This window comes from Columba livia, chromosome 27, assembly GCF_036013475.1.
Source record: "Columba livia isolate bColLiv1 breed racing homer chromosome 27, bColLiv1.pat.W.v2, whole genome shotgun sequence".
NCBI lineage: Eukaryota > Metazoa > Chordata > Aves > Columbiformes > Columbidae > Columba > Columba livia.
In genome coordinates this window covers 492,416-627,086 of record NC_088628.1, presented here as the reverse complement: position 1 = coordinate 627,086, position 134,671 = coordinate 492,416, and the positions used below count along the sequence as shown (strand labels likewise).

The 134,671-nt window shown below is 52.8% G+C and overlaps 8 protein-coding genes across 32 annotated transcripts in view; 5 read left to right on the top strand and 3 right to left on the bottom strand.

Moving 5' to 3' along the window:
* The window catches only part of EPS15L1 (epidermal growth factor receptor pathway substrate 15 like 1), a 37,770-nt gene extending 5,825 nt beyond the window's left edge, over window positions 1-31,945 (top strand). For 2 of the 16 annotated variants that reach the window (XM_065042479.1, XM_065042480.1), the window contains exons 5-25: window positions 159-254; window positions 960-1,022; window positions 1,547-1,672; window positions 2,395-2,454; window positions 2,784-3,020; window positions 3,582-3,739; window positions 4,446-4,602; window positions 5,302-5,364; window positions 6,429-6,514; window positions 6,701-6,773; window positions 8,067-8,228; window positions 9,063-9,260; window positions 9,502-9,666; window positions 10,623-10,749; window positions 10,861-10,911; window positions 11,279-11,415; window positions 11,677-11,737; window positions 11,997-12,079; window positions 13,709-13,841; window positions 23,734-23,939; window positions 27,042-31,945. In XM_065042479.1, the coding sequence (XP_064898551.1) occupies window positions 159-254; window positions 960-1,022; window positions 1,547-1,672; window positions 2,395-2,454; window positions 2,784-3,020; window positions 3,582-3,739; window positions 4,446-4,602; window positions 5,302-5,364; window positions 6,429-6,514; window positions 6,701-6,773; window positions 8,067-8,228; window positions 9,063-9,260; window positions 9,502-9,666; window positions 10,623-10,749; window positions 10,861-10,911; window positions 11,279-11,415; window positions 11,677-11,737; window positions 11,997-12,079; window positions 13,709-13,841; window positions 23,734-23,939; window positions 27,042-27,188 (2,589 nt within the window). In that variant the 3' untranslated portion in view covers window positions 27,189-31,945. Of the gene's footprint in view, window positions 1-158; window positions 255-959; window positions 1,023-1,527; window positions 1,673-2,394; window positions 2,455-2,783; window positions 3,021-3,581; window positions 3,740-4,445; window positions 4,603-5,301; window positions 5,365-6,428; window positions 6,515-6,700; window positions 6,774-8,066; window positions 8,235-9,062; window positions 9,261-9,501; window positions 9,667-10,622; window positions 10,750-10,860; window positions 10,912-11,278; window positions 11,416-11,676; window positions 11,738-11,996; window positions 12,080-13,708; window positions 13,842-14,915; window positions 18,895-23,733; window positions 25,151-27,041 lie in introns of those variants that run through there. The other 14 variants (XM_065042477.1, XM_065042478.1, XM_065042482.1 and 11 more) reach the window with 10 other exon arrangements.
* A 6,246-nt stretch (window positions 31,946-38,191) lies between these two features.
* Window positions 38,192-40,637, bottom strand: KLF2 (KLF transcription factor 2). Its single transcript, XM_005505557.4, has 3 exons — window positions 40,478-40,637; window positions 39,455-40,346; window positions 38,192-39,066 (listed from the first exon to the last, which is right to left on the bottom strand). The coding sequence occupies exons 1-3, from the start codon at window positions 40,550-40,552 to the stop codon at window positions 38,891-38,893; spliced, it is 1,143 nt and encodes a 380-aa protein (XP_005505614.3). The 5' UTR covers window positions 40,553-40,637; the 3' UTR covers window positions 38,192-38,890.
* A 23,641-nt stretch (window positions 40,638-64,278) lies between these two features.
* Window positions 64,279-71,761, bottom strand: AP1M1 (adaptor related protein complex 1 subunit mu 1). Its single transcript, XM_005505491.3, has 12 exons — window positions 71,581-71,761; window positions 70,868-71,024; window positions 70,509-70,576; window positions 69,838-69,968; window positions 69,480-69,627; window positions 69,055-69,181; window positions 68,565-68,707; window positions 67,792-67,863; window positions 67,422-67,580; window positions 66,771-66,896; window positions 66,516-66,591; window positions 64,279-65,994 (listed from the first exon to the last, which is right to left on the bottom strand). Exons 1-12 carry the CDS (start codon window positions 71,620-71,622, stop codon window positions 65,972-65,974), a joined length of 1,272 nt encoding a protein of 423 aa, XP_005505548.1. The 5' UTR covers window positions 71,623-71,761; the 3' UTR covers window positions 64,279-65,971.
* A 672-nt stretch (window positions 71,762-72,433) lies between these two features.
* Window positions 72,434-73,333, bottom strand: FAM32A (family with sequence similarity 32 member A). The gene is made up of 4 exons (XM_065042073.1): window positions 73,162-73,333; window positions 72,908-73,046; window positions 72,763-72,816; window positions 72,434-72,615 (listed from the first exon to the last, which is right to left on the bottom strand). The coding sequence occupies exons 1-4, from the start codon at window positions 73,236-73,238 to the stop codon at window positions 72,547-72,549; spliced, it is 339 nt and encodes a 112-aa protein (XP_064898145.1). The 5' UTR covers window positions 73,239-73,333; the 3' UTR covers window positions 72,434-72,546.
* A 12-nt stretch (window positions 73,334-73,345) lies between these two features.
* CIB3 (calcium and integrin binding family member 3) lies at window positions 73,346-78,241 on the top strand. Of its 3 annotated transcripts, XM_065042072.1 has the most exons (7): window positions 73,346-73,781; window positions 73,871-74,060; window positions 74,356-74,390; window positions 75,627-75,738; window positions 76,078-76,225; window positions 77,164-77,359; window positions 77,850-78,241. In XM_065042072.1, exons 2-7 carry the CDS (start codon window positions 74,010-74,012, stop codon window positions 77,869-77,871), a joined length of 564 nt encoding a protein of 187 aa, XP_064898144.1. In that variant the 5' UTR covers window positions 73,346-73,781; window positions 73,871-74,009; the 3' UTR covers window positions 77,872-78,241. The 3 variants fall into 3 exon arrangements, with proteins under 3 accessions (XP_064898144.1, XP_021147361.1, XP_021147358.1); XM_021291686.2 differs by lacking the exons at window positions 73,871-74,060; window positions 77,850-78,241 and adding an exon at window positions 77,455-77,719 and having other exon boundaries at window positions 73,427-73,649; XM_021291683.2 differs by lacking the exons at window positions 73,346-73,781; window positions 77,850-78,241 and adding an exon at window positions 77,455-77,719 and having other exon boundaries at window positions 73,833-74,060.
* A 936-nt stretch (window positions 78,242-79,177) lies between these two features.
* On the top strand, window positions 79,178-105,495 carry AP3D1 (adaptor related protein complex 3 subunit delta 1). Of its 3 annotated transcripts, XM_065042048.1 has the most exons (33): window positions 79,178-79,514; window positions 84,943-85,038; window positions 85,722-85,802; window positions 86,270-86,350; window positions 86,930-87,037; window positions 87,384-87,513; window positions 88,358-88,497; window positions 88,770-88,843; window positions 89,535-89,584; window positions 89,950-89,999; window positions 90,091-90,139; window positions 90,366-90,511; window positions 90,895-91,043; window positions 91,136-91,366; window positions 91,486-91,717; window positions 92,116-92,261; window positions 92,385-92,526; window positions 93,164-93,235; window positions 93,643-93,718; window positions 94,088-94,287; window positions 94,937-95,010; window positions 96,363-96,386; window positions 97,375-97,579; window positions 97,897-97,959; window positions 98,544-98,639; window positions 99,051-99,200; window positions 99,310-99,357; window positions 99,734-99,923; window positions 100,941-101,029; window positions 102,010-102,095; window positions 102,483-102,604; window positions 103,331-103,410; window positions 103,735-105,495. In XM_065042048.1, the coding sequence occupies exons 1-33, from the start codon at window positions 79,419-79,421 to the stop codon at window positions 103,828-103,830; spliced, it is 3,672 nt and encodes a 1,223-aa protein (XP_064898120.1). In that variant the 5' UTR covers window positions 79,178-79,418; the 3' UTR covers window positions 103,831-105,495. The 3 variants fall into 3 exon arrangements, with proteins under 3 accessions (XP_064898120.1, XP_064898121.1, XP_064898122.1); XM_065042049.1 differs by lacking the exon at window positions 96,363-96,386; XM_065042050.1 differs by lacking the exons at window positions 79,178-79,514; window positions 84,943-85,038 and having other exon boundaries at window positions 87,000-87,037.
* Window positions 105,496-105,884: 389 nt separating this feature from the next.
* MOB3A (MOB kinase activator 3A) lies at window positions 105,885-115,516 on the top strand. 3 transcript variants are annotated; one of them, XM_065042068.1, is made up of 4 exons: window positions 105,885-106,023; window positions 111,783-112,305; window positions 113,865-114,067; window positions 114,249-115,516. In XM_065042068.1, the coding sequence occupies exons 2-4, from the start codon at window positions 111,888-111,890 to the stop codon at window positions 114,276-114,278; spliced, it is 651 nt and encodes a 216-aa protein (XP_064898140.1). In that variant the 5' UTR covers window positions 105,885-106,023; window positions 111,783-111,887; the 3' UTR covers window positions 114,279-115,516. The 3 variants fall into 3 exon arrangements, with proteins under 3 accessions (XP_064898140.1, XP_064898142.1, XP_064898141.1); XM_065042070.1 differs by lacking the exon at window positions 105,885-106,023 and adding an exon at window positions 106,493-106,632; XM_065042069.1 differs by lacking the exon at window positions 105,885-106,023 and adding an exon at window positions 109,530-111,322.
* A 4,796-nt stretch (window positions 115,517-120,312) lies between these two features.
* MKNK2 (MAPK interacting serine/threonine kinase 2) lies at window positions 120,313-131,648 on the top strand. Of its 4 annotated transcripts, XR_010468223.1 has the most exons (15): window positions 120,313-120,463; window positions 120,547-120,741; window positions 122,774-122,855; window positions 123,023-123,124; window positions 123,218-123,315; window positions 124,249-124,328; window positions 124,725-124,798; window positions 124,878-124,982; window positions 125,388-125,443; window positions 125,610-125,705; window positions 127,430-127,624; window positions 127,741-127,905; window positions 127,993-128,036; window positions 128,281-128,691; window positions 131,259-131,648. XR_010468223.1 is itself a non-coding variant. In XM_065042054.1 (14 exons), exons 2-14 carry the CDS (start codon window positions 120,694-120,696, stop codon window positions 128,546-128,548), a joined length of 1,413 nt encoding a protein of 470 aa, XP_064898126.1. In that variant the 5' UTR covers window positions 120,313-120,463; window positions 120,547-120,693; the 3' UTR covers window positions 128,549-131,648. The 4 variants fall into 4 exon arrangements, 3 of the variants coding, with proteins under 3 accessions (XP_064898126.1, XP_064898127.1, XP_064898128.1); XM_065042054.1 differs by having other exon boundaries at window positions 128,281-131,648; XM_065042055.1 differs by having other exon boundaries at window positions 120,377-120,741; window positions 128,281-131,648.
* The last annotated feature ends 3,023 nt before the right edge of the window (window positions 131,649-134,671 follow it).

Here is a 134,671-nt window from a genome sequence, read left to right as displayed (position 1 = left end):
GATATAAACTATGATTTGTAAGATTCGTTTAGGAGTGTTGCTTGCATGAAAAGGTGTAACTAACATGTCTAAAAATGGCTTAGAATGTGAAATACCAAGTTATGGGAGACTGGTTTAGACTGGTTGCTCTTTTTAATAGAAAACGGTATTATTTGTAGGGTTTCTATGTCGCGTTGCGCCTTGTGGCATGTGCACAGAACGGGCACGATGTCAACCTGAGCAGCCTGAACTTGACTGTGCCACCTCCTAAATTTGTAAGTAATACATACCTAAATAATATGTAAGTAATACATACCTAAATAATATGTAAGTAATACATACCTAAATCACAGAATCCCAGAATGTCCACTCCCTTCAGCATCTTGGTGGCTGCGCTGGACTCTCTCCAGCAGTTCCCTGTCCTGCTGGAACTGAGGGGCCACAGCTGGACACAATATTCCAGGTGTGGTCTCCCCAGGGCAGAGCAGAGGGGCAGGAGAACCTCTCTGACCTACTGACCACCCCCTTCTAACCCACCCCAGGTACCATTGGCTTCCTGGCCACAAGGGCCCAGTGCTGGCTCATGGTCACCCTGCTGTCCCCAGCACCCCCAGGTCCCTTTCCCCTACGCTGCTCTCTAACAGGTCGTTCCCCAACTTATACTGCAAAACGTTTATATGTATTATATGAGAATTAAGGCTTTAGCTGGAACACTGGAACAGTCTTTTCTTTCATTGATGTCGTGGTTCTGAGAGTTGCTGCTGCCAGACTGTTCTTCAGAACAGCTGCAGTTGTGGTTCTGCAGTCGGATAAATCAGTGTGACTTGGGCTTTTTTCTGGATACACGTGCATCCTTGTTTATTTTTTTGCAGCGTAGTTAAGCTTCATGTCTATAACTGTGTCTTAATTAGTAAGGATCAGAAATGAAGTGTGTATTGTTATATATATATACATATAAATAAAAACTTCTTTAATTTTAGCATGACACTAGCAGTCCTTTGCTGATGACCCCACCTTCCACAGAGACGCACTGGGCTGTTAGGGTAAGTGTAAAAGACAACACATTCCATCCATTCTTTAGAAGTAAATATTTTCCTTGGCTGTAATTTTCCCAGTGAGAGAGTTTTTGATCAAATATATTTCACAGAATCAAGTACAAGCATTTTCCAAAAGGTAGAAATTTAATAAAGCCTTCTAATGCTGACTTTTTTGTTTTTCTTCGGAGCGGGAAGCAAATTATGTGAGAGGAATAGTTTTTAGTTCTGCAGAGTTTGTCAAGGTTTGTTTGAAATGTGGTGGGCAGCCTTGTCCTTTTAGAACGCTACAGAAACATCTGGTGTGCTGCGTGCTGAAATCGCTCAGCTGTCATCACTTTAGCTTTGAAATTAAGCTCCTAACTCCTGCTTCGTGGGGTGTCCATGGCAGCGCAGCACGGTGGCGCTTGCAAGAGAGCTCGGAAATTAGAATGAATACGTTACTGACCAGTCTTAATTTCTTGCAAGATCTCATTTTCAACACTTACACTGCCACACTTTTTTACTTATTCAGGCTATTTCTTACCAACTAGGTGGAAGAAAAAGCAAAGTTTGATGGTATTTTTGAAAGCCTTTTGCCAGTAAATGGTTTACTTTCAGGAGACAAAGTAAAACCAGTACTGATGAATTCAAAGCTACCTCTCGATATCCTAGGAAGGGTGAGTATGCTGTTTAGATTTTAGCTGTTCTCTCTTGAGCTTCTTGTAGTTGCAGTGTTAAATATTTAAATGTAACTTCTCAACACGGGTCAGGTTTTGGCTGAGATTTTACACCGAGTGCCTGCTCTAAAGCAAAAACATTAAGTAGGCTCTGAAGTCTTCCACTTAAATGTAAGAATAATAGTAGTGATTTGGGCCCTGGAGTAGATTGGCTTCATTATCTCGGTAGTAGAGGGGCAGGAGAACCTCTCTGACCCACTGACCACCCCCTTCTAACCCACCCCAGGTCCCATTGGCTTCCTGGCCACAAGGGCCCAGTGCTGGCTCATGGTCACCCTGCTGTCCCCAGGACCCCCAGGTCCCTTTCCCCTACGCTGCTCTCTAATAGGTCATTCCCCAACTTACACTGGAACCTGGGGTTGTTCTGCCCAGATTCAAGTCTCTACACTTGCCCTTGTTCTATTTCATTAAATGTTTCCCCGCCCAGCTCTCCAGCCTGTCCAGGTCTCACTGGATTTTTAGAGCCGGTGTTGATTCAAGTGCCAGAAAACAAGTTCAGTCTATTTCATCAGCGAATGTTTAGCTGGGCCTAATCTAAGTAATACCTTCACAAAAATCTGTCAGGAGTCTGTAGAGGGCAGGCTTGATACATGTTGATTAACATCAACAGCACAGAATGGAACTTGTTCTCTAAATCGTTGCTTTTATCACGATTGCTGTAGGTGTGGGATCTCAGTGACATTGATAAGGATGGGCACCTGGACAAGGATGAATTTGCTGTGGTAGGTTACTTTACCTTCTCGGTTCACTGTGTCTGCCAGAGCAAATCACTGTGTTATTTCTCAGTTTTGCAGCTTTCTCTGCTTCAGTTGACAGTTCTGATCTAAATTGTTCACAAGGAGCTATTAAATGATCTTTCTCAAATCCATGTATTGACCCTTGCCTCTGTCAGCAAGATTAAACGTTTTGGCATTACGTTCAGAGTGATCTGCTCTGGTTTACATCTGTAATCTTACTGCCTGTTTTACTAATGTGTAAATGACTGACACTGGAAAATCATGTTGCTTTTTCTTATAATTGTTCACGTTATCTGACCTTTTTGCCTTTGCAGGCAATGCACTTGGTTTATAGAGCCCTTGAGAAAGAGCCAGTTCCTTCCCTGTTACCCCCTTCTCTCATACCACCTTCCAAAAGAAAGAAGACGCCGGTTTTCCCTGGCGCGGTTCCTGTTCTCCCCGCGAGTCCTCCGCCGAAAGACAGTCTGCGTTCCACCCCGTCGCACGGGAGCGTCAACAGCCTCAACAGCACGGGGAGCTTGTCTCCCAAGCACAGCATCAAACAAGCACAGGTACACGTGTCATAGATGCATATAGATCAGTAAACAGCAGGAAAAACCCCTTCTGTTTGATTCCTGCCTCTTGCGAGCACTTTTCTGAAAATGTGTTTGTTTGTTGGGTGGAGGGAGTGAAATGAGAATGGCAAGACTTGGAAAAACAGGTGAATTTTAGTCCGAGTGACCGGGAGGTAGCAAGTCTCATGGGGAATTTTCACTTTCTGTAGAAAGTGGAACCACAGAAAGATTTTATTCATGTATCTGCTTTAATACCAAAGAAATCGTTAATCTATCTTCTAAAGCTCCTGTGTTATTAGCATGAGGACTTAGTACTCCTAGTTGGGTCCGTGTTTCCAAAGGCTTTTCAACTGATGAGTAGCTGTCGATCAGTATTTAAAATTCAGATGAAAAGCATTAAGCTCAAACGTTGATTGGAAAAGGGGAAATGCCAATTTACCAATCGGATTTGACGGCGCAAAACGTTCAGCGCATCCGACTCTGGGTAACGCCGTGTATCCTCAGGGTGTCGATACAGACTGCTTGGCTTCTGTTGAAATGCAACATCTTGTTTTCCAGCCCGCTGTGAACTGGGTAGTACCAGTGTCCGAAAAAGTGCGATACGATGAAATTTTCTTAAAAACAGACACAGACATGGATGGTTTTGTGAGTGGCCAAGAAGTAAAGGACATTTTTATGCATTCAGGTCTGTCTCAGAATCTCCTGGCACATATATGGTAAGAATTCCCTAGTAGCTGTATTTTTGTAGCTTGCTGATCTGGGAAGTCAAATTGTTCGGCCAGAAGGCTGTTGTTAGAGGGTTTAGGGAGGTAACTGGGAAAGCTCAGGCCTCCTTAGAATTAAACCTGGCGAGAGGGGTCAAGGGCAACAGGAAGAGCTTTTTCCAATCCGTGGCAGATAAAACTAACAGCAGAGGCAATGTAGGCCACTGATGAACGAGGTGGGTGCCCTGCTGACAGAAGATACAGGGAAAGCAGAGTTACCAATTGGACTGGGTGAGCTTTCGAGGTCCCTTCCAGTCCCTGACATCCTGGGATTCTGTGAACCGTGAACCCAACATTAAGAGGGAAAAACCAAACCAAAGCAAACCCACCGCTTTACTTGTCCTGTTCCCATGCTGTGATATGTGGGCTATATGGAAAAACAAGGGAGAAATAAACACTTTGTTTTTCTAGAATGGGGGTGTAGGTCAGTCTGTGAATTGTGATCGTTTTTTGAAGTTCTAGCACTCTAAAGATTTTCTCAGAGTAACACCATCTTATTTAGTGAAATATGTCTAATAAAATACTGCTCTGTTTATGGAAATCTTTTGCTAGAATAGGCAAACTCTAAGGCTGAGTCAAAAGAAAATTACATGTGTATCTGTGTTTCAGGCTTCTTGGAGGAGAGAGACGCGTTCTTGAGTGTGGTCTCTTTTTGCAGGGCTTTGGCAGACACGAGGCAGGTGGGGAAGCTGAGCAAAGATCAGTTTGCGCTGGCGATGTATCTCATCCAGCAGAAGGTCAGTAAAGGGGTTGACCCTCCACAAGTGCTGTCCCCAGAGATGATCCCTCCCTCGGAGAGGAGCACTCCCATACAGGTGAGCCATCGATAACACTGAGCTTATGTGCTTTGAGACTAATGGGCTTTGAGTATTAATTTTTATATATATATCATGGTAAAGAATTACCTTTTTTTTTTCTTATCTCACCTTATAAAATCTGAAAATTTACATAAATTTTTAACAACACAAGACAGCAAATAAAGAAGAATGCGGTAGAATATTCCATAAATAAAGGAGTAATAGTGCGGGAAAAATGTGGCGTGAAAACTCCTTTGTCATAGAGAAGGTTTTTTGACTTCAGGGAGCTGCTGAAAGCTGGTTCAATGGGCCGTCTGTGACTGCGGCCGGTACCGAACTCCTCTCTTGAAACGTACATTTTTTTAAATGAACGAGTGAAGACTGATGACGTCCGAGTTTCTGGGCACCGGTGGTTGGTTCGTCCCGTGTAGCGTGACAGCCCCTGTATCCCCCGCTGCTCATTCCATTTTCCTGGAGCATCTGTCTTTTGCTGAACTCTGTTTTGTTCCATTCCTTTCCTCAGTGCTGTGTTACTGCATTTCTGAAGCTTTAATGAATCAATACTTATGTCAATACATCCATCTTTTCTATAACTTATATAGAATTTTCCTTTATGTTTTTACTTTGCCTAACCAAGAAGCTTTTGAGCCTCTAAATATAGTTCAGTTGCTGTTGCTCTGGTCCTTTTAAGGTTTTTCCTCTATCCTTTTCCCATAGACTCTGTCAGGTTACTTGACCCCTGTAGGAACCGAGATCTCAGCCCTGACAGAAATGCGTCGTGTGAGTAATTGTGATGCCCGAAAGAATGCAGATTTGTTCATCTACACCACTTGTAACTTGATTTTTTTTTCATTTCTATACCCTCTCCTGCCTCTGTGCTCTTGTGTTCTGTGGCGCTTGCTCCTGGCATGATGGGGATGTCACAGATCGTGAGGTTTTTCTCATCTGCTGTGGTTTAATAAACTGTACGCTACGGTGAACGTAGACTATTTTGCTGTTCGTGTGGAACGATGAACTGTGTTATCCTTCTAGCAGCCTTGCCCATGGGATTTCCCCCAGCGATTGCCTGAACAGGCCAAAGTCTGTCCTGCTGAAGTCCAGGGCTGCAATTCTGCTTGCTATCCTGCTCCTGCCACAGGAGATCCTGAACTCCCCCATCTCATGGTCGCTGCAGCCCAGGCAGCCCTCAACCTTTACCGCCTCAACCAGCCCCTCGTTGTCAGTGAGGATGAGGTCCAGCAGGGCCCCTCTCCTAGTCGGCTCCTCCACCCTTGGCATCACAGAGTTATCCTCGAGGCGCTGGAGGAACCTCCTGGGCTGGCGCTGGCCGCCCGAGTCGTCCTTCCAGCAAACACCAGGGGAGGCTCGGGATGCCCTCTGCGCCTCCCCTGATCTACACCTGAATGGCGGTAGAAATGACCCGCACTGCAGCAAATTGGGTGTAATTGGCATTAATTAGTGGCAGGCCTCAAGAAGACCAATATTACCATCTGATTTATGAAGTTCCCTGGAAGCTTTGCAATTGACTGTAGCAGAGCTGGAGTTTTAGTTTAGTCATTTTAATTCTACCGTTGCCTGCAGTTTATGGGTTGAGCTCGTGCATGTCCTTCAAGTGCTGTGTGTTTTGTCTCTCCCGTCTGTTAACTGTGGGCACAGAGAAGACTCTTGGTGGAGTCGTGTGGCACGCTCAGTGCTTGCTGCATCAGAATCTGAAACTCGATGCATCCCGCAGAATTTGGCAAACGCGTAGGATAGGATTGTGTCCCACCTCTGTCCTCAGCCTTCGCACAGGAAGATCTTCTGTTACAACTCGGCATTTTAATAGACTGTTTTGTTCTTAACAGGATAGTTCGAGTTCCGTTGGATCAGGAGAATTTACAGGGGTGAAGGAACTGGATGATATTAGTCAAGAAATTGCACAGCTGCAGAGGTAATGCTTGTGGACTGTTACATCATTCATATGCATCCGCATTTACTCCTTTAAAGAATACGCCAGACTATGGGCTGGCATCTTGGGTTGTCGTGTTTCCAGAATAATGTTAAATTGATTTTTGTGTGCGCCCATATGTGTGTTGTATCATTTAACTAATCATGAGCACGTTTGTTTGCCTTACAGAGAAAAATACTCGCTAGAGCAGGACATTAGGGAAAAGGAAGAATCAATCAGACAGAAAACCAATGAAGTTCAGGTAAAAACTCTTGATTATCATTACTAGTTTTCATTTTAACCTAAAATAATACACAGGCAGTTAAGCATTCTTTCTTCTGTCTTTCCTTGTGTCGCTTTTGGGCATCACGTGGGATTTTCCTCTTTTATTTTCCCGTTCTCCATGGGAAATGTTTCCTTCTCATGCTGGTTAATATCAATAGGAGATAAGTGAACAGTTTGAAATGTCTTTTTTGTGAGTGCTTGACGAACGCTGTAAGGTTTACCAAGGCCAAGTGCTGGTCCTGCGCTTGGGTCACAACCACCCCAGGCAGCGCTGAGGGAGCGGGGAGGAGCGGCTGGGAAGTGCCTGGCAGAGAGGGACCTGGCTGAGCGTGAGCCAGCGTGCGCCCGGGTGGCCAGAAAGGCCGATATCCTGGCTTGTATCAGGAGCAGTGTGGCCAGCAGGACTAGGGAAGTGATTGTGCTGCTGTGCTCAGCATTGGTGAGGCCCCACCTTGAATCCTGTGTTCAGGTTTGTTCCCCTCATCATAAGAAGGACATTGAGAGTGCAGAGGAGGTGACAAAGTTGGTGAGGGGCTGGAGCACAAATCTGATGAGGAGCAGCTGAGGGAACTGGGGCTGTTCAGATAAGGAAGCTTAAGATAAAAGATAAGGAGGCTGAGGGGAGACCTTATTGCTGTCTACAGTTACCTGAAAGGAGGTTGGAGCATGGAGGGTGTTGGTCTCTTCTCCCAAGTAGCAAGTGATAGGACAAGAGGAAATGGCTTCAAGTTGTGCCAGGGCAGGTTTAGATTGGATAGTAGGAAAAAATTCTTCCTGGAAAGGGTTGTGGGGCATTGGAACAGGCTGCCCGGGGCAGTGGGGGAGTCACCACCCCGCAGGGGTTTAAAAGGCGTTTAGATGAGGTTCTTAGGGACATGGTTTAGTGCTAGAGTTCAGTTCTTAGGGGCATGGTTTAGTGCTAGAGTTCAGTTATGGCTGGACTTAATGATCCTGAGGGTCTCTTCCAACTAAAATGATTCTATTCTGTGATTCCATTTAGGAAACTGTTGTTCAGAGAGTATTGATTTTGATAATTAGGATAGCTCAATTACGGATGTTCTGTGTCACAGTCTCTTTCAGTCTTGTGGGCACTGATTTATTTCCTGATGGCTCATACAAGTTCATGCAGAAACAGAACATGCACGTGCAGGGAATAAGAACCTGCATGGCATAGAGAATCTTGTGGATTTTCTGGCCTGTTTGCCTGCGGTTGGTTGTTCCTGTAAGACAACAGCTCAATGTAAGGTCCAAACTCTGGAATTTTCCTCAGGAACTGCAAAACGATTTAGACAGGGAGACAAGTAACCTGCAAGAGTTAGAGGCTCAGAAACAAGATGCCCAGGACCGCCTGGATGAGATGGACCAGCAGAAGGCCAAGCTGAAGGACATGCTGAGCGACGTCCGGCAGAAGTGCCAGGAAGAAACGCAGGTGGTGAGTGTACGTTAACCTGGACGTGCTCCAGAGCGCTGTGGCTTTTGGTGAAGGGAATTCTATTTATTTAACGGATAAGCTTGCTTTGTTGATTGATTTTTCACATAAATAGCAATTTCTACACAACTACAGAGGTCCGAGAAAGGATTTTGCCAACATAAATACCTTTCCAAAAGGTCATAAATGGAGGTTGAGCCAGATGTTCTCCAGTGGGCCCTTTCTACATAAATCGTGATTGTTCTGTGAATATGTGAAACACTTATTCCCCCAGTGGGGCGGTTGTGAAGCGTTATTCCTGGCCCTTGAGACAGTCCGGGCAGTCGTGCACGTTTCCATCACTGTGAACCTCAGCAGTATTCTGAGGTAAAAGTGGGGTTTTGCCAATATGGCAGGTGTGTCTTCATGTGGACACTTAGGGGATGAGGTCGCGGAATGAAGTGGACAAGGAGAGTCGTACGCTACCGTCTGATTTTAACACTTAAGTTAAAATTCAGCTTTATAATACTTGACAAACGTTTGAATTGAAAAGGAGCCAAGTTCTGAACACTACAAGGTAACCACCTGCAAAACACCTTTTAATGACCTTTGTAATTAGTCTGGTATTTCTGTCATTTAAAATATTAATATTTCTTGGTTTTATTGAATGTCCTATGTGCTTTTGTCAAGGGTTTTGTGTAACATACTAAGCAGCATGCAGTTCTTCACATTAGGTTGTTGTTATCTTCCTTGGCAGTTTATAGGTTACTTTACAGCTTGATTTGTTATAAATTCATGATTTATTCATTTACATTTACTTCAAATTTCACTCTGATTTTTGGTGACATTTTGTTTCAGATTTCATCACTAAAAATGCAGATTCAGTCTCAGGAGTCAGATCTGAAATCGCAGGAGGATGACCTGAACAGAGCCAAAGCAGAGCTGAACCGCCTCCAGCAGGAGGAGACGCAGCTGGAGCAGAGTATCCAGGCTGGAAAAGTGCAGCTCGAAACAATCATCAAATCTTTAAAATCAACACAGGAAGAAATAAACCAGGTATTCACTGTAGCTTATACGACTTCTGGTTTGCTTCTTGAACATGAACTCGAAAGGTTATTTTCCAGAAGAGAAAAAAGGTGCTGGTTTGTGAAATCAGCCTTTTTGAGTGGTGCTGAGCAGGTGAATTCCCAGTTTGAGTCAGGAGAAGCTCAGCTCCCGTGGGGAAACGCGACCGCGGTTAAGGAGAGCGACAGCGTTATTGAACACCTAACACACTAAAGCGTTTCTCATTGCGTAGGCAAGAAGTAAACTCTCTCAACTTCAGGAGAGTCACCAAGAAGTCAATAAGAGTATAGAAGAATATAACGAAGCTCTCAACGGGATTCACGGTGGTAGCTTGACGAATTTAGCGGACATAAGCGAAGGCCTTGGGCAGACGGAAAGAAACAGCTATGGAGCTATGGTAAAAAAAACAGTTTGATGTATGTACAATCATTAGGTTTGTGGTTTGCACAGTAGTTAAGATGTAGTTGAGAGATCAGGAGCAGGATAGCAAGCAGACGTGATCTACCTTGACTTGAGTCCCTCCCAGCCCCTGACATTCCGTGGTTCTGTTTTAGTGGCTCTTGGTGTGGTCACACGTACAGTGATCCCTGCAAGGCCGCCGTCTACGTAAAAACAAAATGCCCCAAAGAAGAAAAGTGTACATTAACAGCAACAATACATTGAGAGACATGATCTTAAAACGCCTTAGTGGTTCGTTTCTCTGCTTAGATGTCTTACATAAACATGATGTTACATTTCCAGAGGAAACTTCCAGATGTTTCTCTTATTTGCAAAACCCAAGAATCGCTGACTGGAAGATAACTCCAGTACACAGTCATAGTGAATTTTCTAAACCAGTGTGTCCCTTTCCTGTTTCTTAATTCTTCCTTCCTCTTCTTCCTCTCCCCTCCTCCCCCCATGCTGTTCTGAGAAGTATTAATTAAGACTTCTTCATGTGCATCTTGTGAAGGGATGAAAGCAATCCCCTGCCTAGTGCTGGAGGCTGTGTAAGTGTGTAGTTAGTTCCCAGCTATTTTGGGTGGAGCTCTGTCGTGCAGGTGCTCTGTGCACGTGGCCGCTGTGGCAGGACTGCTCTCATCGACGTGTTTGAGAACTGAATATGTTAATGTGAGAAACAGTTTAACCTTTTGTTCTTCTCTGTATATACTTCTGATCTTCTCCATAGTCTCAGGCTACATATTTCTTTATATGGCGTAATTACTTTTGTTTAAAAGCCACTTACTCTGAAAGTTCTTTAGGAGGTAATTTTTAAGCTCATGAAACAGGAATGAAGATACTGTAGAACTTCTGCTAAATGGGTAACTGAGCCTTTGAATCGTGAGTTGCTGTAATGTTTCTCCTCTCAATTTTTAGGATGATCCATTTAAGAATAAAGCTTTGATGTTTACCAATAACAGCCAGGAGCTGCACACAGACCCCTTCCAGTCAGAAGATCCTTTCAAATCGGATCCGTTTAAGGGAGCCGACCCGTTCAAAGGCAGTAAGTGACCTCACACCTTGGCCACCACTTGTCCAGAAAATGATGTTTTCTCAAACTTTCATCATCTTGCTAAATAGTGGATAAACCAAATGATTTTTCTATTCTGCATAGGTGACCCCTTCCAGCATGACCCTTTTGCAGAACAGCCACCTGCTCCAGCAGGTAATAGCCCTCTCCATGACAGGACAGATGGGATATGAACTGTTTGTAGCCAAACGCAGATTGCCAGGCTTTCCATGGCTTCAGGTTTTTGTTTTGCATGTGGGAACGTGACAGGTTGTGCATTCAGGAGCAATACGTTAATAACATGCATGTGACTCTTTATTAAGTCCATAACCTTAATATCAACGCGTACTTGTCCAAACGTAGTGCCCTGTTTAGAGGCGTATCTGGAAGTGTATCGGATTTACCAAATCATTGTGTGTTTTTATAAGAAAAATGACATCCCTGGCTATGAGGTCAAATATCGAATGGTTCATTGTGGACGCACAAGAGGCTACATTCGTTTACCTTTGAATACTCTTTTTAGATCCATTTGGAGGAGATCCGTTTAAGGAAAGTGACCCATTTCGTAGTTCTGCCCCTGAGGATTTCTTCAAGAAACAGGTGAAGAGTGACCCGTTCACCTCAGATCCGTTCACAAAGCCCCCTGCTTTACCCTCCAAGGTCAGTCATTTCTAAATGGATTTCTGTACTATTGCCAAGCTTATCAGCTGAAAGCTAAAAGGAAATACCACTAAATACTTTTCTCCTACCTGATGAAATATCATTAATTTTATTCTTAAAATTTCGATATGGGTTGTTAAGGCAATCAACAGCCTGTTCTTTCCAGTTCTGTGATAATGATGTCAAAGCGAGAGATTTTAACGTGAATTAAGAAACAAGTGCACAGCAGGACAATAATTCTGTCTATCTGTTCTTATCTAGCCCGACCCTTTTGAAAGCAGCGATCCCTTTACATCTTCCAGCGCCTCTTCTAAAGGTCCAGGTGAGAAGAAAACATTTTCTCATATCCCAGAATCCCAGAGTGTCGGGGGCTGAGGGGCCCTGGAAACTCATCCAGTGCAATCCCCCCGGAGCAGGAACACCCAGATGAGGTTATGGAATTCGTTTTTAACATCTCATGCCGGGTCGAAAACAAGTGTTTTTTAACCGCCCGCCTAGTTTTGTGTTTCATTGGCACCAAGTATTCCTCATGATTCTTCAGTAGCATTTTAAAGAGCTTTTTTCCCCTGTATCTGTTCCAGATCCGTTTGGAACTCTGGACCCGTTTGGAAGCGGCGCTTTCAGCAGCGGTGAAGGATTCGCAGACTTCAGTCAGATGTCAAAGGTAAAGGTCCCAAGGGAAGCGACTGCCCTTCTAAAGAGCCCTCTGTACAGATACGTTGTGTGATATGATCACAGCTTTTCATCTGACTACCCACTTCTCTTAGTTCTTTTCCAATCAAGTTACTTAGCAAAGCATTTTCCATTCCTGATGCGGCAGAGTCTTACCAATATTTTAGTAGATTCAGCAGGGATAAATCAGCTTTTCACAAGCATTTTCAAATACCAGAGGCACAAGAGAAATGACTTCTAGTTTTTCCTTATAAGAAAAGGTGGTTGTTCCAGATATTAACATATTCTAATGTTCAACGTTCCTGTAAGTCCTGAAGTCTGATACTTCATCTCAGTGTCCTGACTCTTCTTGAACATCCTGAGGTGGAGTTCGGGATTTACAGTTGGCATCAACTGCTCGAATTTTACACGTAGTTTGGTGGTAACACTTGAGAATCGTAGAGTAAATGTTAACTAGAGAATAGATTATCGTATCACTGTGACTAGTTAACCTTTGATTTTTTTTCTAGTTTTTCTTACTGCTTTCATTGGGTTTAGCTCTCCCCTAGGTGGCGACAGTCTTTACAGTATCGGTGGGTTTGGCTTGTTTAGAAGCTTTAGCGAGGGGCTGAGCAAAACTCCTCTTTCTTCATTACAGCTTGATAAATTTCCCTGCAAGGCGGAATTTTTTGTGCCTTATTTTACAGAATCCCAGAATGTGAGGGGTCAAAGGGCCCTGGAAAGCTCATCCAGTGCAATCCCCCCATGGAGCAGGAACACCCAGGTGAGGTTACACAGGAAGGTGTCCAGGCGGGTTGGAATGTCTGCACAGAAGGAGACTCCACAACCCCCTGGGCAGCCTGGGCCAGGCTCTGCCACCCTCACCGGGAACAAGTTTCTTCTCAAATTTAAGTGGAACCTCTTGTGTTCCAGTTTGCACCCATTACCCAGTAGAGGGGCAGGAGAACCTCTCTGACCTACTGACCACCCCCTTCTAACCCACCCCAGGTCCCATTGGCTTCCTGGCCACAAGGGCCCAGTGCTGGCTCATGGTCACCCTGCTGTCCCCAGCACCCCCAGGTCCCTTTCCCCTACGCTGCTCTCTAATAGGTCATTCCCCAACACTGGCCCAGGCTGCGCAGGGGGGTTGTGGAGTCTCCTTCTGTGCAGACATTCCAACCCGCCTGGACACCTTCCTGTGTCACCTCATCTGGGTGTTCCTGCTCCATGGGGGATTGCACTGGATGAGCTTTCCAGGGCCCTTCAGCCCCTGACACTCTGGGATTCTGTGCTTCTGTTCATTAGAGCGAAGCCCAGACTGTACTCTGACCGTTCATTGCTAAACAGTAAAAAACCAGAAAAACGGAGTTTTACTTCCTTTTCTTTACTCATCAACTTTTTGCCAGGACTTAAAGTTCTCAAAGTGTTTAAGTGATTCAGAGCATACGTACTTCTGAACGTTCATGAAACGCTGGCACCGCTGTCAGTGGGTGTTAGTGGCTTACACACCGACATAGTTCTGTAAACCTCTCCTCGTTTTTTGAAGTCAGCTCTTTTACTTGTGGGAACTTGTAGCCTTCATGAGACAAGAGACATTCCACAATGTGCTGACGTTCTTATTCTTTTCTCTTTTCTCGTGCAGTCAGTTGCTCCAGACCCCTTCGCCTCCTCCTTTGGAGGGATGGGCTTCTCTGATGACCCTTTCAAAAGCAAATCCGACACACCAGCGTTACCGCCGAAGAAAAATGTCCCTCCACGCCCCAAGCCACCCAGCGGTAAGGAGGTTTTCTTTGCTGTAATAGCCAGTTCCCCCGATTTTCTGTATGTTATTTGACATAAGGACAAGTTGACAGTCTTCTATCCCACTATCTTGTATTCCAACCATGGGGGGAGACATGAGATTATCAGCAGATGGCAGAACTTGTCAATAAACCAGACTGGACTGCTCAGACTGGAAATGGGATGACTGGGGGTGCCACAGCAGATCTGTGAAAGTGTTTGTGGCAGGGAAATAGGGAAAAAACATTCTTTCTTTTCCAAGTAGGCAACAAAAGTGATTAGTAAGTGGCACCTTCAAAATAACCACAGGGTTTGGTTTTTACAATATTCTGAATTTAGGATTCTTGGGGTTTTTTAACCAGAGAATACGGTGAATGCAAAAAAGGCTTTTCCTGCTTCAGGTCCATTACTTGTGGAAATACTTAGAGATGTACAAATGTCCCAAATTGAAAATAAGATATCTCTTAATAGACTCAACTTGTTCGCCCTCCCTCGAGTAGATTTTCAGACTGTTCAGATACCAGTGAAACTGTTTTAAGAACTGAAGCCACACAGGGCTTTTGTTTCAAGTCCTGTGGTATAGTTCAGTTAAAACGAGCAGCGAACATCTAGTTGGCTCAAAAAATAATCCAAAAAGCTGGATTGTGCTTATGAACAGGCACATCTGTGCACAAAGCATGTGAGTCAGCATCTAGTATTCTGGTGTATGCACTGACAGTGCTAGGAAGCACAATACGAGGAAAGCAGATCCACTCTCAGTATCTCCATGTCTAAATATGTGGCTTGTCTGTGTTTGCGCTGCTGTGTTTGGAGCGGAGCGTGCGCCCTGCGCCCATCCTGTTTACAGCAGCTGCTGTTGATCTGGCTGCTTTTGCACACCAGTTCTGCTAGAACTTGCTCCTTGGGTAACCTGAGACGTTCGTTCTGTTACCGGGGTGTCCTGGAAATGTCCTTAACCATCCCACAGACTGATCCAGGGTTTGGAAAACACCAGTTAATACAGTAGACTGATGGGCAGGGCATCACAGCAGCATTAGCTTGTTCTTATTGCTATGATTTTCTTGTTTAAGAGGTCACGATGCACAGTGAAGCCCTGGAGTGGGGTGATGAGGTGTTGTCTGGGTGAGTATTGATGAACGTTTGTCAGAAGTGCCCCAGGACTGGGGAAAGGTTCTTGGAGCAAATCTGTTCTGCTGTGGAGGTGCCGAGAGCCTTCAGCAATCCAGACACCCCGTCATGTGCAGTGCGGGCAAATAGCAGCTAATAGGACATGAATAGGAGCACAAATAGGAAAGCTGAAGGTACTTATTTGAAATGGTGAATGATGTTCTTCGTCTTTGGTTTTCATGGAAAGTGGTCACCCTTTTCTTTATAAGAAATGTCTGCATAAAATAATTTCGTGTTTAAGGGGCCTATATAAAGTTGAATGAGTCAAACAAATACTAAATGCACCTGCATTATCTCTTTCATGTGGTTTCTTTCTGTTTCTTGTTTGAAACATGATTATTCCTGGCAAATCAAGTGCATCAGTAGCACAGGTGGGAAATACATGCCGTGGGATTGACTCACCTACATGGTTTGTATGCTTTTTATTCGTGTATCTTCCCTCTTTTGCACACAGGGAGGAACTTTGGAGAACATTTTGCTTTAATACTTTGTTTTGAAGTTAGACGTGTGCACTCAGCCTTTAATCAGGCTTTTCAAAACCCGTTTCAGCGTGCACCTTCCCCTCTTCTTGGGAGACGCAGTGTTTGTGAGGTTCCGCTGCTCTACCCAAAGCAAATGTTGTTATGATAAAATAGACTGAGGAGGAAACAAAGCAGGGTTTTTTAAAGCAAATGGGCCTCATGTGCTTGTGCAGTTGTACCCCTCCCTTCCTTCCACAACTGAGACGATCTTCGGTGGTTACTTAAAGCATGAGAAATTATATAGTAGTAGCCTGTGATTCTAGCAAGAGATACAGGCGAGCAAGTGTGTGTCAGAAATGGGAACGTTGCTCAGAAAACAAACAACAGACAAGAAACTTCCGCTGTTTCTTACCTTTCTATTGGTCTGTTTAATTAAAAAACAAGTAGGTGATAAAGATCTTGCTGAAAGATGGATAAATCTCGTTCTTGCCAGCTCAACCTGTAGTTTACCTCTCTGTTCCCGGTTCGTACTCGTTTTAGTAAAACTGTTCTTTCTGTTGAGGGGGGATTTTCAGTATTGGGAAGCACTTGTGTGGTTTGCTTGCATTTTGTTAGCAGGTGCAATGAAGATCTGATGTAGAACTTTCCAAGTAGTTGTTGATGGGGAAACTAGCAAAATCCAGCAGGAATTGGTCCTGTTTCAGTACTTTTCTGCATGTTCAGTTTTTTAGGAGTTAGGTGACATGCAAACACTGTCTCATCAATCCAGTGGGGTGTTGTGGGGTGTCCTGGACCCACGTGTGTGGTTGTTGCTGACTGTAAAGACAGGCGAACACCGTGTGACGTGGATTAGACACCCTGAGATCTGCATCCTCCCCTTCACAAAGCCTACGGTTAAGAGAGGGAATGACAGTCATGACACTGTTTCCTTACAGCTGAATCTCAGGCTTACATTGTTCTGTTCTTCAGAAGTCATTTTCCTTCTTTCTCGCTCCCTTTTGAACCAGAGTCTTCCAAGATGAGCTGTGAGCAGGTGCAGGATCTGCTCTACATGGCTGCAAAGCCTAAGGAGGAGGTTGAGGCGCTGAGGACCATCAGGGAGTGTGACAAGGAGATGGACTGGTGGAGTGACTCCCTGGCGTGCCACTCAGAGAGGCTCCAGGGGACACCCCCCAAAAGGTGACGAACCCCTTGCCCTGTGGGGCAGAGGGAGGTGACCTGAGACAGCCCCTGCCTGTCGCTGTCGGGCAGAGGTACGGGACAGAAAAGATGACGAGGGTTGGAAGCGAGTTCCAGTTCGGGGCCGTGGGCAACCCCCTCCCTGCCTGCTTTGCTTCCCCAGGTGCCACCTGTAATAGGTTTGAGGCCCTGGGGCTTGAAGAGGAGGTGGGTGAGGAGGTGGCGCAAGGCCCACCTACGAGGTCACACAGAAAGAGGTGGTTGACCCCCGGCCTCAAGAGAGCTCAGATAAGAAAGGAAGAAGGGTGATTGTGGTAGGCAATTCCCTTGTGAGCGGGACGGAGGGCCCGGTCTGCAGAGCTGACCCTCATTGTGGGGCAGTGCGTAGTCTACCTGGAGCTGGAGCTGAAACAGCTGAGTTTTTCAGATGGATAAGTACATTTTCTTTCCTGTCAGAGGGCATTACCTGTCGTGTTTAGCACTGCTGAGCTTCTGCTTGCTTTATAGCTTTTGGGATTTTAAGGACTGTGGTGTAATTCAGAATAAAGAGTCTGAAAGAGCCGATACACTGAAACCTGTCAGTTAAATGGGTTTTGTAGGTTCTCACAGCTGAACAATTCTGTTTTCTACTATGAGCTGCAGATTGAAATCAGCCCGAGTTCACCGCTAACTAGTTTCTAGGTAAAAGTTGTTGATTACAAAAAGAGAGAAACAGATTTTTTTATCTTTCTTTTTATTTTTTTTAAAGAGCAGGAAGTCACTGTGTGGGTGTCAGTGATTGGGTTATAAGTAAATTCAATGCTCTGGTGCTTTGATCGTGGGACCTGCTGCTCTGCCCCACCCTCACCACTTCCTTTGAGCGCAGCCCCAGCCACTCCACATTGCGGTTACAGCAGCGCCGTTAACCAGAGATATTAGTGGAGGAACCTTCACCACTAACCAGCCTGTAACCTTCAACCTCTGCGAAATTTTTATTGCTCGCTTATAGTGGTTTTGACCTTTTTAACCTTGGAAGAATATAAAAGTCCTAAAAACGCAGGGAGAAAAAAAACACTTTCCAATTTCAGTGTGCCTGCTTCTTGCAATGGTTATTTAATACGACCAATGGTTTTTTTTTTTACTCTAGCTGTGTAAGTGCTGTAATTTATATTAAATGTATTGTATATTAGTGACTAGTAGAGGTGGTGGGTATTGTATTAACAGTGAACTTCAGTGCTAATGTACTTGGAAAAGTTCAGAATAGACCGGTCAGCCTCACCTCCATCCCTGGGAAACCGATGGAACGACTTCTCCTTGGTGCCATCTCCAGGCATACCAGGGGTAAGAGGGTCACTGGGGCAGTCAGCATGGCTTCACCAAGGGGACGTCGTGCCTGACCAGCCTCATTGACTGTTGTGAGGACATAACAAGATGGATGGATGATGGCAGAGCGGGGGACGTGATCTGCCTTGGCTTGAGTGAGGCATTTGACACAGTCTCCACAGCATCCTCACAGCTGGACTGAGGCAGTGTCAGGAGGATGGAGCCAGGCTCTTCTGGTGACAACCAGTGACAGGACAAGGGGCAATGGGTGCAAACTAGAACACAGGAGGTTCCACTTAAATTTGAGAAGAAACTTGTTGGGGTGAGGGTGGCAGAGCCTGGCCCAGGCTGCCCAGGGGGTTGTGGAGTCTCCTTCTGTGCAGACATTCCAACCCCCTGGACACCTTCCTGTGTAACCTCATCTGGGTGTTCCTGCTCCATGGGGGATTGCACTGGATGAGCTTTCCAGGGCCCTTCAACCCCCGACACTCTGGGATTCTTTTGGATACGAATACATAAATAGCAGAAAAATATCATGGAACTTGGAATTCAAAGGACTGATTTGTTTAGCTGCTATTTGAAATACAGGTATTAAAATAAGTGATAGTGGGAAGTTATTATTCCAGACTGTGCTCAGTGAGTTTGTCAAAGAACTTTGGCTCTGTTTTTTGATACAATTCTTCTTTGTAGCTCTGGTGGATGATGGCAACTCAATTTATACATGGACATTTCAGAGGTTAGTGGTTAACGCCTCTGCCTTTGGGTTATGGATATCGATTCCGTTCTCACGTTGTGTTTTTATATGTCAGAATACTGGAAAAAGTCTTGAGAAGACAAACCAGGGGACCAGCAGGCAGCACTTGAATTGAGGTGTCATTCCCATCCCTCCGAGGTGCCCAGAGACCTCAGGACAAGCACAAAGCTTTGCACAGCATTTAATGTGGGTGACTAGGAATTAGTGCTAAGCAGCAGTAATGATGCTAGTGATGATAAATGTAACCAGCCATGCTCTTAGGGTTCGGTGTTCTTACCAAACCACAAACTGCAAGCTGCTCGATGTGTTCGCTGTCCCACCAGAGCAGTCAGAAGAGCCTCTGCTGACTGGGGCAAAATCGCACTGATCGAGTCCTATTTTTTTTCATCTTGCCAGTTGGCAGATGAAGAGAAACGATAGGTAAACCCGGTGATGGCTCAAAAATGAAAAGGGGTCAGGGCTTTCAGATATCTTAAAGATGAATCAAGATCGTCAGGATGTTAATATTTTGTAGAATTAATCTGCAGACTCCTTTTAGCTGTGGTGCACGTTGCAACCCGTCATCTGCACAATCAGAATTCCACAGCTTGGGGTGAGGATCCTTTGCTTTTTCCTCACCGGTGTGGTTGTGGATTGTCAGCCCCAGAGGAGCTAAAATGCAAGAAAAGTTAACAGCCAGCTCCCAGAGCAGCGTTTTGTTCTGTTCCTGTGCTGCGTGGACCTCAAAGGTAAATGTAAGGCAGGTTTGCTCCCTTCGGTGCGTACTGGAAATGCTCTGCAGGCGGTTTGCCTTGAGAGCTCTTGTGAGCGGATCCCCGGGTGGGCAGTGCACACACATTCCAGGCTTACCCGGACCAGGATTGTCTAACAGAAGCTCTGGAGCCACAATAACTCTTGGGGGTGTCTTTTACACCCCCTGAGCCATTTCAGATGCATTTTAGCTGGTCCTGTGCAGAACCGGCTGCTCAGCACCAGAAGGGCCGTGCTTGCACAGCCCTGTTCTGCTGCTGCCTTCCTTTGTACTTGGTGCTTCCTCCTCCGTCATGTCACCGATAAATATAGGTTTTGCATATGTGCCACTTCTCTAAATGTAAGGCATTTGCTGGTTTGGCTCTCTTACTATTTTAGACTTATTTTTCATCAGTGCAAGAACACTGGTTTACGCTGCCCTTGGATTGACAGTTGTCAGTGAGGAAGAAAGAGCAAAGCTCTCTGCTGCTTTTTGAATTACACACATAAATGGTTTTAGTTGTGTTTGTGTCTTCAGTGTCTCCATTAGACTAAAATTAGGATTTCGCAGTGTTTTCAGCGTCGTGCTTAGAAAACACGCAAACCAGAGCCTCAGGGCTTAGTTGCTGCATTGACTGACGTCACTTCTTGAGTGAAAATGATGTCTTATGAATATTTTGTGTTTAAACACACCATGGTTTTGCGGCCATTCTTTTTGACCTGCACCATGTGCAATGGCCCCAGTGCACGAATCTGCACGGAAACTTGCTTTGTGTATTTAGGAAGAAGAAAGAAGCCACATTAGGTGTAATAGATGTGATCAGGAACAGAAGAAAGAATTGTATTAACCAATCAGTAAAAAAAAATCTCTTGTGTTTATTTATATGGGCATATTGGAGTTGTGGGGAGGAGAGGGAGAGGGAGAGGGAGAGGGAGAGGGAGAGGAGGAGGGCGTTGCGTTGGTTGCTCATCGCAGGAGTGCACGAGCGTGGTGTTTGTTTGATGGTACCACACACCTGTTTCCTTCGCACTTTTCGAGCACTGAGGTCGTTCCCCAGCACCGCGCTGCCTGTTTGCCTTTAGGTTTCTCCCTCATCTGCAGCAGAGAGTGAATAATTCAACCTCAAAATGTGTGACTTGACAGGAAAATTCTTTTGGTTTCCTTTTTCATGCTTCTATAAGAGCCGCCGGCTGCATTGGACACACCGTCCCGTGTTGAGTAGGATAGTGACGCTGGACACACCGTCCCGTGTTGAGTAGGATAGTGACGCTGGACACACCGTCCCGTGTTGAGTAGGATAGTGACGTTGGACACGGCGTCCCGTGTTGAGTAGGATAGTGACGCTGGACACGGCGTCCCGTGTTGAGTAGGATAGTGACATTGGACACACCGTCCCGTGTTGAGTAGGATAGTGACATTGGACACACCGTCCCGTGTTGAGTAGGATAGTGACATTGGGCACACCGTCCCGTGTTGAGTAGGATAGTGACGCTGGACACACCGTCCCGTGTTGAGTAGGATAGTGACATTGGGCACACCGTCCCGTGTTGAGTAGGATAGTGACGCTGGACACACCGTCCCGTGTTGAGTAGGATAGTGACATTGGGCACACCGTCCCGTGTTGAGTAGGATAGTGACATTGGGCACACCGTCCCGTGTTGAGTAGGATAGTGACATTGGGCACACCGTCCCGTGTTGAGTAGGATAGTGACATTGGACACACCGTCCCGTGTTGAGTAGGATAGTGACGCTGGACACACCGTCCCGTGTTGAGTAGGATAGTGACGCTGGACACACCGTCCCGTGTTGAGTAGGATAGTGACATTGGACACACCGTCCCGTGTTGAGTAGGATAGTGACATTGGACACGGCGTCCCGTGTTGAGTAGTTGAGTAGGATAGTGACTCACAGGTGGAGCACCTGCCCAACCACAAACTAAACATTCCATTCGCGCTTTGATTGTGTTGTTGGTGTTGATCTCTCGCAGTGAAGAGATTTCAGTACTGATTGCTGAAAAGAGGCTGTTCAGAACCTGTTTTGGAACGGGTCGTTAGGCTGAGCACCTAACGATTTCTCACCTCTCACCAGTTTGTGTTTTCAGATGTTTCCCTTCAGCTGAGGTTTGCGGAGTTACGGGCTAACTCAAGGTGCAGATTTTGCACATATTAAGCAAAAACAGTTTCAAGGGGGTTTTGCATAGGAAAATTCTCCCTCTGTTACTAAAAATATCTATTTTTATTTCATGCAAAGAGTATTATCACCCAACAGTTGAGTTTGATGTGCAGTGCAGAAACAGCCCCATTGGAGACCTCTAAATATTCTGTAGAAAATGGGTTTTAATGTAACCTTGAAGCACATTTTGAAAACTGGTAATAATGTCTTTTTAAGTTCCGAAGTTCAGAGTTTATGAAAGTTTCATTCTGCGTCAGTGGAAGCGCTGGATAATTGAACAGCGTGGTGAAAAACATGCTGAGTAAATCAGGAATGACACACAAACTGAGTGAAGTGCCAAGAGAAATGTGCCGGAGGATCTTGTGTTGTGCACTGTGCCCAGAGGTTTCTAGAGCAGAACTTCCTCCGCCATAGAAAGGACGTTAGAGGTGGGGACCCGGGTGTTATATGTTGATTATAATCACAGGTATGGACTCACACTATCATACTCATCCTATATAGCATGACTGACTTCTTAAAGCATATTTTTCACTTTAGAAAGTTTTCCTGGACAGGAGCACTTGTGTAGGGAAAGTTGGGTGGCAGAGCCTGGCCCAGGCTGCCCAGGGGGTTGTGGAGTCTCCTTCTGTGCAGACATTCCAACCCGCCTGGACACCTTCCTGTGTAACCTCATCTGGGTGTTCCTGCTCCATGGGGGATTGCACTGGATGAGCTTCCCAGGGCCCTTCAACCCCTGACACTGTGATTCTGTGATATTCTTCTAAACACAAAGTTAGGACGGTCGTTGAAACAGAGAATGGAGAGAGAACTGTCAATGTTTCGCTTCATTGTTTCATTGTCAATATCTTGTAATTCGGTGAGAGAGATTCTGTAATCGCATCCTACCGGTGAGGCTGTTTGCCTCAACTAGAGATGTGGCCCTTGCAGTTTGCTGTGGGTATGAAACGAGATAAACCCTTTGCATGGGTGGAGTTCACGCCGAGTTAACAGCATTTGCTGTGGTAAACCAGTTTGCTTGTCGTCCCTTTTAGCTGAAGTGAGTCCTGGTGTGGTTTGGGTGCACCGCTTGGGTAACTGCTGAAACTGCTGCGGTTTCAGAACAGGACCTGTTGTGCTTTTTTCTGAACTTTTTTTCCCCTGAAACTTATTAGCAGAACTATCAAACCAGTGAGGGTTCCAAGTGTTTGCTGCCCTGGCACTGCCCTGCCTCAGCCCCGCGGCAGCATCACCTGCTGATGGAACATTTTCCACCGAATATACGATCTCAGTTGCTACTAGCGCAGATATTTTGCAGTATTACCGTGTTCGCGATGTCCTGCAGTTCAATTGGTGACTTTTTCACGCGGTTTGGGTATTTTTGCTTTACGTTATAGAAACACTGTACCCACATCCTAACATACTAAACATGGGAATACAAGAATCTGTGTACCTAAGCACGTGCTTAACTGCGCTGGGAGAGCCCCGCTTGGTGTGAGCCACGAGGATGTCAGAGATCGTTCTGGTGGTGTTATGAGTAATTTGTGGCTAATAAATGAGTACATTTGAACATCTAACTGAACCAAACAAACTTCTGCTTGGCCTCAAAACCGCGGCAGGATAGAACAACCCAGCAGCAACGCACCAAGGGCAGGGAAGGGGGTCGGGAGACTCTGAGCACGTTCAGCGTGGGCACGGCCCTTAAAATCACTCTGCAGAATATCAGCCTGATCTTAGAAGGGTTTCCCTCTTTCAGCTTTTCTTCAAAATAACCGATTTAGACCCTGTTTTGTTCTTTAACCTACAAAACCCTGAAGAACATGGCGAACTTAACTTGAAATGTCTCCGACCCTGGAAAACGAACTATAGTCATACTTGTCAAACTCTTCTGACCAGGTTGTCTTTATACTGGGTTTTATCATTTGAAATCTTGATGCTATTAGTACTGCAGTATGTGTAACTGAGATAATCAGTCCGTTTACCTAAAACCGCTGGCGATGCTGATGAGAAGTGAGAACCATTGTAGTTGAATTTTCAGCCAGCCCAGGAGGAGCGGGTGGTGCTCAAGAGTGCCAGCGGTTTCCTATCGAGGGCTTTGCGTTGTCCGTGGTAAGTCAGTCACCTTCTCTCTTTCCCTGCCCTTCCAGGTAAAAGCACTCCCGTCAGCCACCTGGGCCCTGCAGATTTCCCCAAGCCCCACGACCCGTTCCAGCCGTTCGGGGCTGACGGCAGCGACCCGTTCCAGAGTAAAAAGGGCTTTGGGGACCCGTTTAGTGGAAAAGATCCGTTTGCTCCCTCCTCTTCGAGTAAAACTGCTAAAGACTCTTCCGTGGGGTTTGCAGACTTCAGCTCTGTAAGTTAAGTTCATTGTCTCTGAGCAAACCACTTTCTGCTCTGCTTGCAGCACCCTTGGGTTTTCCTTTTCACCGCAAACCTGCTGTTCGCTGCCTTCTGTCTCTCAGTAACTCCACGCTGTCCTCGTTGGTTTTGTATTAATATTGCTGTAATAAAAAGGCGTTATTTCAATAAAAACCAAGGAGTTTCATGCTGAATTTTCAAGGGTTTACTTGCATTTTAAGTTATTTTAGTGCAGTGTGCCTTGACTCCCAAGTTCTTTGTAGCGGAATCTGTGTATTGTTTTTGTTGCATGGAGGCCATTTTGTAAACCGATTTTTGGGAGCCGATGATGTAAAGATTCATAAAAAATTGTTAAAAACATTCCTCTAGCGATTTCACCACATCCTGAGAAGCAAATCCTTGAAGGGAAGGATTCCATGGGGTATTTGTAACTGTTTGTGACACAGTTCTGGCGATCCCGTTGCCATGTTTGCTGTGTGCGGTGGGACGTGCTCAGACAGATACGTCCAGGAGACAGGGATGGAAATGTAGCTGTTCAATTTTGTTCCAAGTTCTGATGTTGTAGAAGAGCCTTGTTAGACCAAGAAAACAAATCTGTCTTGTAGAACCAATGTAGAATTGTCCGTATTGCCCTCCAAGGGGGAGCATCAGGCAGCTTGAAAGCGAAGCCAAGTGCCCGTTCCTTAAACACTGTCCAGGTTTCTGAAGGCCTGGCTTTGCTTCTAGTCCTGGCAGGTACATCATTGGCCTGGCAGTGACTGGAAATACAGCACCAGTGTGGTTCCTGTTGCCTCTAGGAGCAGGCAGGAATCTGTTCATCCCCACCTCCTCCCTCCTTGCACGTGGCTTTGTTGCCACGTGGCCACGCAGGAAAGTTGCCCATTTAACCTCCGATTTCACGCTGATGGACACAGGCCCGTGTTCAGCAAGCGGAGATCTTGAAGCCGAATCCTTCAGGTTGCTTATTTGGAATGGTTTTCTCCCTTAGATATTAGTAAACAGCGAGTGTGTGTCACTTCCCTGCGTGGTGTCGGTGGCCGAGGCCACCCGGGGGTGCCTTTAGCTGCCCCAGTGCGTTGATTTGCCCAGCTGAACTCAGACATTCTGTATGCTTGGCCACAGCCAGCGCTGGCCTGTTGGATCTGCAGTTGTGTTCTGTGATTGTACACACAATGGTGACTTTCCTAATAAAAACAAGACGCAAAACTTGCTTTATCTGAAATTTCTTGACCAACCTCCAACTTCTCCCTTGACTGAAGGATGAATAATGCACGGAATGAGTATTACCAGCTCTTGTCTTTCTTGTAGCCTGGATTGCTCCAGCTTTTAATCGATTTTGTGAATTACTTTCCACGACTGTAAGGAAAAAAAATAAGTGTTAACTAAATTTGAGTGAAAAGAGCGTGGTCCCTGTTGTTGTCAGCGGTTTGGGTGTTTCGCTTCCCTGTGCCACAGCTCTGGTGCTGCACTTGGTAGTTCCTCCCCCTGCCTGCGGGGCTCGAGTTACCCGTCACCCCGCGATCCGCAGGAGTACTGCGCTTGTGCTGGCCCAGTGTTTCTCTTCAGAATGGAAATTAACGGCAGTTTTACTGACAGAACACCTTTTGACGCACAGTTTGAGTCCAAGGAACCTGAGAATAGAATCGTGTAGGTTTGAATAATTGAATAACCTGATTTTAACTGGAATTATTATTTACTGTTGCAAAGAAGTGACATGAGGATCTTCCCTAGATTGTAGTGGGAAATTTGGCTGGTTTTTGAGGCCCTGGCAAGTTCCTGCACACAACTTTATTCTCCTTGAATTCTGAACTTTTCTGCTGGCATTAAACCTGACTCTTTGGGTATTTCACTGATGGGCAGTTCTGCTCCTGACAGTTTGATTTATGGAACCATTTGTAATAAGGCACATCCTCATTTCTTTCCAATCAATCATTTGCCTATTTTTCCCTTTTTTTCCCCCCACTCACTACTTTGAACCACAAAAATATAACTTGTGTACCATTAATCAGTCAACTGGAACACTTATGATAAGTCTATTGACATGTTATGGTAAGATGTCCAGTATAAATTGGGGAATGACCTATTAGAGAGAAGCGCAGGGGAAAGGGAGCTGGGGGTGCTGGGGACAGCAGGGTGACCATGAGCCAGCACTGGGCCCTTGTGGCCAGGAAGCCAATGGGACCTGGGGTGGGTTAGAAGGGGGTGGTCAGTAGGTCAGAGAGGTTCTCCTGCCCCTCTGCTCTGCCCTGGGGAGACCACACCTGGAATATTGTGTCCAGCTGTGGCCCCTCAGTTCCAGCAGGACAGGGAACTGCTGCAGAGAGTCCAGCGCAGCCACCAAGATGCTGGAGGGAGTGGAGCATCTCCCATGTGAGGAAAGGCTGAGGGAGCTGGGGCTCTGGAGCTGGACAAGAGGAGACTGAGGGGGGACTCATTCCTGGGGATCAATATGGAAAGGGGGAGTGTCAGGAGGATGGAGCCAGGCTCTTCTGGTGACAACCAGTGACAGGACAAGGGGCAATGGGTTCAAACTGGAACACAGGAGGTTCCACTTAGATTTGAGAAGCAACTTGTTGGGGTGAGGGTGGCAGAGCCTGGCCCAGGCTGCCCAGGGGGTTGTGGAGTCTCCTTCTGTGCAGACATTCCAACCCGCCTGGACACCTTCCTGTGTAACCTCATCTGGGTGTTCCTGCTCCATGGGGGGATTGCACTGGATGAGCTTTCCAGGGCCCTTCAACCCCTGACACTCTGGGATTCTGTGATCTTATATTTGAGTTTGAAATTGTTATGATTTCAATCAAATATTTTAATATTTTGGGCAACAGGTTCATTTGTGGAGCTCTCGTTTGGCTCCGTTATCACACAGCGGAGATGGGGCCGTGCAGCCCCCACAGGACAGTTCGTGGAAGAGATTAAGGACATAAGTTAAAGGATGAAGTGAGGAGATCAGTGAGTGAATTTTTACCTGCATCCAGAGCTACCCTGGGACAGCGTGGTGTACTTGATCCATGTGTTTAATTAGCTTGTCTCGCTGTATTTTTCACGTAAGCTCTAGCTCTTTGTCAGTGTGTTGATGGGTTTTCGTTTCCGTTTGCAGTTTGGCAATGAGGAGCAGCAGCTGGCGTGGGCCAAGCGCGAGAGCGAGCGAGCGGAGCAGGAGCGGCTGGCGCGGCTGCGGAGGCAGGAGCAGGAGGACCTGGAGCTGGCCATCGCGCTCAGTAAGGCCGACATGCCCAGCTCCTAAAGAGCTGCCGCGGCTCCGCCCGCCCGGGAACCCTGGGCACGGCTCCTACAAAATACTGAAATCAAGGGTTATGTCGTGAAAATCGTTTGAGTCACCGTCAACTCTAAGCAAGACTGGTTACGTCCAACCGGGCTCCGTGTGGCTTCTCAGCGCGCAGGAAACACTGTCTAAGCTGTACTGTCACGTCCTAGAGAAAAATTACTGCTTGTAACAAATTGAACATATGGCGCGAAGATACTGAAGGCAAAGTTTCTTCATCTGGAAGACAGCGTTGCACGTGGTCGACTGCGACTTGGGAAGCTGGCATTTTATTACCTGAGTTCCAGTGGGTTTTTGAGGCTGCAGTATGAATTTCAAAGAAAATTTCGTAAAAGGAAAATATTTCTAGAATTAGCTTTCACTTGTTACGTTTATTCAATAATTCATGGTAGGCTAATCAGTATGGCAGCTGCATCATCTGTGTCAAAGTCTCCAGCATAAATTCAGTATTAGATGGTCCCTTTTATGCAGGAGATGTGGCTTTTACAAGAGAATCTGGCGATTTATGTGTCATGAATACAACCATAGTCATGTGTATAAAACATTACAGATTTGAAACCTCTATGAATGACCAGTTGAACTGCATGCGGCGGCGTAAAAGAGGGAGTTAATTCAGTTGTAGTGAATGGGTAAATAATTTGGCAATGAAATCAGTAGGTAAAATCGTGCTTGATCTTCTAAGCAAATACAACTGCAGGACTGCGGTACGAGCTCGAGTGCTGCTTTTGTGTCAGATCAAGCGATGGAAACCGTAACAAGATTGAGCCACACTCACCCCTACAACTCATTGTCCCTCTTTGGCTCCAGCTCCAGACACCGAGCGTGTTACTGGCGTTACCTGCCCAGCGTGTCTGCGTTACCGCTGTTTCTTGAATTCCACCCATCTTCTAGCACAGGGTTACCAATCAGATATAATGAGCTGAAATAAGGCCAAGCTGCAACAGATCTTATTTGCCAAATGCACGTTCATGCGTTAGGTTCTCGTAGTACTGGTAGACTGGAGTGACTTTAAAATACAACCTGCAGGAACAGTCAGGAACAGATTTTATATCCACCTGTAGAACTCCGTACTTCCACCTGCTAAGGGTAACGCAGAATGTGTTTTACATGTCATACATAAGTCCTTATGATAAGTCTGTGAATTATTTACTTACTAAAAATGCCTTTTTCTGATTACAGGAATTCTAAAACTTCAGTTGTCTTTGCCTTGAACTTTAATGTCTAAATAGAAAAGGCATCTAGCACAAAGTTTTTAAAACGTCCTTAATGTAAATCTGCTTTCCTGACCTTGGTTCTGTAGGGATACAGAGCTTAACAGTCTGGTTTCACTGGTGCACCCTTTAACATTTGCTCGATTTGTTTTGAAAATGTGGCATTCCTTCATCATCTCTAGTGCATTTCTACTCTGCATGTCCTGGCTTCCCTGCTTTTGTTTTTCATAGTACAAAGTTAGTGCCTGTTCATGGAATGACAACAACCTGTCCCCGTTCTGGGGTAATCGCAGCATCCCAGAGTGTCAGGGGTTGAAGGGTCCTGGAAAGCTCATCCAGTGCAATCCCCCATGGAGCAGGAACACCCAGATGAGGTGACACAGGAAGGTGTCCAGGCGGGTTGGAATGTCTGCACAGAAGGAGACTCCACAACCCCCTGGGCAGCCTGGGCCAGGCTCTGCCACCCTCACCAGGAAGAAGTTTCTTCTCAGATTTAAGTGGAACCTCTTGTGTTCCAGTTTGCACCCATTACAGAACCTGATTGGAAATCCTTTCTTCTTTTTCTCTTAAATACGTTAGATTAAATGATCAAACACTAAAACATCAACAAATTCTCGTTTCTGTTGGTGCACAGGACGTGAAGGCTCCGGGGTCAAGCTGGAGTCTGCCTGCAGGCATCGCGAGGCGAAACTTTGCTATGAAAGCGCAATGTCCAAAACTTGCTGCAGGCTTCTCAGCGAAGTTAAACCAGTGGTACCATGTGTGAGATTCTCCTTCTCCTTTGGGCTGAGTCTCCGTGGTGTCTCTTCTGCTCCGCAAACACCCCGTTCGTGTGCGGTGCCACTTTAGGGAGGAAACGCCTTTTTGGGCTGCTGCTCAGGTGCCGTCTCCGGTGGGTGGATGAGCTGAACGGCTTCATTTGCTGAGTTACGCACCAGGACAGAACTTCCTGCTGCTCTGTGGGTGCTCTGGAACACGGTGCTCTGTCACGCTTCTAGGGCAGTGAGTCGGTGGTTTTAACATGTTCAGCAGAAATGTGAATTAATCCAGCATTCCATATAGTGTAAGAACTAATTGCTCATTTTCCTGTCTCCTTATTGAGTCGTTCTTCAGATTTGCTTGGACAGTAACAAAAGGTGGAGCAGATGGAGGCGGACAGAACGTGTCCTCTCTGCACAGTGCGTTAGATTTGGTAACCTTAGTTTTACTGGAACAGCCTGGATTCACAGTTTTAGACGCTGCAGAAGAAAAAGTCGCTGGGATTTCTCCCCGTCGTGTTTCAGACCGTTTTCCATGTCAAAAGGAAGTGACGGATGTCCTTCCCTTTGCCTGTAACTCAGTGGTTTGTATGATACCTGCACTTGTTCTTCTAACACAAAACTTTGTCGCGAGACGCTGATCGGCTTCTTCCTCCAGAATGATGACATTTAAAGCACAGAGAAAATATGTACAGTGCGCGATATGTAAAATGTGAGTATACACAATGCATATACAGTGTACATTGAGATCCATGTTATCTGTGTCTATGTGTATGTATATATATATAGTGTATTGTATAATGTAATAATTGTGTATATACTACATACGTCCACATACTATGTCTAGTATATAATTACTTGTGCTGTACATAAAATGTGTATATACAGTGAATATGTAGAATATGCACATATATTCTGTATGTTAAAGCTCATGTGTATGTATGTGCTCTCTAAGCGGAGGTGGACGGAGGAATGTGCAGGTCGGGTCTTGGCTCGTGGGATTTCAGAGTCCCGGTGAAGGGTGGAGAGCAGGGCGGTGACAGTGGCTTCCAGCGGGTCGGTGTGGGACCGGCGCCGCCGGGCAGAGCTGCGCCGTGAGCGAGCGCCCGCGTGGCCTCGCCTTCTGTCGTGGCTTAAAGTGGCTTTGGAGCGGAGGCTCCATTTCTGATCTCCTTGCGCGTGCCACTCGTGTCATCGTCACCTTCTTTCCTCTAGGCTGAGGCGGTGATTTTTCTCCTGCATTTGCTTGTAGGTTAGCGTCTCTTTAAAACTGATTTTCAAGAAGCGGTTCCCATTCGCACACACCCCGAACAGCCACACGCTAAGGCGGAAAACATGGTTTTCTTGCTTCATTCCAGTTCTATAGGTTGTGCAGAATCATCTGGATTGCAGCTCTGGTTTTCCTCCCTTTCCACCTCAGCTTGGCTTTGGCAGGAATGAGCGTCCATTGCATTCTTGGCTCCGGGGAAGGAGCGGAGGTGATTCTGCTCTGACTGGGATCAGTTATGAGGCTCTGGCGCCTTGAGCAATCGCCGGGGAGGTTTTTGCAGCAGCACACGTGTGTGTTGTGCCGCGTGTTGTCAGCGCCGGGTGACTCACGGGCAGCCCCGAATTGCACACAGCACTTAAACCAGGAGGGACGGGCAATTACTCACATGGAACCTACGCAGGCAAGCTCTGTGTGTAGGACACAGGTATTGAATTACCCGCATTATCCTTTATAGACCCGTACGTCCCGGTTTGCCTCCAGTGCTTTCCCCGAGTTATACTGTAAACCGCCCCCGTCGTTCTGCAATAAAGCAGATCTCATAAAGCGCTGCGGCCGCGCTAACGCCGTACGGATGGGTTATAGTGCACATTGTCCTTGGGGCGTCCCTGCCCCACCGCGTCTCATTCCGCTCCCCGTGCGGCAGATTCCAAACTGCGTTGGCCTGTGCAGCGTTCTCTTCTCTTTAAATTCGAGCCTGTGAAACCTGTCGTCAGAAATTGTGTAGAACTTGCTCTGCCATCCTACGCTCAGAGATCATGCACTTTTTTCGGGATTCTCCTTCTAATCCTTTTGGGGTTGCGATTTCTTCCTCGGTGTTTCTCCGTTGGGAAGGGGCTCTGTCCCAGCAGAACTGTCGCGTCCCCCGGGTCCCGTTCCTCCTCTCTTGGGTGTTTCATTCCTCCCTCTCAGGAATTTCGTTTCTGTTTGATGCTCATTTAGAGTCGCGACCCTGTTCAGGCAAATTGATCTTGTGCTCATAACGATCCAGTTCAAACATCTGGCAGCGCTGGAACAGCGTGATCTCTGGTGCGTGCCAACTGCTGCATCTCCCCATAGGCTTAGAGTCAATACCTTAATTTTATTAATTGGCACACCCGTTTTATCAGTTGGTATAGTGCTCTTTTTACTTGAAAGTTTTATAAATAAAGGCTAATTTGTTATGAAATGAAAATTTCATTTTTCCTTCCCGTTTAAGTTTATCTGTGCCAGGAGCCGTGCGACGTGCTTCGTCGCTGGCAGCCGCGCGCCCTCCTGCCCTCGTGCTGCAGCCCGGCCGGGACGGCGCAGCGTGGAAACGGACGTTGACCCAAATCTGACCAGTGTCTCCAAACATGTACATTACTGTAGCTATATTTATCTTTCAAACATCATAACACATTGAAAGGTATTTTAATTTTAACCCATCTCATGTGTTTATTGTTTAATATTATAAGAGAAATGTTATTGTTTAATATAATAAATGAGAAGTTACTTTTTGGAGCTCTGAGACTTCGGCGCTCTTCCTTTCTTTGTCCTGGTCCGTGGTTTCACGAGTTTTGTGTCAGATTTGGGGATCTCCCTCGCCCACCCGCTCGGTCTCTGCGCCGAGACCTTTTCCTTCAGCCTTTTCCTTTTCTCGTCCCCGTCTTCCCGTCCCGGCCCGTCAGAAAACCCACCGCCCCCGTTCCAGAGCAGCTCGTGAGCTGCGGTTGTGTTGGGAGGAGCTGGAGGGACCACCAGGACGAACCTCCCCGTCCTGCCGCTCACCGTTGTTCACCCTGCCTCGTTACTCTCCCGTCTGTCAGTTCTGTTTGCCCTGCACACGCGGGCACGGTTGAGCACAGATTGCCCGGCGGGTTTCTCCTGAAATTGCTCTCCAGCGGTATTTTTAGTACCTTGACGTTTCGGGTCTGGGTTTGGCTGCGGTGTTGGGACGGGCCCGACTTCCCACCGAGTCCCCTCCGCATGATGCTCCTTCTCTTGCAAAAACTCGAGCCACAGCTTCATGTTTTGCTCCTGTTCCAGCATTTGGAGTCTGACAAAGTGTTAATCCAGACACTTTCCCAAATAGCTGCGCGATCCCTGTGGGTGATGTCTGATCCCAAAGGCTGCTCCGCACCAGGCAGCGCGTGGAGGCCGAGAGAGTCCTTCTTGGGAAGGGAAGAACCGTGTGGGTGTCCTGGGCAAGAACCACAGAATCCCAGAGTGTCAGCGGTTGAAGGGCCCTGGAAAGCCCATCCAGTGCAATCCCCCATGGAGCAGGAACACCCAGATGAGGTTACACAGGAAGGTGTCCAGGCGGGTTGGAATGTCTGCACAGAAGGAGACTCCACAACCCCCTGGGCAGCCTGGGCCAGGCTCTGCCACCCTCACCCCAAACAAGTTGCTTCTCAAATTTAAGTGGAACCTCTTGTGTTCCAGTTTGCACCCATTGCCCCTTGTCCTGTCACTGGTTGTCACCAGAAGAGCCTGGCTCCATCCTCCTGACACTCCCCCTTTCCATCTTGATCCCCAGGAATGAGTCCCCCCTCAGTCTCCTCTTGTCCAGCTCCAGAGCCCCAGCTCCCTCAGCCTTTCCTCACACGGGAGATGCTCCACTCCCTGCAGCATCTTGGTGGCTGCACTGGACTCTCTGCAGCAGTTCCCTGTCCTGCTGGAGCTGAGGGGCCACATCTGGACACAATATTCCAGGTGTGGTCTCCCCAGGGCAGAGCAGAGGGGCAGGAGAACCTCTCTGACCTACTGACCACCCCCTTCTAACCCCCCCCAGGTACCATTGGCTTCCTGGCCACAAGGGAGGCATTGCCAGGAGAAAATTGCTGAATGTCTTGTGTGTACGTGAGTATCGATTCAGCCACCCCGAGTATCTCTGACCTCCTGTCTGATTAGCATTTTCTTTAACGTCATGACCACAATTAAACCTTTTATTGGTGCTGATGCAGCACCCTGACAGCCGCTCCAGCCTTCCCTGCTGGCGAACGCTCGTAACGCTCTTTGCCAGCTGCAAACATCATATAATTCTGCTGTTCAGCCTCCCATAAACCTCGGCCCCAATCGCAGCTTTTCTGTGCAAAGAACAAAGCGCTGTGCTCTCTGCCCGCCCCGTGCCCCCAACATCCTCCATCCCGCGTTTGGCAGGTGCCTCTGATACAAAATCACCGATACATCAAAACCCACTGACACCGTCATCGTGCACAGGCCATTAAAAAGGGGTTGTTGGGATTTGAGGATTTCGTGTGCACGTTTCGGGTTGTGTTTGAGCCTCAGGCTCAGCAGCGTCTCACCTAATCTATAAATGTCACAGGGAATGTCCAGTGTGATATTCCAGATGTTTCCTGATGCCACAGCGATGGGTCAGAACTCCGGGAATGCTCTGAGCTGTAAGAAGTGCAAGAAAGCCAAGGAAAAGTGATTTGAAGGGACATGGTATCTGCCCCTAAACCTGTACGTTCATCTGCAATTTCTGTGGTGCTGAATTTGCGCTTACGGCAAAGGACGCAACACTTGTGGTTTGCTAAAGGAGTTCGAGTTGAAGCAGGTGAATAATCCGGTAACTGATGCTCGCTATGGTCACAGTAAATGAAAACTTGGTTGCTCCTGCTCTCCTTGTGCTTGGAAAGGTGCTTCTGTCGATCTTCCTCACGAAAAGCAGCGCCCGTGACTCATTTTTTGTGTCTACAGCAAATATTATAAGATCAAATAACTGTGGCTGAAAAGTCAGACCTCAAAAGATGAAATCAAACAGCTTTCTCTGCCTGCCGAGCTCAGGATAATCCCTGCGCCCGCTGCTCGCTGTGAGCTCAGAGCGCGGCTTTGCGGTGCAGGCCGTTCCTAAGCTCAGCCTAAGGGGTGGGGAACTGCTTCTTCGGGATCAAGTAGGCTGGAGCATTAAGGGGTCTCTGGGAATTGATAAGTCGAGGCCGTTAATGCCGGCCTGTGGATCTGTGGCTGCGTGCTTCAGGTTCCTGGTGTTTGGCTTTTACATCTGTCCCCTCTCCCCTATCTCCGGGACGCCCCTTGTGAACCGAGGGGCTCAGCAGCTGCTCTCGCACGGGATGAGCGCCGCGCGGGGCTCTGCCGGGCCCGGCTGGGGCAGGAGCTTTCAGGCTCGTCGGTCCCACCCAGCACAGTTCAGATGTTCGCGATGGGGAGAGGTTTCTCCCTATTAAATTACATGGGGTTTGGCTTGAATTTTGCTCTTTATGTTTCCCCCCAACACTGCTGGTTACCATAGCGATGGCTACATGACTTTCTTAGAGTTGTTTTATTTAAATATAGCAGAAGAAATTGCTAGAGCTTGGGATTCTGGCTTCAGCAGATGCACAAAACGGCTTCAGAAACCGCAGAGCTCCCAGCACCGAAAGCCACCGAACCGCGCGGTCCTGCCGTTGGAAGAAGGGACAGACTTCTTTTGGCACTTCTCGCAGACGGGAGCCGTTCGGAGCCAGTCGGTGTCCTCAGGCAGTTTGTGAACCAGGGACTGAGCCCCCATCCCTGCGCAAGGGGAGCAAAGGCCACAATCAAAGCTCAAACTGCCCCCGCCGTCCCCATCTGCAAAACTGCGCGTCTCGAGTGCCCTTCCAGAAGAGACGCGGCGTTCCCGGGCCGGCTTTCGGCTTCGCGGTTGGAAACGCGGGTGATCCGGGAGCACCTGTGCTGGTGTTTGCTGGGATGGGATCCCGCAGGTCAGACCCAACCGGCCGCTCCGCAGCCAGCGGGTGAGACACGACGGTTCCCAGCGGAGCCCGGAGCCCGGAGCCCGGAGCCCGGAGCCCGGCACGGAACCAACCGGCTCCCAACAGAAACGGCTCTGGCCAGGGCTCAAGCTCAGCAACACTGCTACAACTTTCACTAGGAGCAGCGAGCAGGATCTGCTGCTCTCTGTGCTCACGCGCTCTATCTAATCTGGCGATCTATCTTGCAAGCACACGGAGCCCATCGCTGCGGTGTCTTACAAGAATACGTGTGAAAATCTTGTTTACAGCAGACTCCACGTTTCCTCCTGTCGGCTTCAACTACCACTTCTTTATGGGTTTTTTTCCGTTTCTTTCCCTAGCGTGTCCGATGAAGTTCGGGATCGCTGCGGATCGACACTGCATGCACCTGATCCCGGGTCTTGTGTGTTAATTGGAACCAAATGAGCCAAAGGCGCTGAGCTGGTGTGTTGTGAGGAGCGCCGGGGGGTCTCGCTGCCCGGGGAGGTTGGGTGGATCACCGGGATCTATCTTGGGATGTGCTGATTTAAGACGATTTAAAAAAAGAAAGGAAAAGAGAATCGAAAATCACTCAGAGTGTGAGAAGAATGAGATCAGCATCTCTTTCTTTCTGCTACAAGATTATCTGGAGATTCAAGAACCTGCAGTTTCCTGTAAGACCACACAGAAGTTACCATGTGTGCCCTCCCTTTAGGAATTAAAATATAGCTGGTGACGAGCTGTTATTGGTGTTTCGTGTGCTCCGCATCCCCCCACACTTTCAGAGGCCTGTGTTTATACCTATTATTTTCTTTTAAAATATTTATAGGTAAGAGGATCGCTCTGCCCTGTTTTCAGTTGGTCGCAACAAATGTAGATGCTCAGAGGGCACAACCTGCTGGTTTTCATGGTGAGAAGCTCCCAGCCGGGCACGTCTGGGAGACGGAATCTCGCAGATCAGACGTGTCTGATCTAGAACCTTGTGGGGAACAGGAGCACAGGCTGTGACGTCCAGCTGGGCTGGACAGGGAAATTGAACCTTCCCCTGCGGGGGTGCCGGAGGAGGGACGAGGGGCACCCATCACGGCGGAGGAGCCGCAAAGGGGCTGTTTAAAGGGCTGGTGGTTGCCATGATGCCATGACACGTTCATGCTCCGCGCCGGTTCTCTGTCGGGTGTCGTCCCTCACCTGTGTGGTTTGGGAGGATGCAGAAATGGCCGGAGCAAAGGGACACTGCCCGGTACCGCTGCCAGTGGAGGTCACCGGAGGCGGCCGGGGACAAGCAGTGCCGGGTAAACACGGCGTGATGCTCCCGAGCTGCCTGGGGGTGTTCCAGATGGGCAGGGGGATGTGGGGGGGTGTCCAGATGTGGGGATGACACTCCAGACGTCCAGACGTGGGGATGACACTCCAGATGTGGGGGGTCTTCCAAAGTATGGGGATGTTCCAGCTGTGGAGGGTGTTACAAAGTGTTGTGTTGGGATGTTCCAGGTGTGGGGGATATTCCAGATGTGGGGATGTTCCAGGTGTGGGGGGACTGGGGGGGGGGGGGGGGGGGGGGGGGGGGTGTTGTTGTTGGGGGAGGGGGGTCCAGATGTGGGCAGAGGTGCCCACTGCAGCCGGGTTTCAAACCTCTGTGTCTTTTTAAGGAGCGAGGGAGCGGTTTGACCCCGCACGCTGAGAGCGGGAGCGGCTGAAAGCCGCCGGTGACACCACAAGCCGCGTTGGAAACACCAAAGGACGCGCTGAAATATGAAAATCTTGGCCCATGAGGACAGAGAAGGAAACACCTAGAACTGTTGCAACAACGGGTGTGCTAATTTTAGACCGTCGTTAAGTCATCCTCACTTTCTGGAACGAGATTGTGCAATTTTTTTCTAGCAAATAAATGAGCTTTGTTTTTAATGAAGAAATGTTTAATCTCGCTTGTATTTCACTTTGAAAGAGCTATAAAAGTGAAATGTGGAACTCATTCTTCCATGTCAATGATTAGAAGCCCAAAATACATCTGTTCCACATGACCAACTGCAGATTTGCTTTCACAGAAAAACAGCTATATTTGTAGTGACTCTAAACGCGTTCCTGTTGATTTCGTTCTCGTGTATTCGAACTTGTGAAGTCAGAGAAAATGTCACAACCTCGAGTAAAACCCAGTTCCAAGCATCCAGATGTTGAGGAAGACGCTCCGCTATGGAGCTGACTCTGCAGACTTCATTAACAGTGATTGAGCTTGACGTCCCGAGGCTCGCCACCAAGCCGTGGCTGCAACAACAGAGGATCCTCATTAAGAGCTGCGGAGTAATTGCCTAGATGCACTGTTAGACTCGTGATCTCATTTACAGCTGTGCAGGGGACGGGGGGGCCCGTTTGACTTACTGCAGCGCCGTATTCACCGCTGCAGCTGTTGCTGCGCCCAACGCATTTCAAATCACTTTTCAGAACGGGGCTTCTTAACTTGTTTTCCTTCAGAACAGTAAATATCTTCCTTAGCTCCCAAATCCGGGTGGGATTCCACATTATGAAGTGAACGTAAGTTTGGGGAGTGAGTTATGAAGGTATTTAACCTGTGTTGTGAATGTGTTTGAATTCCACTACTGTTCCATTGGAATTCTGCGCCGAGCTCCTGAGAGCGGGTAATTTATGGACAAGAATGCCCTAAAATAAGCCTCCGTAATTACAAAAATGCAGTGTTTAAATTTATAGTAAAAACCCACACGCTGCTGGCAAAACTGTAACTGCATCTGGAAAACATTAAGGATGCTATTAAAATAGTCCAGCACAAACTAGAAATGAGACTGAAATTACAGTGCTGCTTTCTTACCCATTTTTAGGAAGTGTATTTTGGATGTGATTTACTTTGCTGTTTGTTGTTTTCTGTATGAACCCCGTGTTGTACCTTGTTTAGCACTGGGACGGGTTACCTGCTCTCTCATCTGTTTTACAGAAGCGCAGGCTCGGAGTCTTTGAGCACCTTGGCACGGTTGGTGGCTGCAACGCGCGCGGGGGCGCCGGCCGCGCGGGGGAGGGCACAGCGGCATCTCCGAGAGCGAAATCACAGCAATTCCGAACTTATTTTATTAAAAAGGTGAAATGCTTTCAAACATTGAAAAATTACGTTTTTATAAAACCAGAAATAGGCAAAATACCCATTTGTCTTCTATTTACATATACAATATTTCTCATTGTATAAAATTATTTACAATATATAAAAAAATTACAGTAAAATAGGTTATTTTCTTACAAGACGTCAAGCCCTGTACTTCTAGTGTAGATCATGGCAGACACGAGTATTATTGCACCTGTGGGACGCCCAGTCTGACCATAGGAGTGTTCTCCTGACCGAGACCTAAAATAACATCGGGAGCTACAGTAACATTCACTTCTCTCTTCTAGGGTCAACTTCAGGCAGTTTCCATACGAACATTGTCTGGTAAAGCTTGGGACGGGGCAGTTAGAAAAACACAAACGTAATTACAGCTTCTTCTATACAACCTGTATGGAGTCTTACAGAGTTCGCCCTTCCGGAAGCTGCATAAATAACCCCTGTTCTCCTGGCTGGGCAGGTTCACGGACACGAGTCACCAAAGTTCTCTGCAGGAGGAGCCCGGCTGAGCCTCCTTGTGTCAAATCCTCCTCCGCGTCCATCGCTGGAGCGTCGGTGCCTCCCTACGTAGTACCAGCTACAGCTTTCCACCCTCTGCACCTGAGCAGTTCGGTAACCGGCCCCTGGCCGGCGGGCGCGGGTCCGGGGCTACATGTGCCGCTTCATGTGCAGCGCCAGGTGGTCGGAGCGGGAGAACGCCCGGTCGCACAGGTGGCACTGGAAGGGCCGGTGGCCCGTGTGCTTGCGGAAGTGGCGGGTGAGCTCGTCGGAGCGGGCGAACTTCCATCCGCAGCCGTCCCAGTTGCAGTGGTAGGGCTTCTCACCTGCGGAGAGACGGCACAGAGCGTGACTCAGCGGCGCTCCCTGCGCAGTAACTTCACCCCATCGCTCCTCTCGTTTCCCACCCAGCCCTCCTACCATCACAGCCAAGTGCTTTCGAGCCGAACGAGGCTGCTCAGTAATTCCCTTACTCATCCATGCCTGCAGTGAAAACCTTTTGAGAAAGGGTGTCAGAAGCCCTTAGAAAAGCTCTGACCTATATATGCATAGGAGAACACTCAGACATTATAGATCTGATCACCTGTCATAGCTCAACCGTGGATATCCCGGAATTTAAGAGGCTACAGGGTTAAAGCTCAGGCTACAAACTCTTTTACACAGCGGCTGCCACAAGCAGCGAGCAGCGCATCTCCGGCGCCCGGCGGCATTTACCTGTGTGCGTCCTGAGGTGGGCCTTCAGGTGTGAGCTCTTGGTGTACGTCTTCCCGCAGCCCGCGTAGGTGCAGGTGTGAGTCGCCGTCCTCTTGCGTGGCCAGGACCGACGTCCCCGCTTTGGTTTGGAGTCCAGCAGCTCCAGGGGGGAGGAGGGAGGGGTCAGCATGCCCCTGGGAGCCGAGGGCTGGAGGGGCAGGTTGTCCTCGAAAAGCCCAAACTGGGAGGTGTTCTGGTACTGGAGGTGGGTCTGCGGGTGGTGGAAGCCGGAGGCCGGGTGGTAAGTTTGCTGGAAGGACACGGACGAGGGGCACATCATCTGCGCGTGGCAGTCGTTCACCATGAGATCGTCGGGGCTCAGAGGGGGGGTCTCTGCCCCGGGGATCTGGGGGGAGCTGGCCACCCGGGGCTGCTCGTAGGCCATCATGCAGGTTGCGTTGCCCTCCTGCTTGATCTTCGGGCAAGCCTGGGGCACCAGCCCCAAGACCGGTCCATAATTGTCCATGTCGGGTTCGGGCTTAATGTTCTCAACGAACTGCGGGCTCCCGAAGCTGGGGGCCACAAAGAACCGCCCCTGGACGCTGCTGGGAGGGCAGTAGTTGGAGTCCATCTCGGAGCGGATCATCTCGGACACGATGCCGGCGTTGTAGGGCGGGGGGCTGCGCTGCTCCAGGGCACTGTAGCATCCCGGGGACGGGTTTGTCTGGTAAAAGGCAGCGCTGTCCCCTTGGGCGGGGGGATAGTCCCCCCCGGCTGCGCCGTGGCCGTAGCTGTCACTGCCCATGGAAAGGATAAAATCCAGCACGTTGTTGAGATCTTCATCCTCCTTGCGCGGGGAGAGGCCGCCCCAGGTGCCAGCGGGGGTCTTGGCCTCCTGGTCACACTTCCACCTCTGCGGAGAGAGCAAAGGGACAGGGTTAGAGGTGCCGTTTGAGGAGGGGGCAGATGCGGGGACACGCGGGGCCGCGGCGCCGCCGCCCACTCGTGCGAGGAGCCGCGCCGGGGAGGGGGAGAGAAACTCACTTCGTGGAGGGCTTTCTCGCGGCAGGGGCTGGCGAAGGTGGCGAAGGAGGGCAGGATGGTGTCGCTGAGCGCCATGGTGCGGCCGGGCGGGACGGCGGACGGCGCGGCGAGCCGCCCTCCCCACCTTATAACGCGGGCGCGGGCGCCCTCAAGCCAATTGCAGGGAGCGGAGGAAACGCGTCCCGGACGGGGCGGGCGGGAGGCAGCGGCTCGGGCGCAGCCTAAATTTAGCCCCGGTATAAAAGGACGCGGCGCGGCGGTCCCAGCCCGAGCGGGGCGGAGCGGAGCGGAGCGGGGCCGGGACCGGGACCGGCCGGGGGGTCCCCTCGCAGCTTTCCCCGCAGCGCTGGGTTCGGGGCCGGACCCCTTTGCTGCCTCTTCCTTACTGCGGGGTTTGGGGCCGGACCCCTCTCAGCCTTCCCCTTAGTGTGGGATTTGGGGCAGGACCCCCCTCATCCTTGCCCTTATTGCCAGGTTTGGGGGCAGCTGTAGAGTGCTGCTGTCCCCGGGTTTTGAGGGGAAACTGAGCTGAGGGGATACTGTGGGGTCTCTGCCTCCCCTAGGACACTGAAGGACCCTCTTTGTGATGAGGGGACCATGAGCTAAGAGATACCGTGATAGACCAGGTGTGGTGTGGGGCACATAGAGGGGTCCCTGCCCTGGAAACACCAGAAGACTGTCCATGACACGAGGGGACACTGACAGGTCCAAGTTCCAACAGGGACCTGCTGTGGCATGGGGGGCATGGATGGGTCCCTGTCCTGGGGACACTGGGGAAGACATCGTGAATAAGGGGTTTGATCCCCCCACCCCTTACAGCAGTTGCCCTGTGACCTGACCCCATCTTTGGGACACACGATGGGACCAGACCCAGCACATGGGGGTGGGAGCGGGAGGTGTAACGAGCACGGCAAGGGCAGCAGATCCACCGCTCTGCTCGGGCCTCGTGAGCTGGTGACGTCCAGCTCTGGTTGCCCCCAGGGCTCACAGACCCATCTCAGTCCTGGTGGAGGGACGATCAGTGCCAGTCCCGTACAGCCTCCCTGCGAGGAAAACGCTGGAGACTTGCATGGAATGGGAGTCCAGGTCTCTAGCAGAGTTTCCATTTGCTGCACAAAGTTTGCCAAGATCAACGTTTCCCTATGACATGAAGAGAAATAATGCAAGTAGCTTCTGTGATCTTCGGTGGCTGTGGCCAATTTATGGTCCTGGGCCGAGTCTTTCAGAAGGAAAGCTGTTCTCCCTCACCTTGGCCTCTGGCTCTGGTGCCCTGTCTGAAGGAGCCATTCTCCAACAATTCGTGATAACGTGCTCCGGAGTCCTGGTTTCTGAGGATCGTGGCTGCTTGGCAGCCACCCAAGAGCAAAAGAGCAAAAGTGGCAATTCTTAGAGGAGGAAAAATGATGATCTATTACAGGACGGGCTGATTCTTAGAGAGCCTGTTCGGAGAAGGAGCTCTGCTTTCCCCTCGCCTCCTCCACGTTTCCTCTGCAATCACTCTAAGAGGATTGCTCAGTGAGCTGGGGATCAGAAGGGCGCAGAGCAGCTCTCGCTCCGGTGCCCGTGTGCCCAGGAGGGGAAGGGGCGACGGCCCCGATGGGCTCCGCTGCTCGGGAGCGTGAGCGTGCCCGCGGGAGCCCGAGCGGCTCGAGGCTGCGCGCAGCCCATCGGGAAAGCGCGGTTGCTGGGCGAGTGAATGATCTCTCTCAATAGCTACACATGTTTCAAAATAACGAATATCTCTTGTTTAACTTTCTATACTTCTTATTCTAAAAGTTCACAGGATGGCCAGGAGGAGCAGCCAAACTCCTGTGACTGGAGCAGAATCAATACACTGAATGCATGGTAACGAGGTACACAAAGATGTATGACTCACAGCTATGCAATGTCACACTTGTGTAATCTGTCAATGTAAACTCTTTTCCTCTAATAAAATGTTAGTAAGTGTACAATACGTATATATGGCGCTGTGAGTCAGCCAAGAAAATACACTCTGATGAATTCAGAATGAATGTGAACGTTCCCCTGATAACACGCCCCATGTCTGTGTCAGTTTATGTGCTCGCGATTGCAGCAACAGCTATAACAAAATATTTTGTTTCTAGGCTATAGACCGCGCTGTACGTTCCCGGCTCAGCTCCAGTCGATGCTCTTCCAGTAGGCGCTGGAAGGACGTTTTTCACAGCACTCCGCTGCTCCTGTCACCCAACTGTGTTTTCTCTGCGCAGAGGAAACGCTCGGTGGGCAGAGAGCAGGAAAGCCAAGCGCACAAACCAATCAACCCACTGCCCTTAGTTTCTTTTTGCTTTCAAGTGAAGCAGCGAAGCTAAAAAGCTATCGATATTCTAAACCTGGTGAAACGAATGTGAGAATTTATTTACATTGTGAGTCACCAGTTCTGTACAAACCGAGTCCAACTTTGCCGTGACCTTCCGCCCGGTCCCTGATCGTCGCGCTGACATTTCCCGGCTCCGTGCTGTACGCAGCGCTTGTTTTAAAGATCTACAGCCGGGACCCTGGCAGTGCTCTCGCTTAGGGCAGCGCGGGTCGGTGATGCCACTGGTGTGTAAACGTGAAGAATGTGAGATTAGACAGCATTTGTTAATGTGGGTAGCAGGGAGCTAAAAGATGTGGGATTGGTCCACCAGCCAAAGCAAACACAGCTTTCTACAGCAGAGCTGACTTTTCTGGGTGTTGCTGCCGATCGCTGGTGTTGCTCTTACACCAAGGGCAGCTTTGAAGGGATTGCACTCCGACTGCAGCCCGGGGACACAGGTGGGTGACACAGGTGACAATGCCCACGTCACCCATCACCCACCTGCTCTAGAGCACTGTGAGCCATTACAGAGCCCAAACAAACAAACAAAAGCTCCTTTCTCATGGGATTGTGCTCAGAAAGTCCTGCCTGCTCAGAGCAAACGATGTAACGAGGGGTGAACGAGCTGCGAATGGGACCTCTCAGCACCGCTGTTCAAAACCCCGAACCGCCGGGACCCACGCTTGGATTGGAATGGGACAGTCATCCCATCCATTTCCCTGCCCGCACCTCGAATGCCATGGGACAGTTACCACCATCCACTTCCCTGCCCGCACCTCCAATGCCATGGTTCTATCCTGCTCACCGCACAAGGGGTTTTTGCCACTCTAAACTGCAGGTTCTGAGTCAGTACTTTGTAGATTCTGCTCTCGAGGAAGTTGACAAAACGATGTAAACAACCACAGAAAATGAGATCTACCGTTATTTTTTTGGAGAGGCGTTTCTTCATTGGAGGAGAGCGATTTCATCCTGTAGGCCTTTTATTTCATTAACATCGGGAATTAATTTGATAAAGGAGCCTTTTTGACCAGACCTTTCATGGCCAGAGTTGGTTCCCATTGGGGGACTCCAAGACCAAGGTGAACCATCTTTTTGATGACCTGGAGTTGAAGGGGCTCGTTATGGCTTTAGCAAGACAAACTTTCTTTTCATATTTTTGTGACTGTCCTCTCAATTCTGCGCCTTTTTTGATTGTTCTTTTGAGGTTCGGGCACCGTAAATGAGGAGCACAGACGGACAGGAGCTGCTCCTCTGCAGCCGAGGACGCGCTGGCCTGCCCCGGAGCTCACCCTGCGCGGCTGCTTTGCGAACCCCTCGTCCCCCCGTTGTCCCATCGCGTTCCAGGGCACCGTGTCTGCGCGGGCTGCGCTCCGTCTGGATCCAGGCTTCTCAGACGCGCTGAATTGGTGGCGATGGTGACAGAACGCACGGGAGAGGCCGGAAGGTGGAACAGAGCCCTGGGAGCCCACGGTGGGGATAACGGGGAGGAATCGGGTTGGTTTGGGGCTGCGCAGGGAAGGTGGAGGCTGCGTGAGAAGGTACATGGATCGCCTTCTCCAGCAGAGCCGTTCTGCTGCCCCGGGCTGTTCCCCGTTGGCCTGGGTCGGAACCTGCTTTCTCTGTGCCAAAAAGCAGAGCTGTTTGCATTCTTCTCTCCTGGCAATACGGGCTCAGGCTGGGCCGTACGGCCGTGCCTGGTGTTCCCTGCCGGGGTAGCGAAGCGGTTACAATCATTCCTCAACAATGGCATGTTCTTCAAATTATGTTGTGCTTCCTTGATCTTTGTCATCTAGGACTTTATCAGCAACAATTTCTGTTTTCTTCCAGGTCATTGTTAGCAACGTTGAATGGTAACTGATGATAAAAAAGATTAAGAGCTAATAAACCCGCTTGATTAAAACTGAAATTAGATTTCAAGATGTCTCAGCTTGTGTTTGGAGCATTTGCGTGTGCACACCATATTGATTTGTCATGTTCTTGTTTCTTACTGTGAAAATCATCCTGTGCCGAGACAAATACAGAGATTTGCATGTTCCAGCAGCACCGCTGCCCTATTTAAAACACCATCGTCATTAACTAAACCGCCTTTATTTATAGCTCTTTTTGTGTAGCAGGTCCTTCCAGTCTTTTGCCCGGGTTTATATCGCACTGACAGGCTTGTCTGGGTCACTCTGTTTACCTTGTTGAAATAGTGACATAATATTCACATTCTTCAAGTCACCTGGGGCTCCCCCCACTCTGAAATCGATTGATAACAAACATGAACCATCTGGAAATGTCCTCAGCTGGGTCTTTCGAAACACTCGCTTGTAAGTTACCCAGACCTGGCAACTTAATATTGTTTGAGATGAGTAGCAGTTGTTTTAACATCCTCCTTAGTTACTGGAATGGAAAGTATTTCAACATCGTTATTGTCTGATCTGAATTCAGCATCTGGCTTTTGCCCAAAGGGAGAACAGAAAGATTTTTCAGCACTTCCACTTTCTCGGCGTGGTTATTGACAGCGCTGTCCTGTCCATTCGTTGTGATGGCAATCTTAATTAATTTCAGTGAAAGCCTCATTAACAGTTCACAAAGATAAGCAGAAGCCGGCGCTGACACTCTCCAATAGCGCGTGCTCTGGTAGGCAGGCGTCACCCGTGCAGAGCACAACGGTTAAACTCCATTTCAATAAATAAGTCAAATTATGTAAAGAAAGCTTTTCTCAGAAATACGCAAGAAAAGACTGTTCCCATCATTACAGTATGTTCAGTAAACCATGCAACAAATCAGCTGTTTAATTAATTTAGTCAAGGCAATTCTGTGCTGTTGCTTGAATGTGCTGTGTGAGGAGCGGTAGCTTTCAGCTGCGGGCGATTTTTGGGTCGTTTTGGATGGGTGTCTCCAACAGGCGGTTTCTGCCCGTGTTGCGGTGACGGCTCTGGCGGGTGCGCGGCCGTGCTGCGGGACACACGTGTCGTGGGGCAGATGAACCTCAGCCCTTCCAAACACAGCCCAGAGATCTCATTTTGTACAGAACTGCGAAATGACACCACGGGTTCAAAAACTCTGCAGCGCGTTTGATCACACCCGCGAAACCGCGTAGAACCCCAGTCACGGTTCTGACTGGCAGTTCTCGGTTGTTGCCAAACACCTTTTATCGCGGGATGAAACACCTGGTGAAGAAGCAGGCAATGAGGGTGTGGGCTGACGGGAGCGCAGCGCAGGAAGTACCGGTGTGGGTTCATTCAGAAAAATCGCTCTCGCTGTTCCCAAACATGCAACAGTCTCCAGGACTTTGGAAGCCCAATAAGACGAAATGGAGTTAATTCAGGAATCCAGCGGGTGTTACACCGTGAGATTTCACACGGGTCACGTCTCGCCTGGTTTGCACTTCAGGAGCAAACTTCCACAGGACACAGAGCTGGAGATGACAGGAGAAAAGGAAAACGCTGCCTTATCTCTTGCGTGCACTTGCTGCAAGACGCCGAGTTGAGAACTGTGTTTGGGGTTAATGAGTGCAGAAAGAACCCTGTCCGAGGGAAGCTCAGAGGACGGATGGGATGCACCTTCCTCTCTGATTCGGGGTCCCTTGGGGTCTGTCGGCACGGCCCGTGCGCACGCCCGCTCTGCAGGGCTGTTATCACTGGCAGGTTCGGGGGTTTTAATTGGGGAGGGAGGCAGAAGACCGGACGAAGCCGAACAGCAGCCACGAGCAGAGAACTGCTTCAAAATGAGGAAGATTTGGGGCTTTTTCCTTCATTGACACGTGGAATATCTTTACAGGTTATGGTTTTACCTGATAGGTGGAGGTTTATTCACTCAATATACAAAGTAGGAGTTCGCATAGAGTACAGGGTGGAAAACCCTGTTTAACACGATGAACATGTGGGTCTTACTTCTCGCTTATAAAACACCTTCTTTGTACTGCACCTGTACCATTTATTAGTCATATGTCCTGCCGTTGAGTAATGGGAAATACTGCAGCAAGCCTTTCGTTAACCGTGACACTGTTAATTGGCGTTGCCGGCTGCCTGGGGTTACTTTCCCTGTTTGAATACATGGAAGTGTGAATCAGAGCTGGGCAGCGCGGGCCCTGCCGGAGACCGACGGCCGCACGGAGCAGCTGAGCTCACTCGTCTTCCCGGGCTCCAAATCCTGCTCAGACTTAGATCACTGAACTATTCAGAATGGTATATATATATGTGTGTGTTTTTATTTTTCCATGATCATAATTAGTTACATCATTATGATTCAGCTTTGAACCTCCAGTGGGATATTTCGGGACAGGCATTTTTCCAGACGCTTATGCCCATTGTTGTGTCAATTTTTTATTATTTTCTTGAGCTATAAATTCCAACCTTTGAGGATATTTATATGTTTAAATTCCTGGACACATCTGAGCTTGGGAATGGCACTTTCAGTCGTGTACAAAATGTCTTTTATTCCAAAATGAAACTTCAGCTTTGTCTGCACGCACCTGAAAACTCCAGATTGCTGGGCTGCTGTGCCTTCCAGGAACATCACACCTGGTGCCAACAGCGAGCTCTGGGTGGATAAACACCGGTCAGCAGGGCTGATCTGCAGCGCCGATGGTGAGCTCTGGGTGGATAAACACCGGTCAGCAGGGTTGACTTAATCAAAACTATTCATATTTGGTGCTATAGCACATACGGTATACACAGCAATTAGAGTTTAAGAGGATAACGCTGTTGAAATCCCCTGAACGGTTACAGCTATTCTTGAGCAATAAGATGCTTTTCAAGGGACAGCCTCATACGATGCAACTTTGTAGAACGCATTGTGAAATTTTCTTTTCATTCGCCACACAAAGTGCCAAATGAATGTCTGCAGTAAAAACACAAGCCTGCGAAGAATGCGTTTTGCCAATTACAGCAAAATGTGGGCTGCAAAGAAGCGTTCAGAATGCAGCCGGGTATGGGTGTTAGCGTCAGGTTACCGCAGGGAAAAGGCGCCTTCGTTTGCCAAATAACCCGTGTGCTTTCTCACCCCACATTTGCAAGGAAAATCGCCGCCTTTGAAAGAAAAGAGCCGGTTTAATTGCGTGCACAATGAACCCAGCGAGGAGGAGCGGCGGCCTTGTGCTGGGCGAGAAACCGATGCGCGGGGACTGCGGAGCCCTGATTGCGGGTGGCCAGCCCCTCCAGCCGCTGGTTGCCACATTCACCTCCTCCAGTTGGCCAACCCCAGGCAAGGGGGGCGCGGGGTGGGATTGAATCTGCTGGAGCAGAAGTGGTTCAAGCCGCACGGGCCCAGCGGTGACAATCGAGGGGCCCTTTCTCTCGTTGCTCAAGAGCTTGCATGATTCACCATGTTCCCTTTTTTTTTTTCCCCTTCCTAAGTTTCACATCGCAGAAAACCGAGTTATTTTTCAACACAACTTTTACTTCGGCCTGAAGTTGGACACCGCAGCGCTGTGTCCGCAGCGACGGCTCAGCTCAGCCCCGCCACGCTCTCCACACGGAGCCCAGGCCCGCTGCAAACACGCAGAACAAGAGCCGTCGTGTTGCTCGGCTTCTCCACGGGCTGTTTTCCTTCTTCCTCGGCCTAGAAACCACCTGCTCCGCTGAGATGGCAGAGCGTCTCATTCACATGAAATCAGCACGACGCAGCCGGCCAAGAGGCAGCGGCGCGTATGAGTGAGAGGGGATCCTGCGCAGCCTTTATATACCGGGGTTATTTTTAACCACAGCCTCCATGCTTATTACCGAGTTTCCTCTCCCCGCCGCTCAGGAAGCCCGCTTGGCTCTGCTTCCTGCTCACACGCGGCCCTGGCTCGCCAGATCTCCAACAACAGGCCTGAGACTGCTCGGCTCCATTAAAGAAACCTGGCGGGCTTCCAGGCCCTGACAGAAAACCTTTGAAAGCGCTGGATCCCCTCCAGCCAGCGTACGGGGCTCCGACGTCGCTGACAAATTAGGCTGAAACAGCACAAAACGCTCCTATGTAAATAGCCCTTCTCTCTGCGTTCACCCTTTTAATAGTTCAAACATTATTTATAGTTATTTCTCCACATGGAAAAGAAATCTTTTTCTGTTTTTCCAATGATGGGTTCTGGTGAAATGTTTTCCTTGTTTGTTGTGTTTCTCCTTTGAGATTTTTGTGACCGTTTTCTGGGCTCGGGAGCTGGTTTCCCTCCCGGAGCCGCACAAGATGGCTGCTGGGAGCCCCTGGCTGAGCGGCTGCGCCCAGCGCCCAGCACCAGCCGCCAAGCGCCGCCGCTCCTCGGCCATTGAATAACAGCTATAACATTGATTTCCTGAGAGACAGCCCGAGAGGTCAGCTGCACTTAATCGGTGCCTTTTACACGTAGCATTAGTCCTTTGTACTTTATTTCTTCTGACTGACTTTCCACTGCAATTCCAGAGGGACCCCTGCTTCCCAAACCCGCTTCCCAGCGTCGGAATGAACGCGACCTTCAGGGCTGAGAATGCTGTTTTCTCCTGACCTGATGTTTCACAATAGGCTAAGAAACCTTCCCATGAAGCAGCTTCCCATGCCTGTCCATGACAATGACCTGGAATCACAGATGACAGCTCCAGAACATGAGACTTACTTGATTTTCTAGGGGTATTTCCAGTAGCGTCATCCTTGGCTGGGTCACTGTTGCTTTAAGGATTATTTATTGTATTGGCTATTGCATGTGACCATCTACAAGGGGAAAGGCCACCTATATCATGAGGAGGAGAGTGAAATTACTGTTGTTCACTGGTCCCAATAACAGAGCTCAGGCAGCTGAGACACCGATGACCAGAACTGAATGGGGAGCTGGGTCTGTCAGGCCCCATCTCAGATCAGTAACTACCGCCATCTCTCAGACCCTTATTCTGATTGAAATCACTCTGCTCCCAAAGTTATCTGCGTCTCACACAGACGTGGTTAACTTTTGCAGTTGAAAAATGATGCTTATGAGAAAAGAAACATGTAAATAGCTTCTAGATGTAAAAGAGGAGAAGCTCACGTCCTGTAGTTTTCAGCAGCTCTTTCTGCTGCTCATTCGTTGCTCGTTTAAGGCTTTTACCTTATACCTGAACTGAGCTTTGGCTGTGCGGGGACACCCCCTTCGGATGAACCCGGCCTAGCAAGGCGTTTACACTCAGGGTGTCATTTTGGAAAATAAACCTTACTTTGAAATGTCAGTTAAGTTTGGTAGTTGCAATCATAGCTCATAGCATTTGCCTGGGTGGTTTATGGAACAAGTGCTATGCAGTAGCAAATTCACCTTCATTTTCAAGGAAGAATCCAAGAGTGCAAAAACGCACCGTGAACCGAAGGGTCGGGGCGAAGGCTTTTTAAAAGACTCAGGGTGGCTGGGTTGCGTTTATCGCACACACACGAGTGGTCTAAAACTGACTTGTTTTGATGCTATTTGGAGCGCACTGTAATGAAAAACCGTCTTTGTGCAGATTGGCTTTCTGCGTCACAGCCCGTCTTGGGATGGTAATACCAGCGAGGACAATTAGTTTAACCGTCGTTCGCAATTGCTGTTTGTTTGGTTTATGGTAGAGACTGCAGAACATGCTCCCATTCCAGCGGCCTCGGTAATTGCCCACTAGTACCGAAGGACGGACGCACCGAGGGCTTTCAAAGCCCGCTTACCCTCCTTCAAACACAACTGAAATTTATAGCTAGCAGCGTCTAAAATAACTCGCATCACCACCACCTCCAAAAACAGCGCTGGGACCATGTGGCCTTGTGGTTATGGCTCTGGGGTTGTGGTGGTGAAGTCAGAGATTCAAATCCAGTTGTAGGGAGATAAAAAGCTTCGAAGAAAGTGAAACTGGTTTTGCCCTGATTATGTGGAAATAATAACGCCTCGCTTTACCTACACCTGAAAAACAAAACGCGGAGCTAAAAATAAGGCGTGGTGCAAGAACAGCGTGTCATGTCAGGCGGTGGGTAACGCACGCGGATGGTGTAACGAGAACCCATTCGAATTGCCGTGTCAGAGGGGTTTGCTCCTTTTGGTACCTACAACCAAGGCACAAGGTGATCACAATCAAGGTCTGGAGCTTCCACAGGCAACGCAGTCAGAGACTAACGAGGTCCACTGTGCTTTTCAGTGTCCTTTTTGGATGAGCAGCTGTGGGGTTGGGTTGAGATAAGAGAGGACGTTTTTGCCTTGTTTAGAGGAGCCCAGAGGTTGCTCTAAGCTCTTTGGGGCCATTGCAGTGCAGAGAGGGACCGGCATAAGAATCCCACGATGCTATGCTGGAAATTGTTATTATTGTACAAAAACTAGTACATGTAAATACAACAGTCGCTGTATAATGATACCTCATAGAGGCTGAGGGTGGACAGGGAGCTTTGTGCCATCAGAAAGCTGCTTTCCTGGAAGGCAGTGGTTGAGTCTTGGCTCATTTTTGGGGTCCTTCTGCTATGGGGTCCTGTGGGTTTTAATGAGACAAAGCAGAGCTGCGGCAGGTGGGACATCAGGGACCACCACCACGGGCTGGCCCGCGTCCCGGGGCTGAAACACTGTCCTGTAGGAGGTACGTACACATTGACACACTCACACCCCTGCACAGGGCGTGTGCGCAAGTGCCTCAGGCCAGGGAGGAAGATGAACCTGGGCTGAATGTAATTCAATTAGGCTGAGAGTGAAAGCCAGCTTAAAGTCTCGCTTTGTACGTAGGATGTAAATCTGGAGTAATATTTCAGGGCATAAATGTCTACAGGCTCTCTGCTACAGACCATAACAAGAGTGGTCGGTAGTGCTGTTAATCCTGAGAACAGCTGTTATCGGGTTCTGGTGGCATCTGGGAGCCCCACGTGGCCTTGTCGTATTTTCTGATGTATTCAGTAGTATTTCAACGGGCAAACAGAGATGCTAACAGGCATCTAGGGGATGCGTTGTCTCAGCAGCGCACAGGGAAATCCAAACGCCATTCACCAGTGACAAGCCTGGCAGGTCATTCCTTGAGCTGGACCGAGATTGAGTCCCCAGCAGAGACACTGAAGCGTGTGCAGAAAGAGAACCGATGTTTCCCTCCTCGGAATCCAGCGGATATCAAAGATGTCTTTGAATTTCCACAATTAGAAGGAGCCAAATAAAAACCAAATAACTTTCCAAGCAGATGGCCTCAGCCCTCAATACCAAAATGATCAAACTCCCTAAGTAGTGGTTTTAAGATAGATGTTAATGGATCTTTGAGCAAGAAGCATTAGTGATCTGGACTGCAGTGACATTTTAATTAAAAAGTTGTACAATAACAGACTCAAAATGTAAACTCCAAAACATTGAAAGCCTAAATTACCCTGGGTTAAGACCTGGCATGGAGTGTGTAATTTCTGACATTCCAGACTGCCTTCATTATAGTTCGAGAAGCCACAGAAATACACCGTTACGAGCCAGGAATAGTTCTTCCTTTTATTTGGAAAGAGAATTACAGAGGGAGCCATTGGGAACCGGAGTTTAGTCCTAAAGCGGGAGCGGGCTGCAATATTTTTATACACAGCTGCGACCACAGACTCGCGCTCGCTCGAACTCGGGACTAAACGGTGCCGGCTGTACAAATACCAGCACTAAGTCAAAACACAGGTTCCTTTTTACTTCAGCTTTGAAGGTTTATCACGCTATTTCTACTTTTGCAATATCATTTTAAGTCGAGATGCCTTATATATACATTAAAAAAAAAACCATGGAGTGCTAGTAACTTAAAGCTACAAATGAAGACCATGGATCTTCAGTAGGTTGACAAGCCGGTTCCGCTCCGGCCGTTGTCGATGGACACAATCCTCATTTCATTTGTGAACACAGGCTTAAAATCACAAAGTCAAGCTTACTGGGCTTGTTGTATTTTTTTCAGCTGCATCATAATGCTCATATGATACATTTTTTTCAGCCATTGGGCTCACATTGGCTTGTTGGTATGCAGGATATGTAAGGCCCCGGTCTGCTCTGAATTACACCCATGCAAAGCCTTGCAACTTAAAAGGGAATTTAAACCATGCATGCGTAAGGAACGCAAACGAGCCCTCCATTTGCAAAGGCTCTGAGATCTTTAGATCTTGCACACTTTGTTACCGGTGCCCTCGAGACAGGGAGGGGAGAGGATCCGACACTTAAACTGGGGTTGGGTTTTATCAGGCTTTTAAGAAACCCCAAGGGGCAGGAGCAGCTGCTGTCCCACACTAATTGTGAATTAACTACGACTGATTGAAAAGCTCTAATGGGAAAATATCCTCCATCTCAGGGCTTGTCCGAAATCAACTGTGGGTGAGTTTTGCCAAGCGAGGTAAATCACCCAACAGAGCAGACGTGAAAGGGCTTTCTAGAAGCGGGGGGCTGGCTGCGCTAACCCCACCCAGGGGCGGCAGACGGGCTGCGCTGGCCTTGCTGACCCTTTTCCCCGTGCTGCTATAAGAAAAGGGGGAATTGAATTGGCTTTGCAGCGCTCGTTGACTCGGACACGTGGAGCTGCGTTCCCGAAGCCTTAATTCTGCAGAGAGCGCTTCTTACGTACTTCACAAACCGTTGCGACTATTTTCAGATTGGCTATTGAACCGCAGTGGAAGCGTATGGATTCAAGATATTTCTGGTGATTGTGTAACTGGAAAAAACTGTCCTGATTTTAAAGTATTTTTGGCATACAAGCGAAAGTAAATAAGCAATTTTAGAGACTCACTGGAAAGTCATTGCTCCTGCAGGAGCCGCCCGTGCCAGCAGCTCTGGCAGATGCACTGAGCCCTCACTATGCAGCTTCAAATGGAAGCATTTTTTTAATGCAAAAGATCAAAACCGAGGACATATAATCTGAAATGCAAGGAATTCGGAGAGACCGGATGCCTGCGAAGGAAGACGTCAAAACATATGAACTGCATTAGGAGGGGATGCATGGAAGAAAAGCGTGGTAAGCTCCAGAGACACCTTGGCTTGCCATGGTGGGACGCGCGAGCCGTGCGGCGGTGACAACGGCAGTGACGTGTCTGTGACAGCGGCAGCGATTGGCTGATGGTGGTGACACGAGAGAGAGCAACAGCAAGAGCAGCACCTTGCTTTGGGTGACCATGAACCCCTGGGACTGGCAACCTTTAGATAGAACAGCCTGTCCCTGCACTTCCATCCCGTGATTCATCGGTGACTACGGAACAGTCATAAAGCACCGCTGGCAGCTAACGTGGCATTAGAGGGAGCGTCCTGCTTCTCTTTTCCTAAACAAGAAGTTAACTCGGTGTTCTTTTTCGTGCCGTAGGCTGGCATTGCACAGGCTGAAGCTGCTGCCCTTTGTTGTTGCTTCTCTTGCTCGTCCTGACGCCGCAGCCGAACCCACCTGGGTTGTTGCACAGCGCCCTCAGCTCGGCTTTGCCAATCCCCGCTCAGTCCCGGCGGCTGCTCAGCTGGGGAGGGACACGAGTGGCTCCAAAGCTGAAGCCACCTGCAGCGGAACCCCAAGAGGTGCAGTTGTTAAGATCAGCCAAGGTCCTGCGTCCTGACTGATAGATATTTATCACATAATTACCTTTTATTGCTACTTTATTTTTTAGAGCAAGCTTAGTTAAGCTTTTGCTTTCTGATTAAATTAGATATATTTATGTATATATAAACTACACAAAACAGGTTTACATAACCTGTATTTACATGCATGCATGGACACATAAACACACACACATAAACCTAAGGATTTCACCTGGGAGGTGCCCTGGAGGAGGGTACAGTGGACAAGGGCTCTTGACTCTATAGGCAGAGATGTCTGTACAAAACGATATTTAGCTGTAGCGCAGGTTTTTGGAATTCAATGTTTCAATATATTTTCTGGGGGGAAAATACCCCCAGAAAACCTCACTGTATGTATACACACATATCATGTATCTATAAATACAACAGAAATGAATGGCACAAAGCACTTATGTCCCTGGAAAGGCTCCAGCCTGACAAAGGCCAGAGACCGAAGCACAAGCAGCCGCTGCCCGAGCGCTGCCTCCTGTGTCAGCTCTTCATTTGTCTGCTTGGCCCGGGTTTCACCAAACGCACAGCCGAGTTTTCAACTCCTCCACAATTTCACATCAACCCAACAGGGCGTTAGAAACCACTGAAACTCAGCTCCATGAAACAGGCGGGCTCAGAAACCGCGCGGCACCCGGCGCAGGGCCGAGCCGGCAGCGCAAACCGGCGCGGCGACCAGCCGCGCTCCTCTTCATCGCCTTCGGAGCCAATGTGAAGGGTGCTGCTGTGGCCAGATGAGGCCCTGGTGCTGTTGCCTCCTCCTGTTTGTTCATTACGTACAAGCGCAAAGAGCCTTTCCTCAGAACAGCAGCTCTTCGCTTGTCGTCTTTGAAGCCGTGGTCTGAGCGCACACAAAGCTCGTTACACCTCACACCCCTGAGCTCTCGGCCTTTGCTATCACTGACCTTTCTGTGCAGGGTGGGTGTTGTACAGACGCTGGCCCTACAAATGAGATTAAAACCCGGTTACATTTAGAAGTGAAGCGATAAGTGAGCTCGTTAGGTTGACTTTTCAGCGCTTATTCACTTTGCGGCGCCGGGGAGGCTTCCCTGTCCTTGGGATCTCTCGATACCACACCAATAAAGCAATATGAATCAGCGCCGGTCAATAGCGGGCTGTTCGGGCAGCGGGTGATGCAATACCACCGTGCGCAACAGCGTACCGGAGACGGGCCGTGCTGGGCGGGCGGGACGGGCTCCCGGGGGGAGTCACGGCGATGCCCCCGGGCTTCCAAAACCCTCCGTCCTCCCCAGGTGACTCTCGGCTCCTCCTCCGGTGCGGCTGGTAGGGACGTGCTCCCCGGCAACCCCCATAGGCGCTTCTGTTTTGAAACGTGCTGCTCAGGGGTTAGTTGTTGTCATCCCTCCCCAAAAATAAAGTCCAGGAATAACGTCTCCCAGCCAAAGCGAAGCCTGCCAAGGAACAAATGCCCTTGGGGGGAAGACGACTGATATTGTATTTGTTATATTAGGCAAGAGAGGTTGGACCATTCTTTAAAATACATTACAGTAAACAAGCTGGGTAGATGAGCCCTTCGAATGCTTCATTACTGATGGGTTTTAACGTTAAGAGCTTTATCGCACAAATCTTGATCAAGGGCAAGATAAACGTGCTGTTTTTTAGCATTTCACTACAAACAGGGTGTTTGTGCCAACTGACACAATGATTAAATGCGATCCTCTCTTCTCAGAAATGAGAACTGTAACCGCACCGAGCTGATACGAGATAAAAGAGTCAAATCATGTGTGGTTTCCTTCAGACCAACTTGTGGCGCAGCGTTTGGTGAATGATGCTGTCCAACAAAGTCACCATAATCTCGTATTTGCCCAAAGGTATTTATACAGACTGTAAGAGTGTATTTTTCCTCCTACAGAATAACAGAAAGCATCCGCTCATCCTTCGCACCGTGCTCAGCGTCGGCTCTTCGCTGGGGCAGGTAGAGCTTCGGTGCCCCGGTGTGGGAGTGGGAGCTAGTTGCTCTAATGATGGCCAAAACGTCAATCCAGCTTTAAAGCAAGTTAGATTTTTTTTTTTTCAAATAAAAACTAATATTCAGACCATTTCCCCACTGGTACCCGGGACACGGGCTCTATCAGCACCAGCTGCCGCGGTGGCCCCGTGGCCGACCCGCAGCGCTGGTTAACACGGAACACGAGCAGCAGGTGCTCGTTTCTTTTCAAGAGTATCACAAAAACAAGACCTTGTCCTCCCCATGTGGGCCAAGGGCTCCTTCAGCCTTTTCACTTTCAGCCACACCAATAACAACAGTTTTCGGCCTTTCTCTAAAGAGCTTTTCCAATGTTTGTCACTGGTGTGCTGCAGGCCCGTGGGAACTGGCCACGGGCACCCTTCCCTGTCACAGACTGAGATAAAAACAGCCACCGAGCCACCCGCAAAAAGAAAGCAACAGCGCAGAACTGCAGCTTCACCAGCCCCAGGGTGCTACAAACCCCGTGCTTTGCAGCCTCCCAAAGCTCTGCAGAGCGCTTGGTTTGCTAACGCTAAGGAGGATGCCTCACCCTCCTCATGGGCAGAGCGAGCTGTACTCACATCTCCTCGCAGAGAGCATCGCAGAGGCACCGCCGCCTTTGCCAGGTGCCACCAACACAAGCCCTCACTCAGCACAGCACAGCCCAGCTCTGCCCCGTTCCCAGAGCCGCAGCAGCCTCACCCCAGGCCCCCGAGGCTCGCTTTTGTAGGACACAGCTCAGCTGTGCAATTAACCTCATCTGCAGCACCTGGGTGGGGGATTTGTTGTGATTAGCACCTGCTAATTCCACCTGTGCCCTGGTATCCTCAGTGTGCTCTGGAAACCTTTCCTCTGCTCAGAGCTCTCGAACGGCTCTGAAGTGCTCCCGGGGTCCAGCACGGGGCACGAGTAACTGTTGGACCTCAAATGGCACGTGAGAGCCTCCTCTGGAGACACACGACGGACGGACGCGCGGAAAGGCGGCTGTAATGGTCGTGTTCGCTCTCCGTGCGTGGGTATGGGGACAGGCGACACGAGGCCGCATCCCCCACGCAAGCACGAAGCCAACAGCTGCTACCCCATAAGGCAGAGGATGGGGTAACCAGTGTCCTGGAGGGGGAGAGGGGACCGTACCTGATTCTCAGTCCCAAAAGGAGGCAGCAATGGGCTGTGCCTGGGTAGGGAGGGCAGAAAATGGGACATTTTTGACACCAGCTGCCCAGTGAGGTGGGATGGGACACCCCAAGCCTGTCGTGCCGTCCCACGCCAACGGCTTCCCCTGTGCCCTCACGAGACCCGGGATCCCTGCAGGAAACGGGGTGAGAGGTTCTGAGAGGTTCCCCTGAGAGCAGCCGCCATCCTGCCCACGGGCGCCCTGACTCAGCGACAGCGCCCGTTCTCGGCTGGGGACGCCCCATGGTGCCCGTTCTCGGCCTGGGACGCCCCATGGTGCCCGTTCTCAGCTGGGGACGCCCCATGGCGCCCGTTCTCAGCCGGGGATGCCCCATGGCGCCCGTTCTCAGCCGGGGACGCCCCATGGTGCCCGCAGGAAATTCGCGCTGGATGTGGAGGAGTGTGAGGGCAGGAGTTTCAGTGAGCTCAGTGGGGAAAAACAAAACCTCGAGGAACGATTACTCTGAAGTTTTGGAGGAGAGAGACCACGATGGTCCTTTACAGCATTACCTTTCACGTAATGCACCGCACGTATAATCTCATGTGACGCACAGTCCACGTGATGAGCTGCAGCAGCAGCTCTGGGGCTGCAGCTGTTGGGGAAGGTGCATCTTTTGGAAGAGACACCCCCATCTTGATGCAAGGACGTCTCAGTTCTCCCCAGCATCAGTTTTTCCAGCAGCAGATCCATGTGCACACACTCTGCTGGACACAAACTCTTATTTTCTAACTTGACTTTGCTTGGCTTCGACTTCCAGCAACCGCAGCTGCTGTTTCTGTTCCCTGCTGAATTCACGTCCCACCCCAATAATAATTAATAAATAAATAACTAAGTGTTTGCTACCAAAAGGAATTCACTTTGTTACTCTGAACCCCTCTGGCTGTTCTGTCACCGAACGCTGCTGGAAGCGAGCGAGCTGCTTCAGCGCCGCTGCTCCGGAGAGCTCGGCCACCCGAGCGCTGCAACCAGGAGGAGCAAGTGCTCCCTCGTCCCTCCACCTCCCCCAAGGTGCTGCAGAGCCAGCGCGACGGATTCAAACAGTTCAAAACAAACCAACCTCTTCCAACGCCCCATCTGTGTCGGTCCCGCAGATCCATAACAAATTGATCCCTTTGCCGGATCTCCCAAATGATTTACTACAGAGAAATAACGGATTCCTGAAGTCAAAGGATCTTTAAGAAATATTGTAATAAGAGTGAAAGTTAGAAAGTGTGATAATGAAGAAAACAACAGAAGCAGCGTGGGTTGGTGCAGTGGAACTGCGCAGAGCGGCGTGTTCCGAAGGACTAAGCGAACCCCCGTTACTAGAGCTTCCATACGCACTTCTAGGGCAAAGCTGGGCCCTCATCCTGCCAGAGTTCGGTTGTTTCTCCTCAGTAGTTACAGTCACTCCGGATCAAAACAGTGACACAGCGATGGAAAAACCACTCCGGTTTATCGTGTGGCCCGAATGAGGTTTGCTAATCAGCGATGGTGTCACTCTGTGCAGAATATTAATTGCAATACTGGCCCCCGCCCAGCTCAGCTCTTTACAGCTCCGTCTAAATGCTGTTTGCTCTGATCTAATGCTGGTTGTGGACATTACTGGACTTTCTGCCATGAGCTGCGTGATGCAGAAGGGCTGTTCCCCTTAGCACACGATCACCCAGCGCATCAACGGTTCTTACTTCAGAGCCCAAATAACATTTTATCATGTAGCAAATCTGAGACTCGCTTGGATAGAGCCCAATCCTGCGCCGTATGAGTCTGAGAGCGTTTAATGAAAGCTAAACAAGGCCTGCATTGATATGATTTATGGACTCGCTGTTTATTTGCTAAAGGCTTCTTTACAAGGCTTATATCACCACGTTAATTACTTTAAATATGTCCATCTGCACTCAAATAATAAAAATATACATCTGAACTGTAATGAAATACCACCCTGGACCGCGCGGGGCAAGGAAAACCATTCGCGCCGCAACTATAGCAACTACTAAAATAGCAAAGCACACTGATTCCTGCCATGAACCTGCTCGAATGGCCAAGAGACACTGTGTGCTGCGAGCTTTATATACCAGCTCCCAAAATATCCGAGTCCCGATAGGATGAGAAAGCGCCGTCATGTTCCTGCCCCAGGCCAATGACCAAGCCGGGGTTCCTGTGCTGCAAAGATGTTTCCTGTTGATAACGCAGCAGGACAACGCAGCACCGAGCTGCTCGGGTTATCGGGGACCCTTGTGACCTCTCGGAAACTCGAACAATCGCACTTCACAACACGTAGAAGCGGCTCTGGCTTGTGCGTTTGTTTTAATAAACAAGCCAGAAGGCCAACAAACGCTCGAGCGCGCTGGCCATGGAGCCGCTGGGCGGGCGCACAGGGCGCACGGCGCGGCCCGGAGCCCTTTCCTACACAAACACAGGGACAAGGCAGAATTTACACACAATATTGGCTGCTGTCCGTTTCAAACATATTCCTTTTCAACTTCATAGGCTTTTTTTTTCTGTTGGAAGGCAGATTTCATGCGTTTACAAGGTGGGCATGTCCAAGCGTTCATGTTCCCCAAGCCTTTGCTCCAACTTCCACACCAAAGTCTCTTCAAACTCCCCCTGTCTCCACAGCTGTGTCTCACGTCCCTGGCCAGACCGCGGCAGTGCCCGGTGCACGGAGCTGCAGGGAACAACCTACCGAAAGTAGAAGCCCAGAGCTGGGTTCGGGTGTTAAATTACCTCTTGTCTATACCTAAAGTACAGTTGAGATCTCCCTGGCACCCAGCGGGTATTCGCCGGCCCGCTCGCACAGCCCCGATGGCTCAGTCTCCTCAATCTCGGTACCACAAGGAACCCGGTACCTCTACAAGGAACCCGGTACCTCCACAGGGAACCCGGTACCTCTACAGGGAACCCGGTACCTCCACAGGGAACCCGGTACCTCTACAAGGAACCCGGTACCTCCACAGGGAATCCGGTACCTCTACAAGGAACCCGGTACCTCTACAAGGAACCCGGTACCTCCACAGGGAACCTGGTACCTCTACAAGGAAGCCGGTACCTCTACAAGGAACCCGGTACCTCCACAGGGAACCCGGTACCTCCACAGGGAACCCGGTACCTCCACAGGGAATCCGGTACCTCCTGGGCTCCTGGGCTTGGTTGGTTTCTCAAATCCCTCACTCACCTCACCAGGACATGGGGAGGAACCTGCAGCTTCTACAAGCTCCTCATCCGAGGCTTAAAGATGACAAGATTCCTGAATAGCAACCGGATGGATCCAGCCTGGGCCTGCTTGGGTTCCCTAAACATTATTCTGTCCTTCAAAATCTGTGTCCTTCAAAACCATGTTGCTTCAGATGGTTCTAAGAAAGTCTCGAATGAGGTATCGGACACTCCTTATGACAGACAGAACCGTTCTTAACTCAGAGAAAAACATCTCGAAAGCCTTGTAATCGAACATTTGGGCTTTAGGTCCATGCTGAGGTTGAGCCCTTTCAACGCCGCAGGTGAGCACCCCGTCAGTTCACCTGTACGTGCCCAGCGGGCCGAGCGGAGATGAACCCGGCGGCGCCTCCCGCTCGGTCGCTGTTCCTGCTGGAGAGCGGCCGAGCTCCGTGACCGCTCCTTCGAGCGGCGCTTGTCCCCAGCAAGTCACAGCGGGACAGGGTGGGAGGCAGAGTTCATTCATTCTTGTAGCATAACATAGAGCAGATTGTGTTTGGATTTCACTCGATATTTGTTGTTTTACGTTTCTCTGCTTTATGTTGGAGAAGGGCCTGCAACAAAACTTTGATCCAAGGTACAAATCCACAGCCAAGGTTTGAACTAAGCCTACAAAACTTCCCCAGCGCGGGCCGGAGCCCAGCACGCCGGCTTTGGGAGCGTCTTGTTCTTCTCGTTGCCGATTGTTTGAGTCGGGCCTGTTTCTGCTTATTTATCTGACCAGCAGCCTGCAAACGGACCCGGCGGCTCCGGCTCTGGGCTGTGATCTGTTGAGAGTAACCCAGATCAATTCCACCTCCAGCACAACAGTCGCACCAGCGCGGCGCTGCAGCTGCCGGGGCGGCAGCGAGACCAGGACAGCACCGAGAGATCTGGGTACCTCAAACGGGGAGAAGAGGGAGGAGAGGGAGGTCATGAGGTTAAGCTGGGCACAATTTCTGATATTAAACTCCAAATTACCTAAATCCCCTGGTTCGACCAGCCTGCCAACAGCCACGGGCGGCAGGACAGCTGAAGCGGGCAAAACAGCTCCAATAGTCCCGCGCGACACCGTTGATTCTGCAAGGCCACCGATGATCTCCATTTCAGACGGTGGTTGCACCAAGTTCCTGGGAACTGAGCCCAGAGCGTGGCCTAATAAACCAGGAATCTCATTTTCAGGAGAACGAGCGCAGAGCCGAGCTCCACGGCTCCTCTGCGGACACGTGTCTGTGTTGGGGAGCGCGGGGCGTCGCGATGGTCACGCCGTGACGGGCCCACACCCGAACTGGCCACGGTCACACACACCCTGCGCCGCCCAAGCCAAAAATCAGGATTACAGCTCCAAAAAGCCCCAATCAACGCCACAGCCCCATTCACCAGCCCCGGGAAGGGCAGACACACAGGAGAACCCGACGTGCGCTAATGACACAGCGAACCGACGACAGCAATGACCCTCCTGCGCCCGAGCACGGCGAGCGGTGCGGCCGGTGCCACAGACACCGAGTCAAGACAGCGTGCGGTGACTACGGGAGAAACGAGTTCCACCTGCAGGCGGGGACAGCGGGCGGAACACCACCCCGGCTGCACAGAGCTCAGCGCGAGAGAAAGAAAAATAACATCTACAATTGCTCATGCTTTCAGCGCCACTGCAGCACAAACAACATCGTTGTATAATTAATTGCCACAGCAATAAAGATTATGCACGTCGTCCCTTAACTTTGCTGTCTCACGCTGTTTTCCGCAGGGCCGGCCGCCCTGGTCACCCCGGCGCCGCTGGAGCCGCAGACCGGTGGGTGCCAGCGGCGGGAAGCGCTGGGCGCACGCAGCTCGCGGCGTTGGCACCGGACGCAGAGCGGGGCGCCGGTTCAGCCCCTTCCTCGGCACAGAACGTACGTCAGAAACGAACAGGTGCGATCTAATCCAGGACACAAGGATAAAGCCCTGTTGTCTCTCTGGATGCATAAGAATGTTTTATAGAGCAAAGCTGCTCAGGCTGGAATCAGGACGCACGTCTAAGGAATGTGAATACATGGGTATAAAACGATGGCAATGGGGAGGAGGAGTGAAAACACGCGGATGAAAACAGTGAACATCTCCCTGGCTGGAATGAAGCTTTTCTAACGCCCCTGTTTCATTCGATCAGGAGGGAGGTTCTGGCTTCTTTCATTGAGACAAAACCAGGTAATCCGGGGGGTGAAGAAAAAATAAACCAAACCAAACCTCAAAGCAAACGAAACCTCTCACACGCTGTTCAAACAGGAGCTTGCAGACCACTCGCTGAGTGGTAGTTTTGTGCCCCAGTGATATCCAGTGATGTCCAGTCCCACCAGTGACGCTGTCCAGTCCAGCCCCACCAGTGATGTCCAGTCCCACCAGTGATGCTGTCCAGTCCAGCCCCACCAGTGATGTCCAGTCCCACCAGTGATGCTGTCCAGTCCAGCCCCACCAGTGATGATGTCCAGTCCAGCCCCACCAGTGATGCTGTCCAGCCCCACCAGTGATGTCCAGCCCCACCAGTGATGATGTCCAGTCCAGCCCCACCAGTGATGTCCAGTCCCACCAGTGATGCTGTCCAGTCCAGCCCCACCAGTGATGTCCAGCCCCACCAGTGATGCTGTCCAGTCCAGCCCCACCAGTGATGCTGTCCAGCCCCACCAGTGCACAGCTGGGCACAGCTGGGCACAGCTGCTCCTGCGGCTCATCCACCCCCTCTGCTCCATGTCGTGGTTATTGAACCAGCAGCCAGAAAGAAACACAGGCAAGAGAAGCCACCAAACTAAATGGAGGAGAAAGGTCCTGAACTCAAAAAAAGAACATAATACTGAAAACACCCTTTTATTTGTTAACCGAGCCCAGAGGCACTGAAATAGCTGCACGTTCCAATCAAAATGCACGTTCTGTGCTGTCCAAATGTGGGATTGTCTGTAAGGAACAGAGTGCTCGGGATGCCACCTGCCGGCAGACGTGGCCATGGGGCAGGGGAGAGCCCGCACCACAGAGGGGTTTGTTACCGTCTCAGTCAACCAACGTCTCAGGTACAAACACAGGGAGTAAAACCACCTCCTTTCTGACGCACCTGGAGGAACAGCTGCCTGATCAGGGAGCAATTAAACAGCGCGTCGATGAGGCGGGAGTTCTGCACGGTGAAACCGGTGACCGGCAGTTGGGGTTACGGTCGGAGCAGAGGAAACACGCTGGAGCTCGCTGAGGAAAGAGTGGCTCTGCTTATTGCAAACACAAGGCTGCAGAGAACACGGACGTGCTGCTGGCCTGGGGATGGGGACAGCGGAGATTCCAGGTAACGCAGCTGTGCAGCCACATGGAGCTGAAAACACAGGAGACGCTTTACTGCTTATTGAATGATGCAAATGGTCTTTGTAAAGTACTTTATATCGGGCACTGACTGTACCCTGCTGGCAGAACATCACATTTGCATCTTTGCACATGAGGCAGAGAACAGAAGCCACCAAGACGAGAAAGATTCGGCAGCTGCTCTAAGAACAAAACCTATCAGGGATAAGGGGTCGTTAGGGGCAGTCGCCAAGGGGAAGGCGTGCTTGAGCACCCTCATCGGCCTTTATCAGGACCTAACAAGACGGATGGATGACGCAGAGCGGGGGACGTGATCTACCTCGGCTTGACACTCCCAGCCTGGTACTGCAGCACCTGCGGGTCCTGTACCAGCAGAGGCTGCAACAACGAGCGAGCAACACGCAACGGATTCCAAGAGGAGTTTCTGCCCTTTATTAGTTCCTGGACAAGCGCGGCTGATGCCCCATCATTAAACAGTCAAACTGTGACAAAATATGAGAAAAAACACTGTTGTGGTCCACGAGATACAACCTTCAAAAGGAAAACAAGCATTGAGTCACATTTTACAGGCAAATAATTAAAGCAGTTTGAAGAACAGAGTCATCAGAAAGCGTCAACCAGTTACAGTTTCCATATAAAAATGTTCAGTCCAGTCATGAGCTTAATTGTTCAAATGAGAACGAGCAGTGGAACCAAATCTGGAACAAGGTGGTTTAATTTGTTTCAACGTGGAGATGCGGGTGACAAAGACAGTCATCTCACTGCAGAACACACGTCCACACCCGCTCGGCCGCGGCACAGCCGCTGCACCCGGGACAGGAGCGTCCTGGCTGATCAGACCCACGCGCGCACACACACCTCTCTCCATAGAGTCTGCAAGGACTGAAGCATCTCGGCAAGCTGGTGGGAGAGCGCAAGACTCCTAATGGCGTGGAGAACCCTGCACACGCTGTGTTTATCAAATCACGTTTCTGGACATATATATTTAGATTTTTGATGGTTTAAACGCAGCACGTCAGGAGTACTGAACTCAAGCCAAAACATCCTAAAAATTGCTTAAAGAAAATACTGATAAGTGTCAAAATTCTCCCAAAAAAAATCAGAATATGTACAGCCATGCCAATCGAGCTTCTCAGAAAAATAAATGAAACTGCATGTAAAAAAATAACACCTTTAAGTACAGCATCCCGAACCCTCCTCCGTTCTGGCAGGAAACGGTAACGACCGCTGCGTAAAAGGGAGGATGAGAACGCAAGTGCCGCCCGCAGGGCAAACACAGTTCAACAGTTCCAGCCAACTAGAGCAAAAAGGGCACGACTGGCCCTAAAGAACAAAGGCGAGCTGCGAGAAACATGGCAACCGTGTTTGGACCTGCAACGAGCAGTCTGCAGGAAGATCGGGGTGTGTCACTGCTACCTGGAAAATAATTATTAAAAGAGCCAATCTTCCTACCAATCATCCCCTCCAGAATGGTTTTGGCCTCTTACAGGTCTTTAACGCACCCCTATTTTGCCTCCAAAGCCTCCGCTTGAACTTGTTCTGTCACATTAACTGGTTTGGAACCACGCAAACCCAGCAAACAGTATTTTTGGACTTCAGGTAGTTTTAAGCTCATATTCCGTGAGTTTTTATAAGTAAAGAGAGCTCCGAATGAGTTAAGGCACCAACATGCCCCGAGAAACAAATAAATACCTTGGGCTAAATACAACCAAGTGTTCAGCAGTCAGTTAATTGCACAATTGTCTCCCAATTTGTAGCAAACGCTGCCGATGTCTTTCGAGACCCTAAACCACCAGAAACTTTGCGAATGTACCGACAAGGCGTTGACGAGACATTCTCAAGGTTCACTCTGTATTCCTGGCTACTCCTACCATAATCAGCATTCAGCAGCAAGATCAGCACGTCCTAACAATGAAATAAATATTCACACAATCAATACTAATGGTTCGAATGCTCAACACATCATTGAAAAGAGTGATTTTCCCATCTTCCTCCTGCCAATCCCAGGACTGCAGAAACGAGACCCTTGGCAACAACGTTCACAGAAGCGTCTGCAACGAATTCCAGGCCCGGAGCTCTGTCTGCGGCGCCCGCGAGACGTTTTACTGTGTCCGGAGCTGGTAGTCTGCGAGGGAACAAAAACCACCGGACCCAAGGGTTAGCGAGTTGTCCCACTGAAGGTACTAACGCAGATCAGCAAATAGGGATCAGCACTATAAAATAAAACCAGATCTTTGTGTGGAACGGCCACGAACACGAGCCCTAAAGTGATTACTGCACGCAGCTTTTGCTCGCAAATGATCTAGTATGTTTTAGCAAACGGTGTCTTCTACAACTTAAAGCTGGCATAGCCATATGCGTGAACAACTTCTTTTACCATTTATATTCCCCAAATCTCACCAAGTCCCAGCCTAACTACAAAATACTTGACCAGCATCACTGAGCTGTTCCAAAGTGTGTTTCGTCAAGACACCGAAAAAGGCGACTGGAGAAAGCAGCAGAGCTTCATCTACCTCGTATCTAAAGCACACAGTTTAATGCTGAAGAACAAACTGCCTTTGTGCGTGCTCCCATTTAGGGGTTCGCTGGAGAAACAAAACAGACAAGTTGGAGATGTCTGAAGTTTATTTACTGCTTTCCATTTACCTCCATTCTGGGTGATGTAACGAACCCACGGGAGGGCCTGGTAGCCACTCTTCTCAATGATCTTTAAGTAGCGAACCTGCAAAGAAAGACGTGAAGGAATAACGTCTGCGTCCCAGCCGAGCTGCGTTTAGGGCGTTAAAAAACAAACATCTGAGGGGGCAAAAAGACAATTTATGGATAATATCGAACAGGAATAGTCATGAGGACGAGACAAATGTGTGTGTTAAGCCAGTGTTTCTATTTTCAGCTACTAACCTGGATTCCTGAAGTGGTGAAGTACGGAATCTCGAACTTTACACTGATGGGAGGTTTTCCTTCCTTGTCCTCAGCTTCGACACTGGGCAGCCCAAAGTGAGCTCTCATCAGGTATTCTTTTCCACCCTGCGCAAACAGAGACAGGCTTTCCACACAGTCCCAGGGCTGGGAGGGACCTGGAAAGCTCATCCAGCGCAGTTAGGACAAGCCTGACACGTAACTCATTTTCTCCCAGCCTCACAGCAAGGGGGAAAAAAGAGCATTATTCTTTTTGGTGCTGCTGACCATTCTGTTGAAACGGTGACCACCCCATCCGCATGTGGAAGAGCTCAGGCTCCTGGAACCACCCAAGAAGCACAATCTGAAAAACTAAACCAGCTGCTGCTAAGTCTAGGCCAAGGGATTACACCACCCAAGCCAGCGCTCCAAAATCCGCTCTCTCCCCTGTTCTGCAAAGGATCGCGGTTAAACTAAACACTAACAGTATCTGAAACGTCTATTAGGAAGTTACGAGCCTCCATTTAAGGGAAAAGAGGAAGAGGCCGGTACTACCTGACACCACCAGAACTCGATTTAGGCAGAGTCCAAACGCTCATAAAATATTAACTTTTAGTAATTATTATGGTATTAAGCAGTAAAAACACCACTTACTGGAAAAGATTTAATGGACCAGACAATCTCACTGTTCTCGGGAACCCATTTGACACTTCCAACAGTGGTTTTAAACTTTGGCGAGTCCGCGTCGTTTGGAACCGGAATGTGAATCTCCACGTTGTTGGCAGTTGATCTCCGCTTAAATTGACTTTTTGCCTAAGGAGAAATCAGAAAGGTCTCTCAACGTTTCCATTACGTGAGCTCAGAGAGCTGCGAGACACACAGCTCCCCTCCACCCGGTCTACCGAGATCCAAAGTAAAGTCCCACAGAAATACTAAATACTTGTACAAAAACGCACATACTGCTGGTCGAGCTCTGGAAACAAATGAAGGAGAAGACTAAAATGAACCATTATAATGTCCTGACCTTGATCATGTACTCGATGCGGCTGTGGGAATGTTTTTCAATCACAGATTCAATCCAGATCAGTGGTTTTACCTGGTGGGGGAAAACACGTTCACAGCTGGAGGTTTTGCTTCGACAGTCACGAAGATCTTTCTACACTCAAAACGTGAACCCCACAGAAAAACCAGCAAGTCCGTGCTGTTCAAAACCATAACCGAGTTGTGTTTTTATTTAAGAGCTCAAATAATTATACAAATGAGTGAACACTGATATACCAACCTCCAAGCGTTACAGAACTCAAGGCCTCAAAAGGCATCTCCGCCTGATCCCCAACAACAAACACTCGCATTCCAGGATATTTGATAATTTATCACAGAATGTGAGGGGTTGGAAGGGCCCTGGGAAGCTCATCCAGGGCAATCGGTCTCCCCAGGGCAGAGCAGAGGGGCAGGAGAACCTCTCTGACCTACTGACCACCCCCTTCTAACCCCCCCAGGTCCCATTGGCTTCCTGGCCACAAGGGCCCAGTGCTGGCTCATGGTCACCCTGCTGTCCCCAGGACGAAGATGATTAATGAGTTTCAATAGTAGTTGGCAAGACAGAGACTTATTGCCAAGTTATTTCAAAACTCATTCTTACTTCCTCCAAGAAGAGCAACCACAAAGCTTTGCTATTAACGCTTGACTTGAAAACTACGACGCTGCCCATACTTCAAGAAATAAAAAATGAAGGGAAAACCATTAGTGATTTTGCCTACAATTTAAAACATTATATATAATAAAACGCAGACTTACGTGGGTATTAAGACGATACGACATGAGCTCAAACTCCCCGTCAGGCGGAATGAAAGAAATTGTCCTGTCGTTTTCAAAGCGAGAGAGACGAACACACTGGTGAAACTTTACATCTTCCAGTTCTACTGATTTACTTTTGCCACCTAGCAGAAAATACACATTTCAAGGGGCTACACAAGCGAAGACCAGAGTTCCAGCAGCGCAAAGCAGCTGTAAGCTGACACCCCCCCTTTTAGCCAGCACTTCCTCAGCTTGCGGGGGCTTCTCAGGACGCCAGAAGCCCCCATGAAAAAGAGATGAAGCTGAGACGGTTACCGTGCGTTATCACAATATCCCACCTTTGTGTGGTTATCGTAACGCAAAACCTAAAGTGCTTTTCTATGCCAATAACGGGAGTATTTAATACCTGCAGCTGAAGCTCAAGCACCCCACAACCTAAGCCCTGAGGTAACACCTCTCAGGATTCCCAGGGTGTCGCCGCAATACTCACGGCCTGTGTTGTCAAAGAGAACTTTGTCGTTCAGACCGAGGCGCAGCTCCGGCATTCCCGACAGAAAGACTCGCATTTTAATGGACCCCACGATCTCGCTCCGTAACACGTTTCCATTGGCACTGACCTGAAAAAACACCACAAGGAGGCAAGATGGCTCTGATGTGACACGTCACGACACCAAACGACACCCCCGCCCCATCCCCCAGTTTTCCTGGATCTCCTTGTCCTGAGCAATTCATTCAGGAGAGCAGAGGTCGGTCAGGAGGAAGATGGAGGAGGAAAGGACACGTCAGGAATTATTTGTCTACTGGATGCCCCCGGGGGCACTCGGTCTGACAGTCACACTGACTGTTTATCGGGCCCTGGCAGGTTTTCAGACAATACGCCCTTTTCAACACTGATTACGATTCTCAGGTGCTCACCAGCAGGTTAACAGACTCTATAACGTCCAGGAAAACTTCGTTTTTCCTGTATTTTATCCCTTCTGATCTCCACGAAACGGCATTCGTAACGGTGGCGGGCGGACGGGGAGCTCCAGTTTCAAGTTTGTGACCTTCCTGAGTGATGTACCTTTACAGCACAAAGAAATGAAACTTATACCTTGTGATTCTTTGCCTTTCGTACCTTTCATATCAGCAATAACAGAAGTTTGCCACTACAGAGCTATGCTTTATCAAGCCTCTGGTTTTTATAACTACACCGAGCCGAAACCATTGCGTGTAGAACACTCAAAACTCTCCAGGGAGTTTGTCACTGTAAGCGATGGGATTTGATACTTACTCCTGTAAAATTTTACTGTCAGTGGTTTGCGGATAACCAAAATCCATAAGCTCATCTAACAACTCATAAATAATAACAAAATTATCCCTAATGCTCTCTTCTTCCAACTCCTTGAAATATTCAGAAAAAACCTGAAACGAAATGACAGGAGGGAGGGGAAGAAGGAGGACGTGAGCGAGGAACAACGGCACATTCCGAATGCATTCTCGCATCTAAAACGTTTCAGAAAAGCCCCCAAACCCGTAATTCACACACAGCATTCTGTTCACCAGATTCGCCTCGAGACACTCATCGCAGTTACCAGAGAGCTACAGAACCCCAGAAACAGCTCCGAGCGCTGTGAAAAGTATCCGTGCCGGGGGGGATGAAGCAAACGCACAATCTGTGACGCGCCACTGCCCACGCGCCGGGTCCACAACCCCCTCCGTGTCCTCAGGTCTCGTGCAACTACTTACAGGATCGTGTCACATCCTTTCCCTACTCAGCTAAAAACTATCAACCCCATTATTAGCGGTTAGCAAGAGAGCTCTAGAAAATATTCAGATGTAAAGTAAAAACGCTATCACCATGGAGCTCTTTAGAAACGCGAGAGCTCTGCGCAGGTCTATTTAGATCAGAGTTAGATAGAACCGAAAGGAAGATGGAGGTTACACTTGAAATTTCTTACTCACCTGAACTACTTTATATAAAAATGAAAACACCAGTGACACACAAGCGTTTTTCTTAGAAGTTGCAACAACTGACAACGGATGTTCAGGAATATACGTTCCACGTGGGCATCGAAAAAAGTTTAGAAAGTGCAGTTTTAAAAGCCTTTGGGCAACGAGCGGTGGTCAAACAATTAAGAGTTAATCAATTCACTTACTGTATTTCTGGCCTAAAGAGAAACATCCAGGAAATAAGTTATTAGTTATTAGTTATTATTAATGTAAACACTTCACCCATCCTCTAGTTTTGCATTTAGACACAAATGTTGGAGATAAAACTGCAGCGCTTGCCATACACAAGCTGTCTACAGCATAAAGGATACGATATAAGTTGTTATGTTTAATCCACATAAAACGAACTCCCCCGTGCGCTAGAATAGGAGAGAGCGTCCCCTCTTCTTCCTTTTCCATAAGGATCGGCATAAAATGCTCCACCTCTGACATGTCCACATCCCCACGGTAGTTCCGGCAGATGAGAACCTGGAGAAAGCAACAGACCGGTTATCTTGTTCTCTCTCCTGAAAAGCCCTTGAGTGACTACGGAAGTCACCAGGCGTCACCCCAGCCCCTGTGAACACAACACAAATCCCGGTGCAAAACCACCTGTTGAGTGGAACACGGAGCCTCGGGTTTCATCGCACAGTCACGCGTTTATATTTTCAAGAGTTACCGCCCACCTCTGGCTGCACGTTTTAATAACGTTTTTAACACTGGAAAACATGCAGCTCCTCTGAAACAACCTCCCCCCAATCACGGCAGCAGTCATTACCCCAAGGGGGTGCCCACGGGCCCTGCTGCCACCTCCCCGACCAGCAGCCGCCCCCCTCAGCGGCTGCAACGGCGATCGGGCGACACAGGCCACCCTGCCACCGCGGGGCGGGAGCGGGAAAGCGGCTCCGCAGCCGCAACGGGGAACCCGCCGGCCCGGGGCCCCTCGGGGAGCGGGGCGCGCCCGACCCCCTTCAGCACCCGGCCCGGGGGAGAACCGTCCGGCCCGGGGGAGAACCGTCCGGCCGCAGCGCCCCCCGGGCCTCACCTTCCCCTTGAGGTCCAGCACGTAGACCGCGCTGGCCGACATCGCGCCTCCCGCCCGGCCGCCGCGTCCCCGGCCGCAGACACCCGCACTTCCGCTTCCTCCGCTTCACTTCCGGCAGGAAGCGGCGAAACGAGACCCGGCTGCCGGGGCGGGATACGCGCAGGACTCCGCCGCGGGAGCGGAGCAACATGACAACTCACTCACGTTAAATAGTCCCGGGGTCTATTTTTCCCCGCTGGGAAACGGTCCCGCAGCAGCGCTGGGTAACAACGGCGGGGAAGTGGGAGCCCCGGGCACGCCCTGAGCCCAACCAGGGGCGGGAGAGGGAGAATATTTGCATTTAGAAACAATATTTGGGTCCAAGAGGCCCATCAGGATTGTAAACACCAAGATACGCGTCACCTCTCAAAGGAGGGAGAGGTGCGAAGGCGGGAAAGGCACCTGAAAAGCCCCGCACACGAGCAGTTTCGCCCGTGCCGTGCCCGATTTACCGGCGGGGCGGCACCCGAAGGATGAGCGCAGCGTTTTAGTAAATTGCACCAAAGCTACAAATGACAGCAGAGCCCCCCAAAGAACTCCAGAGAGAACGAAATCACACAAACCCTCTTACAACAGAAGCTTATATGAGACTGTCAGACTTTTCACTTCCAAAAATAACAGTTAATATATATTTTAAAAAATGAACGTTTTCCAGCTGGCTCACAGCAATGGATTTTGGCCTTGATCTCATTTTAAGCACTAAAAACGCAGCCCTCTGCACCCATACAAATCAGAGCTCGTCAGCCAAGAAGAGACTTTGCGGAATATTCAGTTTTAAAAGAACAAAACAATGAAACGAGACAGTACACAGCCATAAACATTCAGAAGATATATTAAATACTGCGTGCGGGGAATACACAGATTTACAGGCCAGCCCTGTTCAGGACAAACAAACGCAGCGAGGTGCAGGGTCCGGAAAGCGGCCGTTCACTTGGTCCAGCTGACTTTGGGAATGTCGTAGTGCTCAGTCAGAGTGTCCAAGTGCCTGTTGAAGTCCTGGGGGTGAGAGACACAGAAAACAGGTAACGCTTGGCGCAGCCGCCGCCACCACTGAACCGCCAGCCCTGCCCCCCACGGCTCCTCCAGCCCAACAACCCTGACAAACGCACGCTGCCGCACGGACATGGGGGTGATCTGCCTCACCTCCACTCGCTGCTTATGGGTTTTTGATGCTTTCTTCAGGATCCGCTCCATTTGCTGGCGGAAAAACACAAGAGCCGGTTACTCCCACGGGAGGCTCCGGAGGTTTTGAGCCCCTGAGCGCTCAGCCCACGCAGGGCAGCCCTACCCGCTTCTCCTGCATCTTCTCGTAGGCCACCTGCGCCGGGGTCCGCTTGTCCAGCCCGCGCTTCTTCTCCTCCTCCTGCTTCTTGCTGCTCACGATCTGCTCCAGCATCTGCGCCTTCTCCTTTGCCTTCTTCTTCTTCCTGCGAGCAAAGCAGCGTCAGCCCCCAGCCCCGGCCGCCCCCCTGGCCCCGGGGCCGTCCCGCTGTGTGTGTATGTGTGTGTATGTGTGTATGTGTTGTACACGTGTCCTCTCACCGCTTGCCGGCCCCCAGGGCGCCCCCGCTGCCCTTCAGCCGCAGCGGCCCCCGCTGCACCGCCTCGTAGTCCGCCATGACACCTCCGCCATGACACTTCCGCCCCGCCGCGGGTCCCCCCTGGCGGCGGCGACCGGCGACATCCGGCGGCGTTGCCGTGGCAACCGCTCGTGCCCCTCCCTCCCGCCCTCCGTGAGGGGGAAAAAGCGCTTCCCGCCCAAACTTCTCTGACAGGGAAAGCTGAAAAATCCGGAAAAAAAACAGCTCCAGCCCTCCCCACGCATGTTTTTCCACGCCGAGGAGAACAATCCTGGGTGATTTGTGCTTATTTGAAGGCGCGCCGAGGGGGCGAGGCCAGTGTTGCTTCGCTGAGGGAAATAGTTTGCACCACGGCCAGCGGGTGGGTGGAAAGACCCAAGAAACGAAGGGTTTGCAGCCTGCCCGTGATCAAGAAAGAGGACACCCTGCCACACTACTAACACGTTTGAAGTAATTTACCGTATCTGAAGTAATGAAAAGGTCCGATCTGCAAGGGCTGCCTGTTCTCAAAGGCACCAACAAGCAGCCATGAGTTGCTTGGTAAAGCCTGTAAGCTGAGTCAGTTGAGCGCACAGGAGCCAGGTGAGTGGCGCTGGGTAAGAGCCTCCAGCAGCCACACTAAAGATTCGATGAAATGCGCCTGTTATGATACTTTGCATCCCGTGGCACAGGGCAGCCGGTCACTTGATCCCCTGCTACACCTGAACCTCATTGTCGCAGCTTTTAATAACTGAATGAATATCCAGGCCGCCTATAAAGGTGCCTTTGGGGAAAGGATGTTGGGACAAGAGTCAGCAGCCAGAGGCAGAAATGGGCAACAAACAGACCATTTTCACCCAGGCACAACTAGATGCTTATCAGGTACAAAAATGCCTAAATTGCTGTGTGGGTAGAACATTGAAAAATTGAGAAGTTTTTTTCTTAAAGAAATCTCTTAATAATATTAAGTAGGAGTGTTAAATTACAGCAAAGGTTTTAGTAACATGGTTTGATACTTACATCAAGAAGTAGGGTTATAAAATACTCCGAATTATATGCTAGAAAGAGCGAGCTTTAATGATTGACCACGTACAATATAACTTCATTTAGGTCACTGTATGGAAAAATGCACCCTAAAAAACTGTCATTACATGTTATGTCTTTTCTTATTTCATAGGACTGCACGTTCTTTACAAGGAAAGAAATTCTGAGGTGAGTCTTGTATATGCGTTTTGTGGACAGAGATCGCTGTAAAGGCGGGTTACACGTAGGGTGAGGTGTTTAAAAATAACTTTAAAATGGAATTACACAAATTTTAAGTGATCCCTTTGGACAACCTGAGCATTTTCATTGCTTTTTTAATGTACAAACCCTATGTTATCTATGCTAAACTGGGCCAGAATTCCACATTTTCTATTATTTCCTGTGTCACCTCATCTGGGTGTTCCTGCTCCATGGGGGATTGCACTGGATGAGCTTTCCAGGGCCCTTCAACCCCCGACATTCTGGGATCATTTCTTCAGAACCTTGATCTCTGTGTGTGAATTCTACAGACAGGATAAAATATGAATGGCTCTGTAATAATTATCTAAAGCTGTCTGCCTTGTCACATAGTAAATAGAGGCCAGAACCATACCTATGTCATGAATAAAACATCTATTATTGATAAGGATCCCTTTTAAAATTCTGCCCTATTGTTTTGTACATATCAACTGTGAATGGGATCCTTCTCTAGCACAAGAAATAAAGCAAATAGGATGCTGAAAAAGTGGTGAATATGTCAAAATTTTTTACACATTTTCTGTCTCTTGGACCTGAGTTCTGTGGAAAAATAGGAAGATACCTGCGGTGGATAAAAACCCAGTAGATCCGATCCTAGATCTCTCTTTTCCTGCCCATGACTTTAAACATTCAGGGTTTTATTCTGACATTTAAACTGAATCTTGTCATGCTCCAGTTGACATCCACTCTCTTTGGTCCTGTTCATCGTGGGGGTGGAAAACAGGTGTCTGTGTGTTTGGAAACTGCTTGGGTGGAGCTGCAGGGTGAAGGGCTTGTGCCTTGTTGTTACAAATACGTAAATCACAACTACACTAGGTGTGTGAAGACACTTGCTGACAATGCAGAAGTAAATCTGAGACTTTGTGAAAATCCGTTTGCAGATACGCAGTATCTAGTAGTTTGGCTGCCTGACCCCAGTGAGCATTTTCACCTCTTTGTTCTGTAAGCATGAAAGCTTTTTCTTTTCCACCGGTTTCACCCTGGCGTTCTTTTAAATACTGCCTCTTCCACCACCGACTGCAGACCATACTACATGTTGTTTAGTGACTGATATCATTCATCTGGTAAATGATGCAAAATATGAAGAATGATCTGGAAAAGGCAAACGCGTTGTTCTCAGTGGTCTAAATAACTTGTTCCCCAGACAAGCTTTTCTTTCTATTTCAGACTCTTTGACAGATACCGAGACCTGGCCCCACAGCTGGTGCCGCTCGACTACACTGGTAAACCAGCCGTGACACTTCCCTACGAGCTCATTGGCAGCATGCCCGAGCTGAAGGTACAGAGCAAGGAGCACAACTAGAATCAAGTGACACGGGTCGCTTTAATCTCCTCTTTTTAAATAATTTATCCCGTACTAATTGCTGGGAGGCTGAAATACAAATAACATTTGGCTATTGAAGTATTTTCTGGAAGCTTCTGGTGATTCTGCAAAAACAGCCTGAAGTTGCTGCTGTGCCTCCCTCTGATGCGTTAGACAAGAACATAGTAGTGGAAAGGGGAGTATTTGCCAAAAAGGGGATACAACAAAAATAATCTCGCTCCAATTGTGCCTTATCTGCACTGAAATAAAGGCAGTAAAGACGAGTTTCCCTTGCCCCTGTGTTCTGTGTCCCAGGACAACCCATTCCGCCAGCGCATTGCAGAGGTTTTCTCCGAGAACGGGGACGGCAACATGACTTTAGATGATTTCTTGGACATGTTTTCAGTGCTGAGTGAAATGGCTCCCAGAGACTTGAAAGCTTATTACGCTTTTAAAATTTACGGTGAGTGAGACATGCATAAAAAATGAACTTTGGGGAACACCCCCAGGTTCCAGTGTAAGTTGGGGAATGACCTATTAGAGAGCAGCGTAGGGGAAAGGGACCTGGGGGTCCTGGGGACAGCAGGGTGACCATGAGCCAGCACTGGGCCCTTGTGGCCAGGAAGCCAATGGTACCTGGGGTGGGTTAGAAGGGGGTGGTCAGTAGGTCAGAGAGGTTCTCCTGCCCCTCTGCTCTGCCCTGGGGAGACCACACCTGGAATATTGTGTCCAGTTGTGGCCCCTCAGTTCCAGCAGGACAGGGAACTGCTGCAGAGAGTCCAGCGCAGCCACCAAGATGCTGGAGGGAGTGGAGCATCTCCCGTGTGAGGAAAGGCTGAGGGAGCTGGGGCTCTGGAGCTGGACAAGAGGAGCCTGAGGGGGGACTCATTCCTGGGGATCAATGTGGAAAGGGGGAGTGTCAGGAGGATGGAGCCAGGCTCTTCTGGTGACAACCAGTGACAGGACAAGGGGCAATGGGTTCAAACTGGAACACAGGAGGTTCCACTTAAATTTGAGAAGAAACTTGTTGGGGTGAGGGTGGCAGAGCCTGGCCCAGGCTGCCCAGGGGGTTGTGGAGTCTCCTTCTGTGCAGACATTCCAACCCGCCTGGACACCTTCCTGTGTAACCTCATCTGGGTGTTCCTGCTCCATGGGGGATTGCACTGGATGAGCTTTCCAGGGCCCTTCAACCCCTGACACTCTGGGATTCTGTGATTTTTGTTACCGAATTTTTGTACAAGCAAACGTGGATGACTGCAGCACTTCATTTCTGATTTGAAAATTCTATTTACATAAATGTATCATGGCCTGGGAACCAAAGCTTTCCTATGAGGTCTTGTCACTCAACCACATAAAATGCTGACTTTTGTCACTTTGAATTAATTTTGTTTCCTTTGACAGATTTTAACAATGATGATTACATATGCAAATCAGATCTAGAGAAAACTGTTAACAAATTGACCCGAAATGAACTGACCGCGGAAGAAGTTAACCTTGTGTGTGACAAGGTGATTTACGAAGCTGATGTGGACAACGACGGCAAGCTGTCTTTGGAAGACTTTCAGCATATGATAATACGAGCTCCAGATTTCCTCAGGTAACATTTTCTTTTCTAACACATCGTTGCTCTTGGGTTTGTTTTGGTTTGTTTTTGTCAGCAGTCTCTGCAACGTGTGTTTTGTGTCTCCTCAGCCCCTGTAGATCGTCACCCTTCTCTGACACAGTTTCTAGCCGAGGTGCTCACCTCCAAGACTGGGCAAACAGAAGCTCAAAAAAGTGTGGAGCCTTCTTAATGTGCTTTTTGAACCTCTGATCTGCTTTGTACGTGACAAAAAGTCCTTGTAACTTAAAAGGTTAATATTAGCACTCCGGCTCCGTTGATAAGTATATGAGAGTAGTTCACTCCATGTCGTCTCTGCTGCACGTCTGACACAAAGCAGCACTCAAATCTTGTTGATTTAACATATCCTTTGCAAGTTCTTTGCAAAATAAAGGTTTCTAATTGATTGTACAGCCCCATTAACTGTAGTGAATCCCCTCGAACAGAGTGACACGTAAGTGATCATTACTTTCTTTTTCTTTAATAGCACATTTCACATTCGAATCTAATGAAACACGTAGACAGAACTGCCGCTTGGACCTCCAGCAACTCTTCACTTACTGTCCACGAGAGAGCAAAAGGAGAGGAGCTAAGAAGACAATTTCTGGTCAGAGAACTCTGTCTCTTGTTTACCTCCTTAAAAGGAACCATTCATTAAGCTCTTCATCAAGATTTCCCTGTAATCTAACAAAATGCCAATTTCCCCTGCTGCAAGAGCAAATCTCACCCAGACGGCAGGGTCGCCTCGTCGGGATGGAGGAGGCGCAGCTGCGAGCGGGGACGTTCCTCCGCTGAGAAAAGCGCTTGTAGAGTCACGGCAGCAAGAACAGGAGGAGGCCTTATTTATTAAAAAAAAGCTGCAAAAGCCCGAACAGACAAGGTGCTGGGAATCTGAGTGCTTTAGGTGTTACCTACGGCAACAATTAGGGTTAGAGCCATGCTCTTAATTGTGGGTGATCCTCAGAGAATTTCAAACCCCGCAGGGTTTGGAGGAAGAAGAGTGAAAAAGCTCTTGCTGCCTCCGGTGTTTGATGCAGAACCATGTCAGGCCCCCCCAGGAGGAGAATCCGTGGGAACTCAGTCTGGGGGGATGGATTCCTGGGTCCGAATCCACCCACAGGAGACGCTCCTGCTCCGTCTGTCCTGCCCGGCTCCACCGCAGCGCGGGTTCGTTAGTGCTGCGGGTTCGTTAGTGCTGCGGGTTCGTTAGGATGCTGCATCCCCCCGCCTGGGCTCCCCGTCCTGGCCCTGTCCCGCGGGTGTGACGGCGTGACAGTGCGTGCGCCTGGGCTCCAGCCGAGCCACTGACACGGCCTGGGTGCAAAACCAGGGCTTTGCGGGTGGTTCCCTTGGGTGACACACGCCGCGGGAGCAGGGGACGAATGCAGGGACAGTGGCAGCACGAGCTCCCGCCACAATCAGGCCCACGGAGGAACCCCGGCCCCACTCGTGTCCCGCCCCACTCGTGTCCCCGCCGGGCCCGCTACCCCCGCTACCCCCGCTACCCCCCCCCCCCCCCCCCCCCCCCCCCCCGCCACGTGGGACGGGCGGGGTCACAGCGGTGGGGCGGGGCCAGAAAGGGGGCGGGCGCAGAGGTGGACAGGGCAAGTGACGTCGCTGTCACTGGCGGTGCGAGACAGGCGGGATGGGCGTGGTCTATGGCAGAGTGGGCGGGGCTGCAGAGCGGATAGGCGGGCAGGCGCTGCTGGGGCGGGTACGGGGGCGTGGCTAGGCAGGCCGGGCGTGGTCAGGCAGGTGTGGGCGTAGCCGTGTGCTGAGGGCGGGGCCAGGCGGGCGGGGGCGGGGCCGAGCCCTCAGCTGACCGGCCGCCATTTTGTCGGCGCTGGGAGCCGAGCGGAGCTGTGGCCGCCGGGGCCGCCCCTGCCCGCCCTGCGCCGCGCCGGGGGACAGCGGCCGCGCCCCCGCCTCGCTGCTCGGGATGTGAGCGGCCCGGGCCCGCTGGTTTCACCCGCCTCTAGCGGTAGCAGCAGCAGCGGCCGCTCCCCGGCCGGGCTGAGCCCCGAGCGCAGGCCCCGCGGCCCGGCCCGGCCCCGCCATGGCGCTGAAGATGGTGAAGGGCAGCATCGACCGCATGTTTGACAAGAACCTGCAGGACCTGGTGCGCGGGATCCGCAACCACAAGGAGGACGAGGTGAGCGGTCCCCGGGCTGTCCCCGCTCCGGGCCGGGGAGCCTGCGCGGGCCCGGGTCCTGGCCCCGGGAAGGGGATGTCGTTGTTTTGGGGAAGGTGCGAGCAGGAATCCAAAGGAGGAAGATGGCACTGGGGCGTTGGGCTGGGGGGGAGCAGGGAGGAGTTAAGGGAGGGTCACGCGTGGCACTCGCTTTCCCTTTGGGTGCGTTGTGGTGGTGTTGAGGTCCCTGGCAGAGAGAGCAGCGGAATTCCTGCCTCTTGCGCTGGGTTCTGTTGCTGTACTAAATGAAACGTTTTTCATCATGAAGCTGGTGTATAGGAGAGCCGAGTTCAGTCATAATTCGGCTTTCAGATTATTCACGTTTATACCTTCTGACTTAAATGTGTTCTTGTTCCGAAGTTTCTGCGGGCGGAAGGCAGCTGGATGTCTTGGCTTGTTATTCCCTCCTGTGTGAGGGGCTCGGGATCAGGACTTTGGTACAGGTGAAATAACACGTTCTTGATGAGGAGTTCTGTGAGACTTTCCCGCGGGAGTGTCAGCTGTTAGTTGGGAGGTAGTGGACGCTAAGGGTGTCGCGTATGTTCATCTCCCCGTAAGCAGTCATGGCCTTAGAAGCTTTCTGATGAGCGGCCTAAAGTCGCGCTTTGCTGGAGTATCTGTGGGTTGCTGCGGAGCTGGGGACAGGCTGGAAGTGTTTGTCAGCTACAGTGACCCTTCATAAGAGTACAATATCCAAGTGGTGTCAGCTGGGAGGGTTGTAATCGTGTAACCAAGTGAAATAGTTTGGAAAACTATCATCTTCATCACTGGTGCTGTTGGACAGAAATACAAAATACAGCTTCCAAAACCACCCGAGTGTTCAAATGGCTTTTAAGCCTGTTGTGCGCAGGACGAGGTGCTGTTTGTTAGTGGTGATACCTGGGAAACTTATACGTCTGTTTTAGCATACGTTAAATGTATGGGTGTTTTGGTGAGGTGGTGCTGGTGTGAAGGGTGCGACGCCCAGCAAAACGTGGAAAACGCGGAGAAGTGGGAAGAGCATCTTCCTATGGACACGTAAGGCGTTGCACTCGAAGCTGGGGCCGGTGGGCGGTGTTTCTGCGGAGCGCGTCCCACAGCGCGCTCAGACCCGCCCTGGGTGCGCCAAGCGCTTGTCGCCTCGGTTCCGACTCATCCCGAACCGCGGGGACCCCCGAGCACACGCCCCAGGGCTTGTTGGGACGTAAATGAAGTGCCACGAGCCCTTCCGCAGCAGATTTTAAGTGTCCTCGGCTCCGTGGCGGGACTGAGGGGCACTGGGGTGCCTGGCGCTGTGGCTCCCGTCCTCGCTGCAGGGCGCTGAGTTACCTGCCAGAGCCCCGTCGCGTTTGGGCGTGTGGTCTGTGTCCGAAGCTGCCCCATTTCTTTTGAGTTTAAACCACCGAGAGTGGAGTGAGGGTCTCGTGTGAGGATGAGAGCCCAGGCGGGAGCTGACACAGTCGCTGTTCCGTGCAGACACTCTGCCCGTTTTCCAGCCTCCTGCGAGGCAGCGTAAGGCGTTGGATCTTTTCCTGGTTTGACATGTCGTGTTTGCTTTCCAACGGCCGGACGAACGCTTTAATCCCTGCGGCGTTTCCCGGCGCCGGATCGGGGTTGGAGGGAGAGCCACACCTGCACAGAAGGCTTGATCTGTTTCCTTCTCCCCTGACCTTCACTTCCAGTGTCTCCTCTTTCATGTTGAAAATGAATCCTTTGGTAGTGAAAGCAGCGAGTCTCTCATCTGCTATTGGGTGATTTTGTACCCTAAGGAGTAACTTCTTGCACTTTGTGTCTGCTTTTTATGGATGTGCTACACAGCAGGTCCAAGGGTTGGGGGTTTGTACCACGGACTGTGAAAAGTATACCAGGTTTTCCCTAGGTATTCCAAACTAATACATTATTTCTGTTTAGGAGTGTTCTCCTGAATGTGAAATGAAAGGAGGGATGACCCTTTGATGCTGTTTGACTCTTGTACAGTGTTTTGCAGTTAAGGAGTTTGGTCCCAACAAGGAGGCTACTGTCAGATGCCATGGGGAGAGGCTCTTTTATAAAACTGAAATGATGAACTAACAGGAACAGAGATATTAAATGAGTGGTGCTTTGTTCTGCTCAGACCATAGCCCTCTGTGTCTCAATGCCTTTGATTTACTGGAGGATGCTTAAGGAGGAAGAAGGAGTTTGAGTCCTGCCCAAAATGTCTCCCTTGTCTTTCAGAGAATCGGCTGCTCGTGCGCCAGGATTAGCACTTCGCTTCTTTGGGAATCGATGCTTTCAGCAAAAAGCATATTAACATGTTCTTGTGTGTAGTGGTTGGTGATAAGTATGTCCTTGCTGCTTTACGTTTAAGAAGTTGTTTTATACAGGAGCAAATCGAGCCATTGGTGTTACTGATGGCGAAAAATAAGCGTGAATTTCAGCTGATAATGAAAGGCTGAGCAGAGGCATGTTGGGTGTGCGTGCTGTGAAATACGTGTTTCCCTGCTCAAAGACGGGGCTCACCGAACCGTTCTCGCCTCTTAGTGACCGTGACCTAAGGACGGTGGACTTGTATTGTTAAAAAAACCCTTTTTCCCTAAATACAGCGCTGCTGTGCGTGGCTGCACACTGCTGCTTTGCTGACACGTGTGCAGATGAAATCGTGGCGCAAGGAGTTTTGAGGAGTCTTTTAACATCACAAAGTCCTTTGGGCGCAAGCTGTCGTCAGCGGGGCCGAAGCCCATCTGATGGCTCGGCCTCTGGCCACTGTTGCACTGCCACCATCGAATGGTGAAGATTACGGCATGGAACGTAACAGGAGTTTTGAGGAGTGCTCCAAAGCTGGTTGGTGCCCAGGACCGGTCATCCCAGCCCGACCGACGGCGTGCAGGTCGTCGGTGACAGGTCGCCGGTGCTCCAGCAGTTACTCTTGTCATCTGTGTGTTCATATCTTCGAAGGAAGCTCATTATTCCACCCACTTTCAAGTGGATCTGGAGTTGCTGTTGTTAATTCTCTGAGCGTGTGAATCGCTGGAAAAGACAAAGTTGGAAATTGAAACAATACACAAGGGAGGGTTGGGTGAGGACCTCAGCTGGTAAAAAACAGAGTAGTGGTGGCCGGCACGGTGGCCAGGCCTGTGTGACAATGGCCCTTATCTGCTGTGTCACGGAAAATAAAGGGCCTGGAGCCGCGGAACATGAGCCAAGATGTGGGTTTTCTGGGTGGTTACAAGCAGAGAGCAGCGGAGGCTTCGCAGTAGTGCTGCCTTTCATTAGCTTTTTGCTTTCTCCTCTGGTAAATATTCCTTAATTGACTGTGGCGTAAGTGGGGCTAAAAGCTGTGTTCCCAGTGCAGATCCTTCCGTAGCTGTAGCTGTAGCTGTAGCTGTAGCTGTAGCTGTAGCTGTAGCTGTAGCTGTAGCTGTAGCTGTAGCTGTAGCTGTAGCTGTCGCCGTCCCTTCCCAGCGTTTGGAACGCTCCAGGTGGCTTTTCCCACATCTTTAAGTAGAAGTTCTGCCCAGATAGGCCCAGGGCGCAGAAAGAGCTGCGGGAGCCTCATCCTCAGAAACGGAGCGCCCAGCGCTGCACTTCTGGCGAGGTCGGTGGAAGAACAGACAGAATTCAAAGTGAAATGAAGATATTATCTAATTTTCTGCCCTGTGGACATCTTCAGAGAGTTGTTTATTGGATGCTTTTTGATGCAGCTCTTTGTCCCGGTGCTGAGTGCGGAAAATGTGGCCTTTTGTGATTTCCTCTCATGTCAATGTCCACAAGAGTGATTGAAAAACCTCTTCCTCTGCGGTGTGGGTTAGTGAACGTATTGAGTGTACAAAGAGTACCCTTAGGTTCTTCACTTCGAACGGCAGCACGTCCTGTTTCTGCTGCGATATGAGGAGCAGCAAGGGAACCTTTAAACAGTGTTCATCAGAAAGACCGAGTCATGGGACCACTCACAAAGAAGCATTTGTGTTCCTGGGGTTATTAAAAAACCTGATGCTTCATGCTGGAAAATAGAAATGCTTCATAACCCAAAGGGCAGTCTGCTGAAATCCAGGTGGTAGGAAGTGTGAAGATATTTGAGTGAGGTACACGGTGCAGAAAATAACATGGCTAGTGGAAGCTTTAGCATCTCTCTGGTCTTAAAGGCTGTCTGCTCAGGTATGATTTACACAGCACGGGCCCCCGAGGATCGTTTAATTGTCGTGCAATTAAATTAACAAATCCTGTGATCAGACTGAAGGCACGTTGGGTTTCACATTGAAGTGGGAGACTAAATGGATCAGTTTTCTTCATGTTGCTCATTGCTGGCAGCGCTACTCTGCAGATTAACAAAAAGTTAATGCCTGCTGATCCTTTAAAGCTTTCTATAAATAGGGCCTTTCGTTCCTTGGAGTCTGTTAGGATTTGAAGTCCAGCCGTGTTGGAGGCGCTTCCTTCTGCTCTTCCGGTTCCCGTAGTTCGGTTTCGGATCTGAGCTCTGCAATGTGCTTTTCCTCTCTCTGCAGGGGCAGTTGCTGGTTTAGTTGGGTCCCTGGTAGGCAGGGGCTGGGCACTCGGGACCCCGTGTCTGCCTGTGCTGGGCTTCTCCTTCCCCTCCTGATCGCGCTGTAGTTTGTGTTCAGCTCCCGAGAGGTTTGCAGGAAGCTTAAGCCGGTGTTTCAGCAGTTTGGGGACAGGTGCTGTGGGAAATGCCAGCCGTGCCTTGTGGCGATGGGCGTAAAGACTGAGAAGCTGCGTGTTGGAATTCCGCACGGGAGCCGGTGCTGAGCAAGACGTGGCAGCGAGACAGACGCGGGCAGGGCTCTGTGACGCTGCCCCAGCGTGTTCTTGTGTGCGCATCAAATATTCAAGGCTGGGTACAATGCGCTGGGAGATCGGTTGTGTGTTGTGTCAGTCGTTCTTTCAGCAGCTCTGATCAAGTGTGTGTTTGCTACTATCAGAAGTTGTTGGGTTTGGGGATTTTTTTGTTTTTCTTTTTTTACTTTAAACTCAAGAGCTTAAACTTCCCCTGGGAGTTACCTGGACATGAATCTCTCTCAGGCCACGGGTTTAGAATCCAGATCTCCTGCTTCCCTCCCACAAGCACAGATGGGATTGATTGGAAAGGGAGGGAGGTCCTGAGCTGTAAACACTGTGACATTCCGCTTGCTGAGTTACCCAGAAATGAGTACGAGTGACTGTGGTGTGTGGTGAAGCAGGGGTGGATGGCGAGGAGTGGAAACCACTGCAGAAACATCTCCGTGCACTTTTGGCCTTCTAAGAGAGCTGTGAAGTTTCTTGTTCAGTAAAACGTTTGTCAGAATTACCTGCTCACCTAAATTGTGTGTGTGAAACCTGGTGCTTGCACATGATGAGTTCTGCTGTTTCTCCTCACTAACATGCTCGAAATCCACAAAACTCATAATGAGTACAAATTATTGTTTATTTTCCTCAGGCAAAATACATCTCACAGTGCATCGATGAGATCAAGCAGGAGCTGAAGCAGGACAACATTGCCGTGAAGGCCAACGCAGTCTGCAAACTCACCTATGTAAGTGCTCTGCTGGGCAGCGACCTGGTCCCAGCTCTACTTCTCCTTAACTTCCTGCTGACTGGGAGCTGCTCCTGGGTCCGCCTGCTGTCCTCAGAGTGCAGGTGAAAGCGCTCCCACGTGTCTGACATCAAGGGCTCCCTGTTCCCGCTCCGCCCATCGTGCTGGCGTCAGTATTGGTACAAATTTCTTTTATTGAGATAGGGCAGGAAGCTAATCTGATGTCAGACTAATCCAATTTAAAAAGTTGTTTTCAGCCGGGTTGTTTCCCATCACACCGTGGCATGAGCGCTCGGAGCTGGTGTTTGTTTCTCTTTGCGCAGCCCTTTGTCAAGAGGGAGAGGAGGGAAATACCTCTGAAGAATATTTTTTGTGGTTCTGTTCTGGTTTTGATTTAAAAGCAAAATCCGGGCTGGGGGGGAAACCTTCACAACGGTGCTGATATAACTGCAGCTGTGTTACCTGGAATTAACGCAGACTGCTCAAAACTTGCTTCTGGTGGAACCTGGAGACTTCATTCACATACTGCGAGTGCCGTAGAATGGAGCATTACTCATAAACTCAAGATGTCTTACAGTGTTATTTTTGACTCTGGTTCCATCCTCAGTGTTCTGAGGTATCTTGACCCGTTTTCTTGAGCCTCTTGTTTGCGAAGTTTCTTACTGTGGCTGCTCTGCTCGCAGTTACAGATGCTGGGCTACGACATCAGCTGGGCTGCTTTCAACATCATCGAGGTCATGAGCGCGTCCAAGTTTACATTCAAAGTGAGTGTTCGGTGTAACTCCAGCTGTACTCGCCAAGCTGCTTCATTACTCTAATTAATGAATACGATGGTCCATAGTTTCCAAATTGGGCTTTAATACCTGAAAGGTGGGAGTTGTGGAGCATTATTCTTGCTTTGTACTGACAAAATAAATGTAATATTCTCCATTTCTCCTACTGACAGTCCTGGTTTATTTGTACATCTTCATGGTAATTGGACCTGTGTGTACTAAAAGGTAGAGGAGGTGAAGCTAGTTTTAATATCCTGAAGACAGATGTATTGTCACTGGAGATATTGCTTGTCTGAGATTAGGAAAGGGGATTTATACCAGGAAAGGACAGAGAACCTTGTCAGGTTATACAGACCTCCTGCCTCATCTCTTTAGTGTTGCTCATGAAGCTGCTGGTGGCTGCTCATCTCAATGTTGTCTGAACTTAATTTTCCTCTTCTCCTCCCTGCCCTTTCTAGAGAATCGGTTACCTAGCTGCCTCCCAGTGCTTTCATGAAGGGACTGATGTAATTATGTTGACTACTAATCAGATCCGAAAGGTAAAACTTTTGACTTCAGTTCTCAATTTTTGCTTGCTCTGTCTCCCTACTTGTATTTTCCAATCCGTATGGATTATTCCCCAGTGTAACGGTAAGAAAAATGTCCCCATTCCTGAAGTAAAAGGAGCCGTCACCTGGCTCCACAGAGTTTCCATTTGTGAGGGCTGTTTTCGTCTGGCGGTAGCAGATGAGGCTCGTGATTGCTTGTAGAACGGTGCTGACTGCATGTGGGCTTGTGTTCTGTGTCCGTGTGCCCAAGTGTCTGTGTTCATTTTCACGGAGTTTAGCGCTTGAATGGTTGGAGTTATTGGGGTACAGCATTATTTTCCTGATCTTCAGATTACAGATATATTTGTAAAGCTCTTAAGTGTTTAAAGATTCCTCATGGCCATCGTTAAACCCCAGGCCAGCTGTACTTTAGCAGGTGTTAGAGAGCATTCCTGTTCATAGCTGATATGAATATTGCCATGCAGTAAAGTTCCGCTTCATAACTGTTGAGCGAATGAAACTGGGCTGAGAAAATTGTTTCTTGACGTTGTGCGTGATCTGAAATGTTTGAGTGTGTTTTTCCTTTTCTAGGACCTGAGTAGCCCTAACCAGTATGATACTGGAGTTGCACTGACTGGCTTGTCCTGTTTTGTTACTCCAGATCTTGCCAGGGACTTGGCAAATGACATCATGACACTGGTGAGTGGAGAGGGTTGGGACAAAACACAGCACGTTTTTCCTGTAATTACAGAATGTTAAATGGTTCAAAGCTGGTAAATAAATTTGGAAGTATTGCACGTGAAAACCGATGGGTTGTTCTTGTGGGGTTTTTGGGGAGCCTTTGCAGATCTTAGCTCCAGATGATGACATGGAGTATTGCTCTTAGTTTTAGTGATAAATGACAGTATGTAGCTCTCCCCTCAAAGCCGCTTGTTCCAAAAGTAGGTGAAGCCATTTTGGGATGGTGGGGGGACATATGGACCTAGAGAAGAGCTCTGGGATCACGAACTTCCTAAGAGCCCGGTTGCGATGGTTTCGTTCGCAGATGTCTCACACAAAGCCTTACATCAGGAAGAAGGCCGTGTTAATCATGTACAAAGTTTTTCTGAAATACCCGGAGTCCCTCCGTCCCGCATTTCCTCGCCTTAAAGAGAAACTTGAAGATCCAGATCCCGGTGAGTGGATTTCAGTAGATTACTTCTGGATTATTTTCTCTGTATCAAATTCCAGCTCTGAGTCCGGGCTCCTCAGTGCCACCTCGGTGCAGTTCGGCTGCAGCACGGGGAATTCGCAGTCGCTCTGGATCATGGTCACGCTTCTGCTTGATCTTCCCTGGCACCAAAACACTGTGAACTTGTTGGAACAATTTGGTGTGCGATGCAGTTCTCCGACCTGCAGTCGGTTTAGAGACTTTTTGTTGCACGGGCAGGACTAATCTGGTGTGGACGTGGAAGATGTGTCTTCCAGGGACAATGTTCTAAAGAAGGCAAAGACACACACAACTGCACCTGCAAACGGAGGGAAGAAAATACCTGTTATGAGGGAAGGACTGCTCTCCACTAGAAACCCAGACCATCCGGAGTCAAATATTCCAAACTGAGAATAATCAGCTTAGATGATGAGCAATTAGAAGGGAGTTAACTTGTCTAGTTACACTGAAGGACTCAGTATTTTTGTGTTGTATTTAGATGTGTCTAATTAACACACCATAAAGAAGCGGGAATGTTTGGAAGTGTTCTGGTGGGTGGGATTATTGGTTACTATCCTGTCGTGTCCCACAGCCAAGCTGCCCGCAGTAAAGCGGGAAGGACGCCGGCGCTGTCCTGGTGTTTCTAATACTGGACCCAAAGCAGATCCCCAGCTTGCTGATGTATCAAAAACCAGCCAGAATCCTGGGTTTAGTTCCCTGCCTGGCGGTTGCTGATGGGGCTGAACCACACAAGGCTGAATCTTTAGCTGCTGTTGTCAGTTACAATTAAGCGTTGATGAGGTTTCTGCTTTCCCGCTCGTTTTGCCCAGGTGTGCAGTCTGCTGCAGTGAACGTGATCTGTGAGCTGGCCCGACGCAATCCCAAGAACTACCTTTCCCTGGCTCCGCTCTTCTTCAAGTTGATGACGTCGTCAACCAATAATTGGGTTCTCATTAAAATTATAAAACTGGCAAGTATTCCGGATCTGTGTTCGCAGCATTTGGGTTCCTGTTAATTACCTCAGGCGCAAAAATAGATCTTTTGCGTGGAGGTGTAACTACCATTAAATCCAAATAAAAAGAAACGGGGAATATCTTCTAATGTTTGTGAACATAAGCAAAGAGACAGAAATATTTTAACATAGCTTGGTTTAAATACAGTGAACTGAAATCTAAATCATGTTTTTATACTGTTTAAAAGCAGCTGTTAAATCCCTTTCTTGTCTGCACTTCTTTTTAATAGTTTGGTGCTCTTACTCCATTAGAACCAAGGCTGGGGAAGAAACTGATTGAGCCTCTGACCAACCTCATCCATAGGTTCGTACGACAAGCGTTCTTGGTTGGGCAGGGCTGGGGACGTGCCTGTGGTGGGTCAGCTGTCGGGCCTGTGGGTGCGTTTCTGGATGTGTTCTTGAGCCTCGATATCTTGGCTGCAGGTATCACGAGATAATCGCATCAGGACTGTTCCTGAAAAACCCGAGTGAGACAAAATACCTTAAAGGAAAATCTTTGGGTGCCTGTCAGCATGAATTTCTCCAGAGCGGGCAGGAAAATTGGAGCAATTTGCTTTCCTTTCACTTTATTTTAAGCCAGAGATGACTATGGAGAATATATAAAACCTCTGGCTTAAGAAAGGCTCAGCTGTATGTTTGCGTGTTCTGCTCACCTACAGCCACCAGAGCACGACAGGGAGTGCAGTGAGTTCCCTCTCGTGCCTGTGTCAGCCCAGACACGGGGGTTGAGTCACCGCTTCCGTCCCCATCCCCTGTGTTACAGTGCTGGTACTTGCTGCTCCTCCCCGATTCTTGGTTTTAAATATTCAGTAGTCCTTCCTCCCCCCGACAGTTTTTAGGCGAGAACCATTTGATCTGGTTTGAAGCTATACGGAACAGAATACTGGCAATTTCTTGTGTAATTAAAGGTGTTAACTAGCGCCAAGATATTGCTGACAAATCTTCAAAATGTGCTGGTTTTATTCCTTATTTGTAATATTTGATTTCTGTTTCAGCACCTCAGCCATGTCTCTCTTATACGAATGTGTGAACACGGTAATAGCAGGTGAGAACTGGAATTTGAGACCTAGGAAAAAAAAATGAACTTTGTCATCAATTAACACCATCTGTAAACCTTTTTTAACCTCATGTATTCTATAACTGAAATGAGTCGCCTGACAGACTTTGTGTTCCCGTGTAACTGAAATCCTGTGCTGTCCGTCGGTGACGCGGAGTCACTGCGGCCCTGCTGTCGTTCCTCTTAAGGCAGATGAAACTGCAGTTTGTGTAACAACTGTCTCTCCTGCCCCGAGACCCCCAAACAAGAATAACGCGGGGTCTGTGAGCCGAGCTGGCCTTGCCCTTGAGCTGTTGTTATCGCATTCCTGGGAACGCAGAAATACTCACAGGAATCTCTGCTTCTGGTTTCAGTGTTGATCTCCCTGTCGTCTGGGATGCCGAACCACAGCGCGAGCATCCAGGTACTGCGCTGGGCTTGGCGGGGGTTGGTTGCATAGTCAACTTTAAGGCTTTTAGGGCTCGCAGTAAGCACGCCATGGTCTTTTCTTCCAGCTTTGTGTTCAGAAGTTAAGGATATTGATAGAAGATTCCGACCAGAACTGTAAGTATGTTGCTTGTCTTCATGGAAGCCTTGAGCAACCAACCGCTGGGAGAAACCGCAGCAGCCTCAGAGCAATGAGCTGTTTCCCCAGACACTTTGCTCAGTGTTGTAGTGTCTGGTGCGTTGTAAACAGTTGCTGAGGTTTTTAATGTGGAATTAAGATTTCACGCTCAACAAAAACCAGCGTTTCTATATTTGGAAAGAAGTTTTATTTTGTCTTTCGCAGTGAAATACCTGGGACTGTTGGCTATGTCCAAAATCCTGAAAACGCATCCCAAATCAGTCCAGTCTCACAAGGATCTCATTCTCCAGTGTCTGGATGACAAAGATGAGTCAATCCGACTCAGAGCTTTGGATCTCCTGTACGGCATGGTGCGTTTCCACGCGGATTTCCTTTACTCTCCAGCCCCCGTGACCCCTTAGGAGGAGATCTCACAAATACATGCAGCTTTCTCTTCCCTCTCTCCCCAGTAGCCTTGTGATAATAAGGGTTTCTGTGTTGCTGTTAGTTCTGACTCTCAGCTCTCCTGCAGCATTGGTCTTGTGAACTTGTGCTGCCTCTGCTTTAATAATGATGTTGAAAAGAAATAAATGGGTTCCTTTTACGATGTGACCCAGGTTGGGGCCTGCAGAGATGGTTCTGATTTCTTAACACACGACACAGGTCCATCAAAGAGCTGCTTGAGTGGACTTAGGGGGACTTGACAGTGTGGGAAACGGCTTAGTTGTGCTTCAACCCTCCAATACTTCAACAGGTATCGAAGAAGAACTTGATGGAGATAGTGAAGAAGCTGATGATTCACGTGGATAAAGCAGAAGGGACGACGTACCGGGATGAGCTGCTGACCAAAATCATAGACATCTGCAGTCAGTCCAACTATCAATATATCACAAACTTCGAATGGTCAGTGTTTTTGTGTGTCAACTTTGAGATTGTCAGCAGCAGTAACAGGTGATTGTCTGCTGACAAAGCTGCGTCCCGTTGGCTCCTTGCAGGTACATAAGCATCCTGGTGGAGCTGACCCGGCTGGAGGGCACGCGGCACGGGCACCTCATAGCGGCGCAGATGTTGGACGTAGCCATCAGAGTTAAAGCGATTCGCAGATTTGCGGTTTCCCAGATGGCCATGCTCCTGGACAACGCTCATCTCATCGCCAGCAACACGCAGCGGAACGGCATCTGCGAGGTGCTGTACGCCGCCGCCTGGATCTGTGGGGAGTTCTCCGAGTAAGTGCGAGCACGAGGCCTGACGCGATTCGAGCGGCTTCTTTTGAAAAGTTCTCCATGAAGACTGATGGAATGTGGAAATTTCAGTTGTTTTGTATCTGCCCGCTCTGTCTTTACAGACACCTCGAGGAGGCGAACCAAACTTTAGAAGCAATGTTGAGGCCTAAAGTTACGACTCTACCCGGCCACATCCAGGCGGTTTACGTCCAGAACATGGTGAAGCTCTACGCCTCCATCCTCCAGCAGAAGGAGCAGGCTGGGGAGAAGGAAGCAGCTCAGGAAATTACACAGCTGATGATTGAGCGTTTGCCGCAGTTTGTACAGAGTGCAGATCTAGAGGTTCAGGAGAGGGTAAGAGAACAAAATGACTTTGGAGTTTATCACACAAAGTCTCTTGTTGGTAGTGGAGCACACGTGTCGCTTTTTGTGGACGTGCATGGTTTATAAAAGCCGTTGTTACCAGTGGAGTGGTGCGTTTATTCTGTACGTCGTGTAACTCGGTAAAAGAGAAGCTCTAGAACTAGAGTGGGAAGAGTGGTGATGTTTCATGCTGAAGCCCCGATCGTATTCTATCTTTTACCGTCTCTGGAGACTGCTTGCCACAATTTCACCCAAAACAATTTGATTTTAAAATCATACAAGCACGTAAGGGCAGAAAAAGGGCACAGCTAGAAGAGAGGGTTAACATGGGTTTTCTTTTCAATTCAGTTTGTTATTAATTCTGAAGTTGCTTCTGCATTTGTTTTCAGGCATCTTGCATCTTGCAACTAATAAAATATATTCAAAAGCTACAAGTAAAGGAAGTACCTGTGGCTGAGGAAGTCATCGCCCTGTTTGCCGGCGAGCTGAACCCCGTGGCTCCCAAAGCACAGAAGAAAGTCCCGGTTCCAGAGGGGTAAGGTTCCTTCTCTCCCAAAGCCTTATTTAAACTTAAATAGTAAAGCTAAATATGTGATTGGGAAAACTGGAGTACACGGGGTACTGAGTTAAACTATTTGTTTACCACAATTCTTACCAGTTTGGACCTCGATGCCTGGATCAATGAACCTCCGTCAGACAGCGAGTCTGAAGAGGAAAAGCCCAAAACGATATTTCATGATGAGGAACAGAGGCATTCCAGACACAGACAGCCAGAAATAGACGAAGAGGAACTGGCCAGAGTGAGTGAACGTCAAAATGCTGTTCCCTGTGTGATTCAGTAGCCGTGTTGTAAGTGCTGCGAGAGCAGTCGGAGCTGTTGTGGATCCTCCCTGTGCCCGGGGAGCCGTTCTGCCCTCTGCAGCTCAGGAAACTGCTCGTTTGATGGGAACAAAGCACATGCAGTTGGATACAGGTAACGTTTTAGGCACGTGGAACATGATTCCGTGTGCTCTGCGTTGGCAGGAAAAGAGGCAGAAGCTCGTTTTTGTTGTAATGTGGCCATTCTCAGTAGTTATTCCGCCTTTCCTGCTTCTGACCGTGTTTTCATAAAGAAGACTTTTCACTTCCTCTCTTTGCAAAAATGAAAATAGAATCATTTGGATTGCCATAAAAATCTGATGTTTGGGAACTCTCTACAATTAAAAAACGAAGGGAGAGTGTTCTGAGAAATATTGGTTATAGTAGTAACAGCGCTTGTAGTTATATCCTAGTGTGTCTTGTAACTCAAAACTGGTTTATCATACACAAGCTACTGTGCTTTGGTCTTCGTGCAGCTAGTTCTGTATTGTTCCAAAAATGCAGGGAGATTTTGCACTTTGCCTTTTATCTCTTTGCTTAGAAACAAACATTCTATTTGCAAATGCTCTTTGGTTTCAGCGTCGAGAAGCCCGGAAACAAGAACAGGCGAACAACCCGTTTTACATTAAAAGCTCTCCCTCCCCGCAGAAGGTGGGTGTGAGTTCCCGTTCTCGCTGGTCTCTGGGGTGACTGCGGGAGGCTCTTGCTGAGCGTCAGCGCTGCCGCTCCCCCCGGGACAGGCTGGTTTACCGGCCGTTCTGGTCACTTCCTAGCGTGCCGATGGGGCCAGCTGCCCGCAGCTGGTTTTGTAAGTCTTGCTTGTGTTAAAAACAGCAGCAGAGCTAAAAGCCGAGCTGGAAGTGGGGCCTGTTTAATAGTTGTCATCTGGCTTTACAAAACACCCTGCTACCGCGCAGGATTTGGTACTGCGCTGTTCCGTCCCTAGCCTTTAAAGTGTCCACTTAAAGGATTAAACTGCGTGGTGTTTTGAAAAGTGTCTATTTATATAGATGTGCATCTGGCGATGCTCAGAATATAACAGATCTTTGTTTTCCCAGCGATACCAAGACACTCCAGGTGTGGAACATATACCTGTGGTCCAGATCGACCTTTCTGTCCCCCTAAAAGTTCCAGGTAAGTGCAAATAATATTGAAAATTCATTACAGAAATGCAGTTAAGCAAAAGGAATCACTCCTCCTTAGGTTTTTAAAGGCAAGGAACGTTCTCAGGCTCTTAAATATCTCCTTAACTTCCATGTGTGTGAATAGTCGTTTAGATGCTCTTTGTCAGTTAACATGGACAAGAATGAGTGAGGAAGCCGGAGCTCGGCGCTGGCTGGGGGAGGAGGAGTGCGGCAGCAAACTGCCGGGGCGCTGTGTGGGTGGCGTGGAGGCGCGGACGCCTGATCCCTCTCTCCCAGAGCCCAGAACAGGGTCGCCCCTGTCGTGCTGTTGGAGCGCCCGGTGTCCGTGCCGCCTGACGGCACTTTGCCTTCCCCGCAGGAATGCCCATGTCTGACCAGTACGTGAAACTGGAAGAGGAGCGAAGACACAAACAGAAACTGGAGAAAGACAAGAAAAAGAAAAAGCAGAAAAAGGAGAAGAGGGGTAAACATCATCGGCACAACTCCCTGCACACGGAGAGCGAGGAGGACATTGCTCCAGCTCACCACGTCGATATCATAACGGAAGAGATGCCAGAGGTCAGTTGTGTTGGTTGCTGCTCCGAGTGCATCTGCGTGCTCTGCTGTTTTTCCCCAGAACTGCCCTCCGGTCGGTCTTGTTGCCGTTCAAGAGCTCTGACTTCTTGCGAAGCTGTTGAAGAAGTGACTGATTGAGATGGTCCCGGGCTGTTCTTTGCGGGAGAAGAAATTATTCTCTTTTTGTGCACAAAAAGACCAAAATTGCCACTGAAGCTATTAAAAAAACCCAGCAAAACAAACGATATGCATCACTGCTATAAAAGTAACACTGTCCAAATAGTCACTTCATTTATTATGCTCTGCTGCCTTGCTTTGACATTAACTTACTGTCTAGTCAGCAGGTTTGCAGCTGATGATAATTAATTGCACATGCTAATGATGTCATGTGTATTTGTTCCTAAAATTTCCTTTAATCAAAACCGAACGGCAGCAATTCAAACCCTGCAGTTTATGAAGAATGGTTTTCTGTTCTAAATTAACCATGTAACTCAGTGCTGCATTAAAGCGCGTTGTTGGTGTGACTGCCTGGCTGCAGGCTGGCCTGTGCCAGGCCGCAGTCCTGAAAACTGCTGGGGGGGCGTAGAGCTTCAGTTTTGAAGTTGCCTGTGGTTTGTTCCGTGAGTGGACGGTCTCCTTATCTCTCCCGCAGAACGCTTTGCCCAGTGATGAGGATGACAAAGATCCAAATGATCCATATAAGGCCCTTGATATAGATCTGGATAAGTAAGTGACAGTTTTCTGTGTGAATTTCCTCAATTGCTGGCCAGAATGTGTGAGGGCAGAACTGGGGCTGAACTATCTGCAGTCCACTAGGTGAAAGACTGAATCTCTTGTCGTGTCTTGGCTGTGACCCTGCGTGGCTGGACACGAAGAAGAAGTTGATTATGCTGAGGGTGCTGAGAGCCTGGCCCAGGTTCCCAGAGAGGGGGTAGATGAACCATCCCTGAGACACCCCAGGCCAGGCTGGACGGGGCTCTGAGCACCCTGAGCTGGTGACGATGTCCCTGTCATGGCCGGGGGCACTGGGGAGCGGGGATTTTCTGTGGTTCTCTAATCCGCACTTGGGCTCCTGCTGCAGCACAGGTGATAGACGCTGAGCTGCTGAAGTACTGGGGGGTTGGGCAGGGAATCATTTTGTGTGACTGAATGGGGTCTGAAAGCGCAGACAGCGTAGCTGGGATCCGATGGGGGAGACTTAGTCTGAGCTTTTGGGTGTCCCAGCATCTCTCTGATCTAACCCGTGCTGGCTCTAAGTGTGACGTGTGTTCGTCTGAGCTCATCTCAGAACCGCTGTACACACGCCAAGCCTGTTCATTCCGCTTTGTGACTGTTTGATCAGTAACACCCATTTCGTAGCATCCCCATTGCCCTGTGGATATCCAGTGTGGTTCCACTGTTGAAAAATATTGTTGTAATGTGATGGGGTGAGCTGTGTGTCATAACCGTGACCGGAGCCTGGTCCCATTCCGCTGCTGGAGCAGTTTACAGAGCTCCCAGGCCGCAGCGCCACAGATGGTCCCTGCGAGCCCCCTGAGAATTTACTGACAAGTATTGTACGTGGAGTTTAGGGTTTTGGCTGCTGCTTTGCTAAATGGCCATACTAAAAATAATTGTGGATTTATGGTCCGTGGATGCCTCCTGTAAGGTTTGAGGACAGTGCCGGCACGTATAGCATCTGACGCCGAACTTGGGAGCCTCTGCTGTTCTCTGCAGTTCCCAAAGCTGGAGGGGTTTGGCCCCTCGGTACTTGCAAAAAGAGCGATGCAGCATTTTTGAAAAGTGAAAGAATGGTTTCTGAAAAACATCGTGAGCTTGTTGCGTTCACAAATGTGTAACAGGAAGTGAATTCCTGACTACAGACCCTGTATTTGCACAACAAGCCTCAAGAGCATAGAAAACGCTGAGCAGGGGGGTTTGTGAGCGCTGTGCCCCGGGAGGCACCTCTGGGTTTCTGTGTCGTTTCCATCCGTCCCCGTGTCACACGAGTCGCGTGCTGTCCTGTCGCCTCTCCTCACGTCTGTCCTCTCTCTCTCTCCGTGCTTGCTCTGCTCTGTCTGTGTCACGCTCGCACGCAGTCTGGTGTCGGGAAAGCCTTCCAGGTAAGAACGGACCGCTGAGTGGGACTGTAAATACTTGAAGGGTGGTGAAACCGTTGAAATAGTTGACCCTTACATTGGAGTGTGTTCCGTCACTGACTTTCGGCACCACCTGTTCCTGTGCAGGTATGTGTGGAACAGCTCAAAGATGAGATCTGGTTCCTGTTCACACAGACAGGGTCTGTCTTGCCTTCATAGTGTCTGTTTTAAAGTAAAAGGTGAATTGAGTCTTGTTCTTCGTGCAATATGGGCACAAAAATTAAGGCAGGTGAAACCATAGAAACCTTCCCGAGCTGGTGTTTGCTGCACAAACATGAAAGTTAATGTAAGTAACAACTGTAGAAATAGAAAATGAAGCAATTGGTGAACTTTTCAGTGATTCCTGGACAGTGTTTGACAAGAGTGGAGGAGTTTCTGTCGTTTGTTTTTCCCTCAAGCAGTGGATTTGGGACACAGTGTAAATCTGAGCTGCTTCCTCGTGCTGTTTGGAAAGGGGTATCTGATATTAAACACAAGTTTCTACACGTAGTGGTGAGCTCAGGTTCACAGTGTAAACTGCCGGAGTGAGATAATTTCTTGCTGAAAACAGTTTCCAATTGGAGTGATGTGTTCATCAGCAACAGTAAAGACACCGTCCAAGGGCCGTTTGAGCCGGCCTGCCCCCCTCTGCTGGAATTCCCACCCCCGTGCAGGTGCTTCCCACTGTTGCACATCTTTACTCTTCTTTGCGAGCAGCTGTACAGAAACGCCGTGTCTCTGTGTGGGTGTTCGCAGGTGTTCCTCAGCCTACGAGTCTGTAGTTACCTCTTTGAAGAGTAATGAGGTGTCAGCAAGAACTTGGCCCTCGGTCGCCTTTAAATCGTTTCTATTAATTTCTGATCCGCAAGGGCAGTGTCTGCGGTTACGTGAATAAACTTCTGGTACAGAGTATGTGCTGATTTAAGATTTTGGGGGCTAAACTCTTTAAAGAAAAGGTGTCTCTGTTTTTAAGACCCTTGGCAGACAGCGAGAAGCTGCCGGTGCAGAGGCACAGGAACGTGGAGACCCCGAAGTCACCGGACGCAGAAGCTCCCCTGGAAGAGAAGAAGAGCAAGAAACCCAAGAAGAAAGAAAAGAAACACAAAGAAAAAGAGAGAGACAAAGGAAAGAAGAAGGAGAAAGAGAAAAAGATGGTAGAGGAGGAAGAAGAGAAAAAGGTGATTCTCCAAGACTGGCGTTATTTTAGAAACTGCAGTTATGGGCCATATTTATTGCTCTAAGACACAGCCCCTGTGCTTGGAATGTCTGAAATGACTGTGAGAATTGGTGGTAACTTGCAGGTGCTGCCAGTCGTGTCCGGGTTTGGGGTTTGGACGTGTGCTCGGAGGTTGAAGTTAAGCTGCTTGGACTGTTTGCTCTCAAATGTGTCGCAGCACCTGTATCTGAGCATTCTGGAGCAGTGCGTTGCTGCGGAAACTTGAGGGTTTAATGCAATCAAACAACTCTAATGGTTTTGTCTTCACCTGAAATGCAGGGGGAAGACCTGGATTTCTGGCTGTCCGCCGCGGCGCCGGCTGTCCCCAGCGCCCAGCCGCAGGTCAGGCGCGCCAGGAGGGCTTTCCCGCTGCGGTGCGGGTGCTTTGTGCCGCTGGGGGGGGAGGGGAGGGGGCACGGCCAGCGTCTCCTCCACTTCTGCTGGACAGCAATGGCGTTGGATCTGCCCGCTTTACAGACACTGTCACTGGGGCTGTCAGGCTCATCCTGCTGTGCAGATCAGTAGATAGAAATACAGGTGCAGCTGCAGGCTTGGTGGATTTTAATATTATTGGTGGCATTTAATCTTATATTATTAGTGTATGGTTTTATTTCCTAGTATGAGCTAGACACTGGCGATATTAATAGACATGAGAGAGACTGATAGAAGAAGTCTCATGAGTTTTGATGGGGGAGACACAGGGAATATTGGGGGATGGATTCCTTGGAGGAAATCTTTGTACCTTGTCCTCGGGTGATCGCATTTGCCAGGTTTCAGAGACATAAAATGGAAGGCTTGATACCTTATTAATGTAAATTTTGAAATAACAGTTGATGTCGGGGTGTCACTGTTAAGATTGGGGGGGAGGGATTCAGTTGTTTCAGCTGCGTTCTGTTAGTGTCATAACCCTCCGCTACTCCACGCAGAGCGAGCCTGATGTGGGTGCTGCTGTTGTGGCTGAACCTCCAGAGGTCAAAAAGGAAGAAAGGGAAGAGCAAGACGAGGAGGAGGATGAAGGGAAGGTAAGCGGTTTAAGTTGCCAACACCCTTAGCCATATTCTCGTCGTGTCTCGTATTCCTTAAGAAGAAGCACATAGGAATTACCAACAGTTCGGTGTAGTGACCACCTGCAGATAGGCGGCAGTGGAACGGTACCTCCTCGAGGGGCTCTAAACACCCGAGGTTTGGTTGTTCCTTGAGTCAGGGAGCAGTTTTAAAGCTGAGATCTGGCCGCCTGCTGATCCTGGGCTGCGTGGGGTCTGAGAGAACTGGGACTGGCCGCAGGACGGCAGCCGGGGTCAGGGAGCGGGAGCTTTGCTTCGGATTTCTGCGGCTCAAACTGGAAAGATTGGTAGAGGGGTCAAGATGTAATGAACAGAAATACAGAGTTTCTTCGAGAGTTTGTTGTTGTAGCTGCTGCTTCTTCTTGGTAGAAATCCTCCAAGCATAAGAAGAAAAAGCACAAGAAAGAGAAAGAGGAGAAATCGAAGGATAAAAAGAAATCCAAAAAGAAGAGTCATCACGGCGAGGAGGAGCCAGCGGAGTCGGTGCAGAACGGAACACTAGACGATGAGCCACTACCAGTGAGTAGCCGTGTGCTGGGCAGGCGCTGAGCGGGTTTGGTGGGAGCAGTGACAGCTCTTGTCAGAGAGATTAGGATACTGCAAACGTGATTTCTTCCTTGTTTTTCAGCCTATGTCCAGTTACCGCCTTCTTGCTGAAAATCCATACATTAAAATGGTGAGTGTTTTGGGTTCAAATCCAGATGTCTTCTCTTTCTGTGTTCTCTAAGAGAAGGGGGGATGCTCTGGGACAGTACAGTGACTTTATGTAGCCAACATTGAACTGAGCAACTCTTTACATCCCAGAAGGCAGAAATACGACAACATTCTGCTTCCATTCCTTTGGATGTCCACTCAACAAGTTTTAAGTTGGTATTTTCCTGCTGCTTGGCGGTACTGTGGAGCCAATCACCAGTGTGCTTTTCATTGTCCTGTAGCTGTACCAAGTGACCTTCATTTTGGAGCTTGCTCTGTTCGGATCCGTGTTCTGGTGCTTTGCTCTTTGAAGTTTCTGAGTCTTTTCTGTGATTTTTTTAATTTTCCTCCATTTGCAGACCTATGACATTCAAGGAAACCTCCAGCACGATAGTCAGGTTACCGTCTCTGTTATCTTCGAGAACAAAAGCACTAGCTTCCTAAAGAGCATGGAACTAAACGTCCTGGACTCTCTCAACACTAAAATGCTCCGACCAGAAGGATCATCAGTACACGACGGGATCCCCGTGCCCTTCCAGCTCCCCCCCGGTACGCCCAGCCTTGCACAGTCTGGTCCTGCACTGCCCTCCTGTGGAAAGAGCCGGTTGGACTTGTGGCCATTTGCCGTTTTCGGGAGGACGTGTCCCTCTGCGCGGCATTCCCGGTCCCACCATTCCCTGCCGAGGATGAGCCTGGCAGCGGTTCTGCCCCGCAGGAGCAAAGCCTGCGCGCGGGGCTGGGAGCGCGCGGCTGAGCCCCTCGCGCCGTGAACGTGCCAGCAGCGCCCGCAGGAATCCCGGTTCCCTGAGGAGCTGTGGGGTTTAAAATGAAACGGAGCTGTAGGTCTGTGAGCCGTTAGAACCCGCTCTGGATTTGTTCTCGAGCTGTTGTCCCACCGTCCTAATGGGCAGAGGCCACGGGCAGGGAATGTTTGCGCTGATTTGGATGGGGAGCTGAGCGCTTAAGAAATGTTAGACATGAGATGAAGGGCAGTGGTTTCGTACATAGTACAATAAGACAGTCAGATGGCTGAACTTTGAATTTCACTTCCTTCACCAAAGAGTTAATTTGAATACCAAAACAGCTCCCAGGAGCCGTCCGGGGTGCAGTGACTGCAGGGTGCGTTTTGATCCCCCGGGAGTAGCTGGGGGGTAGTTTTTTATTCTATATAAGGCACGTTGTGACACAGACTTGTCTATTGGAAGAAACACATAGAAACATTAGGATTCTAATTAGTTCTGAAAACTACTGGGAAGGCCGCCTGTTTTCCAGTTGCACAAACAGTTTTGGTACCTTGCCGCTGTGCCATCCCTCACGCAGGCACTCTGGCCATAACCACCAAACCCCAGCCACCGCTGCTGCTCCCAGAGCTCAGGAGCTCAGTGCTGTAAATCCACAGCGGGAATTGTGCCTGTGACTCTTCCAACTACATGGAAAACTTCAAATTTGATTCAGAAATAGTCAGTGCGTCAAGCTTAGCTGCTGCTGCTCGGTTTATTCTAACCACGATGTAGATACAGAACACGTTTTCTGACCGGAATTCTCCCTCTCCTCTCTCCACGCCAGGAATCTCCAATGAAGCCCAGTTTGTGTTTACACTTCAGAGTATTGTCATGGCTCAGAAGTTGAAAGGAACGCTGTCCTTTATAGTCAAAGTAAGTGCAGCTTTAAACTCTGCTCCTGCTTCCTTTGGAACCGCGTGAGGGAGCCTGACCCGGGTGGAAAGCACCGCGTTGGAGCTTTGTTTTTTTAGGCATCATTTCACGTCTGCTGCGCCAGCCCATTCTGTGACGTGGAAGTATTTTTACATGACATCTTGTGCAGAGCGTGTCCCCAGTAGTGCCGTAAGCATGTCCTAAACGGTCATTCCTGGCAGTGCGGAAGCAGGCAGCCTGCAACGTGTGCCACATTGTCAGCTGGAAAATCACCGCCCTGGCGCGTCTGCCGGGGAGAGGAGCCCCGCGGGTACCGAGATGTGACCCGCGGTCTGTTTCTTCTGATCTCGGTTACCCGAAGATCAGTTGGATGCTGCCTCGTTCCGGGCTGGAAAAATAATTATTAGATACAGTTAATAAGGATGGAAAGCCAGAACAAGAGCTGAAGGCATTGTTTAATAATTATCGACCTGTGTCAGACTTTGTGGGTTTCTAATCTTAATGAAGTAAACTGATCAAAGAAGGAGCTGCCTGACCAGCTCAAAGGAAGTGAGTGGGCACAGATGTGGCTGCTTCTGGGTCAGCCGTCATCTCTATTATAAGGGTTTCTTAAAAATAGCGTCCTAGTCCTATTTTCAGTACCGGAGAATCTGGGAGATTAATTTATTATTTTGCTGGGAAATAATGGACTGTAAAACCACATCTCCAAGCATTAGTTTAAATTCTGCCTGCTCAATGTATTTCAGCAGAGTGCAATCAAAAACGCAGCCAGATCCCTCCGCCCGTGTCCCTTATCCGCTCTGGCGTACGCAGCAGCCGGCCGCCCGGCCTCCTCCCTGGGGTTCTGGGGCTGATCCTGGGCTCTGCCAGAGGGCGCTGGGCCCTCCGCTTGCCGTGGGTGCCTGTTTGTAGGTGGGGGTGGTGCCTCCTCTTGCTGCCTCGGGGCTCCTGTTCATCTCCTTTTCTTTGACCTGTTGCAGAATGATGAAGGTTCAACCCATGAAAAAGTAGATTTCAAATTGCACTTCAGTTGCGCTTCATACTTGATCACGACGCCTTGCTATAGGTAAGTGCGGTTCAGGGCCACGGCGCCCATGCGGAGCTGAGCTTTGGCTGCAGCCGCCTGTGCAGGACACGCAGCTCACGTTCGTCCATGGCCGCTCGTGACTGCTCTGATTACAGTTCGGTTATCTTGTGCAATGTCTGGCTCTTAAAGTATGTCCAGCAACGTGTTTCGAGTGATTGGGAAGGAGCTGTGTGCCCTGTGGACTGGCAGAGGTCGGGTAGCTCTGGTTGAGGTCCTGGGTACCACTGGAGTCTGGAGTGCCGTTCACATATTCGCTGTAAACCCATTTTGTGCACCCCGAGATGTCTCGGGGTCTGCATGGGGCTAATGTGGCAGATTACACGTGAATTTTGAGTACGAGCGTTTACTTTCCTCCTTGTTTTGCAGTGATGCTTTTGCCAAGCTGCTCGAGTCTGGGGATCTGCACATGAGCTCTATTAAGGTAGATGGAATCAGCATTTCTTTCCAACATCTACTGGCAAAGATCTGTTTTCATCATCATTTTTCAGGTGAGCCTTTGATGCCGGGCTGTCTGCAAAATTCCACATCCTAAAATCCCTGCTGTGCTTGGCAAGTACAACACTCCGCGGCCTCAGCAATGACAGCAGGTTGTGTCCAGATTAAATGCGTTTGGGAGAGGAGTTTTTTTGGGAGTACGTTGGTATCCTCAAAGCGTACGATGTTCTTCCAAATGAGCTCTGTCCCTGCGCCTTTGCTCCAGCCCCGCAGGGCACGTGGCGGGTGTCACGGGATTCGCTCGCTCGTTAGGGCTGGGACTGTTCTCTGGAGCGCGTGTGGTCCGCGGTGCTGCTGCCTCCCCCTCTCCCCAGCGCCTTGTTTCGGTAAGGGAGAGCGTGAGCTGTCCGAGTTTGGATTTATTAACAAACACACAAGTACTGGATGAAGCAAAACAAACGGCGGTTTCATCATGCTCTGGTGGCTGCATTAGATGTTGCCTCACTGAAAGCATTTCTGGGGAAGAGATCTTCCGTTCTGATCAGCGCTTTTTGCTACAAAACATTTGCAGCTCACTTGAAAGGCCAATGACTAACCCTGCTATTGTGAAACAGGCCAGATGGGAGCCAGGCACGTACGGCCCCTCTGGCTGGCTGCCTCCTCCCCGCGCTCGCCAGCACTTCTGCTGCCGGGGCCAGGCAAAGCTGCCGATCCTCTGCGCGGGACGCAGCCCCTGTCGAAAGGTGTCCCGCTAAATGGAAACTCCTCCTTTCTTTCAGTTGTGGAACGCGTTGATTCGTGCGCATCCATGTACAGTCGTTCTATCCAAGGCCATCACGTCTGCCTACTGGTAAAAAAGGTGAGAGCGTTGTTAACACTCTGAAGTAAGACCTGGGAGAAGCTGAGTGTGCAGCCTCCCCATCTGAACGGAGTGGGGGAGGTGTTCCTGTCCACATCGCCGGGGCGATGCAGTTGCTCTGCGCAGGCAGCCGTGTTTGGTTGTACCTCCCGGGGGTTGCGGTGGTGCAGGGGTGGGTGGCAGCGCCGGTGGCGTCCCCGGAGCGCGCTCCGCTCGGCCCGTGTCGTTCCGCTGCCGCTGCTCCCGCTCCCGTTTGGCGGGACAGTCCCTGTCCTCCCTGCTGGGAAGGGGAACTAACGGGTTTCTTTTTTCCTTCTTTCCAAGGGAGAGAACTCTGTATCCATAGATGGGAAATGCAGCGATTCCACCCTGCTTAGCAACTTGTTGGATGAGATGAAAGAGACATTGTCCAAGTGCTGAATATCCCTTAGAAAATACTCCAAGGACAAGAAACACACCTAACGTGTAAAGACGAGCAGACCCAAGTGTTAAGTTTCTCCCTCGTACGCATGTACTATCCTGGGGCACGTGCTTTTCAGTTAACTCCACCACCGTTTGCAGTTTAGACATTTTAAGGCTGTATGTTACCTTTTTATTTCCAAACTTTTTACAAACTGTGGTGTTAACCCTTTCTAGCCCAAAGAGATCCTGGTGGCGTGAGTGCAGGCGGGCGGGAGCGGCGGCTGACCCCGTGGGCCTTGCCGCCCGCGTGGGCTGGTGGGCGAAGCAGAGGTTCATCAGCAGTAGCAGAGTGGGTTGCTCGTGTTGTTGCCAGGACGGTTGGCGTGGTCCATAGCCGTGAACGTGTCTTGGGGGCTGCTGTCGTTGATGTATATTTTTAGCAGAGGCTGGTGCTGGACCTGAAGGCCTCTTTATTTTTCTTTTTTTTTTATATATGATTTATTATTATTATTGTTGTTATTATCTCAGATCTATTGTGATCAGCATATAAACATCCTCCACCTCCTTGAGCTAATCCAGATGAGCCCTGTGAGAACTGGGAGATTCGAGTTTGTGTTTATAGCAGTTGCCTTGAGCCTTAACCTCCTGTTAGCGACGGCCGCGAGAGTAGAGAGCGAAGGAAACGCGGGCGGAAGGTGTTACTGTTGGGTTCTCTGCTCCTGTTTCCACCCCTGCAAATGGAGCCTGTCACTCCTCTCCCCTTGGAGCAGCCTCTGCTCGTGTATTTTATGAGTCCACTTCTATTTCACATTCCTGAGAAGTCAGTGTAGCAAGAAACTGGAAATCCAAAGGGGTCTGTTCCTGCTTTTGTATCATTTTGCTCACCAGCGGAGGTTGACCACGGCCAGGTTGGAGAAACGCATGCACGCAACCCCTGTGCTCTGCGCGGTTTGCAGGTGCTGTGCGGTCACGGACGTTCCGGTGTCCCCGCAGGTTTGGTGGTGCCGGTGGAACGTGGGGGTCCCTCCTGCGCGTGGGCGCGGCGGGCAGGGGGAACGCGGGGGGGCTCTGCGGAGCCAAACCCGTTCTGCGCTGCTGCGATCCTGCTGGAAGGGGCCGTCACCGCGTCCTTTGGAGATGCTGAACTCGCGTCCTTCTCCAAAGTCTCTTGCTTTTCATGTGTTGTTTTTCCACCCCAGTTCTGGCGCGCGGTTCCGCAGCCGGCGAACCCAGAGCCCGCCTCAGCGCTCTTCTGGCCGCCGTCCCCGCGGGGCTGCGGCGCGTCCCTCTGCGTCCCCCCCCCGCGGTACAGAGCCCCGCGGCCGGCTCCGTGCCGCAGCCGCTCCTGCGCTGCCCAGGCTTTGGCGGCGGTCAGCCTCCCCTGGCTCCCGGTTTGTGTGTTAGAAACTGAACATATTAAATTGTCTGAAAGGATAATGTTCCTCGATTAGTGCTTTTTTTAAAGTCATGGATGAAAACTGTCACTTTAGCATGTAGAGTCTTCTCTTACGGAATCCTGTGCAGTGATTCTAGAATTTTGAAACTGTATGATGTGTTACATTCACAAATTTATTTGCTATCAACATTCCCTTAAAAAAAACAACAAAAAAAACACCAACATCCCACAAGCTGCTGTAATGATTTTGTGTCAAGATGATCCAATAAACTTTCAAAACAAACTCACATTTTTGCCTTTGTAAATCGTCCTTTTATAAGATCCGGTGCTGTCGCAACAGGAGCTGAGACCGTTGGTACCGGCAGGACCGGCGCAGCCGCCCCGGCTTACGGGTGATTAAAACCTAACTAAATAAAGGGAAATAAAACAGAATAGAAATAATTGGAAATACAGAAACCAGAATAAAATAAAAAAATAGAATGAAATGCAATAAAATAGTAAAAGAAAATAAAATAGAGCAAAAGAAGACAATATACAGTCAAACAATGAAATAGAAAATAGTAAAATAGATCAAAATATAATAAACTAAAGGAATATAAACCGCGGCCCGCCCCCCGGTCCCGCCCGCGGGAGGAGCCGGCGGCCGCCCGGCGCGGGCGGGAGGTCCCTTTAAGAGGAAGTAGGGCCGGCGGCCGCGCGCGGAGTGGGGCCGCGCGGGAGAGCGCCAGTGCTGCGGCGCCGGGCGGGGGGCGGAGTGCTGCGGCCCACGAGGGGAGCTGCCTCCGCGCCGACACGGATTAGCTGCGGCCGGCCAGGTGCGGGGAGCGGGGCGAGCGGGGCCGGGAGCGGGCTGAGGGGACAGCGGGGCGGGCTGGAGGGGAGGCCGGGGCGGCCCTGAGCCGGGGCGGCCTCGGGAGGCGGCGGGGCCGGGCCGGGGGTCCCAGCCGTGCGCGGGGTCCCTGTCCCCAGCCCCCCGGCATGTGCGGTCGCCCGTTCCCGGGGGGCAGGGCCGTGCGGCCGCACCGGCGCGGAACCCGCGACCTGTTGGACCGGGACTTTCAACTGCTTTTTAAAATGATGTGTCTTTCCTCTCGGGGCCGGTAGTGACGGGTTTTCCGGTGGCTCCGCGCTCGCTGGGCTGCGGTTCGTTCGGAGGGGCCCTCAGGGCCCCGGGGGCTTAAAAAAGCCCGGCTTAAGAACCCGGTTCCGCCCGCGGTGCCGTGTCCCGGAGCAGAAGAGCTGCGGAGATGCTGCGGCAGAGACGCGTTGATGGCGGCGGCTCCGCGGCCGCTCCCGGGTCCGGGCGCTCGGACCCGCTGCAGCCTCCGCTAGCGCCGCAGAATCCCCAAAAACCCCGTAACGAGGGAGGAAGCGGCGCGGAGCGTCGGGGCTTTGCCGGCGTGGCCATCGGGGATGCTCCGGTGGTTCGTTCCACCTCTTGCCCCGTTTCCGCTGTAGGCGAAGCGCTGCGGTTCGGACTCCTCGGTGTTGTCGGTGCTCGGGCAGAACGGGCTTTCTCCGCCTTCTTCCGAGCGGCGGCTCGGCCGGCGGGCGGGGACCCGCGGGCGGGGTCGTGCCCGTCTGGGAGCCCGAGCTCGGGGCGCGGGCCTCAGTAAAACTGCTCCTGGTGCGGGGACGGACGGGCGGGCAGGGACGGGACGGGACGGGACGGGACGGGACGGGACGGGAAGGGAAGGGACGGGACGGGAAGGGAAGGGAAGGGAAGGGAAGGGAAGGGAAGGGAAGGGAAGGGAAGAGGTTCTCTGGAGGGAGGCGACCCAGGGGTTTGAATTTGTCCAGCGTGCGGCAACGATGTTTAGGAAAAGCGTTTCGGCGGCGGCCTCTGGTGCTGCTGCCAGGCGGGTCCCCCCTCCCTGGGCCCGGCGCTGAGCGCGGCCGCGCTTTCTGCCCCTCCACCCCTCCTTTGTTTCAACCCCCTTTCCGGGCCGGCGGTTTCTGCCCGGTGGCGGGGCCGGGGGTTTGCCGGGAGATGTGGAATTTCCCCGGCCACCTGTTCTGAGCGTCCCTGGGCCGGTCCTTGCCCTCTGCTTCCTCTCCGGGCTCTGGGCTCGCGTCCAGCTCTGCGTTTGTCTGTCGCCGTTTCTCGGACTGTATATTCCACATCTTAGATTCACTTTCTGTCTTAGTCACGCACTTGCGAAGTGAATTTGGCAGGAGGGTGAGCTGGTAACCTTTGAGAATCCCCGGACAGGGGGAGCGGGGCGCGGGGGCCCCGCCAGCCCGGGGGTGCGCTCACAAATCCTGCCGCTCTGGGTGCGGGGCCGGGGCCGGCGCTGAGCGGGGAGCTGGTCCTGAGCCTGCTCGGCGCTCGGGACGCTCCTGGCCGCGCTGCCGCTCGGGCAGTCGGTCGTGCCGCTGTCAGAAACGCCGACGGGCTCTCCCGCCCCTGGCTGAGCTTTGGGAGCTCCAGGCGCACTCGGCATCTTGAGCAAAGTCCCTCGGGATTCGGGCTTTTGGGCGGAGCTGTTTGCCAGATGTGCCCTTGTCCACATGTGGCTCCAACGCAGCCCGTTCGTCGACGGGACGTGGAGCATCGCTGAACCAAAACCCTGCGGTTCAGTCCCGTTTGGGAGGTTGGGCTGTTGGGCGTGTGCCATGTTTGGTGACTCCGCTGTGGCTGGGCCGGGGGTCTCCTGGCCACGGTACCCGAAGGAAAGACCCTTCCCGTGTGGGGCCGGAGATCACAAAACCCACCCATCCTGTGTGCCGCCATCAGACCTGGGAAAGAGCTGCCTTCAACTTCGGAGTTTTAATAGCGTTTTGTGCGACTTGAGCCGTGAATGCTGCTGTAAGTGGATCCATAACCAGCTTTGCTGGAGGTTTAGGGGCTTATCTTTAGGAATACGTAATATCCAGCTAATGCTTCCAGCAGAGAGTGCACCTTAGGCCGCGTCTTTATCCTCCCTCCTCCAGATGCCCTGGCGGGCAGAGGCGTGCGGCCCCTGCTCTGGAGCCGGAGCTGCGCACGGGCTGCCGTCCTGCGCCTCGTGAAATGACACGGAGCTCCTGGCGGGTTGCTGCTCCAGGAACGTGGGGCAGACGGACGGAACGTGGGGCAGACGGACGGAACGGAGGCAGCAGAGGCTGGGAAGAAAAGGCTTTGCCAGTGTGCAAGCAGAAGCGTGCGTGACGCTGCGGCAGCCCTGACCTGCCCCGGGAAGCCGTGGGTGGTGTCCCGAGGCGCGTGGCCTTGCTGTTGAGTGGGCGGGGGCAGAGGTGGCGGTGCTGCCGCTCGGTGCCGCGCTCGGCTGCTCTGGGACCCGGCGCCGGCTGTGCCAGGGGTTCGGTGAATCGCGGCCGCGGCTCCGTCCCTCTGTGCCGGCTCCGCGGGCACCCGGTGCGCAGAACATGAGACAGATCCATCCAAAACCTGGTCCAGTTGGAAGCAAGAGCCGAGTCAGGCCCATTAGTTTTTCAGTCCGTCCTGGCTGCAGGCTTCTCGTGGGGCTGCTGGCTGGGCCCTTTCCTTCTCTTCGCTTCCTCTCGCTGTGTGGCAGGAGGTCTTGTGATGTGGTTAGTGCCGAGGTGATCTCCGGCTCCACATCAGTGGGCTCATTCCTTGCCTGGAGACACGCGAACGTGTTGGGTTCCTGCCATATCTCCTATTGGAGGGGAAGAGCATCAGCTTTCAGCTCCAAACAATAACTGCTTTTCTTCCAAAAGGGCAATTCCTTTTTTACATATGTTATCTGACCCTCTTTTGGAAAGGAAGCTCTGCCCCGGTGCCTGGAGCGCTCGTAGCAGCTACCGAGACCGGGCCGAGCGATCGCGAGAGCGCTGCGCTGCGGCTGGAGCTGCAGGCAGGAGCTGATGTGCTGTGCATGGAGCTGCAGGCAGGAGCTGATGTGCTGTGCATGGAGCTGCAGGCAGGAGCTGATGTGCTGTGCATGGAGCTGCAGGCAGGAGCTGATGTGCTGTGCATGGAGGTGCAGGCAGGAGCTGATGTGCTGTGCATGGAGCTGCAGGCAGGAGCTTGCTGCGCTGCGGCTGGAAGCACAGGTAGGAGCTGACGTGCTGGCTTGCTTTTTGTTTTCCTTTTTGTTGTTCCTGTTCCCCTGGCCGCCGTTACAGCCGCACGGCGCTGCCGAGCAGCCATGGGGCGCCTCAAGAGGTTTGGGGCCGCTCTCTGTGCGGGGAGGGCAGACCCGCTGGGGGCGCAAAGGGGCTCGTTCCCGCGTGTTCCGGAGGACGAGACTTTCCCCTCGTTCCGTACCCGAGGGACGGGGTGAGCGGCCGCCGGAGCCGGGTGTGCAGTGGGGCAGCTCCGCGCCATCCGCTGCTCCTGCCGAGGGAACGGGCCCTGGTCGGGGTGGGGTGCTGCAGGAGCAGGTTTGGGAGGGGAGGGGGCTGGTCCCTGGGCACACAGGGCGCACGGGGCACACGGGGACCGGCACCCGGCGTGGTCGCTGCTCGTGGCCCCGGGAGCGGAGCCGGAGGTTGGCGATCGGGGCGGCCAAGGCCATCGCGGCTCTGCTGACGTGTGCTGGGATCACCGCACGGGAGGAGCAAACACAACGTGCTGCACGTTTGTTTGGGCGGATTCTTTGCTTTCCTCCTCTTTGAAGCTGGCCAACGCCGTCCAGGTGCTTCGATGTCCCGTGTCCTGGTCCCATGTCACTGGAGTCAGACACATCTCACAGCAAATAGACAGGAGTGGAGCCGGATGGTGCTGGGGCTGCCGCTCCCGGGGCTGCGCGGAGCGCGATGCTCGTGCTGCTCCGCGGCTGCTTGGAGGTAAAGGGCGTTTCTTTCTCCATCTCCAGTGCCGGGAGATCATCGCCTGCAAGTGTCTCTGGGACCCATTTCCTGCTGCAAACGGGCGCCCCAGCGCCCGCTGCCCACACGGCCGGTTCTGCAGCCGGCGCTGCCCCGGTGCCACCGCCGCGCTGTGCCGCAGGATGTGGCCAGGCCGTGACACAGCCGGGTGACGCAGCCGGGTGACACGCGCTGCCGCCTCCTCCCTGCAACCGCGGCTGTGCCGCCATCAAACGCCTCCCAGAGACACGTTTGCTGCTCTTTCTTCTAGTTTCTCACCCTCACCTGGGTTGCAGCAGTTTGAGCCATTGAACCCCCCGCAGCCCGGGGGGTCTCACCGATCCACACCAAAGTGATCATTCAGGTTTCTCCCGGCGTGCCCCATGTCGTGGCCCGTGTCGTGCCCCGTGGCCCGTGTCGTGCCCCGTGGCCCGTGGTGTCGTGGCCCATGTCGCGCGGTTCCCGCAGGAGCAGCCGCGCTGGGCACGTCGAGCCTGTTCTCGGTGGGCTGAAGAGGTTTGGGTTTTCCTCCGTGCTATAATTAAACAAGGAAACGAGAGGCCTTGGTTTAAACCTTTCTAATCTTTCTCCGGAGCGCGGCCGCTGCTCAGCGCCGTGCAGCATCTGTCCGAGTGGTGGCCGAGGAGGCTTGACCTTGGACTTGGGGTTTTCTGGCCGACCCTTGAGGATGCTGTTTGCCTGTTTGAACAACGCTTGATGTAAACCTAAGTAGGTTTCTGCTTGGTGAAAGGGATTTGTTTGCTCGCTTTCCTACTAAATTGTGGAAACTCTTTGTTTGCCGGATGGGGAAAGGCATCAGCTTTAGTTATTTCTGTTACTTTATGTATTTCTCTGTCCAGCACATGTGAAATAACATCTTTGGTACACGCAGCTTTGTGCCCTGAGCTTCCCTCAAAGAGCAGCTTGACACAAATTGCACGAGGGGCTGGAAGTGGGAACAAAGGGGCTGTAATTAGCGCAGATAACCAGCGCGGTGCTGCTCGTCCGCATCCGTTCAGGTCCCAGCTCGCCTCTCGCCCTCTCGGAGCCGATTCCTCTCCACGGGCTGGCAGAGCAGGACGGGCTCCCCCTGCTCTCCCAGCTTTCAGCCGGTCGTGGGCGCACAGTGAGCTGACCTGGGAGTGAAACAGCGTGTTCCTGGTCCGTCTGCACCTGCACAAGGGGCTGCGGCTGCGCTTGAGCTGCTGTTATTTCGGGATATTGTCTTTCCGGGCGCCTGAGCTGCAACTTCTTCTTTTTCTCGTTCCCCCGCCCTTGCTGTCTCGTCGTCGTTGCTGCGACAGCCGCGGCCCCGGCGGGTTCAGGCGCCGCGCTCAGGTGGGACGGTTTCCAGAGCGGGGGAAGCGGGGGTGAGAAATCCGACCTGGGTAGAACACAACTGGAAGTTCTACCCTTCTTAATTACTTGCTGTGCTGGAGCTGATCGGGGGGGAGGTTTCTCCCCGTTTCTGTGGGTCTGGGGCTCTCAGTGCGGGCGCAGCCGGACCCTGCAAAGGCCACGCTGGGTGGCTCCGGGGGCTCCTCGACGGCTCGTTTTGCCCCTTCCCGTCGCGTCTCTTGGCTCTAGAACTGGTTCCCCGTGCTGGGAGACCCTGGGGGACTCTGCCCTCAGCCCGGGTCGCTCTGACCGGCAGACCAAGGGGGAGGACAGCAGGCTGGTGTCGGCGTCCCCCCCGCCCAGAGCCGGGCGCAGATGGCATCCCGGCCCCTTCCTGCGGGATTTAGGGGGTTCCTGTTGAGAGCTGCTCCTAATCACTGCCCTTCTGTGCTCCTCGCAGATCAGGAGCAGATGAGCGGGGGGCGGTTTCTCTGAAGATCAGAGTCGCCCCGGGAAGCCGCGTCTGTCATCGCCACGGGCCTGGAACAGAAGGGAGAGAAGAAAAATGTCCCATGCGCTAAAGCAAGTGTTCAATAAAGACAAAACCTTCCGGCCCAAGCGCAAGTTCGAGCCGGGGACTCAGCGGTTTGAGCTGCACAAGAAGGCTCAAGCCTCGCTCAACGCCGGCCTGGACCTGAAAGTCGCGGTGCAGCTGCCGCCGGGCGAGGAGCAGAACGACTGGGTGGCCGTGCACGTGGTGGACTTCTTCAACCGCATCAACCTCATCTACGGCACCATCAGCGACTACTGCACCGAGCAGTCCTGCCCCGTCATGTCCGGGGGGCCCAAGTACGAGTATCGGTGGCAGGACGAGCACAAGTACCGCAGACCCACGGCCCTGTCTGCCCCGCAGTACATGAACCTGCTGATGGACTGGATCGAGGTGCAGATCAACAACGAGGACATCTTCCCCACCAACGTCGGTGAGTTCGGGTCCGGCTCGGGCTGGGAGGAGGGCAACGGGGCAGAACCTGCTCCCTGGGCCCTCGGGTCCCGTTCCTGTCGCAGGAGATGCGCTCGCACACTCGCCCTCGCGGCAGAGCCGGGATCCCCTTGTGCCGCTCAGCGGCAGCGGGTCAGAGTGAGCTCTGCCGAGCAGCGGAGAAGCTGCAGAGCCCTCCTGGAGCGCTGCAGCACCCCGAGCTGCGCCAGAGTCCCTTGGGCGCCCTGGGTACCCTGAGGAAAGCCAGGCTGAGCCCAGACCAGCACAACCAGCCCCTGACCCGCTCTGGAGCGGCTCGCGCGGGACGTGGCCTCCTGACGCGGCTCTTCCGCGCTGATTTTGGCTCCGCGGCAGCACAGTGCTGGTGGCCACGTCTCCCTAATTAACCTCTTTGTTGTTAGGGGCTGGCGTGGGCTGGCGCTGCCCCGTGGAGCCCGGCGCCCCGGCTCACACCGGCTCGCTGCAGAGGGAAGGGCGGCGTTTTATCTATCGCCAGGGTGATGGAAATGAGAATTTGGCCTAAAACTCCTGAATCTGCATATCCAAATGCAGTGCTGGGACAAAGGCTGTTGGGTTTTTCTCTATTTTGTGTTGAATAAGACGTGAAAAGCGTTGGGGAGATACGGTGGATCCCATGCAGAGCTGCCGTCTCCCGGGTGCAGGAGCCAGGACCAGCCGAGCCCCCGCCGGCAAAGCCCTGGATGCGCTCGGTCCGTGTGGGACACGGCGGCCACACAAACGTCCCCGGGCTGCTCCGCCCCGGCCGGGACGCTGCCGGGACCGGCGTGAGCCCCGGGGAGCCGGTTCTGATCCCCCCGCTCCTCCCTCGCCCAGACGTCGCCGTCGGTCCCGGCTGCTCAGAGCTCCCTGCGGAGCGAAACGGGGGCTGTTCTGCTCGGGGAGACGAGCTCCCGACAGCACGAGGGTTGGGTCTGGGGTTTTTATTGCTATTTTCAGCTCAGCTTTTACTGGAGTCCTCACGCTTAACGCTGAGGGAGAAGCTGCGGTGCTTGCAGGGCCTGAAAGGGTTTAACTAATCCTGGTTCCTCCAGGAACAACCTGTGTGAACTTTAAACTGCAATATTCTACTGGTTGGGCCCCAGCTGAACAGATCCTGAAGAACTGGTGTCTTTAAGGGGGCCTTAATGCTTTTAATTTTTAACCAAAGAGCTAAAGACGTATCAAAACACGAGATAACTGGGGGCAGCTAACAGCACCGGCTGTTTCTTTTGGGAAGGTGCTTGGGCGTATCTGTCCAGCCCTGTGGATACAAACACGCCAAACGGGAGCAGAGGGAAACTCGGTGGGACTGAAGCAGCTGCCGGGAGTCCCTGAGCCCGGATTGGCGCAGCGACCGACGGCCGCAGCGCTGTCGCTTGGGAGATCTGCGCCCTCCAAGCCGTGCCCAGACAGAGGGAGGAGAGGGGAGCTGGAGGTGGCCTGGGGTGGCTTGTGTCTCAGTCTCCCTTTTATCCAGGTGTTTCAGCCCCAAGGCGCCGGTTTTGTTTGCTGAAGGTCTCTCCTGGTTGTGTCCCCCAGGTACTCCCTTCCCCAAGAACTTTCTGCCGGTGGTGAAGAAGATTCTCTCCAGGCTCTTCCGCGTCTTTGTCCACGTCTACATCCACCACTTCGACCGCATCACCCAGATGGGCTCGGAAGCCCACGTCAACACCTGCTACAAGCACTTTTACTACTTTGTGAAAGAATTCAATCTCATCGACACCAAGGAGCTGGAGCCGCTGGTGGGTGTCCGGGCGGGCCTGGGGGGTCCCGCGGGGACACGGACCTGCCCAAGCGCAGCTCCCGCTGTCACCGCCTCCGGGGGGGCGCTCGGGCTGAGCACAGGGAGGTGCGCTCGTCCGCACCCTCACCTGCACTCCGGGTTGGGTTCACCATCCCTTGTCTTGTCTGTCCCTTTGGCAGAAGGAAATGACCTCTCGGATGTGCCACTGAGACGAGACCCTCCTGCTCCCACCTCGACGTGTCTCCGAGGCCGCCGAGTCCCCTCCTGCATCAGAGACGCGATTCACGGGGAGAACGAGAGACGTTTTGTTAAAGAAATCTATATATTTTTAACGAGTTTCAATGTAAAACTGTGATATCGCAGGAATATTTTTTTAAAGATGCTCTAGATAACCTAGTTTTTTATAGTAATTTCTATAAAAAAGAAGAAAATATTTTGGGCGGCTCGGTGGAGATGCTGTTGGAGGAGGGGAGGGCCGCCCCGGCTGCTCGGCCCCGTCCCTCGGTGCAGCCGCGGAGCGAGCCGGACGCCTCGATGGAGCCGAGCGGCTCGCGGTGCCGACCCCGGACACCCGTTCCCCCGCGAAGGAGGGTCCGTGGGGGCTGGGGAAGAGGTGCCGGTGTACGTGGATCCCCTGGGTGCTGGTTGGTTCCGGCACCTCTTCCCCTGGCGGCGAGCCCAGTTTTCGGACAGAGCTGCATTTCTGCTCGCCCTCCGCTTGGCCTCCTGGCCCCAAGGCTTGGCCCTCCTTGGTTTCCCTCTGCAAAGACTTGGACTTGGGTTTCTGTCGTGGTTAGGCCAGCACTGATGGAGCCTGTGCTGGTGGGGACCTGCTCTTGGCTCTTGCAGCAGCGCTGAGCCGAGCCGCGCTGCTCCAGGACCAGCTCTGGTGCTGTCCCCACGGACAGGGATCCGCACCGGCGGTATGAGCCAAGCGGACCCGTTCCCGATGGGACCGAGCAGAGGGACGGCGCCAGGCCAGGCGAGGGGAGTCTTCTCAGGCTCCTGCGCTTCCCCGTCTCCTCATGGTACGTGACCCCGCCGAGGAGGAACCGGGCTGTTCAACCCGCCTCACCGCGTGGACCATTTTCTGCTCCCCGCAAGGGTACGGAGCCTCCTCCCCTTCCCCACAGCTCGTTCCCGCTCACGTCTGGCACCGCGGTGTCTGATGAGCCGGCGCCATGCCCGCTGCCTGCGCCGCCGGCCCCGCGGGACGGGGGCTTTGAGCCCCCGGGGGGGGATGGGTCTGCCCAGGGCTGGGGGAGCGGGGCCAAGAGAAAGGACCAAACTGCACCACCGACCGCTTCCTCCTCGCACAGTTCTGTGTCCTGGGGTCTCTGTACATATGTGACTCTCTGTTTCTTGTACTATCGTTAGGACACTCGTTCAGATACCACTATAGTTCTCTGAAATGGAACCAATAAATTATGTTGTATTGACATAGCAAGCTCCGATTGCCCAATGTCTCGTGGTTGTGCCTTCGTCAGAGGCTTTTCTATCAGCAGAGCGAACGCGGTGTGTTCGGGCTCCCCGGGAAGTGCTCTGGAGAGCTGGTTGTTCTCGCTGCTGTGAAAGCTCTGGGGTGTGTTCTGGCGCTGCCGCCCCACGGTTCGACTGCTCGGGCGCCGGGTCCGGCTGCTCTGCGCCCCACGCCTGCTCCGGGGCTGTGGGGCAGAGCCGGCGTTTGTCCGGGCTCGTCTGCAACGGCCCTGCACCCGGGGCTGGTTCTCCCGGCTCCGGAACTCGTGGGCAGGGGGTGAGTTCCAGCTCAGCATGGGCGCTGGGCCCCGGGAGCAGGGCCGGGCACAAACCCGCGGGACCCGCGGGCCGGGCTGCGGGGCTGTGAGCGGGGGCTGCGCGGCTCACGTCCCTTTTCACCCGCTTTCCTGTCCACACCGACCCCGGATGCCACAAGTGCTGTGTCTGGGGTGTGTGACACCCGTGGGGCTGTGAGGCACCACCCTGCCCTCCCTCCCTTTTTTGGGGGGAAGGGTCCAGCTGCTCCCATGCGGGACCAGCTCAGCCGAGGGAGAAGAGGAGGAAAAGCACCTTTAGGTGGGAAGAGCCGCCGGGGCTCAGAGCTGCCGCAGCGGCCGAGCGCGTCCTCCGTGTGCAGCAGCGCAGGATGTTGCCCAGACAGGTCTGCAGAGCCGCCGCAGCCGCCGCTCGCCCTTCCTCGGCTTCTGCCCCCGCCGGTTCCCCGCAGCCCCCACGTCCCCGTCCCCATGCGGAGCCTCCTGCTCGCTGCCCGGAGCCGCAGCCTCCCCTCGCAGGGGAGCCGAAACCTGCGGGCAAGTGCCAAGAACTGAGCCCGGCCTGGCAACGGGGTTTAGCTGCACCCGGACCTGTTGGTGACAGCTGCCCCGGTGCTGGTGGGCTGCGCAGACCCACGCAGGCTGGGTGAGAGCAGGACGGGTTCGCAGATCTGCGCCGCGGGGCCGAGCCGGTAACGTGCCCAGGGCTCGGGCTGCCCCTTCCCCACACGCCGACGGCACCAGCGCCGGGCGGGCGGGGGCTCTGGGGCGGGCGGGGGCTCCGCTGCGGCCCTGTGTGCAAAAGGAAATATCTCTGGTTTTTGGGTCTGTGTGGTGCCGCCCGCTGCTCCTGAGGAAACGGTCGCTTGCCCGGTGCCCTCCTGCTCGGGCTCCTCCAAATGCTCAGGGCTGTGGGACCTCGATGGGGGACCCGCTGGTGGGCGGGCGGCACGGCCTTGGACGTGCGCGTGTCCTGTGTCCCCTGTCCCTCCCGTCCCAGCGCAGCAGCAGAACCAGCGCTGGGCGAGTCAAACCTCCGGGTTTCTGCCCAGCAGGAAATTCCAGGTTTTTTTGCAAGATTTTTCAGTTGAAGCGCAGCCAGAGCTGCAGTCCTCCCGCCCCGCGCTGCTCTGCCGGCAAACAGCCCAAGGAAAAGGGATTTACTTTGCTTTTTCCCTTCCAAAGCGGAGCAGCGTGGCCGGGGCGGAGGGAGCCTCGTGCTCCCCACACACGGCTGCCTTCCCAGCGCTCCCATCCCACGGGGAGCGGGGCGGCCGCGCGTGGTTTCGGGGCCGCCCGTGCTGCCCTGGAGGGGCGGGCAGGCAGGGTGGCCACGGCCTCCGCTCCCCTGTGCCCCACACCAACAATAGCGGCTTTCCGGCCTGGCCCCGCGCGCTTTCCTGTTTTCCCTCGGCCGATCTCGGCGCGTGGGGCTCCACCGACCCACGGGGAGCCCTGGCCCCGCGGCACCGAGGGGGACACGGCCGCCCGGGGGGTTTCGCTGCTTGTGGATGCCAATGAGAAACAGGGTGCGGGGGCTCTGCTGCCACCAGCTTTGCAGCCCCCGAAGCTGGAGGTCTGGGGGTGCTCAGCACCCACCGAGCATGTGGGTGGCATCAAATGCATCAAAATTCATGTTTCCCTGAGAAACATTTGGAAGCCGCGCGCTGTGAGCTCAAGCCACGAGCTGCCAAAGCCTCTCGGCAGGCAGCCCCGCGGCCCCTGTCCCGGCGGGGCGTTTCTGGGGACACGTGTCCCCATGGCCGGAGCCAACTGAGCAGGGACCCCGGATTTGTGAGCGCTGCTGTGACAGGGGTGCAGCGCAGGCAGGGGGTGCGGGGAAGGGGCCGTGTCCCAGTGCCCCGCGCCGGCGGGAGCCCCCAGGCCAACGGGGCACTCGCTGCCTGCTCCCGGCAGCCCGAGACCCGGCGCGCTCGCCACGCCTGGCTGCACATCGCGCCCACGGCGCCGCAGCTGCAGGAAGACGCCACTCGCACCTCTTGCCACCCCCGGCCCCAGTTTGAATGTCACCGGCACCGCCCCGACACCTCCCGGCTTGGAGCCTTTTGGGACAGGGGCAGCACAGAGTGGGCAGGGAGTGTGGTGTGAGTGTGCAGGGAGGGTGGTGTGAGTGCGCAGTGAGTGTGGTGTGAGTGTGCAGTGAGTGTGGTGTGAGTGTGCAGGGAGTGTGGTGTGAGTGTGCAGGGAGGGTGGTGTGAGTGTGCAGGGAGGGTGGGAGCAGCTGGTGAGTGAGGAACACGAGCAGTGAGCACAGAGGGAGCAGGCAGAGAGTGCAGAGAGTGCAGAGGGTGCAGAGAGTGAGTGCAGAGTGTGCAGAGAGGCCAGGAACGTGCGGAGAGTGAACAGTGAGTGTGGAGGGAGTGTGCAGTGAGCGTGCAGATGTGCAGTGAGCGTGCAGATGTGCAGTGAGCGTGCAGATGTGCAGTGAGTGGACAGAGCATGCAAAGGGTGTGCGAGTCAGAGCGAGCGTGTGCCAGGCGTGCCGCAGACACGCAGAGGTCACACAAGGGCTACACGGCAAGCAGAGAACGCGCAGCCCGCGTGCAGTGACATGCGGAGAGGATGCAGTGACCGTGTGGAGAGCACGCAGGTGACATGCAGGAGACGTGTGTGTGGCACGACATGCAGCCAGCACATGGAGAACGTGCATTGCACATACAGCGTGCACACAGCGCACACGCAGCCTGCAGGGCTGCAAGTGCTCCAGTACCCGCGTGACAGCGGGATCCCCGGGGGCTCATCGAGCTGCTGGCTGGCCCTGGGTGTCCCCAGCGCGCCGGGCACCCTTGGCTGCCCCCCAGGGCTGTGAGCACCAGCGCGGCCGCCCTGTCATTACCAGCTCGGTGACCTACATGGTAGCGTGCGCAATTTTGGAGGCATGCGGCTCCTCCGCCCGTGCCGGAGCTGCCCAACGGGTGCCAGCGGCCAGCACGCCCCGCAGCCCCATCCCTGTCCCCTGTCCCTGTCCCTGTCCCTCCTCTGACCCTGCAAGTCCCCCTGTCCTGCAGCACCATATCTGCCCCCCCATGCCAGCCTGGGTTAATTGGGGACCCCTCATTAGCAGCATTAGTAAAGAAAGGTTTGTGGTGCCTGTTTCTCCCTGGCTGCCCTGTTTGCAAGGGGGATGTGGGGGTGGCTGTCGGGGCCCCCCAAAGCAGGAATTCGGGGGGATTTGGGGGGTAATGGGGGGCTTGTGGGGGTGGCCAGGACCACACTGTAGTGGCCGCACACCGGGATGGCACTGGTGGCTTTGGGGGGGCTGCAAACCCCTCAGTAAAATGTCCCCAAACAGCGTGGGGGGGGAGGAGGAGAAGCTGCCAGGGGACAGAGCGTGGCAGCGGGGCCGGGGGACAGAGCGTGGCAGTGGGGGTGGGGGGCAGAGCGTGGCAGCGGGGCCGGGGGACAGAGCGTAGCAGCGGGGGTGGGGGGCAGAGCGTGGCAGCGGGGCCGGGGCCGCGTTGCTGGGGTGCCGCAGGGAGCCCTGGGGGAGGCGGCTGCGGCGGAACTGGGCCCCGCTGGGTGCGCAATGGCGGCAGCGGGGCCGGCAGCCAATGCGCGGCGCGGCCGGTGAAGTCATGCACCGCGGTGCCGCCGCCATTGGCCCCGGCACTGCTGTTCGGCGCAACAAGCGCATCTGTTCTCAGCCCGGGCTGGCGTCACGCGAGATGGGGGGTACACGGACACCCCCACGGTGATGGCCTCTCACGGTGCCACTGAGCCTGGGGTGGGGGTCCCACTCCTGAGTGCCCCCCGCTGCTGGCTGTGCCCAGCAGGGCCTGGGTGGCCTGCAGGGACAGACGGATGTGACCCCGTGCCCTGCCCCCGCGGCACAGGTCTGGCTGTGGGGCTGAGCGCTGTCCCACTCGTGTCACGTGTGGGCTGGGGGGGGCAGGGTCTGGGGGCTGCAGAAAATGAACACGGAGCTGGGGCATCCCAGAGTGCAGGGGGGACCCGAAGGGGTGTCCCTGTCCCTGGGGGCAGTATGGGCTACCCAGCGGGGTCCCTGTCCCTGTGTCCAGGTGTGACATGGGGGGTGGTTGGAGTGCCGGGGGGGTGTCCTTGTTCCCTGGTGCGGTGCAGGGGGGTCTGAGGTGACCCTGTCCCTGGGTGCGATGTGGGGCGGCAGACTGGGTCATGGTCCCGTCTCCGGGTGCAGTACAAGGGGGTGCCTGTCCCTGGCTGCAGCACAGGGGGGTGACGGGAGCAGGGGTGCAGAGAGCCCCTGGGGGGTGTCCCTATCCCTGGCTGCAGCACAGGAAAGTGTCTGGGGCGGGGGGGCGAGCCCCCGGGGCTGCACGGAGGGCACCGGCGGGGGGCGAGCGGGGCGGTGTTTGTGTCCCCGGTGCAGCTCGGGGGGGCCTGGCAGGGTGTCCGTGTCCCCGGTGGAGACCCGAGGAGGGTATTTGTGTTCCGGGGGGGGTTGTCCCTGCCCGGGCGCAGCGCGGGGGGTGGCGGGGGCGGTGCGGGGCGGTGCGGGGCGGGCCGAGGCCGCCGCTATAAAGGCGTCGGGGGCGGCGGCGCCGCGTCCCCTCCCGGCGGCGCGGAGCGGAGCGGAGCGGAGCGGGCGGTGGTGCGGGCTGCGGTTCCACCAGCAGCGGCGGCTCCGCGGGGCCGCGCCGGTGAGCGCCGCCGGGCGGGGAACGGGGCGCCGGGCTCCGTGCGCGGCTGCGGCCGCTGACCCGCCCCCCACCTCTCCCCGCAGGTCTCGGCCACCCCGGACTCCCCCCGGCTCTGCCCGTCCCTCCGCCTCCCTTCCCCCACCCGCTTTTTGTTATTTTGTTTTTGTTGTTTTTTTCCCCTCCCGTTTCTCCCCGCAACGTCGCCCCCCGCCGCCCCCCCCCGCAGCAAGATGGTGCAGAAGAAATCAGAGATCCCCGGGTTCCACCGATCCTTCAAGGTAAGGGGCTGCCCCCTCCCCGGGGCCGCGCCGCGGGGGCTCCGGTCGCTGCGGGGTGCGGGGGGGCCGGTGCGGGCCCGCGGCGGATCCTGCGCTGGATCGTGCGCTCAGCTCCGCTCAGCTCCGCAGCCCCTGCCCGGGGAGGGGACGCGAGCCGCCCCCCGCGCCCCCGGCAGCGAAGGAGGGGAGCGCCGGCGGTGCTGCCACCCGAACCGCGCAGTGGGACCCCCCTGTCCCCCCGCCCCGCGGATCGGGCGCTCTCGGGGGTCTGGTGCACAGATCACCCCCCGGGGGGCACTGGGGTGCTGCAGCTCCCCGGGGGAGCCCCGTGGGTGGGTGGCTGGGCTGCACCGACCCCTGCCCAGCTGCTCCCATTTGCCCCGACCCGTGAGCGCGGTGCTGGGGTGCAGCGGGTGGGGGGGCTGCCCGCGGGGTGGGGGGGGCGGCATGGGCTCCCCAGGATCTATTGTGCAACCGACTTGTAGAGGCCAGATCCTGGAAGCGCCAAGCACCCGCTCTCATCCTGGGGCCCGGGGCCCATCACACAGCGCCCGTCCCAGCCACTGTCACGGTGTGAGGGTGCGGGGGGGGGGGGGGTCAGATCCTGCCGGGTCCCGCTCCCCGAGCACCCGCTCCGGTCCCGGCGTGCGGCCCAGCGGCTCCGTGGGATCTTTGTTTAGTTTGGCTCCCGACGCTCCGAGGGACTCTGGGAGCTCACCCGAAACCTGCCCGGCTTATTTTAGCTGACACCTAATCCTGCTTTTAAGGCTTTTTGGCCGGGGTTTGGCTCCCTCCCCTCCACCCTCCTGGCTGGCCGGGCACGGGGACGGGAGCCGGGGACACCTCGGATGTGCTGATGGAGCCGGTGCACAGCGCCTGCGTCTCCCATCCCCCAAACCTTTTGTGTGCGGGTGCTGCAGCAGCTGGCAGGGCCCGTGTCCCCCGTGTGTCCCCCGTGTGTCCCCATGCTGCTCCCGGCACAGGGACTGCGGACAGAGCTGCTGGTCCGGGGGGGCTGCTGTGGCTGCCGGGGCTGCTGTGGCTGCCGGATGGCAATGCTGCCCTGTGCAAATCCAGATTGGATTTTGAGGAGGGCAGAACCCTGGCCCGAAGTGTGTTCTGGCCGCAGGGATCTGAGTGGTGCTGGGTGGGGGGTTCTGGCGTGGCCCCCCCGCAGCGTCGCGGGGATCTCCCAGAGCCGCCCCGGCAGTAAACAGGCGTTTTCTGGCTCTTTCTGGGGTTTGCCGCTCTGAGCGCGGGGCTGGCAGCTGGCCGGGGCACCGGGCGGGTTCGGGAACGCTGCTGGGAGCCGCCACCTCCACCCAAACAGATTTCGCAACCCCACCGAGGACGGGGCCCTTTGCACCCCCTTGTCCTGCAGTGGGGCAGCTGGGGGAGTGGGGGACAGAGGGTCCCTGTGTCCCCTCTGGGGTGCTGGTACTGGAGCCGCCGGGGTTTGGGGTGGGGGAGGTGGCGGTTCCCACACCCTTTGCTGGTCTGGGGCACAGGGAGGGTTTGGGGTGGGGCCCGATCCTGCCAGGTCTGGGTGTCCCGTGGGCACGGCGCTCAGCAGAGTGGGGCTGAGCAGCTCAGGCCCACCGTGACCTTGGGGGAGCCGGGAGGACATGATTTGGTGGCTCTGGAGCCCGTCCTGCCCTCTGGCTTTTCTTCCTGCCCCTCTTGCTGAAGTTCAGGCCTGGGTGGAGATGTGGGGTTGGGTTGGTGCAGGTGGCCCCAGCCCCTCTCATCATCCCCTGTTTGGTGGTGTGGAGACATCACCCCGCAGCACCATCCCCATCGGGTGACATGGTCAAACCCTTCCTCCTCCTCCTCCTCCTCCTCCTGCTGGCTCTCCCTTGGGCCTCCGCCACGTCCCTCTGGCGGCCACAGGACCTGGTGTCTTGTCCCAGTGGGGCAGGTGAGCGGAGCCTGTGCCAAGACCACGGGTGTTCCGGGCTCCGTGTCCGCGCTGGGCGGCCGGTGGCAGCTGATCCGGCAGCTGCCGTCTCACTCCTGTTTTTGGCCCCCGCAGGGACAAAACCCCTTCGACCTGGAGTTCGACCAGTCCAGCCACCTGGAGCCCGTCTTCAACTTCGAGTGCCCGCCCCGTCCTGGTGAGCCGTGGGTGCCGGGGGCTGCGCCCGGGGTCTCCTCACACCCCAACCCCTGCATGTTGGCCCTTTGTGCTCCCCCAAAGGCTCTGGGGGGCTGTGCCGGGTGGTGATGCTGGTCCCATGGGGCGAATGGGGTGACTCGTGCTGGTGGTTTTGCTCCGGCACAGACATGCCTTCAAGTCAACCCATCGATATCCCCGATGCCAAGAAAAGAAACAAGAAGAAGAAGCGCTGCAGAGCCACCGACAGCTTCTCGGGCAGATTTGAAGGTGAGCGGGGCCGCCTGGGTCCTCCCGGAGGGGACAGCCGCGGTGTCCCAGCTGCGGCACAGCCGGCAGCTCAGGCGGCCTCTCCCCTGCCAGACGTTTACCAGCTGCAGGAGGAGGTGCTGGGAGAAGGGGCCCATGCCAGAGTCCAGTCCTGCGTGAACCTCATCACCAACAAGGAGTACGCGGTGAAGGTAAAGCTCGTGCTGCTCAGGGCTGCAGCCCCGGCTCCGGCCCACCCCTGCCTCAGTTTCCCTTTCTAGCCTCTGCATCTCAGGCTCTCCTGGCTCCCACGACCACCTGGTGCCGGTCCAGGGTGCCGGTTCCATGGGCTGGAGGGGAAGGAGCGCGCAGGGCCGGGCAGGGCGTGTGGCACCGTCCTCTGCCACCGCCCAGCTCCGGGACCTCGGTCAACCCCCTTAGCCACACTCCTGTCCCTCTCAATTAGGGCAGGTGGGAGATTAAATTAACCCTTTGGATGCATCTGGGGGCTCAGGGCAAGCAGGGGCATGTGGAGCCAGCAGGGTGGCCAGTCCCGCTCGCCCCGGAGGGGTCTCCGTGCCCCGGCAAGCATGTGGGTGCTGGAGAGGATCAGGGCGAACCCGCTGCTTTTGGGGCCAGGGCTGGTGGTCCTGCAGCCCCACGGGCTCCCAGCCACGGCACAAGGGGCTGGGACAGGCGCTGTGTCAAAGTGCAGCCGAATGCAAGGGGAACTTGGCTTCTCCTGTCACCCTGGAGAGACCTTTGGGTGCCCCAGTGGGGAAACCGAGGCAGCGGGGAGGGCTGCTCGGCAGCAGGTGCTGGTGGGAACCCCCGCTGTGGGGACCCCCTGCCCGCCCCGTGGTGTGTCCGGCAGGCCGCGCGTGCCAGTGCCCGGCAGGGCCGCGGGCCCGTCTGTGCTGGTGTCACATGGAGCTGGCCTTGGCAGCGGCCGCGGGGAGCGGTTTGGCACGGCCACGGGAACAGCCTGTTCTGCTGCCTTAACCCCTTCGGGCCGCCCCGCCGGCCTCCGCCCAGGCCTGGGGTCCTGGCACTGGGGTCCTGGCGCTGCCTGGGCGGGTGCGGTGGCCGCCAGCCCCGACCCCCCACCCCGCTGCCGTCCCCTGAGTGTCCCCCTTGCATTGCAGATCATCGAGAAGCGCCTGGGTCACATCCGCAGCAGGGTGTTCCGGGAGGTGGAGATGCTGTACCAGTGCCAGGGACACAGGTACCGCGGGGCAGCCGCCGTGTCCCCCAGCACCGGGGCTGGCGCTCGAGACCTCCCGGGCTGCGGCCCGGCCGCCCTCCCCCTGGCCCCACCGGGACATCTCGTGGCTCCATTAAACCGTTTGCCATGGCAACGTAGGCTGAGTTGGAGGGTGCTGGGGGCGCTGAGCCGACACTGGGATTTCTGGAGCGGGGGGGTGAGCCAGGAGGGTCTGTGAGCAATTAGGGAGCAGAGCTGAGCGTTTAAAGTCCTTTCTCCCCCCTGGAATGTGGCCGGGGGGCCCAGCCGTGTGGTTTCAATCACTGGAAACCTTATTTTCCAGTCTGAGTGCCCCCCGGGGACCCGTGCTGGCTGGGGGCTTCGGGGGATGCTGGGCTGACACCCCTGTCGCTGCAGGAACGTCCTGGAGCTGATCGAGTTCTTTGAGGAGGAGGAGAGGTTTTACCTGGTGTTCGAGAAGATGAGAGGAGGTGAGTGCGCTGCCAGAAAATGGGGGGTCGGGGTGTTTGGAGCCCCCCCGAGCCCCGGCTCTGTTCTCGCCCACACCAGGCTCCATCCTGACCCACATCCACCGGAGACGCCACTTCAACGAGCTGGAGGCCAGCGTGGTGGTGCGGGACATCGCCAGCGCCCTGCACTTCTTGCACAACAAAGGTGAGCCGTGCCCCCCCGCCCCGGTGCTGCCGTGCCCCCCCGCCCCGGTGCTGCCGTGCCCCCCCGCCCCGGTGCTGCCGTGCCCCCCCGCCCCGGTGCTGCCGTGCCCCCCCGCCCCGGTGCTGCCGTGCCCCCCCGCCCCGGTGCTGCCGTGCCCCCCCGCCCCGGTGCTGCCGTGCCCCCCCGCTCCTGCCGGCCCCAGGCGCACTGCATCGCGGGGGTGCATGTGGTGTGGAGCCTGTTCCTCCCGTTCCACCGGGATTCGGGGCCAGCAGGAGGTTCTTTGCCCCGACGCAGGCGGTGATTTGGGTCAGGGAGGGGAGGCCCTGTGCCACCCCCAGACCTTTTGCCATGGAGGTCTTGTGGGGGGAATTTTTGCCTCCATCATCTGTTCTCCCCCCACAGGAATTGCACACAGGGATCTAAAACCAGAAAATATCCTGTGCGAGAGCCCCGACCAGGCGAGTGGGGACAAGGGGGTGGGTGGGGGGCGCGGGTCCCCCCGGGATGCTGCAGCACACGGGGTGCTGCGCAGATGGGATAACGAGCAGCTGGGGGCTGAAAGCCGGGCCGAGGGTCCCTGGGGGGTGCTGGGGGGTCACTGGCTGCTCCTCTTCACCCCTCCAGGTCTCCCCAGTGAAGATCTGCGACTTTGACCTGGGAAGTGGCATCAAACTCAATGGCGACTGCTCCCCAATTTCCACCCCGGAGCTGCTCACCCCGGTAAGCATCCAAACGCGGGGCTGGGGGGCTGTTCTTGGGGGGGCTGTTCCTGGGGGGCCATCCCGGTTCCCCGCAGGCTCTGGGGACACAGGGCTGTGTGGACGCCCCCATCGCTCCCATTGCCATGCTGCACGTCCCCGCGGCAGCGGGCGAGATGCGGTTGCGTAACGCGGGGGGGCCGGGGGCTGGCACGGCGCCCAGGCTGCCGTGAGCCTTAGCAACAGCCAGCGCGGAGCCCGGCGCGGGCAAAGTGGGTCAGGAGAGAGCCCGGGGGGGCACCGCGGCTCCCTGGTGGGGGCGGGAGGGGGCTGGGCGCCCGCTGCGGGTGCTGGCGGCGCAGACCCTGCGGGGTGGACACCCCAAAAGCTCCTGGGGTGACCCCGTGCTGCAGGGAACTTGTCCCACCCCCGAAGGGGACGCAGAGCGTGGCCCCCCCTCAAAAGCCACACTCCTCTTATCGGCAGCAGCAGGGCCCCCGTGCAGGGTGTTGCCCTGCACCCCGCTGGTTTCTGGGGTGCTCACGTGCCAGGGAGGGCAGAGCCCGGCCAATGCAGGGTGCAAAACAGCAGCGGTGGGGGGGCGAATCCCCGGCCCCGCTCCCCCGCGTTCCCCATCCTGGGGGGTGAACCCCCCGCTTCCCCGCGTTCCCCGTCCTGCGGCAGCGCCCGTGTCTGCGCGGCCCCGAGTCCACGCTCGCCGCTGGTGCCCGCAGGGTTAAGTGCTGTGGGGGGGGTTGTGCTGGGGTTGGCTTAGTGGTTGGCTTTTTTTTTCTCTTTCCTGCTATGGCATCAGCTGCTGGAGCTGAGAGAGGCCTCTGCTCGTTAGGAGGCCTCTGCTCGTTAGGGGTGATTATCTGCTGCATGCAGATTTTTCGATCCGGTGTCACGAGGCCCGTGTGGCTGCGCGTCACGTGCGCTGGAAAGGCCCAGAGTCCCCGCGCTGGGGACAGAGGGGACGGCGCTCTGGGCTTGGACGCCTGAGCTCCCCCGACACCGGCTCTGGATCGGGCAGGGATCCGGCAGGGATCCGGCAGGGCAGGCTCATCCGCCGCCGCCCGCGCTGTTCCTTGGCCGCTCCCAGGCGACGGGGCGGCCGCTGCCCCGCTGAACCGGTCCGGTGGGGGGTGTGGGGTGTGGGTCTGGCCGCCCCAGTGCTGCCTGGGCGGGGCTTGCGCCCCTTCAGAGTCACAGGATCCATTTTGGTTGGAAAAGCCCCTCAAGATCATGGAGTCCAACCATTCCCCACCCCGTCCCTGCCCCGTGTCCTGAGAACCTCCTGTCCGTCTGTCCAGCCCTCCAGGGCTGGTGACTCCAGCACTGCCCTGGGCAGCCTGTTCCAATGCCCCACAGCCCTTTGGGGAAGAAATTGTTCCCAGATCCAACCTCACCCTCCCCTGGCACAACTTGAGGCCGTTTGCTCTTTAGGTTTATGTTTCGGGGGGCAGCAGGTCTGTGGCATCCCCTGCACGGTGGGGCTGGTGGGAAACGCAGAATGTCCTGAGTTGGGAGGGACCCGCGAGGGTCATCGAGTCCAACTTCTGTCCCTGCACAGCACAGCCCCAACGTTCACAGCCATCATGTGCTGATCTGCCCAGGAGGCAGCTGTATCTGCACCCTCTGTTTGGGGGGTGCAGCTGTGTATCTCCAGCAGGATCCCTTGACCACCCCAGTTCTTCCCCTGTCCCCTGGGGCCCCCCGCCACGCTGACCCCTCCTGTCCCTGCAGTGCGGCTCCGCTGAGTACATGGCCCCGGAGGTGGTGGAAGCCTTCAACGAGGAGGCGTCCATCTATGACAAGCGCTGCGACCTGTGGAGCCTGGGCGTCATCCTGTACATCATGCTCAGCGGGTACCCCCCCTTTGTGGGCCACTGCGGCTCCGACTGCGGCTGGGACCGGGGCGAGGCGTGTCACACCTGCCAGGTGCGCGGGACCCCGGCTGCTCCGGCACCGCTGCTCCGGCACCGCTGCTCCGGCAGCGCTGCTCCGGCAGCGCCGCTCCTGGACCAGCCTGGTTATTTCATTTATTTTCCCCCCAGAACATGCTGTTCGAGAGTATCCAGGAGGGGAAGTACGAGTTTCCCGACAAGGACTGGGCGCACATCTCCTTCGGAGCCAAAGACCTCATTTCCAAGCTGCTGGTGAGAGACGCCAAGAAGCGGCTGAGCGCGGCGCAGGTCCTGGAGCACCCCTGGGTGCAGGGGGTGAGTGCTGCCCCCCCCCTCCGCTCCAAAACCGGGGTGGTTCACCCCCCGTGGGGTGCCCACTCTGACCGCTGCATTTCCTTGCAGTGCGCCCCGGATAACACGCTGCCGACCCCCATCATCCTGCAGAGGTGAGCAGGGTGGCTCTGGGTGGGGGGGACACATCCCACCCCCCCATAACCCCACTCCTCTCCCCTCTTGCTGCTTTTCAGGGACTCTGCTGCTGCAGCAGTTGCAGCACAAAGTTCAGGTTCAAGCTGTGGTTTTGGTGCCTGGCGGGTCCGGCCTGGCGTGCACGCAACGGGGGACACCCCAATATCTGACCCCAACCTCCCTCTGGCCCCCACCCCGCGCTAAGCCCCTTTCCCCCCGCAGGAACAGCAGTGCCAAAGAGCTCACCTCCTTCGCCGCTGAGGCCATCGCCGTCAACCGGCAGCTGACGCAGCGTGACGAGGATGAGGAGGAGGAGGCGGAGGAGGAAGCACGACCCATCATCATCAAAGCTACCTCACGGGCCATGCAGCTCTCCCCCCCCTCCGAGTCCAAGCTGGCCAAGCGGCGGCAGAAGAGCAGCCTGGCCAAGGCGGTGGCCGCCGGGCAGCACCTGGTGGCCCCGCTGGTCCTGGTGGCCGACCAAGCCTGAGCTGTGCCCTCGCACCTGCTGGACCCACCGCCCCCTCCTCCTTCTTTCGCTCTTTCCCCCGTCCCCCGAGAGCCCCCGGTTTCTGGCTGGAGACAAGATCAGGACTCGTCCCTGTGGCTGGTTTCCAAGGTTTTGCTGATCTTGTAGGTCTGGGGGTGGGAGGGTTTGTTTAAGGTAGTTTTTTTTTTTAAGGTATTAAATGGAGCATGAGGCCGCTCCACCCAGGGCACACTCGAGGACATCGGACAGACACACGGACTTTTGTTTCCTGACTCTTGGTTTCTGCTCTGACGTTTTCCCCCTCCCTGACACCAAAGGACTCTTTGTATCTGCGGCTGCTTTGACAATTTCAGCTCATTTCATACTGTGAACAAAGGACCCTCGCTCGCGTTTGCAACAACGGGAGCCGCGTTTTAACCTCCTCCCTCCCGTGGAGCTGCGGGTCTTTCTCTGATGTTGGGGTAGATCCCGCAAAAGCCCCTTCCCGGGGGTCCGGAGGCACCTCCCGGGTGCAGGGAGCCCCTCCGTCCCACGTTCGGGGGTGTCCCCGGCTGCGCTTTGGGGGCCCCGGGGGGCGCTGTGCAGGGAACTGCTCGGGCGGGGGGTGCCGGTGCCAGCGAGGAGCAGCGCCCCGTCCCACCCCCTCCCCTTGCCCGCCCGCTCCAGAATAAGCTATTCACCCCTTTTTCTTAACTATTATTGTTGGTTTTAAACTGCCAGCTGTGCTTCTCTCCAGGGCACAGAGAAACGTCTTCCTTCCCTCCCGCGCTCCGGCCGGCGGCTCCGGGATAAGGTCAGAGCCGGGGGGTGCACAAGCGCGGGGGCCATGGGGTTGCACTGGCCCAGGTGTTGCACCCCTGTTTTTTAGGGGGGTCACCAGCGTCTGCACCCTCACCCCTCAGGGAGGGCTGAGGTCTCTGGGGTGGCCGGAGCACCCAAAAAGTTCCTTTGGGAATAGCGGGGTGCTCTGTGGAAAGGGAACAACCCCCCGTGAGGAGTCGGGAGCTGTAGAACGGTGGTGGCTTCGGGCTGGCCCCGGGGCTGGCGGCAGGAGAGTTTGGGGGTGCCGGGGGTGCCAGGGGTAAGCAGCCGGGCTGGTGGCAGCGCCCAGGGACGCAGCGTGGGGAAGCACCCTGGGCGTGGGGGTGAAGGTTTGGGGACAGGCAGTGCATGGTGTGACGGGTGTCTGGGTGTGATGTTCATGCGTCCGTGTTCACGCGTGTGCCCGTGCCCGTTCTCGGCGCCGGCTTTGGGAAGGGAGCGAGCGCGGGGAGGATCCGGGATGCTGAATCGCGACGAGGCTCTTGGCTGGTTTCTGCCGTGGATCTGGGCAAGTGGTGCCTCGCCCCCAAAACACTCCCCGCACCCCGCAAACCTCCACTCCCCCCTGCGGGTGGTGCCACCCGCTGCCGTCCCCGTGTCCCCCCTGCGTTAGTGATCTCCTGTCCCTGCCAGCTCCATGCCGTGGCTCTATCGCTGGACAAAGCAGCCTCGGCGCGTGGTGCGCGCGGTGCGGCTTTGGAGCCCTGAGGCTCAGGACTCACTGTCTCCGAAAAAGAAGTTCTCTTTAATTTTTGCGACTGCTGCCAGCAATACTATGCAATGTGTGTTGGGTTGTTTCAGGGAGCTGTGTGAGCGGCCTCGGGAGATGACGATCTCGGCTGTTGCTGGAGCTTGGGGCAGGGACTGTGTTTTCTCCCCCTTCCCGGCCCTTCTGAGCTCGTGGGTGGGTTGGGGAGGGCGGCTCCCCCAAAACCACCTTGTGCTTGTGATCCGCCCTCCCCGGGTCCCCGGCCCAGTGCGGGGGGAGCAGCAGCAGGGACCCCCCCGCAGGCGCCTCCACACCCCGCAGAGGGCGCCTTCAGAGGAAAAAACAAGCAAACACATCCATCTTGATTGTACGTTGTTACTTTTTAGAGCTTATTCTGTTTTATCAGTTGTAGATAATTCCTTGTTGTCTTATATTAAGAAATACTTGAATGACGTACAGTACGCGATGCCTTGAGCTGGTGTTGTGGACGCTGTTGACGCTGCACGCCGCAGCCTTTTGTTTTCAAACAGAACCATGGGAAGGGACGGCGGGGGGGACGTCTCTGAAATTGTTTTGTCCCCCCCGCGCTTCTGTTGGCAAGTGGAGTTTCTCCCTTTTCCCATGCCTAAGACCGGTCTCCATGTCTGTCTGAAGCACGCAGTTGTGAAGGCCGGCGTGCGGCCGGTGCGGAGCGGGACGTTGTCACCGTGGCTGTCGGTACCGGGGGATGGAGGCGCCACCCGGGCTCTTTGCGGGGTGTTCGGCCCAGGCTTGGCTTTGCGTTTCGGCTTGGGGGGTTTGCTTTGACCATGGGACGGGCGCTCCGGAGCGGGGCTGAGTGTTTTGGTGGAGCTTGAGGTGCTCCAGAGCGGGGCTGAGTGCTTCAGGGGAGTCTGGACTGCTCTGGAGGGGGGGTCAGCCCCGAAACGCCGCAGCCCCGCGTGGGCACCCATGGTGGCGCGGGACGTGCCGGTGGCGCGGGACGTGCTGGTTCCGGCTCGGTCCCCACTCCCGGGGGTTTCCAGACAGATGCTCCCGACCCGCAGCCACGCGGGGCAGCGCCCGGCCCAGCCCCCTCGCCAGCGCCCTTCGTCCTCTTCCTCTCTCGGGCCTTTCTCCCCATAGAGTGTCTGCTGGGAAAACAACTTCAAAAAAATGTTGTGTTTTTTTTTTTTAAAGCTGGGAATTTTAAGTGTTTTGGCTCCCCCTCCCCCCGGCCGCCGAACTCGACTCAGAGCTGGTTGGAGCGTTGGCGGTGGAGCTGACCTCCCTTCGCCGAGCAGGAGCAGCTTCCTCCGCCGCGCAGCCGCGGGCGCCTGCCAGAGCCGGTTCCGGGAGCCGCGTCGGGGGGTTTGTGCAACAGCGGCCTCTGCTCGGGCTGGAAACAACCCTGGAAAAACAAAAAACCACAAAAAAGAACAAAAAAAGAGAAAACCACACAAAAACAAGCACTTTACTGTATGTACCAGGTGAACTGATACAGCTGAGTTGAAGTTTTCCTTTATAACAATTGTTGATGCCAGAATTTTGTATTCTGTTTTGTAAGAATTTAATAAAAATGCATTGAGACCTTCTGTGGTCGGTGTCGGGGGCGGGGGAGCGGACCCCCAGGGTGGCCCCCCCTTCCCACAGCTCGGCCCCCCCGTGCTGCTCCCGGGGTGACAGGGACATGGGGTGACAGGGACGGGGGCTGGCAGCGGCCCAGCTCCTGACTCACTTTTCCCAGGGGGTGGTGTGATGGGCCGCATCCCCCGCGGCTCACGGTGCAGCGCGGCGCTCGCTGCAGCTCCGAACAGCGGCACAGCGGCTGCTGGCTGTCCCCCCCCCCCTCACACCCCCCTGGGCCACCGTTCACCCCCCAGGCCTGTCAGGTTGCAGACGGGGCAACTGAGCGAGGGTTGTGGTCAGGATGGGGAGAAGGGCTGCAGGAGCCCCGCTGGGCTATTGTGGGCAGGGAAGAACTTGCTGAATATATTTAATGTATTTTAATTTTTAAGGTATTTTCTGCCCTGGTAAGTTTGCTTTCCAGCCCTCCAGCCATGCTGGGGGACGGAGCGGTGAGCCCTCTGGTTGCTGTGGCTGGTGGGGACACCCCCAGACCCCCGTGTTTTGGGATGGGGCTCCAAGCTCTGTTGGGGCCCAGCAGCTGCTGCTCGGAGCAGAGGGAGCCCTGTGGCACCTCGCTGCTGAGAGATCCGTGTTTGCTGCTCGGAGAACGCTGCAGCTGCTTCCTGCAGGATCTGGGTCCGGCCAGGCAGTGTCCCCCCCGGCACGGTCCGTGCTGGGACCAGAGCCGAGCTCCCGGGATGGGGGAGCGCGTCCCGTCCCGCCGCGCTGCTCGGCGCTTACAGCGCACTTGGCTGAGCACAAGAGCCTATTTTGGGCCAATGCTCCAGCAGCAGCGCAGGTTATTTTAGCCCAGCGTGGGGTTATTTTCAGAGCTGCCCTTCCCTGCACGTGCTCTGAGGTGGTTTCCAACTACCGAGCACTTTCTGGGGGTGGTGAACGGGGTGGGGGAAAGAAGGACCATGTGGAGAAATTTACAGAGCTTAGAACCTAAACCGCTACCTGCCCAGAATGCGCTCAGCACCGTGGAAGGCAGAACGTCTGCAGGGTAGACCGCGAGCAGAGGACAGGAGAGGCAAGGTTTCTGGAGCAGACGGGTGAAACAACGGGCACGAGGAGGAGGAAAGCAGTCCTGAGAACCTCCTGTCCGTCTGTCCAGCCCTCCAGGCTGGTGACTCCAGCACTGCCCTGGGCAGCCTGTTCCAATGCCCCACAGCCCTTTGGGGAAGAAATTGTTCCCACATCCAACCTCAACCTCCCCTGGCGCAACTTGAGGCCGTTTCCTCTGCTCCTGGCGCTTGTTCCCGGGGAGCAGAGCCCGACCCCCCTGGCTCCAAGCTCCTTTCAGGCAGTTCAGAGATCAGAAGGTCTCCCCTCAGCTCCTGTTCTCCAGCTGAGCCCCCCGGTCCCTCAGGCCGTTTCTCGAGGATGGCTCCGCTGGGCTTTGGGGGCAGGAACGCTGCTGCAGAAACGCTGCAGCCCCCACCAGCTCCATCCCCACCAGCACCGGGTGCTCGTACGGCTCCTGGTGACCCTCCCGGTAGCCACAGGGCTGCGGGACCGACGGCCCGGTGCCATCCTGCCCCGGATGAGAAGCGCCCAACCAGCCGTGGCCCGGCCGGGCACGCAGAGCAGTCTTTAGCTCCCTCTAATGTTTATGGCCAGAGGGAAGCATCCGAAAACCAAACAGGCCTGAGCCGGGGCTGGGAAAATGTCCAGATTATCATATTTGTGAGTAAAAAAACTGTGATACTGAAAAGTGTGGAAGGAGCTCGGCCAGCAAGGGGCTGCGCGTGTGTGATGTGCGCAGCAAATGGCGTGACAGACAGCAGGACGCAGCGCTTTTAAAAGAGAATACATCTTTAATAGCTGGTTATTGTTAACACAAGAAAGATTTAACAGGAAAGAGAGCTGTTCCTCTAAGGGCTCCTGCTCACCCCTGTGTGCGCGGACCAGCTGCCAGCAGGGGCTGCTCCCATCGCCGGCAGAGCCGCGGCCACAGGGCTTCCCAAACTCGTCCACGTGAAATGTGTTAACAACACAGCTTCAAAAAGTGCGGCAGAAGCCCGCGGCACACAGGGCAGCAGAAACATGATACATGATACAAAACCAGGTTGGAAGCTCCTGATCAAAATTAGCCGCGTGACGACGCTGCTGTGATGTGGCTCAGCAGCGTCTGGCTCTGGTGGTTTATCAGGAGATCCCTGAGCAATCCAGGCCCTGGAAGCCTTGAATCAATACAAACAGCACGTCCGTGTGTATTACAGGAACTGCAACGCAAAGGTGCAGACAGCAGAAGGGGCAGACAGGACATCTCCTCACGGAACACGTCGAATCAAGGACCACGCGCTTGCCCGAGTGCATGTGCATGTGTCTCCACGTGCCGAACACCGATCAGGGGCGGATAACAGAGAAAGGGGGAATGTAATTACCCCGTGGAGAATAAATCACTTTAACGGGTCAGTTAGTGAGATCACAGCAAGGCAGTGGCACAGCCTCTTAATCAAGCTTCTGCTTCTCAGACTCCCTCGTGCCATTTTCCACCCCCTGGGGCTGGCAAGGGTGCGGGGGCTGGTGGGACGGGCTGGCCGGTGTGTCCCTCTGCAGCGGGCACGGCCAGCTGGGCACCAGCTGTGGCTCCTGGTACATCCACGGCGGTTCCACTAACGCGGTGCTCCAGGCCTGGGGTCAGCCGGGCTAACTACCCTGAGGAACCGCCGGGCACAAAGGACCCGGTGTCCGGGGATGGCGGAGGCTTGGGTCCCTGCTCGGAGGACAGGCTGGGTTGTGAGGGCCGGAAGGGAGCGGCCCTCGCGCCCTCCGCATCCCCCCGCCCCTCTCCGCGTCCCACAGCCCCCTCGCCGCTCGCCCCCAGCACCAGCCCCGTCACCGCCAACCCGCACCTCCCCATCCCTCACCCCTCCACAAGCTCCAGCCCGGCCCCTCCGACCCTCGTCCTCCCCAGAATGATCCCCCTCATCCCAAAACCCGCCCCTCAAGGATCGCTGCCCGCGCCCCCACATTGC

What these genes read in the sequence shown, in the direction of transcription:
- KLF2 (XM_005505557.4), bottom strand. Translation starts at nt 40,552, where the DNA reads ATGGCGCTCAGCGACACCATCCTGCCCTCCTTCGCCACCTTCGCCAGC. An exon ending in GCGAGAAAGCCCTCCACGAA is followed by an intron (nt 40,347 to 40,477) that starts GTGAGTTTCTCT and finishes CTCTCTCCGCAG; the next exon opens with AGGTGGAAGTGTGACCAGGA. An exon ending in CCACCTCAGGACGCACACAG is followed by an intron (nt 39,067 to 39,454) that starts GTAAATGCCGCC and finishes GTCTCTCCGCAG; the next exon opens with GTGAGAAGCCCTACCACTGC.
- AP1M1 (XM_005505491.3), bottom strand. Translation starts at nt 71,622, where the DNA reads ATGTCGGCCAGCGCGGTCTACGTGCTGGACCTCAAGGGGAAG. An exon ending in TTTTATATAAAGTAGTTCAG is followed by an intron (nt 69,969 to 70,508) that starts GTGAGTAAGAAA and finishes ATTTCGTTTCAG; the next exon opens with GTTTTTTCTGAATATTTCAA. An exon ending in CGTATCGTCTTAATACCCAC is followed by an intron (nt 67,864 to 68,564) that starts GTAAGTCTGCGT and finishes TTCCCCCACCAG; the next exon opens with GTAAAACCACTGATCTGGAT.
- FAM32A (XM_065042073.1), bottom strand. Translation starts at nt 73,238, where the DNA reads ATGGCGGACTACGAGGCGGTGCAGCGGGGGCCGCTGCGGCTGAAGGGC. An exon ending in AGAAGATGCAGGAGAAGCGG is followed by an intron (nt 72,817 to 72,907) that starts GTAGGGCTGCCC and finishes TTTTTCCGCCAG; the next exon opens with CAAATGGAGCGGATCCTGAA. An exon ending in CCCATAAGCAGCGAGTGGAG is followed by an intron (nt 72,616 to 72,762) that starts GTGAGGCAGATC and finishes TCTCACCCCCAG; the next exon opens with GACTTCAACAGGCACTTGGA.
- CIB3 (XM_021291683.2), top strand. Translation starts at nt 74,010, where the DNA reads ATGGGCAACAAACAGACCATTTTCACCCAGGCACAACTAGATGCTTAT. An exon ending in CACAACTAGATGCTTATCAG is followed by an intron (nt 74,061 to 74,355) that starts GTACAAAAATGC and finishes CTTATTTCATAG; the next exon opens with GACTGCACGTTCTTTACAAG. An exon ending in TTACGCTTTTAAAATTTACG is followed by an intron (nt 76,226 to 77,163) that starts GTGAGTGAGACA and finishes TTCCTTTGACAG; the next exon opens with ATTTTAACAATGATGATTAC.
- AP3D1 (XM_065042048.1), top strand. Translation starts at nt 79,419, where the DNA reads ATGGCGCTGAAGATGGTGAAGGGCAGCATCGACCGCATGTTTGACAAG. An exon ending in AAAGTCCCGGTTCCAGAGGG is followed by an intron (nt 92,262 to 92,384) that starts GTAAGGTTCCTT and finishes AATTCTTACCAG; the next exon opens with TTTGGACCTCGATGCCTGGA. An exon ending in AGGAGGAAGAAGAGAAAAAG is followed by an intron (nt 97,580 to 97,896) that starts GTGATTCTCCAA and finishes CCTGAAATGCAG; the next exon opens with GGGGAAGACCTGGATTTCTG.
- MOB3A (XM_065042068.1), top strand. Translation starts at nt 111,888, where the DNA reads ATGTCCCATGCGCTAAAGCAAGTGTTCAATAAAGACAAAACCTTCCGG. An exon ending in CATCTTCCCCACCAACGTCG is followed by an intron (nt 112,306 to 113,864) that starts GTGAGTTCGGGT and finishes TGTGTCCCCCAG; the next exon opens with GTACTCCCTTCCCCAAGAAC. An exon ending in CCAAGGAGCTGGAGCCGCTG is followed by an intron (nt 114,068 to 114,248) that starts GTGGGTGTCCGG and finishes TCCCTTTGGCAG; the next exon opens with AAGGAAATGACCTCTCGGAT.
- MKNK2 (XM_065042054.1), top strand. Translation starts at nt 120,694, where the DNA reads ATGGTGCAGAAGAAATCAGAGATCCCCGGGTTCCACCGATCCTTCAAG. An exon ending in GGTTCCACCGATCCTTCAAG is followed by an intron (nt 120,742 to 122,773) that starts GTAAGGGGCTGC and finishes TGGCCCCCGCAG; the next exon opens with GGACAAAACCCCTTCGACCT. An exon ending in AGGCGTGTCACACCTGCCAG is followed by an intron (nt 127,625 to 127,740) that starts GTGCGCGGGACC and finishes TTTTCCCCCCAG; the next exon opens with AACATGCTGTTCGAGAGTAT.